Source organism: Cyprinodon tularosa, unplaced genomic scaffold (genome assembly GCF_016077235.1).
Source record: "Cyprinodon tularosa strain WSP-4 unplaced genomic scaffold, ASM1607723v1 ctg775, whole genome shotgun sequence".
Lineage (NCBI taxonomy): Eukaryota > Metazoa > Chordata > Actinopteri > Cyprinodontiformes > Cyprinodontidae > Cyprinodon > Cyprinodon tularosa.
Window position 1 is genome coordinate 102,568 of NW_024039535.1, and position 144,179 is coordinate 246,746.

The following is a 144,179-nucleotide window of genomic DNA, read 5'->3' on the forward strand; positions in this document are numbered from 1 at the left end:
AATATAAAAACTGCGCACCTGGAGAATAAATACCCAAAATACAGCTATGCAATTTTTAACAGTAATGCATATTTGAAAATAGCAGTAACATCAGAGATGTGCAAAATGACAGCAGCATGTTATTTAACTGACTAAGGTAGAAACTGTGCAAAATCAGTATAAATGTAACAACTTCTTGAGGTTGTTGGGAACAGTGGTGGTTATGATCTATATATAATAATATACATCACTATTTCCATTCAGTGTTGACCATCCTTCTGTTTAACTGCTCATCACTTTCTTGGTTCTGTCCATTTCAGATGCTGTTTATTTGACCATGCTCCAAATTCTGTTCACCTTGTGCTCAAATTTTCATCTATACTTAATCATATTTGATAAACGATCATAATTTTTTGTATGTTCTCTAGTTTTGCCTATGACAGCAACATAATGGGTCCCATAAGCTCAAACCCAAGTACTAATTCAGGTCTGCTGGGTCTATGTTGTTACACAACTTTAAAATTCAACATTATGCTATTTTAAGATCTAAGATCAGTCATAATATACTGCTCAATAAGCCATTACTGGCTCTCTTTCTAAGGATGTTTAAAACCCCAAAATATATTCCTACTCTATTACTCTATATAACTCTTATAACTTTAGAAAATCCATGTTTACGAAATGCTTGTGATTGTTTTTTTATTTTTCGATAAAATCCCCAGTACATCATTGATGGAGAACAGCTGGTCTTGTGGAGTTTTAAAAGTTAGGGGTCAGGAACATTTATGATAGATAGAGGCATTATTAGAGGGTCCAGCTGTTACAGTTAACATTGATTCTATGAAGAACAAAAATCATTATCCAAATATGATTAATTCAACCTTAGAAAGTGATGCAGCATTTGCAGTAAATATAAACCCACTACTTGGATTGTTTAGATCTGTGTAATCAAAAGTATTGGCTTTATCTAAATTCTAGACCTTTATTTTAGATCCATTCCCAATCAAATAGTTAAGGAAGTGTTTTCATCTCCATTTTAGACATAAAAAAATCTATACCTACTATAGTGGAGGGCTATATGCACTAGGCTTTTAAGATAGACGTAATTGAAGCTTTACTTAAAAAAAAAAAACCCTCTCTTAATCAAGGTGATTTGATACGTTTTAGAACTATGTCTAACCTTTCTTTTTATTAAAAAATCTTGAGTATATTTTTTTTATGAAGTGTGTGAGAATTTACACAGTAATGACTGCTTTTAAGTGTTTTAGTCTGCTTTTAGAGCTCATCATCGTACTGAAACGGCTCTGGTGAAAGTTACTAATGGCATTCTCATTGCCTCATATAATGGAGTTGAGTCTGTACTTCTGGTAGATCTCAGTGCTTTATTTGAGTCAATCACAATAGTTTCTAAGAAAGGCTTGCATATACTGTAGAAACAGGGAACAGCAATATCCTGCTTTAAACCTTATTTGTTTATGAGGTTTCATGTAAATAATAATTCTTCCTCAAACTCCAGTATTATCAGTGGAGTATCACACCAAGCATTTACAATACATTCACCCATTCACACACACATTCACACACTAATGGTATTAAAGCATGTTTTAGCCACAACTGCTCCGAGGCAACAGTGACATAAGCTGAGCTGACGTAAACAGGCACCAAGATGCAGTCTGACCACCACTGATGGGCCCTCTGAGCACCGTCAGAGGGCAATTTGGGTGAAGCATCTTGCCAAAGGACAGAACAAGTGAGACGGATGGAGCCGGGGATCAAATTGGTGACCCTCCAGTTGCAGGACGATCTCCTGTATCCTACCCCAATATACATTCAAAACAAAATCAGAGAGTTTAAAAATATCGACACAACCAATGACCAAAAGATCAAAACAAGAGCAGATACATTACTTGTATGATTCAAGACCTAGTGTCTCATTTAAAAAAATGCATACTAAAAGTATTCATACACCAAACACCCAACATTGGTGTACAGAAAAAATGAATTCGGATTTATAGAACGTGTGCATGCACTAAACCCAGCTATTTTATTTTATAAATCATTGTACCTCTAATTTAGCTAAAAAGGCTTCACCTGATTTTCAGCCATCTTCACACCCAAATTTAGTATAAATGGTCCATACAACTGCCTGTGAAACCACAGTGAAGAGAGCAAAAAAGTGCAATTTAACCCAAAAGTGTGTTGCTGTAACCTGGAGTCCCCCTGTAGCGATCCCCTCATAGCGCCTGTATGGTAAACTTAATCCTCATCCCAATGCGCTTACCTTCCGAAAAACTAAAGAACATATAATCAATAACTTGTTCTTGTTTAGGGTGATAATGGACGTTGCTCCAGAAGAAAAACCGATGAATAATCAAAGAGACAAATATTAGGAATGATAATAAAAGAGCCTAGAAAATTAAAGGTACACATAAAGTTCATAGAACATCAGTGTCAGATCATTCCATCTGTCAGTGTTTGAGCCAAATTGGACTTAATGGGAGAAGACTAATGAAATCCCCATTGTTGGAAACAAATCACAAAAAAAGCTAGACTGGAATTTGCCAAACTACATGTTGACAAGACACAATGCTTCTGGAAAAACAATGGATAGATGAAACAGAAAGGGAACTTTTTCCATGTCACATCAGCTCTATGTTCACAGAGGGAAAAAAATAAGTATATTAAGAAAATAACTCTTTCTCTCCTGTGAAACATGTTGATAGCTCTGTCATGTTCTACGGCTGCTTTGTTTCATCTGACCCAGGGTGCCTTGAATCTCTGCAGGGTACAATGAGATCTTAATAGAGGGATTCTATGGCAAATTGTAATGCCCAGTGTCAGAAAGCTTGGTCCCAGTTACAGGTCATACAGCATAATGACTCAAAAACTTAGATGAAAACACTGGATTACTCTGAAGTGGCCGTTTATGAGCCCCTTCCTCGTATCTTTGGAGCATCTTGGAAGGGGCTGAACCATGCCATCTGCAAAAGGCACCCCTCAAATCTGAGACAACTGGAGAAGTTTGCTCATGAGAAGTAGGCCAAAATATCAACTGAGAGGTCCAAACATTTCATTGACAGTTCCAGGAATTCTTTGATTGCAGAAATTGCCTCAAAACATGTAACAAAAATATTACATTAATCTGTACCATAATCTTTGTCCAGGCCTAATTCATCAGTTTATTTATTAAAAGCATTATGTTGAAGCATGATGGAAAAGTAATATTTGGCTTTTATTTGTTAATTTTAATAGAACTTTTAATTACTATTGTCGTTGCTTTTGTCAGATTTTATGCAGTTCTTTAAACACTGTGGGTTTTTCTTTCATTGAATGAGAGGTACCAAAAATGTTGTTTATGTGTGCAGGTAGTCCTGTGAAATTACGGTTAGTTCCTAGCAGACTGGTGAGGAAAATCCACAACAACACCTTCTTAAGTCACAATATTTGATTGGTCAAAGAATATTCTCCCATTTATCTGAGGTAGATATAGATGTGTTGGTGAGAAAAGGTGCGTAGAGTATCCAAAATTGTACTTAAGTAAAAGTAGCACTACTTCATCATATTTGTACTGAAGTAAAAGTAAGCACTTTAAGAAATTTCTCAAGTAAGAGTATAACAGTATCTGATTTAAAAGGCTGCTCAGCTACTATGAAACTGAAGTACTTAATACCCATAATTTAATATTAATGTGAAATTGAACCAAATGTTAAGTGATATACCAATTCTGGTGTTTCAAAGAATAAGATAATAATATATATATATATATATATATATATATATATATATATATATATATATATATATATATATATATATATATATATATATATAAGATAGAGACTTGATAAAAACTCAGCTGTGAACACTATTTAAAATACTTTTTTTTGCAATTATCAAACTTAGTAACTGACAATGGAAGAAGTAGCTAGGAATTTTACTCAAGTAAGAGTAGTAATAATTTATCATATTTTAACTTAAGTGAAAGTAAAAAGTACGTTGCTGTAAAAATACTCCCAAAAGTAATTTTTTTTCAAGGTGGAGAGATTAATTCTCGTTATTTCACTTTATGTTGAAGCTTGTTTCATTTCTGTCTTATCTGTGTCATATTTATTTTTCAATCAAGGAGTTGGCAACAAATGTATAAAATTGACTTGGCTTGAAGTATGCCTAATTTTCCTCTGAATCATTCATTATTATTATTATTATTATTATTTTACAGCACTAGTGGCTCATTTTTTCTGACAGTAGGCTGACAGGAAAGGGGGTATGAGAGAGGGGGACAGAAACACAGCAAAGGACCACAGGTCAGATTCGAACCCACGTGGTTGGCCACGTGGGGGACTAAAGCCTCCGTTGTGCACACTGCTCCACCTGCACGTCCCTGAATCATTCATTCTGATCTGCTTAATGATCCCACAACCAAACTTTCCACAGAGATCTTTATATTTCCTTAAATGTAGTTTTTTTTTTTTTTTTTTTTTGCTCAGCTTGGAATATTTTATATTAAATAAAACAATTTACAGAGGCTATATGCTTTATCCTTCAAGTCTATAAACAATTTCAAAATTCATCAAATGGCTTTTACATTTTTTTCAAAAAATTGTGGCTAGTACATGTCTTGAGTCCCCTTAAATTTTAGTCACCTAAAAAAAAAGTGCAACTTCAAAAGTTCCTCATTAAAATCTATCTACATGTATTTTTTTCCCAGAATAAATAGATGGCCAAGTTTGTTCACACAAGCAAAGAATCAATATATATATATTTTCCCTGTGCCACCCAAAATGTTCTTTCATAAATTAATTTATCTTCAATAATTACTGTGCGGATATAAAGCATTTTAAATTTTATTCAACGAAATTTTGAAAATATTTATATGCATAGGTGCTTAAGCAGGACAGTGTATATCTTTAGGTTAGGTGCCTCAATGACTTTTGTTGTAAAATCAGAACTTCTGGCCTGAACAGAAATCTATCCGAAAGTAATCCTCACATTAATAAAAAAATATATATTTATACACCTAAATAATTGTATTACTAGCTCTCCAAATGTGGTGTGATCTCCAGGTAATCAAGCAATAGATCGTAAAATAGCTTTTACTGGCCAGAGAGCCTGATTTCGTAAAGCCTTTTAGACTGGCTGAAGGGGCAACAAAGCCATTTCAATCTGTATGCAAACATCGCTGGATTCCAGCTTCATCCCTGTCTCAAAATTAAAAACTCTAAGTAAAAACATTTAGTGCCATGGGCTGCCTAAACCCATTGAAGTCACAGAGGAGATGGAACAACTTTAAATACTTTGTTGTGCCAATGGAAAATTACTTCCTGTTTATAGTTGTCAGTCAATCTGAGCACGAGGGAGGCAAGTGTAAGTTTAGCATGCAAATACCTCTGCTCAGACTGCAGAAAAGCATCTGATTTATTTAGAATGCAACCAAGACTCAGTGGAAGGTACATATAACAAATGACATGTGATATGATTACCAACTTTGCTCTTACCTAGTTTAATGCTTGGATTACAACCTACTTGCTACACTGCACCCTCCTTAACTATGACTTTGTTTAGCACCTTTGCATTTAAATCTTAAAACGCAATCTTTTTTGGTAGGAGGGTTTTAGCATCCCTCATTTTAGCAACATTTCTTCACTCTTCACTGCAGAGGGTCACCAGATCATTCAGACTGTGCAGCATTTTTCACTGGTTATTCTACAAATTCTTTGACAGATATATTTCTACGCTCCGGCTAGCTCATTGAAAAACATACATTTAACTGGGATTAAGTCAGTCTTTTGGTAGGTTTAAGAAATGCATAGGCACACAGTAATGCTGACCAATAAATAAAGAGGGCTAAATTATTTGAAGGTCAAAACTGATTATTTGAAGGTGAAAACTGATATTCATTAATTTTCATATTTTTACCCAGCTGAAAGTAGTCGTCTTAAAAAAACAAACTTCATTGTGGGAATGAATAAAGAATGAATAAAGAATGAATAAAGAATAAATAGATGACGAAGAGGCCTTGGTAACTCAAAGACTTGAAGCTCCTAAAAACAAAATAATAAAAAAAAACTTTTTCAAAAATGTTCTAAACGATTTTTATATATATATATATATATATATATATATATATATATATATATATATACCATCAATCCATTTTCTTACACGCTTGTCCCGAGTGGGGTCGCGAGGGGTGCTGGTGCCTATCTCCAGCAGTCAATGGGCGAGAGGCGGGGTACACCCTGGACAGGTCCCCAGTCCATCACATATATATATATATATCTTGACTTACCAAGACAGATTCACTGGGTTTTATATATATATATATATATATATAACCCAGTGAATCTGTCTTGGTAAGTCAAGATATTCTTTATTTTGGTAATGTTTCTTGCCCCCCAAAAAATCATATTTATTCATATTTGGTTTAGTCATTTCACAGCCTGTATTTTTTTTCTCTCTATAATTCCACATTTGTATGGAAAACATACCAGGTATGTGCAGAATAGTTAAATATGCACACAATGAACATTTGCCTTATAATTATCTGTTAATTCCAAATACTGTATTCTGTTATCCTGCATTTTTATCTTCATTTATTGGATTAGATTGGAAATTTTGCCAATTAAACAATATATTAATTTAAAATAGATGGGCCTTTTTAGGGAATGGATAAGCAAACATAGGGACAACTGGCTGGTGTCTCCTACTCATGCTACTCAACAGGTTGGTCACACTGCTGTATGACTAGCCTATGTCTGTCATGATCAGGGTGCTGATGACTGGCTTAATTTCTCATTCCATTCATCTGTCTAACTCTGCCTGGTTTCTCATCACTGCTCATCTGATCCGCCTACTCTTGCCTCTATTTATTGCTTACATCCAGTCATCAGGGCTTGATTATCTTTTTCTCGCCAGTCATTGGTAAGAGTGTTTTTAGAGTTCCTTAGTTTTTTCTGATTTCCTGGTCCTGAAATGTTTTGTCTCTCAAACAATGAGCCTGCCTGTTCCCATCTGAATGGTTTGCCTGAACTGTCTTTGCACCCCTGGACCTCTGAGCCTGCCTATTTCTGTTTTGATCCATTTCCCTGACCTGGTTTTGGACTCCTGGACCTCTGAGCCTGCCTGTTCCTGTTCTGATCTGTTTGTCTGACCTGGCTTCGGACACCTGGAACTTCGACCCTGCCTGTTCCTGTTCTGATCTGTCTTGCCTTGAATGAGTGAGATGTATGCAATCTTTCAACAAGCATTTTATTTAGGTTACCCATTATTGTTATGTATGTTACTCTGGCATTAATAGAATGCCCAAGCTGATCCAACATCTGTTAAAAAACATCTCACCCATTTCCGATGCTGACATCTACCCACATACAGGATTTGGAAAATGCACCACATAGCCATGGACACCTCACACCTACATTGCTCTCTGACACCCACGTCACACAAGATACTCCACCAAAGCAAAAATTAAGAAAGGAGAAGGAAGAAGCAAATCCCTGGCTGAACAGCATCAGTGAGGATGAGTACGAGAATAATTATAAAACAGGATTTTAATGGCTAGGTCTTATGAGGCGTATGATTTCTCATTTTTCTCCACTGCCTTTACCAGAGACAAAAGAGTTGGGTTGGGGGGTTCTTTGGAGAGGCCAGGGGGCAGCAGCCAGACTGGCTTGAGCCGCTGGCTCTAAAGATGCCTAGTAAGTGGTACAGCCAAGAATCCAACCATATAATAGAAGAGTGACAAGAGATTCTGAGAGACAAGTTGGTTTCAACCTTTTATATGTTATAGGTTTTGTGTAGATCTGTAGGTTAATATACACACATATATTAATATAGATATACATTTTATATTATAATACAGTTTTTGAGGAAAGTTAGCCATCTTTGCTCAATTATTCTGAAATTCCAAATCCTGTGATCATTTTCAATTTCCTGTATATCTAATGGGGTTTATGTGTATTACTGCAGTTTTGCTCTGACATGCACCAAAAATAAAATTTGAATTACATTCTTCCTCCGCCGTGTCTGCCTTTTCATTCTCTCTACTTTCAGGTCATGCAGGTCAGTGGTAGCTGAAAAGGGGAATAATGACAAAACAGACGAACATGTCACTTTCTAGAGTCGTAATGGACGAGCAGAAGCAACACTCTTAAAACACAAAATCTTGAAAGCTTTCAGACTTCAAATGCTATATATATGCATAGTCGGAAAAGTAAGATACAATAAAACAAATTTTAAACAGATTTTAATCTGGGTGTCTTTTTAATGACTTGATCTGTGAGACTATAATAATTGATAATCGATCTCCAGATCAACAATGTTGTTTCCCATTGGTTTCTATTAACTTTACTCTATTAGAGAAATTAAGTTTTATATAAATTTTCCACAATTTTCCACAATTGGAATGTCACATATTGTATTAACAAAATAATAAACTCCAGAAATCAACAGGAAGAGCTCAGTCAAGTTGACTGTTCTGGTTGAATGATCCATTTTCCCTCTACACTGATGAGGAAAACCTTCTCGCTGTCTGGCCAATGTCGGTCAAAAATCCTTACACATGTTTTGCCAATCAACATTGAGCAGCCAGCTTCAACAGCCACCCCCCCTAGATGGCGCTGGAAGGGAGGTATTTTTGCATGCTATTCTATCATGGCCCTACTTTCTCTCAACTTGCCTCAATGCAAGGAGGCTCTACCCTCAATGGGGATGTCCTATAGAGATTGACATGCATATCCTGCTGCTCCAGAGTGGAGGGGAGATCGCTTCTGAGAGCGGGCTCAAAAGTTGATTAATATGCAACATACTCATGAAATCAAATACATTTTAGTGAATATTTAATGCAGTGTAATGAATGATTTATCAACTTTGACAACACATATTTTATGAATAAGTTTATGAAATCTGAATTGGAGTTTTTCAATGAAAAAACACCCTTTTATTAGTTTTTAAATGTACATTTATTCATGTTCTTTTCCAATTCTTATGCTATTTGCTACTTTAAACCTGTGAATACCAGGACTCTCACAGTATTCAGCTGCTTTTGCAGGACTTTGTGCAGTTCAAGCCCTATTATCCTGTCTGACATTTTGATTTAGAAGAAAATTAGACTGACTCTAGAGCACAGGGAGCAAAAGTAAAAATTAACCAATTGCCTGTGCGTAGAACAGTTTTTTTAATATATGTAAATGTTTATAGAAGTTATTTTTGATATTTTAAGGCAACAACTTCAGTTTACTTTTATGCTTAAGTACAATTTTGAACCTGTAGTTTTTTTATTTTACTTCTGTAAAGTAGCTCAATCAGTGATTTTACTTTAACCAGAGTCCTTTTATGTACATTTTTATGCATTTTCTGTCACGTTATTATGCTTGTTTTACTTTTATTTGTAGCTGATAGTTACCTCTACGTCGAGCTTTGATGTCACACAAAGGAATTAAAGATTTCTTGATTATGAGTTTTGTAAGGGCCAAATATTAGCCAGAGTGTTGAAAATTTTTAATTTTTTTCACTGCATGTCATGAGCCCTCAGGAAAAAGAGCTTCCTTAGAACTGCTCTATATTTCCTTGTTACTTTCTTTTCTTAAAAGCACTGTCTCCTCTCCAAGTTCTTACCGCTGAAACAAATCCCAGTACAATAATGCTGCCATCTCTAAGTTTGACTGTGGGAATGCTATTAATGAGCTGATCCCCAGTGTCTGGTTTCTTGCACACATGCTGTTAGGAACATTGGCTAAATAGCTCAGTAATTGTTTCACCAGACCAGGGGACGTTGCTTCTTGCAGTGGATAAGTCATTTAGTAATTTTGCCGTATCGCCAGGATGGTGTCTTGTTACTGTGAACCCCACTTTAATTAGACTTAAAAAAATACCAGCATGCTCAAAATAAGTGGTGAATTTGTAAAACGTAGCTGCATTTTGGAATCTATTCTTTTCAGTTCTAATCAAAAAGAACAAACCACACCTACTTGTATAACTCTAAATTACTTTACAGCTGTTCAAATTTTGAAGCATAGGCTGGACCAAAACAGACAAAATTTACAGTTTATTATAAGTAGAGAAATTTCTATCTTTTAGTGTGCAATAAGGAGTTAAAACAGTTGAGCATTTGCTCTGGAGATTGGTACAGTACGCTATGTTAAGGGTTGCCACCTTTCATACATGAAAACATGGTAAGGTACACCCATGGGTGGGGGGTGTCCTAGTTTTATTTTGTCCTGTATTTGTAAAGGGAGGGACATTTCCGTCCAAATAAATATTAAAATATTTCATTAGCAATGAACAAGTTACTGTAAAACATTTCTGCATATAAAGACAGTGACAAAAAATAAAGAATTTCTATATGCACATACTGTAACTAATTTATTGCACTATTAACTACATAATGAGATACTGTTTGATCTACCACATGGCAGTAGCACTACCAACTAAAGGTGGTCTGTTTGTTCAAATTGTATTTTTATGATAGATTAAATCTCATGACCTTGGCGTTGATGACTGGCTGGATTACTCATTTCATTCACCTGCCTAACTCCATCCAGTTTCTCATTACCATTCATCCGATCTACCTGCTCCTGCTTCTATTTAACCAGCCCTATAACCAGTCATCAGGGCCAGATTATTCTTGATCCAGTGGTGAGTGTGCCAGCATTATCTTAGTGTTTCTGATTAGCGGATCCTGACCTCTTCTGTGTGCAGGATAACTTGAAAAGTTATACTGTAAACGTATTTTCTTAAAATTTTTGCCAAGTAACAATCCATTATATTTTGGTGATGATCCAGATCATAATCTGGATCCAGGGATTTTTTAACAGATTCTCTAATGTTGCAAGATAGGGTCATTTGGGGGGAAAAGCAGTTCCCCCCTAAACTAGAAGGTGGCAGCAAAAATAATAGATTTAAATTTGGTAATGATCCAGATAATGTGCAAGTTTAAACTATATGAGTAAGTCGCAATTTGGGACAAAATTTGCTGTTTGGCGGAGGTCTGTCTCAAACATATTCTATGATCATATTCTTGCTCATCCCCCCTGATTCTGTTCAGCCAGGGATTTGCTTTTTCCTTCAGTATTTTTACGAACACTTCCCTTCTGATGGTGTGGCTGACTAGTGTGACGTGGATGACGGAAAGCAGTGCAGAAGTGTTGTGTCTGTCAATAGGCACCCATGACAGCAGCAGACAGAGCTGAGCAGGTCCTGCTTGGACCCTGCCACAACAGTTTAGGTGGCCTAAGTGTTTTCTGAATTGTCTGCTGGTATATGTTGCTAGATCTGTTGGACAAACTATCAGGTATCTATAAAAAAAATATGAAACAAATCACATCCTGTGGTGGTTCAATACATGACACAAAATGTAACTCCCAAAAAATGGTTTATTCTGTTTTTCATTTGTCCAGGGGATACTGTATTTCACTGTAGTATGCAAAACACAGTCATCTCAAAGACTGTGTTATACATTTTATATAGTTCATCTTTAGAGTTATAGTACTTCCGATTTGAGAGGCCATGACTATGTGCATAGTGCTAGTAAAATCTGTAATAAAATGGTGTTTACTGTAGGAAGATGCTGTTTAATTGCACAGGGGAACTCCCACATGGTTATACACGTGTATCAGCTTAAATTATAAGTTTCAAGATTCTATGCCTTTTTTGCAAGCCTTTTTCTTTAACATGTATTATAACCACCAAGTGAGTAACACTAATAATAATCACAACGATGCATTAATCTACTTGTTATCTTTCACTTCTCAAAAATTGTCTCACAGTGGTTACAGCTCAAAGATGAAAACTTATGGACTGTCCTTCCAGAGACAATATCAAGGTCATTCGAAGGTGTTCTGTAACCAGAGGGAAAATAGTCCCTGCAGGATGTCTGCCATGTGGTGTCCTCCAAAAGGGCTGAACCCGAAACATTTCCAAAGAAAGATGTCAATAAGGGGTGCTGATCAGATACCATTTTATTGCTGATGAGCAGCAGGTTTCCTCACCCCTTTCCTAGATAAAATATATATATAAATCTTCACCAAATTTCTAAGGTTGAGCCTGGCCAGCCTACATAGGAAGCTCATTTGTTCTGCTAGTATCTGCAATCTTGTTTAATAAGTCACCAGTAGCCATATTTCATGGCTATAGGTGAGGGTCAGAACCTGGACGGACAGGTAAATTGAGAGCTTTGCTTTTTTGCTCAGCTCTTTCATCACAGTGACAGAATGGAACAGTGCCTGCATTAAAGCTGATGAAGGCTCAATCAGTCTGTGTCCTGCTAAATCCTACCATTACTCATGAACAAAACTTCAGGAAATTTAACCCCCCCTTACTTTAGATTAAATCTGTCGCCAAACTAAAGGGAAGGAGTCCACATCTGTTCAGCTGAAAGGAAACAATAAACATGCCCTCAGACATACAGATATACTCTCATCATCTTCACACTCGGTTGAGTAATGCTAAGTGCCTTGAGAACATTAGCAGACAATGTCAACAGAACCTCATCATCTTCAAAATAAAAAAATGAGGCATGAGGTTCCAAAACTAGACACTTTACTTTGTACGACTATGCGTATAAATCATTCCCATTAGAAGTACAAAACTGGCTCAAAGCTGCACCCACAGGGAATTTACTGCTAGAATGGACAATTTGAATTTATGTAAACAGAAATATTAAACATAAAAAAGAAGACTTAGCACACCAAAGAAATATTAATTTTAAGTTTTCTATATGAAAAAGAAGTGAAAAAGATAAACACCAACAAAACCATGTATAACACCAAGCTAAGGTAATCCAGTAAGAGCCTAGATGAGCTAAAGAACATCCTTACAGCAGGGCACTTCTGCCTTTGATAGCAACACAGAGATTATAGCAATCCAAACACCTGCCCTCTTAGTGTGGAGAGAGAAAAACATAAATCAACAGAGGTCTATATTTAAGATGTTTTTTTTGGGTTTTTTTCTAACATAAACAACTATTTTAATAGAACTTGAACCAAACACTGTGCTTTCCTGTGCTCTAGTGTCTTTTGGTATAAGCATACTTAATCTTTGGAAAATGTGGAAGAGGATGAGGAGTTTTTGAGGATAAACAAAAAAAGGAAGGCACGCTAAATGGCAGCTGGGGTGGGTCTTTCAAAATAGACTAAAGCTTGACCACTAGTGCATTTAGGGTTTATGTGAGTTCTTCTTCGATTCCAACCTCTAACTGAGAATTTCCAGATAATCATATTATGATGATACATTCCAAAGTGGGAAATATTAATGTTTGCACGATTGTAATTGTAAATGCAATGTGATAATAGTTCAGCTGAAACTAATTTTAGATTACTTTTTTGACAGATTTTTGAAATAGATAAAAGAATTTAGTTCTACTTAGACTCTTGGTAACGTTAGATTAGTTGTGCATTGGATTTATATTTATATATTTATATTTTGTTGTATTTCCATTTCTAAAAAAAAACTACAGGCAATTTACCAACACAAATCTACTGTAAGTTATTTTTTTTGTCAAACATAAATATGACTTTAAGGGAAGAGAGGCGCTATTCATAAAGAACAGATTTTCATATTGAAAGATGGCTTTGGCCCAGTCAAGTTAAAGATTCTATTTAGTTATAAACTTTACACTAAACAGGACCAAGCAAGGATAGCGTTTAATGAATAAAGAGTTCGACTTAACATTTTCTCTGCTTTAGTGGGACTATTAGTTGCTGAGTCATACTAATTGGAGCTGGCCTTTAATGAGAAGTTCTAGTGTTTGTAAGTGGTTGTATTAAGAAAGGAAGAAGCGGATTGGAAAGTCAATGGTTACAGCTGTTCACCTCTCTGGGCTCCGTTCTTCATTACCACTGCCTTCATACTCTGCTAATGGCACGGTTTGCATTATTCTCAGACATCAAAGAAGGGACTCATTTTCTGCCTTTTTAGCAGGAGACCTGACGAAACAGATGCTGAAAAAGAGCATGTGTGTCTCTTTGTGTGAGAGGGGATGTTGTTGTTGAGTGATAATGTGTTTCTGTTGCTAAGGAACTGTCTGTAAAACTGTAGTATAGAAAAGGTTCAATATCAAAACACTTCTTAGGAACTTGTAGAATTGGAAATTATTCTTAAACTCTGAAGGACTAAGTTGGGTATCAATGAATAATGTCAGGCTGTATTCTTTGGAGGCCCATGATTACTTTTGGACATAACTTATTGTTAAACTTTTGAAGAAATAGCTGCTTTGTCCAGTTGAATACACAAAACTGGTAAAAACCTTCTGGATGAAAAGTTTGTTATTTTGCTTTGTCTAGTTTATCATTATTTGAGGTTCTTGCAATCATTTACTATGACTGTGGTAAACGTACTTGCGAACTGCCATTTGATAAACAGACAAGGTTTGATATAATGGTAGTAGCAAAGACATTTAAATCTCAGCCATCCCTTTTTCATCTTTAATTGTATTTTATTTTTCAGTCCTTTGGATAATGTCAGTAATCCTCAAGGATCCAGTGAGGAAACAAGAAATGAATTTTCGTCGCCTAAAAGAACTCAACAAGAACCAGCTTCAACAAGATGTATTCAAATGCAGGGTAGAACTAATTTAAGTGATGCAGTACACATATACCCAATACGTACATCACTACTTCACTCCACCTAACTACATTAATACATATACTTTGTGTATATTTGACCAAGCACATATGACTAATGTAAAGTGATGCAAGCTTAGACCTATGATAAAAAAAAAAAATCTAAAACTTTAAACAGGTTTCCTAATCATGCAACGAGGCCAGAAAACAAATGAGACTTAGAGACCTTCTTTAATTCAGTATTAAACAACTAAGTCTTCTCTCAGTTTTGACATTGTGGTAATAAATGCAAAATTCTCAGTGTACTGAAAAATAGTTTTTTAATCTAGCTAATGTTAATATGAGGAGATGTTAAACTTTAAAGCTCTTATACAAGGGCGCTGTGTACACACAAATGTCTGATGCAGTTCTGACAGAATATCTCTTAATAGAAATTGAGATTTGTATTATTTTTAACAACATCATTAACATTTCAGAAACAACAGTAAGCCACAGTTAATACAATTGACATCCTTGGCTTATATATTACAACTGCATAGTGAGTATCGATTGCAAGATGCTGGAAATTCTCAGTCATTTGGGTCATAACAACCACAAAAAGGCTTACACACAACATTCTTGGAATAAGCTTCTAAGCATCTAGAATTTGGTCATGGAACTCAATCCAATAAGGTTACACCAGCACACTTATGATGGTTGAAATGGCCAAACACAAAATCCATAAAAGAAAAAAGACTCAAACAACCCAGGAGAACAATGGATGGGTCTTGATTGGCGTCTGACTTGTACTGTGCTTTGGAGGATGCACCTCCATTGCGCTGAAAACATTAGCTCTCCAAATACATATTGCTTTATTGAACTGAAAAAGTCTCCTGAATAGGTGTCACAATGTTTTCAGAAAACCTGAGCTAAAGTCCGGTTGCCTCTGATTTAAGCCTGTTACACTGCAAAAACAATCCAGAAATAAGTAAAAAATGGCTTAAATTAAGTATATTTAGCCTTAATTTGAGCAGGTAAATAAGATGATTTGCCAATGGAATGAGTATTTTCACTCTTAAAATAAGATAGTTAGATAATATTTACTTGAAATAAGACGATAAAATAGTTTTTTCTTATTTTAAAAGGAAATTGTCTTGTTCCATTGGCAAAGTGTCTTACTTACCTCCTCAAAATAAGGAAAAACGCACTTATTTTAAGAAAAAATAACTTATTGAGATTTCTATTTTTTGCAGTGTAAGTGCTATATATTTTAATATCATCTGATTAAATTGTAAAGTGTTAGATCACATTATATTTAACTTTTTTCTGCTGGTCAATCTCATCTTAAATGTACAATTAGACTTGTAATACACTTCAAATGAGGGATTCTATATGTTGATAAACTATAGCAATATACAGCACATATTCTAATGTAATTTAATGACTTATAGTGATTATGAACTGCAAATAATATCAGACTGATTAAAACTGCAGGGTATGTAGGCACCGCAGCATCAGGTGACATTCCAAGGAAAACAGGAATGTGTCATCCAGTCAAAGAGTCTGGTGCACACCTAGGAGCTACTCTGTGGGCAAGCATGAGTAATGGGATTTACATTCGGGCAGCCATGTGAAGTTCAGTGAATAATGGAGTGACTTGTGTCCTTTTTGGTTGATCAAACATCAGCTGCCCCTCCCCAGTTTATGACTGTCGACATAGATTTTAAATGCAAAAAGTGGCAGAGCACCTAAGCATAATGACATTGGAAAACATACCAAAATAGCTATAGATTTACCCTGCTAATATGAGCATATGCTACAATGGCAGGTATAGAAGGGTCCTTAAATTCCCATCAGTTTAATTCTGTTACTATTTGCTAAAATATAGTAACTGCTTAAACTGTTTACCATAAAGCCTGTTCCCCAATATCATATTGAATATCAATGCCAACAGACTGTATGCTAATCAGTGGCAGTTAGTGTAGTGAGGTCAAAGACACTGCTGCCAGATAATCTTGTTAAAAAAAAGTTCCAGCAGAAGAAATCAAAACCAGATATTAGTACATTAAAAAGATTTGTTTTTTGGGACACAAGGTCTATAAAATTTGCCATGAAAGACCTTGAAAGGGATTCAGCTTATCACCCTGGAGACTCCAGAAATAGGGAGGATTCGCTTGGCTTCAGGTACAAAGATATTAAAAACTACTTAGTTCATAATAGTCTTGTTCTATTCAGGTGAGAAAATCAGAAGTCATCTTGCTTAATGATCATTGGTCATATGTTGCTGTTTCCAATGTTTTAGCCAAGAATGATTGTGAAATCAAACTGTGGAATGCCATGTCAAGGATCCGGTTTTATGTATACTGTTGGAGTTTTTCTCTGTTTACTCAGTTTTGCGACAGGCAGCCTAAATGAGCAGTCTCAGATTTCTAAGTTTGAGACATGAAAATTTGCCTTTGAACTGAATGGTCAATATTTTTGAAAAGTTTAACCAAAAGTGTTGGTAAAAAATGCAAAAAAAGGTGGATCGTTCATTTTTCCCCCATTTTCATTTTAAGCTAATAATATAATTTCTATTTTTTGAACATCATATAGTCTTTTCTGAACAAAATGAAGGCTCTGAGACCTTGATCACAGTTGTTTTCCAAGTTGTTTAAAGTAACCAGAACCTTGCATCTAACATCTAATACCACAAAATTGTGGTATTTATAGATAATTTACAAAGTAATTTCAATGTAATTTAAGTGTGAGCCAAATATATCAAAGATAAAAGCCACAATACTGGATGAGTAATTCTTTTCCAAATGCTGAATTGGACAATGCCCCATATTTTTAAACAACTGTAGGTAAGTTACAAGCTGTCCCTGAGTTTTGCACCTGCTGGGACTTAAATCAGCTTGGAAAAAAACTAACACTAGCTATTTCTCCGTTAATTTAAATGCACAAATTGTATTTATTAAATGGAAACATTGCAATTAAAACAAGATCTCAAATTTTTTTGACAAAATATTTTTACGTTTTGATCTGGTGGTTTTTCAGTCATATCTAAGTTCTTAAATCGTAAAGAACTGCAATGGCATCTGTGCTTAAGTCACATGATCTACAACTATATCTTACTGCCTTGTAAGAGACAAGGAAGAAACCAGCCCAGTCTTCACAAGCCCAACAAGCTCCATTAAAGGTATTGTGGAGGATTTTCTAAATTTTTTCTTAAAGAAAAAATTCCTCTCCACTTTAAAAAAAAAATGTGTGTGCTAGAGCATGCACGAGCCCATTTCTCCTCGTGAGAAAGGTGAGCTTCAATGACTGTTTGAAACCGTATCACAGAAATACGTCTGAAAGTGCGGATGTGCAGAAAAAAATAATGATACAGGCACGTAGGACGGCCTTACATAAACATATCACTAGAATAATTGACAATTAGGAGGACCACTTATTTAGATGATCCACCTGGAAATGAAAGATCATCCTCTATGTCTGTTGGACTACCTGCTGCTCATCTAACAATAAGGTCAAACTCCAAAAATTAACCCACATGCCAAATTTGTGGCATTACACCGAACCGAATCAGCATAGCAACACAAGTCTAACAAGACTGTAACATCAACAAAAACAAACATTTGATTTCAAGCTGTTACTCACCAGTCCAGTTTAATGGTTTTTGAAAGCTGGCTGGTTTGACCCGCATGAATGAACCACTCTCAGGAGATTCAATAAAGGCTTAAGAATTCTATTATAAGTATCATAAGCTGACTGTGGGTTCTGTGGATGGGTTTATAGGCCAAAAGTACAGATAAGAAGCAAAAGAATATATATTCTATTATCTCAATATTAGACCCATCATTAATAGTTTGTCTACTCCTGCTACACATAAAAGCCAAAAGTTTCATTTTAATGGTCCATGTGGAAGACCTGAGAGTGTATAATTACTTTTTTTTTTTTTGTCAGTTAATTACCTTTTTGTTTTAGCTTATAATTTTAAGTTTGCCCCTGGAAAAAGTTGGAACTCTGAATCTCTGCTATAAATGCCTGGAAAGGATAAAACACTTAAGATACTTTCCCCTTTTTCTTTTAAATGCTCAGTTGTAGTGCCACTTCAGAGTCAATGTGGACTCCTTATTTATATGATTCCTCAGTTGCCACTTTTCCACCAATCCCTACACTATTTAACCTCAACCAGGTTGTGTCACTTTGAAACGTTTTGGTTTGTTTTCCATCATAACTGAGTGCAGTTTCAATGCAGGCAGGATGTTAATGCCAATTGTGCTTGCCCCACAAACAAAATTAACGTAATGTGTTATGTTGTGACACAAACACAACAACAATGGAAGAGATGCTATTCACTCTATGGCTGTTGTTGAGCACAATTTACTGCTAATCAATCCTGATGTTTACAAGTTTGTATCATGTGCATCAATTGACTTGATTCCTTTCTGTATGCTTACACTAGATTTTGATGTAATATCCACACATTTTATATTTAATCTTGCTTATTCTGTGGCGGTAAAATCCAAGCAATGACAATAAAAAAAAAAAACTTAGATGAAAACATTTTTTCCCAAAAGCATCTGTAAGATCAAACATTAACATACAGAAGGCACAATATTTTTGGAGGAAGACTTTATGTCTAAGTCGTTCATCAATCTTGATGTAGATCATAAGTTTACTCTTTAGTATATGGTACAATAGTTGTACATTACTATATACTCTTTAAGTATTTCTCTTAAATTCATGTATGGGGAAATTTTGACTAATTTATCTTACACTAGTTGGTTGGCAATCATTGTGAGTTTTTCTCTGAAGTACATGGAGGGCCAAAATATGTTTTGAGATACATAAATGTGACTTTATTGGGAAATTTATTAATTTACCATGAAATAAACAGATGTGATATTTATTTATCTAAAACTTGATTCAAGTATTAAATATGCTATGAAATTTTACAATCCACAATCAGATAGTTACATCTCTCATTAAATAGATAAAAACACTGAAAATGAATTAAATAACTAAATGCTATTTAAAAATAGATTTATTTATAACAGAATGTTATTACTTTGTATGTATAAAAAAAATACAGAACCAAGTAATTCAAGGTATTGTGGAGGATTTTCTATAAGACCCGCCCTCTTCAGTAAAAAAAAAAGCATCTACAAGAGCATGCCCTGTTTAAAAAGTGCTGTTCTCATAGGTCATACAAGCTTACTGTGTCCACACACAGCAGGGACTATATAGGGAACTTTTTAGCAGACTCAGTTAACTGGCTGTTCAGACAGATGATCACTGCTTTTTGCACTGTTGTTCACATAACTATTTCTCCACTACGTGCTCTCTGTGCAAAACGTTCTTGGATATATCTGCCCCTTCTGAGACCTTTCTTTTCTTTTCGTACACTTCATAGACACTTTTTCTCTTACAACCCTTGGCCATTTTCAAAGAACTGCGTGAGAAAGGTGAGCTTCAATGGCTGTCTCAAACCATAGCGCAATACCAAAGGCAGTTAATAATGACAACTCTCTTGAACATTTAACCCTCAGTTTCCCTCATCCAAATTGCAAAGCAAGATAACCTTTTGTTTTCGTAACTTTGTATCATTCACCAGATCCTTAGTCTGAAATTTTAGGTGAGTTTTCGTAGTTCCTTTCTGATTTGGTATTAAATACTGACAGGGTCATCATAGTGGGAGATTTTAACATCCATGCTAACATTGAAGGTGATAGCTTAACCCCTTGAACCCTACGGACCCACCGGTGGGTCCAGCTGCTACATGACCTTGTAGTTTTACCAAACCCCCAGTTTTGATGTAAAAAACATATTTGGCACAGTTTGGTGACATTTATGGATAAATGTGCCAAAATGGCCTCTCCGCCTAAGAAATTTCTCACTAATACCATTCTAAAATAAATATGATTCATCTGATTGAGTCCACATTTTGTATATTTTTACACAACATTTAGATTTGAAAGTCTGTACTACTTTTTTGTGCTATAAATAATATTTTGGTAGTGTTTTGCAATGTTTATTTCAAAGAAAATTTTGGCGAGGTTCAAAAATTGCAAAATATTTTGTATTTTGTCCCTAATATTTCAGGCAGGGTCAAAGCTACAATGGTGCTGACACCAGAAAACCATTCTATGACATCTTACCTTTACAGACGTCCCAAAAGTTTCTTCTTAAATCTAATAGCTTTGAGGCTATAAGTTATTTACTTTTGTGTGTTTTTGTCAGGCAGAAATTTATTTATATCCCCTTAGGGTGTAAGAGGTTAAGAGCAGCCTTTAATGCTATCTTAGATGCTATTGGCTTTGTTAAAAATGGGAATAGTCCCAGACATTCTCATCTTCATACTTTGGATCTTGTGCTGACATATGGCATAGAATGTGAAGAATATACAGTATTTCCTCACAACCCTGTCCTCTCTGACCACTTTTTAATGACCTTCAGGATTCCTTTTAATAACAGAGTTCTCCTCCCCTAAAAGAAGGTTTCACTTTAGCAGATCATTATCAGATAGGGCAGTTATATATTTTAAAGAATCTGTTTCACTTTCTCTCTCCTCTGTGTCGCTGAGCCTTGTCTGTTCCTGTTCTGCTGTGACACCATCCTGGACAGAAATATCAGCTGTGCTGCTGCCATCAACACCTTTGTTTCTAAATGTTGTAGATAGGCCTGTTTTTCCAGTGTAGCCCTTTTTCTCTGACTGTGATCTGGATCTGCTGTCTTCATTCTTTGATATGGGAGTTGGCTCGGAGCTCGTCTGCATGGCTGTGTGTTTCCTGGACGGGGCCGCATTTTACAGTTGCTTTTTGTATATCTGCTTCTGTCTCCTTGAACCCCAGTCGCCCTCAGCAGATGGCCGCTCACACTGAGCCTGGTTCTGCCGGAGGTCTCTTCCTGTTAAAAGGGAGTTTTCTCTCCACTGTCACTACAAGCATATAGGGTGTGAGGGATTGCATTCGAGTCAATGAGTCGATGCAATCAACTGGTTTTCCTTAGATAGAAAACATTGAATAAATTTCACTGTATGGTCTGGTGAACTGTAAAGTGCCTTGAGGAGATGACACGTGCTGTGAATTGGCACTATATAAATAAACTGAATTGAATCAAATTGAATATGCGGCTGTAAATACGCATGTGCAGAAAAAGATAGCTAACGGGCGAGCACATAAAACGGCCTTATTTAAGAATATCACCAGAATGACTGACAATTTGGAGGACCACTTATTTTGATGATCCACCCGGAAATAAAAGATGGTACTCTATAGCTTAAAGTGAAAAGGTATTTTTAGTTCATTATATTTGGGGTCACAGCAGAAATATTTGTGAACCATTGAACCCCACTGAGCAACAATTGGTTAAAATGGCATTCAGAAAACAATATGATTACTGTACATCCAAACAAAATCTAGATTTGGTTGTATAGTGAAAGGCAAAAAGCAGACCAACCAAACACAGTCCAACTGTTAACAACTATTTCTGGACTAAATCAAGACTATGACGGACCAATCAGATCTAGCGTACAAACTAATGTCTAAATGATGTCTGGTGTTTGGGGGGCCTTGACTAGTGGTCTTTCTGGGCAAAACAAATGCCCTTCATTTCAATTAGGACCCATTTGTTTTATATTACTGAAAAACTGCCAAATATTCATTGTAAAAAAATATTGTTAAATAACACAGGTTAAATGTGATGACCACAAAATTTTTAACTTAGGTGTAAAATGGTTTAAATAATAAATTATTAAATTTCATTGTTTTAGCTGACAGTCTGAGTAAGAAATGTATGTTTTGGAATCATCAAGCTGCCAAAAAGCATATATAAAGAAAACAGTCAGTACTCTATAGTGGGTACTAAGGCTCTCTCCTCGCTTTCCTTTAGCCATTTTGTTAAAATTGGTTACAATAACGACTTGGGAAAAACAATAATTTGGTTTCTGGGCTGTTGCAAAGGGAATGAGGAATTATAATGCGGAAATTTGGTCTACAGCTGCCTTCCAGCCCTAACAGATACCAACAGAAATTTAACACAGACCTCTCAAATGGAATTACCCGCCCATTTTGGTAAACACCCTCATCATCATGATTAACACAAATCTGGAAATTTCTAGGAAATAACAGGAAACTATTTATTGCATGTGGAAATTGTTGGATGTTTTCTTTTCTCTTTTTTTTTATGATGTTATTCTGGCATTAAGAGATGGATTCAGGACTTTTATGACCATAGATTATTAGGATTTTCTAAATGCTTGACTAAATGACAGCTCAGGCACTTTTACAAAAGTGGAGGATGTTATTTCTTAAAGGACGAACTGAAAGTAGAAGAGAATATATCCAGATTTTGGTTAGAGAATCAGCACTACAATGCAATCACCGTGATAGACAGACAGACACTACCTTTTAGATCTTAAATGTTCTTTGTTCTCCGTCTCTCTGCCTAATAACCTTGTTAAAGGCTTGCCACTAGATGGTGCTAATGTGTTTACCACACTAACCCTCCCTTCATACAGAGCCATTTACTGTTAAACCTATAAAATAGGTTTTACAATATGAGAAATCAGACTTAGATAAAAATATCAAATTACTGTATTATTTTGTATTAATCTTGAATTAACAGAACGAAGATGTTGCCTGTGATTGCAGTTTAGGTAAAAGTGCCAAATAAAAAATGTACTTCTATGTTGTTATAGTTTTTGTATTAGGTGCTAACAATAATTACAGAAATTACAAAAGTTAAGGCAAGCAACACAAATTGACAACATCTTAATACAGCAAACTTATATTACTTTGTAAATCATTAGGTAATTATAATCAACTAGTCAGAACACAACAGCAAAACCGCCATCATACATCTACTGTGCCAATGGAAAATGCCCACCGGTTGTGAAAGCCACAGTTTAATTTGTGCATAAAACAAGAGTTAAATGTTCTCTGCAGAGTCTCTCTAATGTCAGAACGCTGTTTCTGGCGGTTGTGTACATCTAATTATGATGAGCACAACCCTAGCACAGAGTTCAAGGCCCCTTCAGAATATACGGAGCCTTGTATCAGGGGCTGCACTGTTATTTTAATACACATTTTAGAACTGGCACCCCGCTGCTCTACAGGGATGGCTTCAAGTCTTTGTTTTGCTCTCAACTCCTTTGATATTTCCTTTTGGGAAGACCAGTGAAGGGGGGTGGGGGGTGTCAGGTGTTTGCAAGAAGGTGAAAGCAAAACCACAAAAGGGAGAGAAAAGAAGGAAAGGAAGACAGGGCAGGAAGAAGGGTGAATCATGGTTAACTGGAGGTAAGACAATAATTAAAAACAACCGTGTTTTGCCCCTGCTGTCCAGTTCGCCACAGCGGATTGCAGACTACATGTGTAAGCTGCTATTTCTCCACTGCAAGAAACAATAGATGACATCACAGATGAAAAAAATACACAGTCTCATATCTCCCTTTTTCTATAAAAATAGAACATTGAACTCCACCAGTGAAACCGCATTATAAACCTCAAGAGCTGGTAATTGCATCCACTGACATTTAATCCTAATTCCTGAGCCAGAGGTGTGTTCTTTGCTACTCAGTTTCTTTATACTGCGGATATCTTTCAAAGCACTTAAAATCAATATGTAATTTATATTAAAAATTGTTCAAATGTCTCGAGCCAATTTAAAATGGTTGCTTGAGTAAGGATGGAACCAAAATACAATCACAGTAATCTAACAAAAAAATATGTATAATTTAAGCAAATTTTAGCTGTTTGGTTCTTTTTTCAGTACCACGGAAATCTTTATGTTTTAATCCTCTTTATATATTGTTTTACTCTATTAAATGTACTCTGACTATGAGGCTCTAAATGATTAAATAGCCAATTAAAAAAAGAAACTAACAGCCTTATTATTTTTCTTGCCAATATGTATTTAATTTGTACGAATTCTACAGTCATAATGTATTTTTTGTATTTTTTTTTTCGTAGAATTTAGATAATTCTTAGTCTGGGAGTCATTTTTTTCAGATGCAGTTCATTTCGCCAAGGATCTCATACCCCCTAATTTTATATGATCAAGATGTTGTTCTTAGAGCAGTACTGTCTAACTTTTGATCAAACTATTAGTCTAATTTGAAATACATTAAATAATGTTTCAGGTCTATATACAACACTAGGCTCAGAAACATGTTTATAACTTGAGAAGATCGGATCTGTTGCCTATTGATTCACGTGTCAAAGGGTGTGTCTTAAAGAGCTCTGAGCTCTCCTTAATAATCCCAAGAAGTTGTTGTTAGACCAAAAAAAAACAGATAAGACATTCACTTCATCAGACATATTTTTTGTTCTTTAATACATCAGGCATGATGTATAAACATAAAAAGCTGTGTGTGTAATCTCTCTATCTCTGCATTTTTGTGAGGTCTCCCCAGAGCATCCCAAAACATCAAGGGGAAGTGAAAGTATAAATCCTAACCAACACAAACATATACTCATCATCAAGGTAAACCATATTTTAGCTAAATGAATAAAAACAGTCATAGGCTACGATATCTTCTTTAGAATTGATCAAAAATTAAACACATTAAAATCCTATAGCCTGGAAAATGCATTGTTAATAAGTCCTGAATTAATTCTGATCTTAAGTCTTCTGGATTTCAGCAGCATGTGATTGAAAACTGCAAGGCAAGTTCATTTATTATTCTATTAATTATTACACGATAATTGTGAAAAGTTCAGAGAGAATAAATGAGCTTTCTAGAGTTTGTACATGTCTAACAACACAACTAAATATAATCTAGTGAAGCCTCATATTGGTCAGATATATTAACGATTTTCTGATGTGTTCTGACACAACATAAATGGTATTGCTGGCTGTCAACAGTCAAGGTTGATGTTACTATTACATTGGATGGGAATATTATTTTGAATAAAACAAGAGGATACAAACAATATTTTAGTCTGTTAATTCATTTATTCAGATAAACAAATGTTGGGCTAAGTTTTTACATTAATCTTCACTTAATTAATTGGAAAGATGAAGCCATACAAAACTCTTCCCTAACGCACTACAGTGGTAACCTCCCTAACCTTCATTTGAAATCAAGGAGGGTTGACCTCTAATTAGACGTTTGTCTGCATCTTTACTCCCTGACATGCCAGAGGACTGGAGTAACTGCAGACCAGATGGACCCTGATGGGGATGACTTGATCAAGTGGAGCATTATCAGACCACCCACTCCAGCTGACATAAGCTGTAAGAGCTAAGCGTATTAGGAGGTAGGGGGTCCACGGGGACAGGGAGCCACTTCAGAGTAATATACTCATCAGAAGAGAGACAGATATACCTGTTCACTACAAGGTGACTGAAACAGAGGTCATAGAGAGGGAAGATGGGAAGGAAGAGGGGGGGCTGGTGGATAGAAAAAGAAATGCTATTGTGAAGGTGAAGAGTGGGAGGATTGAAAAGAAACAGGCAGTCATGTTAAGCAATATGGGGGGTGTCTGTGACCATCTTCTGACTCCAAATAGTCTTAGACTCCTAAGCTGCTCCAACTGAGGCCAATCAAAGCAAAACAACACTGAACCACAATCTTAGAAATCCACAACAGCCAGCAGTACTCTGTACTAAACACATGATGTTTTTAAGAATATTGGTATTAAATAATCTAACAAGAAACAATATTTTTTATACTTTAACAAAAATAACCATATCTAAAGATTAAAAATATATAGATATTTTTGTTGAATTTGATGATTTACAGACATGGATTGTGAGTCTACAGTAAGCAGCTAAATAGAAGAGATGCAATAAGGTCCAGTTAATAGTAAGATGGACAATTCTACTCCTTATGCATATAATAAACCTGTGACAAGACGGATATAGACTCTCTGCTGGGTCAACTATGTAAAATTGGTTGGTAATTTTCTACAGTCCTACAACACTCATTCCTACTGAATTGCCAGGAATAATGCAGTGACCCATGTGATTCTACCTCCTCTGTAGAAAATCACTTTGACCTACTTTGATGTAAAGTAGTCCATGTTCTTATTCTTGTCCTTTATCATATAAAAAGAAAGGAGCAGATGAGGTTCCAAACCAGGTCTGGACAAATGCTTAAAAGATATTACTTTTTTTGTGTCCTTTATGTAATAAAGTTGTCATCTATGCCCAAACTGTTCTGATTTGGAATGTATAGGCTAGATTTTAGGGTTAGATTGTTTTAACTTTTGACAAAGGCCTGCTTTGCTTTTCTCTATATGTACTGGCTCATAACTTACAGGTTTTTATTTTATTTTTTATTAATTCCACACTTAGTTTTGTTTGATTGATTGATTTATGCCAAAAAAGTTAAGAAAATGTTTCTTGGTAATGTAGCTGAAGAGTCAATTCTATAAATGTACTTTTTTTTTTTTTTTGTTTCCCTAAGACATCCCAGCCATCATCTGCTGTTTATTAAGAAGAATTGTTTTTTTCAGTCTAGTTGGCTTAGAGATTGAAATGTTAAGAAGGTAAAGGAATAATGACAACCTGTTAAGGAGCCAGAGGTAGAGGTATGTTTCATTTGGTTTCTATTTTTACATGGATAGAAATTCATCAAAAGGTTAGCTGTGTCACCGACTAAAACTTTTAGCAATATGATACACTAATTAATTAAAAAAATGGCAGAATGTAAAAGTAAATTTAATTACAGAATCTAGAGTTTAGCCAAAAGTATTTATTGATTCTTTTATGACAGAAATTACCTAAAGTCAGCTTAGTTCAAGATTTTTAATAGGCAAAAAACTTTTTATTTTGTTCTGCCTACAGATGTTCTATGATTTGTGCAAAAAAAAAAATTTTTTCAATTGTTATTTTAATGTTATGGAGACACATCTTTTTGTTTCACTTCACTTCATTGTCTCTGGAGCTGCAACTGCTTTATTGTAGAATTGTTTATCACTCATTTTAGTCTGCTAAACCTTCCTGAAAATCTTTGCAGCTCAATTATGTTGTTTTTTGCCTTTTTGCTACAAATCCTGTATAAAAACTTCCTTCAAAATGACTTGACAAAAACTATCCCAAAGCTTCCTAAATGTATCTTTGTATACACTTTGCTTCTACTTGAAAAAAACATTGCCTCTGATTTACACTACTGTTGTTATAAATATTTAAAGGTACACTATGCAACCGGTGTTGATTTTCCAGCGAGGCTCCCCCCAGAGGGCGAAAGTAAAAGTGCACTGTCGTAAATATGCACAGCTGTTCTCCTGGTTTCTCCGTCAAGCCAGGCGCGGTTGTTTTGAGCTTAGCAGACAGGCGAACGCAACGAATGACTAATGCTGCATTCACACCGCAGCTGACGTGACAGAAGCAGCGAGTTTACATGCAAAGTCAATGGTTGACGCGCGTCAAGGCGCAGCAAAAGGTCCCGCGGTGCGTTTTGAGCAGCAGGCCCAGCGCGTCTGAGCAGCTGAAGCAGGGAGAGAGACACAGCGCTGATGATCAGAAGCTATGATCTCTACTCTTAAACAGTTTATTGACGCTTAAATTAACTTAAAATGCAGAAATCTGCCGGCAGAATATGCAGTTTGGATTATTTAGATGAAAAACACCTACCAGCCGCCGCGGTAAACCGCGAGGAGGCGACCTGGCCAGAGGCTGCTGATGAAGGGATTCCTTCTGTCGGCGCACCGCTGGTATGTGGGGGTCTGAGCGGCTCCGACAGAAAAAATATTGAAGGCAGGATAATAATCTGAATGAACTGATGGCACTGATTACGTTTTCAGTTGTATTTTCTCATTTAAACACATATTAAAACTACTTTATTCCAAATGATCACAGCAAATATAGCTGCAAGGCAGAGAAAGGATAGTGAAGCTCCGCCCAACGCGCGTCAGACACACTTTTGCACCGCGCAGCCAGAGCAGCAAAGCTGCTTCAGCCGCGCGTCAGAACTAACTGGTACAAGCAGCAAAAATGAAGCAGCAGACACGATTTTGCTGCTTTTGCTTCTGCTACGTAGCATAACTGCACAAAGATCGCCACTGTGCTAGCAACGAGAATGCTTTTAACTGGGGGGTGTAGCAGTTCTCGCCGTAAAGCAAGACTGACTCTCACGAGACTTCTGAGCCTGTGGGTGCGGGTCGGTGCTCCTGCAGTTGCAAGTGCAGTATTTCCCCCACAGACCACCAGGGCGGCCGAGAATACCTTTGTTCAACCTGAAATGACTCATTTAATCATCCAAAACGTTATGGAACACATTAATTAACTGAAAAATGTTGCATAGTGTGCCTTTAAGTGTCAGTACCTTCCCAATCATAAATACTTTAGTGGTAAGCAATGACCCTCAATAGCCAACGCTGGTCTATTTTTCAGTTCTCTAATTAATGACATTATTGTAAACTTCTACCATGTTAAAAAAGCAAACTATGGAAAAGACATGTTGCGTAAAAGAATAAAAAACAGCACAGAATATGTTGACAGAACTAGATTTATGTACTTTTAAGGGGACTATTTTTCTTTTTGTTATATCAACTCTGGTACGATTTTTTTTTTTAGCAAATAAAGAAGCTTGTGGGATAAACTTTAATGGTTAATGTGCGTTGGTGTCATCTGATGCTAGGCTAACATTTAAAAGCCAGCCCATACCAAATAACTCAGTTGGTCTCATCTCCTTGTCTCAGCATGGTTCCTGGCTCTGCAAGGAGAAGTAATTATTTGCACCTCAGGGTGAATAAAAATCAATTCATCGGGCGAGCCTCACATTGCTCTGACGACATTCTGTGTCTATCTTCAGCTGACCGAATGTTATTAAAATCTTTGTGGGTAAGACATGATGCTTGGAAACTGTGGGGGATAATTACAATTAATGTGCCTTGCGTGTTTTCTTAGAGGATGGGAAAATTATTCTACTAAAAGTAATCTAGAAGCTTTATTATGTGCATCAAATGGAACTTTTGTTAAAAGTATTTAGAGAAGCTCTTTAACGTGTTTTCTGCCCATGAAAAAATTAGGCCTTACCAATTCATCTTTCCATGCCGCAGACACCAAACTATAAACATGTAAACATCTCACACTGCTGATAAAAGGCTTCTTTGATGAGAGGCAGAAGCTGCCACAACGAAACCAGTGATTGATTTCTTCCAATGTGAAAACCATTAACATTTGATTTAAAAAATATTCACAGGAAAACAGGTTCAAAGATATTCAAATTGAGCTTGACCATTAAGCCTGTCCTTTTCCCAAACTCTCTGATGGAAGCACAGATTATGAGCTGCTTTTATAAAGTCAAATTAGAAGCAACATATTGACATGTTACCTGCTGTCCTGACACCTACATTAGACATAAACAGACTCATAAAGACACATACACAACGCACAAGACTTTTATGTGATGTATTTTAAGAAATAGTTTGATTTTCTTTTAACGTTTTTTTTTTTTGGCATGTGCCACCTGATGTTTATGTGCTTTTTTATTTTAAACACAGGATGTTCAGCAAGCATATAGGGAATGATAGACTGATTGAACCCCATGTTTATAACTGTAATTAAATGGTACAAACCAGCACTAAGAGTATTTATAAATCAATCAGTGTAATGACTTTACCTCCAAAATTATCCTTTTTATCTCATTGTATGCAAGAGTTTTGTACACACCTCTTCTTTGGTGTCAGAAATGAACAATTATTGAGGTGTAAATGTTAGTAATGTAAGCCTTTATACTGAAATGCAACCTAAATGTCTTTTGTTTACTTCTTCTGAATGTTTTTGGAAACTGACTTCAGTCTTAAACCATGATTAAAGAGCAGCTCATATAAATGAACTAGCAGACATCTACTTTCACTGAAATGTTATCAGATGCAGCAAACAATGACAATTTAGAGCAGTAAAAATTGTTTTCTGGTCAATATGCATTAGACAGACATGCATTTATAAAAAAAAAACATGAATATAGAGTAGAAGATTTTCATACAAAAAAAAAAAAAATTTTGAACTTTCAGAACACTATAATGTTGTTTTGTACAGGGAAAAAACTGTCAATTCACCAGTTGAGCTAAAAACTGAGCAACACTGAGTGAAAGTCGAGCTGTAGTGCCAAATAATTGTGAAAAAACATTGTGTGTGACTCATCTCAAACTAACAATCCTTTGCGTGAAAGTCTGCACACTGCTTTCCTCCTAACAAGCAATTTGCCAAAGTGAAGAGTGTCAGTCTTCGCTTTATGACATAGTAGCACGCTCCAAAAAGTTTAACTATGCACCATTACGTAGTGAACACTAAGCTCCAACTCATAGGGAAAGTGAACACAGAAAATTGAGTCACTGTGTGTGTGGCTTTCATTTCAAGGCCGCCAGTTTTTGATGGGATCCGCGGTAAGATGGAGAAAAGGTTGGATTAACAAAGATAAGGACAGAATAATGCTCACAGAAAACAAAATATAACAAGTTGTTATAACATTTGGGTTTGGTTGGTGGGTCACATTGATGCTTAAGGGAATTGAAAGTCTAACAAAACCATCATGTAAGGTGATATAGATACTACTTATAAGTAGACCACCAGTTATTGTGTAGTCCAAGCATTTATACAATGATAAGAGGATTGTCTTTTGTTATTTTGATAAGCAAATAACAATCTTTTGCCTTTGTATGAAAGGTTGCACCAAGTTTTTATCATATGGTCCATTCATTAAAATCAAATATAAATGTTAGAAGCAACTGTTGACAAAACAAACATTACTAAGATTCTGGAACTACGGAGTCTAATAAACTCTAACTCCTGCTTGTTCAAGTGTTTGGTGCAGTATTTCTTGTTTAATGTCTAATCCTTAATGAATTATCTTGTAATTAAATGATGAAGGATCAAAAAACCTATAATGAACTTTAAAGAATTTAATACAAGTGCAACCACAACCTCCCTGTGGTATACTTGGATGTCTATAGTAGTAAACATCCAAATCTTGCACCTTTTTATTTAAAAGCAGTACAATCATGGCTAGGTAATAATTAAATGAAGCTATCATGGTCTCTTTAGATTAACCAATTAACCAATTAAAGTGGGGAAATAAGGCTTTGAGTGCATGGTCTTTATTAAGTCTTTCCCCCAATTCTTTGCAGAGCAAGAAAGGGAAACAAAAGAAAGTATACTTAAAAAAGAGTAAGAATTGGTAGATCTGCTTTATTTTGAAATTACACATTTTTTTTAGGAATTTTGATCTGTTTTAAAAAGGCTAAGGGCTTGTTGTTTAGGAGGTTTGCATGCCTTAAAACCTGTACAAACATGCTTGTACTATACATGCAGATCAGAACTTCAAAAGAGGTGCAAAGGGATTTGTGTTTGCACATCAGCAGATAGCATGTGCAATCCTCTTTTGTGTGTGTGGCATTATTAATACTCAGATCATATTGTCATGACCAAGCCACAAAAATTATTATGAAAATGTTTACATTTTTACCATGTGCAAAGCGATTTTCTAAAGCTGAAACTTAACTGTGGTTGCAGTTTTTACATTTTTTTAGTACTTCTGAAAGTCAAGAGTAAACTCACATTTCTTGCCACAAAGTGGGCATTAGTACAATGCCAGATGATGGAGAGAAATTTGTGTGCATAAAAAGGTCAAAAATGATTTGATGAACATTTGAAAATGAAAGACTGGGGGGAAGTTATTATTTTACAATATCACTATTTTTAGTTTTTAGAGTTTTCATTATTAGTTCTATCTCCATAAGTTTTACCCTCATCTCTCTTTTTCAGCCAATCTGAAATTGCCTTTATCTGCTCAGTTTAATGGGAGGAACCAACCAACCAGGTCAAATTCTGGTTGCCTTAAAAAGAAATGAACTTTTTGGTCTGCAAAAGGGACCAGAGTATGTTTCCTTCCTTGGTCTTTAGGTCTTAATACACTTAAACTCAATTGGTCCACACCAAACAAGCAGGCAAAGAATCTGGTGAAGCACGCTTCGTGGAGTCACTATGAAACAGCTTCAATCTGTCCAAACTACAGAATCATTTCTCCACTCATCCAGAAACGTCAGAATTTTGACAGCATCAAACTTTAATATTTAGTAAAGTATTATTATCTGCAATAATTAAATGTTCGCAGAGACTCTGTCCTTTTAGATTATCAAGTTGTCTTGGTGTCAGTCCACAGATTTTTTAGATCTTGTGTATTCTGTTCATATTGAGATTGTTTTGACCTTTCCCCTCTTTGCATGGTTTGATCACTTGTGTTGCAAATGCAAGACAAAGTTAAATAAAGTTGTGAAAATAGCTGGGAAAATTGTAGGAAAACCCCAGAAGCCTCTGACCCACATATGTTATGACAGGACACCCCTCATCCTTTGTCCTGCTGGTTTGAGCCTCTGAAGTCTGAGAAGATTCTTTGTCCCAAATGCCATCGCTCTCTTGGATTAGATAAAAAGGAAAGCATCCGAACATATGACCTGAACTGCTCCAGCTTCATATATTTTATTGGACTCCTTTTGATCTGTATTTATGTTGTTTTCATCATTTGTCATCATCTGTATTTTATAACTGCCTGGCTGGTGAGCCCAAGACAATTTTCTACCTTGGTGGAAAACAAAGATTTATGCTAGATTCTATTCTATTCTATTCTATTCTATTCTATTCTAGTCTAGTCTAGTCTGTTCTACTGGACTTTGTATTTGTGTCATGATCGGCTAAATGGATTTAACCCACATGCAGAACACCTCTGGAGACGGAGTAAAAGTTTAACAATATTATTTATTGGAGAAAACACACAGAGTAATATGGACTGGTTCTGGTACAGGTCCGGGACTGGGATCACTGATATCTGGAGAAATGGAGAGTTTGATTAGCCAGGCAGTTAGATGGTTTGACGAGTGAGTGATTTCTGAATGTACCTTGAAGAGGTTCTGACAGATCCTTGAGATGGGGAACCAGTTGGGTCCAGAGAATGTGGAAGTAGCAGCGAACTCAGCAGCAGCAGCGTCTAGCTTCTGGCTAGAGAGTCTCAGACTTGGGTTTAGTTTTCCTAGCTCTTCCCTGAGAGCTGAAGGAGGAATACAGACTGAGATCTTCAGGTTTAGCTTCCTTGGGCAGGCAGGCAGGTTTCCAGGTAAAGCTCATCCAGAGCTTCAGACTTCAGTCAGGCTTTCTGTGAGTAAAGAAGACAGAGGCAGGTTAGAATCCAGTTTCTCTCTAGAGTCTACTGTGATTCACTATATTAACAGAGGCTTAGGTTTGCTAACCAAACTTGGTCAACACTGCGGCGTCGAAGGAAGGTCTGACTGCTGCTTATGTAGGAAGGTCTCCTGATGGGCTGATGAGCTTCAGGTGTGCTGGAGACTCCAGCCCAGGAGACCCACAGCGCTCTCTGCTGGAGACAGATGGTAGATTTCCAGATCCCAACAGTAACCCCAGTCCCTAACAGAAAACATATAACAGAAGAGGATCCTCGGCGCCCTCTGGTGGGCAAGCCTCAGGATCCCAACAATTTGATGCTAAAACATTCAGTATTATTATTATTATGGCGGTAACTAACGATTATTTTGCAAATCGAAGAAGCTGTTGATTATTGTTCCGATGAATCTATTAATAATGGGATAGCAAAAGGTTCCTTAAAGAAGATTTTTTTTCTAAATTAAACCAGGTGAAACTAAAACTTTTCCCTTCAGGGGTTCTGTATAAAGCATACTGGCAGACAAAAATCTTTTTTTAATCTTAAATGCAAAATGTTTACATATTTTTCACAATTTTGATATAATTATTGCTCTGTGTTGCTCCATCAGCTAAAGGCAAGTTGTACAGTCTCTATACTGCAGTTAATGATTAATCAATTACTAAATTAGTTGACGGTTATTTCAATACCCAATTAATCACAATTAATCTGATTAATTGTTTAAGCCCTACTTATTATCAATACTTTGATTTGATTGGCTCACCACAACTGTGCTGAATTAATTTATCTTGACACTGATAACAATTTTGCATCATTTTGAAATCAAAGCATTGGAACTGCAACAGATGTAATGCATGCCACACTTCTACAGTAGTTTTCCTGATTTCGGTCTGTGCTCTGGCTCGCCCTCGTCCTTTCCATTCCAATTGAAGCAACAGATGTCACACATCTGGCTTTATCACAGGTTAAAGTTAATTTGTGGTAATTACATGCGACTTCAAAATGCGTCAAAAGATAAAAATAAAATGTGTCTTTAGTAGGGATCAAATAAGCATGACAAATGGTTTTACTTATGTGAAATAAGTCATCTTTATTGTAAGGAAAACCTGGTTCAGTTCACCTGAAGTTAGAATTTAACTGGCCTCTACTGTACAGCAAACTAAGAGAAAATCAACCAAAGAAAGGAGGTAGATTTATACTTTTTGGACACATTATTCATAGCCCTAGAAGATATTATTTTAAGTAATATATTAGACTTTTGAGTATATCATTATTAAAGTTGCAATATTGACGTTTTGAAGTTGCCCAGTCAGATACAAATCGTAAAAAAAAAATCTGTGAAAGAAGCTAAAGATTTGGGCAATGTCATGAATATCCTTTAAATCAAAAAGTTATAATTCATCACTTTAGAGAAATCTAAATAAGTCATCACAATATCTTGTGAAATACGCAAGAAATCTGGTCAGTAGTTATAAGAAGGGTCTGATGGATGTAAAATCAACATACACTTTTCCATTATATAAAAACGGTATTATTAAGATATTCATTAGCAGTTCTTTATCCTTTGGCATAAATGATGTAACCTGATGACCCTTCCCTCTCTTTCTTTCTCTGTACTTCTGTACCTCAGCTGCACTGTGCTGCATGTTGGGTGGCTCATTGGCACACCTGCTGCACAAAGTGGACTATGTTATCATCAGTGTTGTATAAAATTTTGCTGAAAAAAAAGTGTGATGCTTTCTGGCATTTTCTGTCCAATCAAACTGAGAAGTCTGTTTTTAGTTTGAAAACATGCTTAAGCTTTAAAAACAAAATGCAGTTTTTAGGGAAATTTCCAACAGTGTAAAGGTTTCCATGTTTGGGCTGTCATAGAAAAATATTCTTAACATAGCCTCTTTTTATGCCGGTTCAGCTAACACCACAAGGAGCAATGTCAGGTACACGGTGTGCCAAAGCTTCTCTCCGCGAAACACAGAAAAGAATTGAACACTGAAAGGGAAACACAGAGGACGGATTCTGAAGAGAACAAGCTTAAAATATATGTAGGAGGTAAACCAATGTCAAGTAAGAAAAATCACTATAAAAGAGGCAAAAGTATGCAGCAGGAAAATTTCTCCATTGGTAAAAGTCTGCACTTATTTCCATTTCCCATCCTTTGGAAAAGGAAAAAAAAATTAAGCCTTCATTCCCCTAGCTTGAACTTCTACCTAGTAGAATAGATGCACATTTTTAAGCTCTGAGAAGGAATGAAATCGGGGTATAGAAAAAAAATTGATTGAAGGGAAATTTAGAAATGGGTTAAATAGTGTGGGCAGGAATAGGCCTCCCCTCTGTTATCACCACCTGAAGAAAGGCCATTGCCATTAGATTGAAATTTAATTTACGAAATAGGGTTTTAATGCAGCTGTTCACCAGCAGCCCATTCCAAATACACTTTCTGTCAGTGCATTTCCTGAGGGCCATTTAATTGGGCTAATGAAGAAAGCTGCTAATGGCTGGCTTTATCTCTGGAAGCACGGGTGACATTTCATCAAAGCAGGTGATTTTCCAGACATTGTTTTGGCTCAGTGCATTTCACAGTAAGAAAGAAAAAAAAGCGAAAAATGCCAGTGAGTTACTTGGGCAAATCATGGAAGATGGTGCTGGGAACAATGTGGTCCTGAGGACAATGGCTAATCTGACTTCATTCAAAAGTGGAATTAATAATGTTTTTAATAATTCACACCTTTATTGATGTTTTACTTGTTTATTTCAAGCTCCTTAATTTTTGAAGCAAAGAAGAAGACATAATGAGATGGCAAAATATGCAGCACGTAGACATTAGCTCACACAAACACACACGTGGACATGATACAGATAGAGACAGTGATGTGACATTTACCTTCATCAGTTATCAACATCTTGACATTAGTACATCAAACCTGCTGTTTGATAATGAGCTTTGGTCGCCATCTGACTGAACGAATCTGACACTGTTGTCATTCGCTGCTGTCAGAGGGAAAGGTCAACACGAAAGTCAAAGAGGTTGAGACCCATGTTTATAGATGATTGTGCTGAACAATGCTGACATGCCAAAACCGTAAGGTCGAATCAAAGGTTTTGTTAAACCTTGAGAAAAAAATTAAGCAAAAAAATTAAGTGACGGGTAGAGACATTATACTCTCTAGGTATGGCTTTTTGCATTTTTAATTTTAGATATTAGCTTACTTTTTAACGAAATACTAAAAATAGGTAAGGATCCTTAAGAGTTGTTATAAATGCATTAGCTTTTGGGGGGGTCAGTGTGGTTATTTGAGTTAGTGAGGCTTTTTAATAGAATAGGATACTGTGAAAGTCAATTAAAGTACACCCTTCTTACAATCTTTATTATAATTTTTTTTTGCTATTCAGCAATTGTGGTGAGACCCATCCATCCATCTTCTGCTGCTTTTCTATCAGGGTCACTGAGGGCTGATGCCCATCTCCAGGAGTCTATCAGCAAAAGGCAATGTGTACCCTTGAAAAGTTGCAAGTCCGTCCTAGGCAACAAAGAGACATAAAACTAAGTAAACACTCACACTTAAGGGCAATTTAGAATCCAATTCACTTAAAAGATTTTTTTTACTTTAGGAGGAAACCAGAGAACCTGGAGAGAACCCACCATGCAAGGATATAACATAAAAAAAAAAAACATTGCAGAAACCTGGAACCATCTTGAAGCAAGGCAGCAGTGCTATGGGATGAGACAGAGGTAAAGAAAATCTAATATTTAGAGGATTTGTCATTAGTTAATAGAATATATATATATATATATTTTTTTTTTTTTTTTTTTTACTTCATTGTCTAGAAACTAATACGAAAACGATGAGGTATGTTTGTTCATTTTAGATAAGTAAAAACAAAAACTGATGTAGATGTAAACTTTAAAAGTAATAATAGTAATAATTGAACTTTATTGATCTCACACTGGAGAAATATTCCTCTGCATTTTATCCCATCCCCTTGGGGAGCAGTGGGCTGCCATTGTGCAGATCCTGGGGAGTAGTGTCAGGTTAAGGGTCTTGCTCAGTGACCCAGAGTGGAGGATGCCGGGATTGAACCAGGTAATTGCAACCTTCTCAGAGCAAAAGTACACTGCTCTAACCCACTAGGCCAGCACTCTCCAAGTCAAATCAAATGTAGACCTGTTTGCTTCTGTTTTGACTGTAAATACTGTCGCAGCACTCTGACAACTGTTATAACTAATGTTACCTCTTTGCAGCAACATGGTTGGCATTATAGTAATGTGAAGTAAAGCCAAGACGAAAAACCTCTTTTTCAGATAATTTGTAATGTAAATTTGCTTCCAACTACCAGACTTGATTGTGTGCATCAGTATCACAGGTGTGCTGGAAATTTTCACCATGAAAATGCTGCATTCATTTTATTTGTTTTATTTAGCTTTTTAGTATGGTTTAAAATGACCACTCTAATCAAGATGCAATGAAAATTAACCCTTTTCTACCCAGCAGTAGAATCAGCATCATCTAATTTCAGGTCTAAAAAGCCAACAACAGACTCTACTATGTCGTAATATGTATGTAAGAACACCTTCACTTTTGGAACAAAAAGTAACACCATGGTTGTTGAAGCCTTTGTTGAAGCTGCTGAAGCATTATATTCTGTAGGTCTCTACTGTCCTAAATTGGGATGTTAAACGTTAAAGCTCACGATAGGATTATTATTATTTTTTTATGTAACACAGCATTTGTGGAAAGAATACCAAAATTAAAGTGGCAAAGTTTCATCTGAATTTATCATGACTCATTCAGCAACTTACATTCGACTAGTGGGGTCAAGGTAAATTACATTATATTACTGCATGCTAGATGAAAACACATTATTCAAGCCCCTCATATGTATCATACATGAAGGAGGGTTGGTTGTTGGTCTTGATTTGCAGTCGCATGAGGTGGTTCTTTAACAATCATCAATTTGACCATGAACTTGTCTTTAAACTATAATACCTTAGAGTCAAATATCAAGCTATCTATCAGGCAACTAAGACTTATGGGAAAGTTAGATAATGGAGTGATCCCCCACAAAGATGAACATCAGATCTCAATTAATAGTGAAACCCTCCGATAGAATTGGACATAAATGCATAGTATACCCAGAAAACCTTCATATGGAATAATAGACTAAAATTCTGCTACAACAATGCCCCAATGTGTGACTAGCCACATGTGACTACTTTAAATTATTGCAGCCAAAAATTGCATAAAAAGCTATCAAATCATATCAAATCATGCAATGTATTTTCTTCCTTTTTTGAAGTTATATTTTAATCACTTTGGAACCTGGTAGGGACAGATGTGTTATATGTAAAACACTGAACTCGATAGTGGGTGTACGTTTATCACTTTTGATATTACATGTTGAAAATTCATGTGGGGATAATATCAGTACCAAAAAGCACTCATTACAATAGAGACATGGGGAGCTACAGCTGTCATTACCAACATGCTGTAATGTACAACTGCATTTTTTTCTGCAGCATAGGTTTTTCCATCATGTTGTGCTCTCTGCGTGCTACCCTACAGCACCAGTCTGCAGAGCATTCTGTTGTGAGAACACCTCCCCAGCAGAGAATATCCCACTGTGAAGTGAATGTGTGAAAGACACCTATGGTGAAACTCTACCTAATGCCTTGCATATATTCTCAAGGCATTCTTGAGTTCATGTATGAAACCATCTAATATTGTGCACTCTTCTAATATACCCTTCATCTTCCAAGCACTTTTCTTTAAATAAATTTTTTCTTGCACTTTAAGAAGTTTAAAGAAATACCTTAAGACTAAAGTGGTTATCATGCATTCCTGTGTTATGTTTATGAAAGAACGAGAAGTTGTGTACAACGCCAGTCGCTAGTTATAGTACCTTGGAAAAAGCCCCATTAACTAACAAATATTGTCACATTATGGCCGTAAATATGTGTGTTTTGTTGGGATTGGGATAAGCTAACAAAACTGGGCATATACAGGTGAAGTGGAAGGGTATCTACAAATGCTTTTTTATTATTATTTACAGATATCTGATAATTGTACAATATATTCCAATTCAGCTCCATCCACTGTGAAACCTCTACATGATATTTAGCATGACCAGTTACAATTAGAAGTCAGCTAACTAGTAAATAAGCAATATGTATAAATGATCTAACCTCATAATAAGTGCCGCTGCTCTTTGAATGATGCAGAGGTTTGTTTAAAAAACATAAGTGAAAAAAACACCATAAGGGGAAAAACCTTGAAACACACCTATCGAGTCACTAATAAAGTTCAATATTCATTATCTACAAATGGAGAGAATGTACCATCTGCAAACCAATCAGGACAGGGCTGTCGGCCTAAACTGACAGCCAATCAAGGAGAGCATAAAAGCTGAAGCAGTCACCAGTCATATGCAGACTTTGGGGTAGCCTCAGATATCTATCGATTAGGTGGGAAAATTCTTCAACAAAAAAAAAGACCGCGTCCTTGGAGGATGCAGCCCAGGTTTTTGAACAGAGCCTCTGATTAAGAACAGGGCTGCCTGCACTGACGCGGCTCAGGGATTACGTCACACGGAGCGTCGTGCGCAGTGAAATCAGGACATTTCCTCACTTTCTAAAAAAAACCCGGGACGCCCGGGACAGGACGTGAAATACGGATATGTCCCGGGAAATACGGACGTTTGGTCACCCTAATCAATACTTCTTGAAATGACAACCGTGACAACTTGTTTACGACCATATTGAATTGTTCAACACTCTTACCGTACTAGGAGAAGACGACGCCATCATGGAAGTTAGCCTGTTATGTTGTGGTTAGCTAGTAATAGACATGAGCTTCTCGCCTCATCCCGAGTCACGTGCACTCGCGAGGTCTCGGCCTGTTTCTTTCTCGTTCTCGGGAACATCCGAACATTCTCGACTGACAGCAGGCGCGTTCATGTAATTTGGAGGCGTGGTTTCGTGGGGTGGGCTGAAGGTGTGTATTTTCAAAAATGTAGCTGGCAGGAACCGTTTATCCAGGATCATATACCCCACCTTTAAGTATTTGTATTACATCTCAGATGTTGTATTGCGATATAAAAGTGCACTGCAAAAATGATCTAGAAATAAGTAAGACTTTCTTAAATTAAGTGTATTTACCTTTAAATTGAGTAGGTAAATAAGATGATTTACCTACTCAATTATTTGAGTATTTTTACTTTGAGTATTTTTACTTTGAAAATATGATAAGTAGATAATACGCACTTGAAATAAGAAAAATCAGTTGTTGTTTCTTATTTAAGATGTAAATTATCTTTTTCCATTGGCAAAGTATCTGACTTACCTCCTAAATAAAAAAAAAAAAATCATCCCAAACACAACATACTCACCAGCTGTGTTTGCAGTGTCCATTAAATTGTGTAAATTATAAATAAAATAAAATAAAAACCTTTATTGGATCATGCCAATTAAAAAAAAATGTATTAATGTGTTTTACAATTCCAACATTAATTCAATTAAAAATTGTATTATTGTTGTGTTTGGATGAGGTGTTTTCTTGGCTGAATTGAAATTGGAGTATTTCTCTAAACTCCAGTATATATAGAGTATTTCTTACGCATCATATGGCTATTATCAACAAAAAAAAGATAAGGAAGGTGACAGAAAGAAGCAGGGTTGCTCAGCATGTTTTTAAAATGTATTCACGTATGGTCTTAACTACATTTAATTGAATGGAAGGACAAATGTTTGTTTTTTGAAATCAGCAGAATATAAACAAAGTTTTGCACATGTTATAAATGGAAATGCAGTTAATTTGACAAATGGTGGTGGCAGTAGCATGTTGTAAAAATGCCTTTCTGCAGCAGGGAGATGTAAACTGATCAGATTTGGCTGGAAGATGGAGAGGGCTAAATAGAGTAAAAATCTGATAGACAGTCTGTTAGAGGCTGCAAAACATTTGAGGCAACGCTTGATGACAGACCAATAAAGGAGATGATTAGAACAAAGAATATTTTTTTGTTACAATGGGTGTGTGAAAGGAAAGTTCTATTGAGAATTTGTGGCACAATTTAAATGTGCTTTGCACATGTTAAAAAGTGAAGTATTGACATCCCCTTATATTTGTCTGATATGTAAAATTATTTATTTTTCATTTACTGCAGTTGCCTCCTTGATGTCCATTAGTCAGTTCATGAGAGAGTGACTCAAATTCGTTGGGCATGCGCATGGGTTTGACGTCCTGCACAGTCTTTACCTGGGTACTGGTTTGAGTCGCCGCTGCCACTCACGCATTATGTGCTCAAAACACAGGGAGTTACCAATAACATCAACAGATAGCTGTCATCGCCACTACCGAGAAGCCCAAACACATGATTGCAGTGATGCAGATTTTTTATTTCAGGTCAATTGTCTTTAAGAAATGTAATTGATTAGAAATAGGAGAGATTTGACATTTTCAAAGTAGTCCATTACAAACAAAGCAGCAAGGATTAAAGGAATAGTACACCCAAAACATGATTAGCCTTCATTTTCTACTCACCCCCATGCTGAACAACACTCTGGAGTACTTTTTTGATATCTCAAATGCATCTGGAGATCTGGGAGGCTTCTTGCTGTCTGCTGACATTCAAATAATGGAGGTCCATGGCGCTTTAGGAAATCCTATACACTACTGTTTATGCTCTAAAAACATTCTAAATGACGCTGCCCACTCAGGACACTTGGAATACATTGGACGAGCAGTATGGAGGAATGTTGACACGTTTTTTGTGGACTTTTATGGACCTTTCTGCTTCGGCAGAAAGGTCCATAAAGGTCCATGAGTAGAAAATGAAGGCTAGTCATGTTTTGGGTGTACTATTCCTTTAAGAGTTAAAGGATTATATGATATAGGATATTCGGATAAGTCTGTTTTTCTCTATGCTGAAAATGGTTGCACACTGCAGTGTGTACTGAACATGAATTTATAAGACAATGAAACCCTTAGTGACTGGTTGCAGTGCTATGTGACATCGATACACATTAACATTTTTTAACTATCTTGTTTTGTGTCGCAAGCCCACATGTGAACATCAGGATGTATGAGCTTAAAATTCCATTAGCACAAATTTCACCTTTCGCTTAACAGGAGGACAGTAAGCAATTGTTGCCTCATCACAGAATTTCTGTTGGAAATAAATGGAGATGAAGCTACCTGCTAGATGAGCCCTTTAATGAGAGAACACGACCGACCGTTTCTGCAGATGAATCATATAGGAACAACCAAAACGCACCTCAAACCTCATCACAGATTCTACTCGAAAGTTAGAAAATAAAAACTTTGTCTAGTGTGGCAACAAGGGATGAAAAGGGAGTCTGATCGGGTAAGAGACAAGACCAGAGTACATTTGGTGGCAGTTTTCAACAAGGGAACTCATCTCTGCCCTTACCTCATAATTTAAATCTGTACGGTCACAGCTGCAGACTGCAATGCTGTTCCTATTTCCCTGTGCAGGTGAAACACTGCATCATTTAAACTTGTTTGACAAAAGGGACAGACGTCTGAAACATCTCTGAAGCTTGTGATATGTTCCTTTAAAGCAACTCTGTATATTTCAATCCAAGTATTAGCTTAATTGGAGACATTAAATGATAGCTGAGGTCAATATATAGCACTTAGTGCATATTGATGCTCCATGCAGGCTTCCCTTCTCAAAAACTTGCCTATGTAACTTGAGAGGGTCGCATCCATCACTGAATGAGTCATGTGACCTAGGGTGCTACTTTACAGCAGTCTGAGCACTACCTGAATATGAGAGCCATCTTGTGTCAGATATTACATGTACCTCATCAGACATATTTTGGTTCTTTGACATAGGATGTAATCCAAAGCGATGTCTTTGCACTTATGTTCATGACTTCTCAGTTCGCTGGACTAAAGAAATCTGCCATTAGATTCCAAAACATAGTGGGAAACTGTTTAATGTTGAGACAGTGTGGTGTTGCCGGTGCCCTTCCGGTAGGGAGGTAAACCAAATCTAGCACCCCTGCATGCTTGAATGTTCATAAAGCAGTTGTGGTTCTTAAATACTACCCATTTAGTCTGTGTCAAAAAAATTTTAAATTAAATTATATGATGAAATATGGTTTAGAAATTAAAAAGTTAGAGACATCCCAAAATACTTGATCTCAATTGTGTTTAAAACACTAGGGCAAAGCAGCAATCACTTATGTGCTGGTTAAAAAAATGCACATGAAAGTTTTTAGATGAAAAAACAAAACAAAAACAAACAAACCAAAAAACATGAATTTGCCTTATATACTTTTTGTATTTTAATGGTCTATTACATTAAATCTCTGTAGAGGTTTCTGATGGGCGGTTCTAGACAGGGGCCAATGGGGCCCAGTGCCCCTGAGGATCATGTCCTGGCCTCTATTATGGCCCCTGTACTGAAGACACTCAAAGAAATTCTAATGATGATATGCACTGGAACAGACATGGTTACTGATAGGTTCTTTGGATCTATTTCATTCTTTCTCTTTAAAAATTCTGTTTAACTAATTTTACTATTCAAAAACAATAAGGTGATAATGGTATTGATATAGGATCCCAGTTTTCATCTGCTAAATGTTTTTTTTTTCCAAACCAAATAAAAATAAATACTTTTTTACATCTGAATATTTCTATGTTTATTTAGTTCATTTCAGATTCCATAGATACCTTAAGTTAAGATACCTTAACTTAAATTAAGTCAAAAATATGTAAAATTCCCAAATTATGAAGGTATATTGACCTAAGAATTTTATTAATTAACCTAACTGAATAGAAATGTAACTTCATGCAGATATCTTAATATATTTGAATCCCTTTCCCTGTTTTTTTATTTCATGCTTTTCTGTGCCCCCGTGAAAACAACGCTGGCCCTCTTCTGGCCCCCTGGTACATTTTGTCTGGAACCACCACTGCACCAAACAAAATATGAAAAACGTCAAGGGATATGAATACTTTGGCAGGTACTTATATGTACAAGGCACAGAAGCGCATGTACTTATTGCGGAGGATGAGGAGAGCACACCTACCCCGACCCATCCTCATGGTGCTTCTACAGAAGCACCATAGAGAGTGTTCTGACCAGCTGTCTCACTGTGTGGTGTGGAGGCTGCAGTGCCTCAGACTGGAAGAAAGTGAGGAGAGTGATGAGAACAGCAGAGAGGATCATCAGGGGTTCTCTTCCCTCCATAAAAGACATTTCATTCCAACGCTGCGTGTCCTGAGCCCGTAACATCATAAATGACCCCTCAGACCCCCACCATGGACTGTTTCTTCCTGCTGCCCTCTGGGAAGAGACTTTGAAGCATTGGATGCAGGTCCAGCAGAGAACGGTTTCTTCCCCACTGCCATTAGACTGCTGAATGTTTTGTAAAATGGGTTATTTTATTGCATTTTATTATATTTATTGTATTTTATCATTATATAAAAAAGAACTGTAAATTTACAGTCATATGATTATATTACTGTTTATATATATATATATATATATATATATATATATATATATATATATATATATATATATTTACTATTTTTCAAGGCTGCACTTTTAAAAAAGATGAAACTCTCCAGAGAGCTGTTTCCAAACGAAATTTCTTTTTGTGTACACTTGAGTAAACAAAAGGAAAAAATCTGTCTAATTACAAGAAATATATATATATATATATAGGTACGAATGTTTTGTGGTTTATTATAACATCTTAAAAATGGAAAATGAAGTGATTATCAAAAGGAGTTGTGGCTGGCCTATTACTTATTCATTTAACCACTGGGTGAATCAACTCTCCTTTAATCCTTCCTCCCAGTCTAACTGAAATTTCAAACCACTTGGGCTTGGCCTCTGCACATCCGTTGGTGACCGAGCTTAACGCACCGTTTCCTTTATTGTAGCCCCCCCCCCCCCACAACAATGAAGTGTGATATTTGAAAAAAGACAGATCAGCCACCGGTGAACTACGACCCACCAATCATCTGTAGTCTGTACCCACGGCGGCTTTTGAATCCCTCCTCCTCTTCCAACCTCTTCAAATCCATTGGCTGCCACAGGAGTAGCGACAATGTTTAATGCACCATGCGGTGTCCGGGAGTCCAGTCAGTGAGAGGAAGCGCTTGCTGTGCTCAGAGCAGTGTTACGTGCTGGAAATAGTAACTAATGACTGGGCTTGTGTAGTTAAGAAAAATCTATTTTATTTTTCTGACAACAGCAAGGAGACTCCTGGCAGGATGCGGCGTTGCTGCTGACCACTTCCACAGCAGCTGTCCGTCTGTCTGTGCGCACTTTGGCTGGGGGACGACGCACAAGGACAAATTGAGGAACCAGTAACTCTGCGCTGGAAAACAACATCGCTCGTCCTTTTAAGTATCCACTGTGGACATAGGCTACCTTTACAAACATTTGGATTTTTTTTTTCCTTTCACACCTAATATTTTAAAACAGTTTTCCGTCCTGGAAGAAGAGTGAGTCACTGCAGGCAGAAGGAGAGCCGCTGCATCCTAATCAGACAGCGGAGAGGACTTCAGCTCATTGACATTTCAGTCATACTTTGGAGCACTTTTTTCATTTCTACTGCGCTGTACTGTAGAGTTTGTGTGTATAGGAGGCTTTTGGCTTCCCTGCCGCACACGGAGGAGAAGGAGGATACGGGTGGTACCTTTTGTGAAGTGGAAAATAAGCAATCTCTTTATGCTGGAATTGACTGTTTTAAATTTTTATTCTGTCCCTTTCTTTTGGAACCGACGGTAAGATCTGCTTTTTTGTTATTTTTATTCTTTATGTCTCATTTACCTTCCTTATTTTATTATTTTTCTTTATCTAAAGCCCTCACTTACGCTCATTTCAAACCTGCGTTATTCCAGAACCTTTTCTTTCCGTTCATGCGGACGCAACAGCTTCTCTCAAGGACTATGGAGCGACAGAGAGAAAAACAGAGTTGTGGAGACGGGGAGCAGCAGTTGAGAGAATTACACGGCTGTGCTGAGATGTTGGCAGCTCATTTCTGACTTTTTAGAAGGCTCATTTTAAATATCCGGATTATGCGGATTTGTTAATGCGTGTAAGAAGATCATTTTATCTTCACTCCTTCCAATAGCCCACACAATAGGCCATCAACAGTTTTACTCCTGCGGCGTTTCCGCATTATTAAAGTTGCCCTGTTACACTTCACTCTGCATCCTCAACATATGCATGGATAATTATCTCTCTAGGGTCAGATGCTGCATACATACCTCATATATAATCGAAACTACCTGCAGAATCTTGGATTTGATTATATATGTATAGTCTTCAAGGAGGATGCTTTCTGTCCGTGTATCTGTGAGGCTGAGCGTCTTTCCAAGGTTAACTAATTAACAATCTTCTCTCATAATTGTGAAGATGAATTACACATGAGCCGTGTCTCATTTTTGTCTTGGCAGTTGCACTGATTTTATCTGATTTCTCTCTGGCAGAGCTTGTAGCTCACCCTCTTTTCTAATTGATTTCCCTATAACATGTTTTTTTTTCTTCTTTTCTTTTCTTAGGTAATATATGTGAAGACTTACAATGACAGTTCTGTTGGAGCCTGGATCTTGATTATTGTTGAGATGAGTCTGGGTGCTCTGCTGAATATAAATTAGGCATTCAGTACCACAGATTGCTTGCTGAGGAGAGAAAGCAACAAAGCAAAGACAATCTACAGCGACAAATGTCAAGTCATCACATGATGAACTGGACTCTTTTGTTTATCCGTTGTGATAGAAATACCAAATCTGAACAGAATATCAACAGGTCACAGATTGAATAATCCACGCAAAGGTTTAAGCAGTTTTTACTTAGTGGAGATGCATCTTTCTATTTTCTTTTTCCTCCTTTTGTGGGCTCAAGCCTTGACATTAAAAAACTTGAATTACTCTGTCCCGGAGGAACAGGGTCCAGGAACAGTGATTGGGAATATTGCCAAAGATGCCAGGCTTGGACTCGAGCAGATTGGGCAGGGAGGACAGGGAAAGAAAGCCAACTTTAGGGTGTTGGAAAACTCAGCGCCTCATCTTATCGATGTGGACCCCCAAAGCGGACTGCTGTACACAAAACAACGCATTGACAGGGAAACATTGTGTAAGAGAAACCCCAAGTGCCAGCTCTCCATGGAGGTGTTTGCCAACGATAAGGAGATATGTATGATAAAAATAGATATTCAGGACATCAATGACAACTCACCTGTTTTTCCTTCTGATCAAATTGATATTGACATTTCTGAAAATGCAGTGCCGGGGACACGCTTTCCTCTAACCAGCGCACATGACCCTGATGCTGGGGAAAATGGCCTGAAAACCTATCAAATAACTCGTGATGACTACAATCTCTTTTCTTTGGAGGTAAAATCCAGAGGGGACGGGACCAAATTCCCTGAATTAGTCATTCAGCGTCCACTGGACAGAGAAGAGCGAAGCCATCACACCCTCATTTTGTCAGCTACTGATGGTGGTGAATATCCTAGATCAGGTACAATGCAGATAAATGTTAAAGTTATTGACTCCAATGATAATAGTCCGGTTTTTGATCAGTCATCATATGTAGTAGAAATTCCTGAAAATTCTCCTCCTGGAAAAGTCTTAATTGATTTAAACGCCACAGACCCTGATGAGGGAAACAACGGTCAAATTGTTTATTCTTTTAGTGGCTATGCACCAGAGAGAATTCGTGAGCTTTTCTCAATAGATTCTAGAACAGGGGTTATAAAGATTCAGGGAGAAATTGACTATGAAGAGAGCTCTGTCATTGAGATTGATATCCAGGCAAAGGATCTAGGTCCCAATCCAATCCCCGGCCATTGTAAAGTCACCGTTAAAGTGCTTGACAGGAATGATAACTGGCCATCTATAGGCTTTGTGTCTGTGAGACAAGGAGCCATCAGTGAGGCGGCACCCCCAGGCACTGTCATTGCTCTGGTCCGTGTCACAGACAAGGACTCTGGCAGGAATGGGCAACTTCAATGCAGGGTGCTTGGTAATGTCCCTTTTAAACTCGAGGAGAACTATGATAACTTCTACACAGTGGTTACAGACAGGCCCCTCGACAGAGAGGTGCAAGATGAGTACAATGTCACTATTGTTGCCAAAGACAATGGGATTCCTCCTTTAAACTCTACAAAATCTTTTACAGTGAAGATTCTTGATGAGAATGATAACATTCCTCGCTTCACCAAGTCTGTATACCTTCTTCAGATTCCCGAAAACAACATCCCTGGGGAGTATCTAGGTTCAGTTTTGGCACATGACCCAGATTTGGGCCAGAATGGCACTGTGTACTATAGTATCATTAACTCCAACATCAGTGGCGGTGATGTCAACACATATGTTAATGTAAATGCAGCTAATGGAGCCATCTATGCTGTACGATCTTTTAACTATGAGCAAATCAAGTATTTTGACTTCAAAGTGCTTGCTAAAGATGCAGGATCTCCACATTTAGAGAGCAATGCTACTGTGCGCATTAGTGTTTTGGACGTCAACGACAACATCCCTGTCATAGTCTTGCCTCTTCTTCAGAACGATACAGCTGAAATCCACGTTCCACGAAATGTTGGAGTTGGTTACATTGTAACAACAGTGAAAGCATTAGATAATGACTATGGTGAAAGCGGAAGGCTCACCTATGAAATCTCAGATGGCAATGAAGAGCACCTCTTTGATATTGATCCTGTTACTGGGGAGGTCCGAACCGCCCACCCTTTTTGGGATGATGTAAATCCAATCGTTGAGCTGATCATCCGTGTATCAGACCACGGTAAGCCAACTCTAACTGCTGCTGCCAGACTCATTGTCAAAGCCTCCAATGGGCATGCTTCAGATGGACTTCCACACATAAAAGACAATCAAAATTGGGACATTTCCTTGCCACTTATTGTGACTCTAAGCATCATATCTATCATGCTCCTAGCTGCCATGGTGACCATAGCAATCAAGTGCAAGCGGGAAAACAAGGAAATTCGTACCTATAATTGTCGCATAGCAGAATACTCCCACCCACAGCTGGGAAAAGGCAAGAAGAAGAAGATCAACAAGAACGACATCATGCTTGTACAGAGTGAAGTTGAAGAGCGGGATGCCATGAATGTGATGAATGTGGTAAGCAGCCCTTCCCTGGCCACTTCACCCATGTACTTTGACTATCAGACACGCCTGCCACTCAGCTCACCAAGGTCAGAGGTCATGTACCTCAAACCCACTGCCAATAACCTCAGCGTGCCCCAAAGCCACGTGGGATGCCACACCAGCTTCACAGGCCCAGTCACCAGCACTACAGACACACCTACTAACCGCATGTCGATCATACAGGTAAGAGAAAGTGCATCTTTTCCTTCCCTTTTGTGCACATTGGAAGCCCTACAAAGGTCCCAATCCCACATCAGCATTATCTCTTTTTTTTTTCTTTTTTTTATGAAAAAAAATTGAAAGTGGCACTATTAGCCAGGGGCTCTAAGAGGTAAAAAAAAAAAAAAAAAACAACCAGTAAAAAAACAAACACATGCACCCTAAAATTGGATTTCAACCTGCTTTTCAAAGAAAATGTCATTTAAACCACTAAAAATGTCTTAAAAGCAAACAAATCTTTTTTATTTTTATTTTTTATTCCTTTTGTGGGTGAAAAAAAATGCATTTACTTGGGGAAAGAAGAAGCTCAAATAAGACTTTATCCATCTTTAATCAATGATTGCTTCAAGTTCAATATTTTATGAACTTCAACAGTTTTTTTCACACTTATCCTATGGGTTTGGATTCCTAGAGATTATGAGATTTTACTTATTTTCTTGACTACATTACATGTCTATGTGGCGAGTAGCAGGGCACATAAGCCTTCAATGTGATAAGTTCTTAGAGTCTTTGGCCTTAAGCCCATTAAAAGTCTGTTGCGGTCGACAAGGATTAAACCCAGTTTAAGCCAGTGCGGTGTTTCCACAAAACCTATTAGGCAGTGACAACAAAGCTAGTCGTTATTTAGTCTTTTTTTACTGTTGTTACAGTTTTGATAGAAATCGGCCTCCTCTAATTCTAGTTTTGTTCAGTGTTTCTATCTTAATCTGGGTTGATCTTCTATTGTTACCATTAAACACCCTGATATTCTGTTTTTAAGTTTTCCGTGTTCATTATGTTTATCTAGATATATCTATCAACGCAGATTAGATATGATAGTAGTGTTGGATCCAATTATTCTTCTTCTCTCCGCTTGCATCCTAATGGACTCTTTGGTAGTCCAGGTTAAGCTGTTTTTTCTCAGATGGAGTTTTGGATGATGATCAGATGTGACATATTCCCAAGAAGGCACTTGTCTGTTGTTCTCACTCTCATTCTTTGCTCTCTATTATGAACCAGCTGCAAAGGCCATAGGTCAGCGCAAAGCCCGTTGATGCTTGCTATTATAAGGGATTAAATAATTGTTGGTTGATTCATTTTCCCTGCTAATCTAGATGTCATGTTGAATTGGACTGCGATAGGCTGTCGCAAATCTGTTTATGAGCGTTCTTCTCAGGCTGTTTAAGTAAAAAAAAGAAGAGGGGTATCAACACACTCAATTGTGTCTTGTTTAAGGAAGGTTTTCATCAATGCTTGGGTACCTTATTGCATTATTCAGTAGGAACCTGTGTAAAGGGGGATGGCCTGAGGCATTAGGTTTCTTCTGAAGCTGTACAAAAGCATATCACTGTCCTCCCTTCTTCTTCCTCTAATTTCCTCTCTGTATTTACGTGGACAGTAAGTAACCTGAGTCAGGAGAGTGTCTATGGGAAAAAATGTCAAAAACAAAGACAGAATTCCCTTTCTATTGATCTTTAGGCATCTGAGCTCATGTGTCACTATGGTTGCCATGATGGTAAGGCTAAATAGGAAAAAACATATGTAGATAAACAGGATGAACATATTCTATCTTCACAAGAGTACCTTGTGCTGTCTTCATCTGCTTCATTAGCTGCCTTCAACTTGTGGTCCTTGTCTGTAGAGCTAGTTTACTCTAATAATGTTTTAAAGTGGTGCACCGACAGGCTAGAATGGTGTTTAGCTTGAAGAGAGGGATGATATAAACAAATCAGAGGAGCTCCACTTGCCTGATTATTCTCATCACCTTGCAAGGACATTACAGCGTGGAGAACATTGTGTCATTTGTAAACACAATTCCTGAGAAAAGATGGATTTTATGCAGTGAACACTAATTCCGCTTAAGGCATTGAAGGAAATGACCCTTTATGGAATCAATAATGAAACCAATATGAAACAAAATTTCTTGGGCTGTAGGATGAAGGGATTGTAATATTTTTGCTCTAAACAGTCTGCTCTTAAAGTGACCGAAATGGATTTAGATTTGCCAAACTGGAAGTCACTGATGGACTACTTTAGACACCTCATTTTCAAGTCTTTATTGTAAAAATGTAATACTACTTTGTCAACTAAAAGCTGAATTACTAATGAAACTTCAGAAACAGGCTTATTATACGATGTACTTAGTACAGTAAATATTTTTTCTAAAACAACAACTTTTTTTTTTTAAATCATAAGATATGAATTTCTCAGTAACAAAAGGGGATGGTTCAAAGACTATAAAAGCTGCCTTTAGGTGGCGGCATTCTGCCTTTTGTGGGGTGGGATTGATGTGAGAATTGCAAGGAAAATGGGGCTCCAGTATCTGCTGACTTGAATCTGGTCACTTTATGAAAAGACTTCTTCATCTGTATAAAAGAAATGCTAGATTTGTATTCACTTACAGACTTTTTTTTTCACAAGCAGCCTCTCTTCCAGCACTTTTCACTAACAGCCTTGATTTTCTCTGAATTTCTGACAATGAATCCATGATAGTGATAGTTCTTTTAGGATCGCATATTCATAGAACAAAGAAATCACAGTGACAACTGAACCATGTTTTTGAATATTCTCCAAATAACTGATGTTCATAATCCTGTTCAGTGAAACTAAAATGTGCAGGACCCCCCCTTCCCAACTTTTAGTGATATGATTGTGTCCATTAAAGTTGCGTGTTTACTATGCTGCGGATTTCACTCTTTTGATCTGTTTAGGCTTAGAATATGCATGCCAACATTTTAACTGGAGCAGATGTTGAGAATGCATGCTTCGAGGGATGGTCTTACTCTGCATAATTTAGGGAGATTGTGTGTGTTTGTGTGTGGGTGTAGCATCATTGTGTATTCCAGGCATGTGATTTAAGCCTTTAGCTGGCAGGCTCCGTGACAGAGCCCCTCTCCTTCATGAGCGTGACAATCTTGCGTTTGTCCGAACCTTGAAACACCCGTCCTCCACACGCGCACTGACACACACTCACTCAAACACAAAGATGCACATGCAGGTCTGTTTTTAAGGATTCCACCAAAAAGTCTTATCCAAGCCTTAGTATATTGTATTGAAATTGCTCCCACACTTCAGTAGCATTGAGCCAACCAATAAAGAAGCGTTCTTTAATTTTTCAATAATGGCTTTGGTCTTCAGCTCTCCACAGAGTAAGTTTACTAAACATCTATATGTTTAAAGCATCTTTTAGGTTTTGCAGCATACCAACAATAAATGTAGGCTGCTTTGGTGATGAGAATGATGAGAAAAAATTCAAAATACCTCCTGAAGTGTATGTTTATTTGTCCCTTTGGATGGCTGCTAAGTGAGATCAGTAAACAGATGTGTTTTATTTAAGCTCACCAGTACATAAAGAAATATTATCCTGCCTTAGGGTTTATTTTTGTATTTCTTCAAACAAGCTTACCCTTACTGTACATAACACACCACAGTGAAATTTTAAATTATTAATAAGCCCTTTTATGTCTCTTCATACTACCAAAAGCTGATATGATAGATACAACTGGGAGGAAGTGCAGTCAAACCAAAGTGTTGCTCTGGGGAAAAAGCTGCAAATTGTTTTATCTCTTTACCCAGAACATATAAGTTTGGATTATTCTGTATTTTTTTATTTGCAACAATCTCTAGTGTTATTTTGGCACTGTTGAAAAGCGATGCTTGTTTCCATATAGATGCATCACAGTGCTTTGAATCAGAAGCGGCTGTGTAAAGCAATGCATAAAGCTGTGTTTGCATCCTTGTACATTAATAAATCATAATGTTTAAATAAGAGCAAAAGCAAAAGATTTCACAATAAACATCAGAGGTCTCAGGCTAGTTGTTTATGAACCAGAGCAAATGAGGATAGCTGAACTCAGAGAAAGTGGAGAAGCAGAAGGTACTTACTGGTTGAAAACCAGAAAATGTGGTTTAATTTCATAATGCCACAGTCACTTGCTTTTATCTTGCTACATTACAACATAAACAGATATTATAAGTGTGCTGAAAGTTTAAGATTCAAAGCAGGTTTTGTTTATTTCCAAAAATGTAAAAAAACAATCCAAGTAAACCTGCTAAATAATTGATTACTTGCAACAGACTTTGCTCACTACTTCTTGAATTTTCCCCTTGCAACTAAAGGACCAAACTTAACATGACACCGATGGAGACGGACTGATCTGTTGACCCACTGGAAGTCAGTGCTTTCTATATGGACACTATACTTAGCTGTTCTGTGTAATTTCATTGTTGTAACCCCCCACCACCACCACCACCACCCAATCTGGCAATCCAGGACAACAATGGAATCTTTATTTTTTTTGCAGGGGTAATGAAAGACACAGGAAATGAGTATGTAAGCTGGCGCTCATGACAACCAGATTGACCGGACACATTAACCAATTTTCTCTCCTCAGTAGGAAGCAGTCAATTGCAGATGACATGAGCTTGATAATAAGACCATGGCTTGTCAGTGGATGCACCCTCACTTATTGTGTGCTTGTGTATCCCTGGCTGTGTTTATGATAGAGGGGAAAAGAATGATCTGGATTTTAATGCGTGATTCAGTGATCCTTTGTTTAAGACTATCAGGCCTTTCTCATTTTTATCAAGCATCATTTTGATTGACTTACTCTGGTAAAAAAGACTTGCAAAGGTCTTGTGGAACTTACTTGTTTTGACTTCAGGATGCTACACATTCTTCCTTTTTTATTATTTCTTAATGAACATAAATGAATTAATACTAAGATAGGCAACCCGTTTTACACAGACATTCATACCGTCAGTTTCTCGTATTTCTATTATCCTGCAGGTTCACACCCACACAAGGTGGATATGACATTTTGTGCTTCATAATAACTTGACTGTAATGTATTTTATTTACATAACAAATTACATTTCTTAAAAAGAAAAAGAATTTGCCAAAAATGACCCACATTATTACCTGTTACCTTGGTACTTTTTGCATTGTTCTACGAACAAGTTAGGTACAAGAAGACTACCTTTGGTTAAGAGAGGCTTTAAAGACAAGAACAAAAATATAACCTTCACAGCAAAGGAATCTATGATTCAGCCGCCTAGTGTCTATGTGTATTTCTATGCAGACGTGTGTACACACAACCTCGCACCTGTGCTACCACCAGCTGAGTTCTGAAGCATAGGTCTTGCCGTTTCCCTAGAGCGAAATGGTCTTCACTGTTGGGGCTGCCTGTCCCCTGTTGGTTCTCGATCCCTCCCAGGGTCTTTAGACTCTGCTTTTTAAGTCCTTGGGGGCCTTAGATGGGAAAAAAGAAGGCTTAGATAAGAATGACCACACATTAATGTGCAACAAAACATTACATACAAGAGGTTGCCCAGGTTTACAGAGCTTGGTGATGTATTCTTTGAACTGCCAGCAGCTGGGTCTCCTTGCTGTAAATCAAACGCTCTCAAAGTCAAACAAAGTAGAGCCCGCTCCGCTGTGCCTTGGCTCCAGTCCAGCTTGAGAGAGCTTTTATTTCTGCCACATCTTCTTTCACTGTGCCTCCTAGGCATGTGCTGCTAAACAACACGTAGCTCAAAGAATGAGTTATGTGAATTTGTTCTCACCTTCTATCTCATTAGTATAAGAGAAATGATTTAACCAATCCCCACCCCCTCCCTGAATCATTTGCGCTCTCTCCTTGTCCTTGCCTTTTACAGTTCAGCACTTCTTCAGCTTCATCAGTAATGTGATTAATTATTTGGAGGCATATATCATGCATACCATCTCATTTGCTATAATTTCACCTAACTGCATGTCAAAACAAGCTGCTATAAAATGACTCCCTCTCCCTCGTACAATCATAGAAGTATATTACTGTCAGGTTACAAATAGGAAATTACGATTTTCCTTGTAGTTTGCAATCCTCTCTCGTTTGTGCACAGTGTGTATGAGAAATTGTCAAACTGAAGTGGGAGAGATCCTTCCATTCTCTTCTGTTGCTGCCTTTATCTGTTGCACAGTTTGAAATCTGACCCCCGTCTAAAGCCCTAAGCGTGTATGAGAGAAATTGAAAAGCTGTTGTGTATTGCAGTGTTGATGAAAATAGAGGCGAATGCTCCCGCACCCTTATATGCTGTTGCCTAAACAAAAAGCCACTAAGTGGTGGGCACACAAGATTTGTTGTCAAACCTTGAGGGTCTTTGTTCTTTGTTGATGCGGTGGCAACGCTAAGTGCTGATAGCATATTAAAAACTATAGATTTAACCAGTCTTATCTTTGTGTGTTGTGCCTCACAGATATACTGAATTGGTCCCTTGCTGGGTGTGTGTCTTAGCAAGAAATCTTTTGGGGTCCTTTGGTATTCAGATCAATTGCCAGTGTGCTCCGTTTCTTATTGATTTTTGCTCTGTTTGGTACTGACTTACTGTTTTTCATTATCTAGTCCTCTTAGCATTGTTAAGTAAGAAAAAGACCTCGGCTTTTGCTCTAAGTTTTTACACCACTTTTCTTTTTTCCATTTCTTGTCATCTCGGATAAGCATTGCAATTGCTCATGTTACTGATGACCCAAGCTAAATTCATAATGATGAGATTATGTTGTCAACAGTACAGGGTGTATATGTCTGCTGTATTGATCTGCCCAAAGTCCTAATAAATGAAGTACCATGATGGAAGCGTTGGCTCAGTAATAACTCTGAACAGATCTTGCTATTTATATGCTCGCAACGCTGCTGAGATGATGGATAGAATTTTTTCAGTTTTCCTCATGTCTTTTTTTATAGTCTGTCTCAAATCATCCCTCCTCTTCTCTTTTCTCCTCTGTTGTCTTAGTTCACACTGACATGCTTAGCTGGTATGCTTACAGGTAAAGAGACTTGGGTTTTGTTGGAGGAACTTATTAGACAAAATGCGAAGGAAAGGAGAACACGGCAAATAAGATGTTAGTGAAACCATTGTGCATTTTTTGTGTCTTTAAAAGGAGGAAGTTTTAAGCAGAGTTTATTAATGCATTTTCGCTGCAGTTTTTGTTTTTTCATTTTCCCGAGTTGCAATGATAGCCTCCATCCTGTCTTTAGTTCCTTTCACTCAAATACCACTCCTCCATGGGTCCAATGGGTCACTTTGACAGAAATTAACTCCATGTGCTCTGTGTATGTTGGAGAGGGAGCCGACCTTTATGTGTGTCCATCTGCACTGCAGTATGTATCAATGTGAGAACCACACATTCAGTCTTGTCAGAATAAAGGCTGCGTATTGGCAGAAATTTCCTAGTCCTCCTGAAAACTCCTTTTGAAGGAGATAGTGTCTTTCTCATAAGTGATTATCTCAAGTCTTTCATCTAAACCTTAATTTACTGCATTTAGCTTTAGGTCATTATTATGACCTTTCTGAGCTGTTGCTTGAGAGGAAAACGCTGCAAGAGGATGTTAAGATGTCGTCGGAAAAAAAAAAACTAAGTCAGAGTTCAGGATCAGAGGTCCAAATCTATTCTCTAGATTAGATTAAAGGTGAAGTTAAAAAGTCACAAAGAAGAAATTCCTGGTGATAAACTGGCATACAATTTATCAAAAAAAAGAAAACAATAATTAATGGAACAGCATACCTTTAACTTAAACTTGTTATTATTCATGCCTTAAAAATAAAACATCGATTGTCGGAATCCCAGGAAAAACATAGAAATAAATATTGTGCACCATTGCCATCTACATGCATCTGCTTGATAAATCTCGAAGGCTTCAGCTTCCACTTAAACTTCAACTTTTATATTCCATTCTCAGGTCTGATAATGTCTTTTCTTTCTTTGCATCCAATATTTTCATTGTACTTCTATGCAACACTTCATTTCGAGAATGTCCTCCGTTGTAGGTTAGATCACATGATCTTGTGAAAAACAAGTTTATTACCATCGAAGCAAAAGCAAACTGAAAACAGATACATTTTATAAGGAGACAGCTGCCACTATCTGATAGAAGATTACTTTTGTGCAACCAGAGTTAGTCACCAGCACAGAATAATATTCTACCACCTCCAGGACATTTACATTTTCAACCAAAACTTCATATGAAACTTTTTTTCTATAGAACTGAATTGTACTGCTGCCTATCTTGGCAAATACTCCCTTGAAAATGGGTTTATAACCATTGGGACCTTCGTGGTAAAATAAGGATAATAAAACTTCCTATCAAGTCAGCTAAATGGGCCATATAAGAAAGTATAGATAAAGATTTATAAACTGTACATTTGCTTTCCCTATTGTCAGGGTTTGATCTTTTTTTTTTTTTTTTTAAATAGCTTCTTTTATTGTCTTACCGTCATTTCTTCCTCTGTGGAAATATTTTTCCTGTATGCAATTTTGTGAATTACACTAAACATTTTAATTGGGATTTTCTTTTGTTTTAATATTGAATGAAAAAAATATCTAACTTCCCTTTTATGTCATGTTTTTCTTCTTTTCAAAACATATTATTATTCTGTATTAATCAAAGGACTTGAACCTGCTGTTAACAATACAGACAGACTGTTAAAATCTGTCTCAAATAATTAAAAGGCGAACTACTTTAATGCAAAAACAAACATCTATGTAACTCTTTTGTACTTTATTTCTTTATTAATGTGCTGTATACATACAATAAACACAGATCAGTGCTTGACATCCCATTCATCTCCTGTTGGTGGCAAACAGCAAGTGAGATTGGTTTTGTGCTAAGGGCAGGATAAATATGCATTATGTCATTCTTACTTCTTCTGAGCAGAAAAGTTTTTCTGAAATGGTCTTGGAGAGTAAAGCTGATATTTAATTATCTACTGAATTTTTGTTAGTGTCATAGTGTTAATGCAGAAGTGATAAAACAGAATAAAGATGGTTGGATTTGATGTCGCCTAATCTGGCCCTTGGCAAGCATTTGACTATGGCCCTTGGTGTCTAGGCCACGTAACTGACTATGGAGCTGCTAGTTACTAGAGTTGGATTCTTAGTGGGTGTGTCCCTGAACGGGGAACATCGGTTAGAACTGCGGACGGGTTGTTGGTGACCAGTGGACAGGAATCTATGGTCGTTTTTGAGTAGGAAAAGTGGAGATGATTTTTCCCTTTTATTTATGGATTGTAAATTCCCTTCTAATTTCAGATGGGATACTCTATATAGTGATCTCTTACACAGTATATGCACAGTATAGATCTCTTACACAGTATAGTTCAAAGATTGGCTTTAAAATGCAAGGAGAATACATATAAGTTACATAAACCATTTCACTCTCCTCCTTATTAATTTATAAAATGCCTCCTCTGCCATTGTGTGCTGTTTTGTTTTCTTTTGCCGCTGTGCTACAGTTGATAGGACTTTTTGTGAGTTCAGCAGCTCAGTTTCTCACAAAGTATGACTACTTTAATGGAAATAATCTTTTTTTCTTATTCTTCTTGCCACCCTACATTTCTTTGTACTTGCATGGTATATAACAAGCTTTATTCTGATTCATAAAAAGAAAAAGGATTAGGTCAGCTCATGTGGTTCATGCTTCTGCTCAGGATGCCTCTAGGGTAGCCTGGCCAGCCAGACTGACTGGTAAGGCTCAGATGCTATTCTAAAGCAGACAGAACCAATCACATTGCAGGAGGCTGGCGCATAATACAACAGTCTTTCTGTAAACATAACAGTCAAGATTGCAACTGCAACAGAGCAATGATTAATAATGTACTTTCTCATGTTCCAAGTGAGTATGTTTGGCTATTTGATTGTTTCTTACCTGTTCCCACCGACTCTTTTAGTTCTGCCTTTAAACTCAGGCTGTTCCTCCTCTCTAGACTGATGCACCTTATCAGTCTGGCAGGCTAGGCTACCTCCAGGGCACATCCCTTTGGTGGAATATTCTGCTCATCCCACTGAGAGTTTTCCTCCTAAACCAACACATTCTCACTACCAACTCGTCACATATTGACGCTTGGACAAAGACCCTTGCGGGTCAGATACTGACACAAGGGGGATACCCCTCTCGTAAGTATTTGATGTGCAGGGTAAATGACAGGTGGACATTGTACCATGTGACCTGCGACAAAAAAAAAAAAAAATTGAAATTTAGCCTGTAAAGTTATTTTGATAGCTTTTGAAGGACATGGTTACAGGAACATCCAAAAATGCTTCCATGAGCTGCGAAGTAAACAATTACCACTAACCAATCCCTTACCCTAACCATAACCACTAAACCTAAAGAAACAGTTGTATACATGTAACCATATACTATGTATACTACTGTTTCTTTAGGTTTAGTGGTTATGGTTAGGGTAAGGGATGGGTTAGTGGTAAGTGTTTACTTCGCAGCTCATGGAAGCATTTTTGGATGTTCCTGCTACAGCATCTCGTGAACCATGCACGTCAATTACTGATGAGAGGGGTATCGCCGTCTGTATCAGAAGAGCAGGGGACTTTGATCAAGCGTCAATATCTCATGAATTGGGAGTGAGACTGTATTGCCTAAACATGTCTTCTGGACTGGATCTGGAATAGGTAGAAAACAAAGATAGAATAGAAGAAAGTTGTTAAGCACCAATGTTTGGATATACTGATATTAAACTGGACATAATTGAGCTTGCAGTCAATAATATAAACTCCACCACATTATAACCAGATATTGTCAATCAACAGCACATTTCCACTGAGTTACAAATCAATATTTATTATACCATGGTAGTTTTAGATTCTGTTGACAGTCTGTTGACTTTATTAATGCAAATAGCATAAAATGTGAAACTATTTTTAGTATTTCACCTTTAAAGCTAGAGTTTCTTACCTAAAATATAACCTTTTTATATATATTGTTTATTTGCCTCTTGTTTCCAATGAAACTGCGAAATGATTCTTGTCCCAAGTGCACACACACAAGCACATGATCATACAAACACAGGCTCATACAGCATCATGCACAGATTTGCTCACACATGTAGACACCAATTCCCAGGTCTGGTAGAAGAGGATTATGACTTCTCACTCAGCCCCAAAAACCCTGGGGTCGGTCATATGAATTCACTCAATTTGAATCTAGTTTGCAGCTTGTTAGGCTTTGAATTGTGCCAGTGCCACCCAGATGAAACTGGAATTAATTTTTCTGCTTGAATATCCCACTCACATGGCATTTTGGTGATCCCACAGTCTGCTTGCCTGAAGGCAAATGTACAGCAGCTTGTGAGGCAATAGATTTTTGCTATTTTCTACACTTATAACTTGTTTGTCATACAAACTGCAGACTGACAGACTCAAACTGATGCTGATGTGTGTTTTACAAAACACATTTGCTCTAAGTAAACCTGCAATTTAACATTGTTAAATGTAAATTTAAATATTTTTATTTCATTTGATGCATAAGGCAGAAAATGCTTTTACCTGTAAGCTATAGTATATCCACTCTATTCTGTGAATGAATAACACTAATGATTTTGAGAAACTCTTTGTCTATACTACAAGCAGAAAGCGCTAAATAATTAATATGTATATTCTGTTAAAGTAATTTAGAACAACTAGCAGCTTGCATGAGCAATACTGTTTTATATAGTCTTATAAACTTCATATATAGTCCTCTGTGTAAATATTCAGTGCTGAATCTGTATTATTAGACTTTTTGTTTTTGTTAAAATGTTAATTCAAAAATATTATGTCAAAAATGTATAATTTGCTAGATCTTTTATAATTGGCTTCTCAGCAGTGGCGGCCGGCCCATAGGGGGCGCTGGGGCACCGCCCTCCCTGATAAGAAGAGAGAAACGTAAAATATATTTTTAGAAATTAACTCCTAAATGTCAGTTTTACTCTCTAGACTGTGTACCTATAAGCAAAACAAATTTTATAAACTACATTTCCCTACCTACTATCATTAATTTGTGGATTTCCACAGACAGACTCCTACCGTCTCTGTTCTGGGGGCGCTGATCAGACAGCCCCACATTTGCAGAGAATCTGTCAATCATGTACTATTGCTAGGTGAATTTAATGGCCAATCAGCGTCTCGGAACTTTATGGTCTTGGGGCGCTGAAAATACTGCGCTTTAACAGGCTTCTGCACCCAAGCGCAGGTGCAGACAATTAGAGGGAAGATGGCGAATGGAACAAACGAGATGCAGCTTCCACCAAATTCGGTGAGATCCTTATTTATCTACCCGTTTGCCAGAAGAACATCCCTGTTGTAGGATATGAACATTTCATGTCATGGTTATTGTGACTGCGACGAATCCACCTTGTCGCTTAAAACAACCTCTCTAACTTTGCGCGCCACACACACATTCCTGTTATACTGTGTTTGTGAGGACCAATACACTCGCGCTGAGCCCAGTAGCTCCATGAACTTAAAACACACAAGCTGTTCCTGGTTACCTGCTGGCGTATTGAGGGTGCACACTTAATATTTCAGTGGGGTTAGCCGTGTGTGTGTGTGTGTGTGTGTGTGTGTGTGTGTGTGTGTGTGTGTGTGTGTGTGTGTGTGTGTGTGTGTGTGTGTGTGCGCACGTGTTTATGCTACGGGGACTTGTCATCTTCAGTCTGGCTGCGTCTTTGCTGGGTTCAAACCCAGTTTGGTGTAATTGAATAAGTCAATGAATCTGTGTAAAAGAATTAAGTTGTAAAAATTATTTGTTTTTGTACATCAATTGTCTGAGAGAGCCTGAGGGTAGGGGCTTAAACTATTTAATGAGGGCTGTGGGAAGAAGAGCGGCCATTTTTGTTTTCTGTTTCTTTGTTGCTGGTAACTGGAGGGAGGCTGAAGCCCAGACGATCTTGTATATGTTTAGTTTCTTTTGCACCCTGTTTTGAGTTTTTGAGCACAATAAATCACCAACACCGGTAACCTGACTGAGCCTGGATTCTTGGAGGCCAAAGAACCCCGTCACAGTGACCCAAATCATCACTGTTACTGTTATTATATAGTAAATTAAATCATTACTGTTAAATTGTATGTATTGTCCAATTGTTTATTTGAATTCTTATTCCGTTAGTTGGAGACATACACTAGGCTATATCAGCCCCACCAAAAATATTTTTCACCAGCCGCCACTGCTTCTCAGTATCCAAAAAGATGACCATGAGACCCTAACATCGATGAAGAGCAGTATTTGAAAGCTTTTCTAGTCCACCTAGTGTGTTCATAAGGTCATGGTTTTCTTCTAAAATGTGTACACAAAAAATGGAATATCTGCTATTAGCTGCTGGAATTCTTTCCTGTACATTGGTAAAACATTTCTGTTGTTGGACCCATTTACTGATCTCCAAACTGCTTGATTAGATGTTCCTCATTTTTGGTTAAATAGTCAAGCTATATTTGAACTTCTTGAGACTTTGTAGATATCCTTCTCTCTTACTTTAGGATCTTTCTTTCTTACTTTAGAGTAGATGGATAGCTGAGATATATTTATTTCTATGTAAAGATTCTTTAAACTTAAGTCTTATTTGAGTGTGATGGAGCTTGAATGTTATTCTTTTAGCAGTGCATTCATTTAAGCCTCTCCTCCTTCACAAGAATGTAATTGCTCGTTTATTTGACATGGGCTTTTTAAAACATACTGTAAGACTTAAGTCTTATGTGAATTTAAATGGGCAATAAAAGACAAGGAAGGCCAACATGTACTTCCTTTTGAGTGGCTTATTTTTTTTTCAGGTACACCGTAAAAACTTTAACGCTTATTTTGTTTTAAAGAATATTATTTTCAATATAATTTTTCACACATTTAGTCTATACAGATAAGGGTAAATAGAAGGATAAAGAGGCTAATGGAGATTATTTAAGTTGAGACATTTGCCAAAATAACTGTCTTTTAGCCTGCCAGGGGTTACCTAATAGTTAAGATTTTTTCTAATACAACAAAAGTGGCTTTGACCCAGCAGAGTCCAAATGTATGAGCATATCTGAATCTGAAGTTCGATTTAAATACAGGCATAGCTGTCTGGGCACAAAAGTTATAAACTTTTGACTCGCTTTGCAATAACCCTACCTATTATCTGTTTGTAAATCTTGCATGAGTATCGTGTTTTAAATGGAGCTATAGACAAGACTTTTTTGCTTCAATTTTTGAAAAACATGGCGCTGACTGTTTGCCATAAACACTGCCTCAGTTTCTCAGTGTTGCAGCTTATTATAATCTTTACCCAAGGGGATCCTGGTCAACATTACAATCAAATCACTTTTTCATCGCCCTATTAATGAATCAATTACATGCAAAGGAGCTACAACCAGATTTTTAAATATATTGATATCAGAAGTGTATTAACTATTCTGTATCATTCCATGCTCATCTAGACAATACATCTTGTACATCTTGTAGAGTCTAGAAAAGTAAATCAGGTTTGGTTGTGATAAGTTCTTTTCTTATATTGAGGTGAACTGGCCGATAAATCTCTAGCTACTCAAGTGGTAGTCTTTGTGTGTGGATTATGTGTATCAGCCTTTTATCAGGATGGTGATAAATTCAAATTAAAGTTTAACAGTGGGGGGGCGGTGTCTTTAAAACTGATGTAGTTTTCAAGATTAAAAGACAAACATAATTACAAATGGATAAAGTGCCTTACAAAGAAAGGCTCTTTCTTTGTAAGGCACTCATACACTGTTTCTGGTAAAGAGAATGCAGCTCTTCAAATTGTGCTAAAAACTTCCTCAGATGAGACTAAAGCAGCCATTTGTAGACAGAAATGCAAAATTACATGTTTATGATTTCTCAGGCAACACTTCAAATGGAATAATAGTTTCTTCAGTAACTGCACTGAATGCCTTTGCTGTTTCTTTTTTCTTCGTCATTTTATTCATTTTGAAAAAAAAATATTTTTCACCTTGAAATTTCAATTTCTTTATTATTCCCATTAAGTTTTTCCTTTGGATTCATATATTTGCAGTTTTGCCACATCACATGCATGTTAAATTACGCTTGTTTGTTGTTGCATGAGATATCAAAAGTGAGCCCCAATAAAACTTAGTCCATATTATTCATAAGTACTGAATTGAGGAATTAATCATCAAGCAAGAAGTGCTGCTCTTTATGTACTCTGTTAAAAAAGGAGTTCTTAGCACAAAGTAATAAAGGAAAATTTACTGTTTCCAATAAATGAAAGCTCTTGCACATAAAAGAAAAAGAAAAATGTACAAATCTCTTTGAATTATGTGGCAATGGCTTACAAGATATGCGGACAGAGTTAGATTGAATTCGCCAGTTTCATAATAAAGGAGCTTCTTTTCAACTATAGCCCCGAGGTGGCTCTATAATAAACACAGATGATACTTCAACACCACAGAGGCACCAACAGATGATTATTTGTTTGTCTTTATTTAGCTTGACTTCTGTTAGATGTGTTGTTTTGTCAAATTGACTACAGCAACCGATGAAAAGCAGATAAGAGATTGTAAGGATTTATTTTAAGGACTCATTTCTTTAGGTGGAACGAATAATCAATACTTTCTGTTATGGTCTGAAGTGATATTTTATCATTACATCAGTCCTGGTTTTCACATAATCTTTCTCTTTACTTTGCTTTACTTTCTTGATGGTATTACAGATAAAAATGTGCTGAACATGAATTTAGGTCTCATTGTAATGAAAAAAATAACAATTTGCATAATTGATGTATGGAAAACCACAAAATAGGCTTTAATCTGAGGCAACCAGACTATTGCTCAGTTTTTCTGAGGTCATTTTGACACCTATCCAGGAGGCATTTTTGTCGGGTCACTGATGTTTTTAAACATCATGGAGGTCCATCCTCCTAAGCACATTCCAAGTCAGATACAAATTAATGGGCAATGACCATAGAAAAGGTTTATTATTGCACATATGTCAAATCTGCTACACTAGAGCATTATATTTTGCATGAAGAATTAGCTCATTTGTTCCGATTAGCGTTTCCCTTCCTTTTACATGTGGAAAACATCATGATGCAAAGAAAAATACCTTATCAGTTTTAATTACTAGAGCAATGAGTTCTGTATGTGCACAGAGCTACATTTATAGTCAAGAAAAAAAAGTGTTTTCAAAACCCTTCAAACCTACACATTAACCTTTTCAGTATAACTGTCACGTCAGACTCGGGCATAAATCATATGTAAATGTATTTTAAAAAGCCCCATGCTGTTTCATTGCTTTAAAGTTTAAAGGGTCTTCTGGAGGGCCTGTGTGATTTAGACGACTAAACCTACTGATTAGCTTTTTTTTTTAAACTGTACTCAAAGGCTTGCTGAGTATGCATGCTTGATTTTAGCTCTGCCTCATGTCATTTTTGTAGCTGCACTTGTTCACACTTGGGAGGTACTAGTTGAAGTGCTATTTTGGACCTTTATCAACAACACAACTCTCTCGGGCCCCTTAGAATTGTGCTTGAGGCTGTGTTTGGATGTTGCTTACATATAATAGAATTGAAACCAGGAGAGAATATTAGAACTGATTTTATTATTCTTGTTTATAGCAGCACTTTTTATCTTTTATTTTTGCTACTGTTAAAGGTTATGTTAACAGCTATGAATCTTTCCATACAGAATTCTTTTCACACTAACTTATCAACTGGTTAATTTTTTTGTAATTCAAATTCAGCCTGATGTCCTACGGGGGAAATATATATGTGAAGGACCTGTAATGATCTGTTTAGAGCTATATCAGTATATTGAATTTAATACCACTTTTCAAGCATTCCCTACTTTCCATAAAATGTGATGCCAACCAAATGTGTTGGTTTCAAGTTTGAGTGAGCACTCAAGTGCTTTTCCATGTCAGTGCACAATGGCAACCATACTGGGCCACATTTAATACCATTTCTTACTCTTAATGTGTTAGAAGTTTGGCTTGTATGTTAGCACATTTACAAATATGCATGCAATATTAGGATTTCAATTTGACATAAATACACAGAAAGCTGATGTTCACAATGATTAAGGAAGTAAGGAATGTATCTCTTTTTCAACCCTGATTCTCATTTAAGTATCAGCAACGCCACTGTCCATTAGGACTGTTTAGACTTACTGGGCCTCATGCAACAAAATTTTCTTATTCTTGTTGTAAATTTCTCATGGGCTTTTATGAACGCAACATGTCAGATTCAACAAACATTTGTAACTTCAGTAAAATATTGTAAATGATCTTAATAAACGTGATGCAGTCCACCTGTGCGTTAGTGAGCGAGAAATGTAAATCTGTATAATTAGCGCCCCAATAATTACATATAAGGCTGCGAATTCCCACGCCTTTGTGATTGAACATGCAGGTGTTCATTCGTAGAGATGGCATTGATGATGGAGCATTAAAGGACCAGTGAAAAGTCAAGCAGTGGAAAATAAATTAAAAGAGCTGCAAATGATGTGTTTGCACTGATACAGAAGGGAAAAAAATACAATTATATTAAAAAAATAATTTAATATGAAAACAGTCAATAAAAACTACTAATGGAGGCAAGAGGTGCAGCATATGATGTAAATGCTTAATATGAGTTTGCCATCCAACCAACATAACATTCTGCAAAATGTAGTTTACTGTACATCTCCAGACCATGTCTGTCATCCTTTCATTATGTTCTCTATCTCTCTTTCAACACCTAAAACTGTTGCAGCAAAACTCTACTTTTACAAAGTCAGACAGACCCAAACATTCCACATTTTATGTAAAAACAAAGCCAAGGTGCTGCCATGACGTAAAATTAATGCAAGTCTTACTGTGTTGCTGAACTTTCTATCCATTTTCTTTCTTTTGAAGAAATAACAAGTTTAACCAGTGTCTCAGACAGGAACGTATAGAGGTCCCTATGCTAAATGAACTAGCTGTAGAAAGCCTCCAGCTTCCTTTTCCAACTTCCTTTCTTACTGCCAACACCATTTGGAGAGCACTTATCATAGCGACATCTAACTCACTTCCGATTTCTCTTAAGTGTCCTTACCGATTTGCGCTATTTGGATAGACAGTGTTGGCTCTAAGTTCACTTAAGATCATTGGTTTGATAGTCTCTTATCTTTAGGAAGAACTTTTCAATGCTAATTAGATCTGATCACCTAAAGTTGCTCCTCCACCACTAGATAATTGATGCAATTCAATGATTGTCTTTTAACTTTGTCCCTCATTTTCTTACTTCTTATAGCGTGCTCTCACTTTACTACTTTTCCCATCCCACCATTACATACTCTTTTTGCTCATCTGCATTCTGCTATTTCCAGGTTTTATTACATTCTCATTTTTCCTATATTTCTCTGTGACTGGTGCTCATGTACTTGGTAACCTTCCTTATATTTACATCCTTATATTTGCATTAAGATACACAGCAGATAATTTTTTTTTTTACCAATATAAAAACTGAGGTGCAGAGTTTTTCTGTGGGGTTTCTTACTAAGAGTATAGTGCATTCTAATCTGCTTAGATTAGTAGGTTTAAAAAAGTGTTTAGTTAATGCTTTAATACAAAATATGTGCAGCATCTGACACACCACAGAAAGGTAAGTTAAAATATGTGAAAAAGGGAAAAATCCAACCTTTTGAGTTATTATTATGACCTGTTTGGTGGATCATTGCATAAAGATATCCATCTTTCTGCAAATCTCAAGCAGACAAAAAAAACACTTGCCGTTTTATAGAGTTTACTTACAATGTGAATTTAATATAAATGTGCCTCATTCCTCTTAACCATTTAAAGTTTAATTTAAAGATTGTAAGTAAAATCTCCAAGTCTTATGGTAACATAAAAGTGGGAAATTTTTATGTTATCAACTGTTTATAACAACTATTCTATTGTTTATATATTCTAAATGAATTTAAATAAGCCATTTCAACAAAAGTCAATTTGTTCCTTGAACATAATATGCTCAGATCTATTCTGCTCTACTCGATGTTATGATAAATGGTGAGTTTGAAGCAATAAATTATCTAGAATAAGCTTTTTGGCAACAATTCTCTTAATGCTGAAGGGAAGAGATAATTTGATTGGGAAAATGTTGTTGGACATTCTGAACAGATGCGAAAAACATGATCAGAGAGCTTTTCCTGTATTCTTTGACTTGAAGAAATGTTACAAGAGAAAAATTTCTTATTGCGTTATAGGGGTTGGGGAAAGTCTTAACAGCTAGGGTGCAAATAATCACATGAAATTTTGCAGAGATTTATTTAGCTGTTATTTTGCATTGTCGTATTTCATTACCCATTGAATATATGTACTTATATGATTATTGTTTATATGTGATTGTATTACGTAAAAAAGAGGAGTTTATTTTCAGGGTTTTGACATTATGATTGGGTGCCAATACATGTGTAGGTCACTCTGTGTTTCATGAAGACAGTAAAGGAGAAACGCATGAATCATACCTCTCAGAATAGGTGAAGGGGGTGTACTCTTTTGAATAAAAGCGAGCAATCCACTGATGTGTGAAAGAGAAGCTGCAATTTGTCCTTGTTCACCATCCCTGCGTAGGATATCAAATGCACACAAAAATGGTAGCAGTGCACAAATATAACCACACATAAGCAAACAGTAAACCAGAATCAACTACTTTGCCCCGAGAGGGGAACAGCACTCCAATATTCTCGTCCCATTTGTCTCAATCGCCTGCTGTCTCGTCGGTCAGTCTTAGGGGCCTCAATGGGAATACAGAATAGAGTGGAGCTTTTTACACTTACTCAGTCTCACTGTGTTCAGTGTCTCAGTGACCTTTGTGACCTTGCTCCATGAACTAGATACAACACATCATTTACTGCACTTCAGCAACACATGCCTTTGGAAAATTCATCCAAACCACCAAACAAGAAGAGCCTTTGCTGATACATGCACAGTGTGTGCTAGATTCATCTTTTATTGAACAGGTTCTGCACTTCTGTAGCTCTTTAAGCTAATAACTCAGATCCTCATTCAATGAGACAGGGAAACATTTAAACCAGTTTTGGTTTTCAGGTTTAGGTACAAATAATGATACCTGTGATGCAAAGGGAATTTATGCAGTGTCGAATTCAGTTTAACATCTTGCCTCAAATTATCCTGTATTTATTGTGGGCTCTGACTTTCGCAGTGGAAAGCAGTTCATGCTGACCATTATCGACCCATTAATTGGAAAGTGGCCCATTGTAGTGAAAGTGCTGGGCGATATGGTCAGACAGGAAGAGATGGAGGCTGAAGATCGGCCAGAACTCTTAATTGGCAGGAAAGAGGTTTCCATGAAGTGGTCTAATGTGTTTTTTATTGGCTTGTGTGCAGTGAGTTGCTTGCTTCTTTAGCTAAAGGCATGTTTTTTTTCTGTGTTAAGAAGAATTACAGGTGGGAAAAACATTTTTCTTGAGACTTTGTATCTTGATTTGTTCATGACTACAAAGGAATATGAATCACCAAAATCAAAATGTATTAGTAATGCCCAATCACGTGAGTCATGAGAAAAGCATGCCCAGGGTTGGTTGCATGGTCAGAGAAAGTACAGATGGGGCACATTACTTTTATTCAAGATTTCCATCTTCCATTTTCTTCTTCTCTAATTTAAAATTATTTCATTACTTTTAAAAAAGAACACTTTTCAGCTGCTCTTATCCTGTCATTGCCAAATAATTTCAAACTTCCTTCTTCTTTTGCTTTATGGTCAGATTCCAGCCTTTGATATATTCCGTGGGCGCTTTCGTTTAATATTGAAGGCTGAAGTGGAATAAAGTGTTGAGGTAGAGATAAAGGTGTTTGCAAAAGCATGGAAGGTCAGAGAACTGAGGTGGCCTGTCTGACCTTCACACACACTTTTTTCATACTGAGCCACTGCAAGGCACAGATGACATTGAAATACTCTATCGACCGTGAGTCAAGCTGTGCATGTGAAAAAGCCTGGCACAACGACGCATTACTCACCAAACATGACATTTCGCCGCTATGAATTTCAGACAGAGTTGTGCACAACATAGTGTAATTATTTGTGTTGCTGTGATGAATGCAGCCACAAGAGCGTGAAAGCAGTTTCTCTTTAAGACATTTGCTTCAGTCATTCCTACCAATAAACAACAGGAAATTTATTAATCTCTTGCAATAATCGGAACATAAAATATACTGTTAAACATTTCATATATATTTTTTTTTTTTACAAAATACCTTTTGTTATTGGTCTATTTTTTTTTTCAAATGCCAGTAGGCACACTGCAGTTTTTCTGACCTTTTAACTCCTAAACATGATTAAAATTCCCAATACACTGTGGTTTGATATAATTACTAAGCAAGTAAGACTGGGAGAAAGATAGAGTGCCTTATTGCCGAAGTGATTGATCCATTCTGTAAGGTGGTGCTGCATACAGTCCAGAGGATTACGCATTTGTGCCATTTATGCAGGGAGCCTTATACAGGTATTGAAATATAATACTACACTTTGTCACACATGTCAAAATGTTTCGTAATGTTACAGTAAAGCACATGTACTTTTTTTCCCCCGCAGCCTGAAAATGAATTTGACTGAACTTTTTAGGTTAGTTAGCAATGCATAAAAGAATCCTGTTTCTTAATTACCAATATATATATATATATATATATAAAAAACAATTTATACAGTGGTTTCCACTTTTATCAGTTTGAACAACAACATATGCAAGTATAAACAGAATGGTAATGTGCAGCTATCATACTGTTCAAGAAGGAGATGGGTTATGTGTTGCAAAATGTGCATATCAAGTAGAAAGGAAAATCTGGGTAAAAAGAAACCCTGTATTTAAAAGCCATAAATTCAAGCAGCGAGGGACCTTAATTATTAGACATGATCACAATGTGATTAAAGTTTTCAGTCATTATGGCTATCAATGAATTGAGGAAAAAGTTGGACCTGAGAACACCATTTCAATTGTGAAGCATGGAGGTGGTAGCATTATGTGATGATTGTAGTCAGTTCTTCACAAAATGCATGATATTAAGAATCAATGACATCACAAATTAGAATATCAGCTTAGATGTATAAATCTAAGCAAAAGTGGGTTTTCTAAATAAACATTTACCCCATGCATATCACCAAATTAGAGATTGGCCTGTGGGGTTCAAAGTCAGGGATTTGTACAGGATATCACAAAGATCTGGGGTCTGATTTATCAAGCTTGCATTGGGATAAAATGAGACCTGAAACCTTTGTATGTCACTTTCCCTGCAAAGGTTGTGATCTGTCAGAAACAAACATGGAAATGGAATGGAAATGTGAGGTCCTTCAAACAAAATCTGACCCATGTATTCAAACATTATGGAGAAAAGGAGAAAACGGCAAAAAAGATGGAGAGGTGGAGAACCTAAGCCAGATTTAGTCTTCTCTGATGTTTCATATCAGTTTATTTAGGTGCAACTCGTGCTCACACTAGTTACGCACAGCTCAAATCCTTAATCAAGCACATGCAACACGTAAATGTTTGCTCACCATCACATTCATCTCCCCGATGATCAACAATGTGATCAGTACAATCATTTAAGCATTTGTGCGGCAATCACACTGAATGCTCTTAACATTTTACACCCGTGACACCCATGTGTAATATTGAGCGTAGGATGCTGCTCTGCTGGACTTGGAAAATGGGAGATTTAGGATTCTCTTGCCTCATGGTAATAACTGGTTTATCAGCTGATCAGACTTTATAGACCATAGACCTTTTCAGCAGGAGGTCAGTGTGCACTACTTCAATGTCTTAAAACAACAGAAGGGTAGCTGGCTGCACAGCTCTAAAAGAATGAAAATAAATATTGATAATTAGTATTCTGTTGTACATAAAATTTCATATACATTTAAAAAACTGTAGTTATATATTCATTTTTTATTATGAGTGTTAAATAAACATGGCTTCAGGCCACATTTTAATAAAGATCAAATAAAACCTGCTCATCTATAGTTAGATTGGGAGTATCTAAATATTATATGCTGATGTAACTGATCCTTTTTTTTTTGTTCACAAAAAAATCTTAAAACTAGCTTGGTGGCCAGTTTAACCAGATTTCAGGCTTTCTTTATGTTTTATTTTAATAATTAAATGCAGCTGTTAACCAGGGGTTTCACTCAGCTATTACCTACTCAAACGGTCGGACAAGTGTTTAACACTTGATTCTCTACTTGAACCGACTTTTAGAAAGAAAATACCTTATCCATAAAACTGAGGCATTACAGCCAGCCCATTGCTGAATGCTGCATTAGATGTCCTTTTATATATGATCAGTCCCTATCAGACTCTGTCATTTATTATACTTTCTTTTATTTGTCTCCCCTCTACCGTGGCAACCATACATACTGATCTGGATATCCACCTCACTCACCACCACATCTATGTTAGCCTTAGTTTTTTTTTTACTTTACCTGTGGTTACTATTAGTAACCATGAAATAACATTGATCAGATACTTTGACATTTTATGCGTTGCTTTGCATGGACCGGTTATTGCTGAATGTCAGCCGTGTAGAGGCCTGGACATTCTGTGGAGCCTTGTGCACACACTTATACGCATCAGTATGATTTATTGAGGAAATTGGTTTGTTTTTGTGCATGTACATTGTTTGAAAAATCTGAAATCTTCTTGCATATGCCATTTTCATATTTTTATCATAGATCCCACACACTCTTTGATAAATGAGACCCCTAAACTCAATCAATAGAGACAGAACTGGCAACCTTGCTGTTATACCAGTTCTGTCAAGAAGAATGCGTGAGAATTTTTGGACAATTATTATTAGAAGGATCTTAAAGGCTTGTTTCAAGTTTGTAAGTTGTATTTTATTTAAGCTTTCATTAATCAATCTTAGACAAAGCCTCTTCTGCATGATCCAACAATAAACACATTAGTTCTCAATGCTCTGATTTACTGGTTTAAGGGAACAATGTGCAGGGTTTTGAATTTAGCGATTTAGCAGTTTCCAATTGGAACAATTAAGGCTCAACAGACATTCTTATTCTTGTGCAGTTTGTACTGTAAATTAGCTAATAGATGTCTAGCCAACGGCTCAACACAGCAATTGCAGAGATTTCTGTTTTCATCAAGACAATTGTCCTTGGAGTCATTGATTATCTGATGTCTGCCAGACCTGATTTTTAACTGTGTGGTTTACTCTCCAATGGCTAATTAGCTTGTTTCATATGGTTAGTGAAATGTTCAAACCTTGGCCAAGCATAGGGTACACTTTTATTTCCTTTAGACTAATCTGTCCTGCACCTCACAGTTCTGCATAATTAATCATATGTCGCTAGAAATTCTTGTTGTACAACAGGAAAGGTTTCTGTTTATAACACTGTATATTCTCTTCTCACTGTTTCACAGACCGACAATTTCCCCACTGAGCCTAATTATATGGGTAGCAGACAACAGTTTGTTCAAAGGTAAGACCTGGAGTCTATTAGTAATCACTACTTTTTAGATCTCTGTTTTCAATTCACTCCCTGTTACTAGAAATGACTAGAGTATTAATTTGGCAATTACATCTAAAAGCGTTTATATTGATGTTTACTTGTCTGGTTTTTTTTTTTTCTTTAGTAGTTCAACATTCAAAGACCCAGAGCGAGCCAGCCTCAGAGACAGCGGCCATGGTGACAGCGACCAGGCTGACAGCGACCAGGACACCAACAAAGGCTCCTGCTGTGATATGTCTGCAAAAGAAGCTCTCAAGCTGAAGGCTGCAGGTGTGAAACCCCCACCCCTGGAGCAAGGTGAGCCTCCCTGGCACATCTAAGCAGACGGGACAAAAAAAGAGCCAGAAAACTGTGACCAAACACAAACTTTTTTTGTCATTGTCCGAACACACGTAGTAGGAAACTCCATTGTGCTACCTTACCTTTCTTTGTTCTCTGCTCTTTTCTCATTTAATGTCGATTCAGTGAACATGGTCTGGAGGGTGTCACTGTGTGTGCATGCTACCCACAGCTCAGTTTATCAAAGCAGACAAGCCCATTATGTTTTTATAAGCTCAACTACTTCAACCTCTCCTTTTAGTCCCCTTGCTCTCAGCGCCCATCTCTAAAACTTTGATAATGGAACATGGAAAATGACTTAGAGAACAGCAGGCGATGTAGCCTTCTATTTGGTAATTAAATATGAATAATTATTCCAAGCACTGTTGGTCGGACAGATTACACCTGACATGTGTAGAACAATAACTTCCCAGATATGAGTTGTTACAGTCGCCCCCTGCAACATTACATGATTAGTGCATGGTCTCAGGGAGGCAAGAAATGTAAGATATACATGGAGTAGGTAAAAAAGAGGAAATGTAAAAGGAGATATATTGAGATTCTAGCAGCTTTAACCGGAGATTTGCTCTGTTGCGCACCATTACCTGCTTAACATAATGGAAGTTGCAGGAAAACACAAATTTACTGAAACATCTACACTGAAAAGTTTGTATCTTGCTGACATGATCATGAAGAATGGTCTTGTGTACTGAACATGGATTCTCCATAATGGTGCTATTAATCCAGGGAACAGAAGGGCTGCTTTACTCTGTACGGAAGGACAATCAAAATTTGTGCAACACTCTGTGCTGCAATATGTGGGTCTGACGAGATAGCATTTTTTTCCCTTTCATTGGTTTTTAGATTTAAAAAAAAAAGCCACACATGTTGGCAAGAGAAATTGGCCAATTAAAAAGCTCCATATGTTTCTCATTTTGAAAATGTTCTCATTTAATTGTCCATAAGGGACTAAAATGATCACATTTATAAGCATAAAAGCACATGACAAAAGTATGACATTGTTTTTAGGTTTTTGATAGTTGTCTGTGCCCTGGTAGGTGCAACTTTTAAATACGGTAAGCTCCCTTTGTGTGAGGTCCTTTAGCAGTACAAGTTAGGTCCTGAACAACAAATCCCACTCACACAAGTTTACTCACACTCAAGCTGGGTAACTTGGTGAAAGGGTGTAATCTGTAAGTTCCCCCCCCCTTCCTCCTTGAAACCCGCTCCATTTCTTCCTGTCTACTTGTTTGGGGAAATCTCCTGATGGGAGATTAGACAGTTAACTGACAGCAGCTGGCTGTGTTTTGTCAATAACAGAGGGGTTTAGCTAAGGTTTAGCGGAGGCATTCAAGGTGCATCTTTTTTTTTTGTAGAGAAATTGCACAATGGGCTTTTTGTTATGGGCAAGCATTGAAGTTCAGGAAGAGTAGTTAACACTTAGAACATCAAGAGATTAAAATGTTTCATGCACTGGTTATGTTTTATTGAAGTTAACTTGTGATAACCTTGGAGGTTTGAAATAATAGACTTCATACATATGTACATGAAGCATTCTCCTGTTTATTTACTCAAAAGGTAATGGGTTAAAGAAGCTTCACACGGTTCAATATCCCAGTTTTTTTCCTGTACATCTAAGCACTTAGCGTACAGTTCATAGGTCTTTCTTCTCTACCCACCACTACAACCTTCCCTCTATCCCATCTTAAGACCTCTGTTTTACACTAAGAATAGCCCTCCCAATTACTCTGTAGCTCTCTTTACTTTCCTGCCAGAACACTGTGGCCTCTTTTACTGCTTCAGTATAAACAGAACTCCAAGTGCACAGAGCATGTAGTTCAAGTCCCAATCAATCCCCACCTCAGTTTCCGTTCTTAGCCTGAAAGAAGCCAAGTTTTCTCTTTTTTGACCCTACTTTTGAAACCCTCTTTAGGATTTTTTTTCTCCTAATATTCTTCCTCCTACAAACTTTCTGGATGTGTGTTGTCCTGCAGTAAAAAAGGTTTAGTTCAACAAACTCCCTCCCTTATAGAATGCGGTTTAGCATAGTTTCCATCTACACTACATAATCTGGCTATCTTAGCACCACAGCTCAGTCTCAAATTGATTAATTAGTCGCACAAAATTAGTAGCAATGTATTAATTAAGCTTAAGTATATCAAAGGCATTTTTTGCCAGTTTTAAACAGAGATTAATTGCTCCAACGTGCCTGCAGCCGACATTAATACGGTCTTGTCTGGCTCTGCCGGAGAGGCTGGCAGCACATCGCTCGCCTCTGTGGAGATGACTGCCACAGTTGCTATCATGAACAGACACGCGGCAGTGGTGTTGGGAGATGTTACCCACTGATAGGGCTGTCCAAGCAAATGGAGCGGGAGCAAGAAGGACGGCGGGGGATGGCAATGGGGGATGGAGCACGGAGAGGAATGGACACTGTTTGAGTGTACCACCTGACCTATCTAATTATCTGCGACTGGATTATGATAATCATACCGCCTCCTGTTTTGTTTCAGAAATGGGAGGGATTAGTGGGACTGGGGTGGTAGTGTGGGGGGATAATGTGAAACTACAAGGACAGTGCGGATGCTGTGAGAAGACAGCATGATTTGTGTTCCTATGACAGCACTGTGAAAGGTGATGAAATGGAATTTCTCAGGTATTTTTAGCTTTATCCACCCGCACATTTTCCACCAGCATATAAATCTGATGATTAAGGGAAATACCAAGACTGGTCAGTTATTTTCACCGATGCAAGTCCTCCCTCAAATGTATATAAACACAAATATGTAGCTGGTATGTAGACAAGTAGTTTGAAATTATATTACAAATATTTAACCTAACAAAACTTTAAATTATCCTCATTTAAACACATTAGACAAAGATTTTTGTGTTATTTTTTTGTTTTTGTTTTTTACAACAAATACTTATCAATAACTGTAACTGAAAGATTTATGCATTTTATCTTACATAGATCCTGTAGGCTGTGTTTCTTATGTTTTCTTTTGAATCAGTGATGTAATACGAAGTGTGAATTCCATGTTGTAAGAACAACACAAAACGTAGTGCTTACAATATTTCATAGAAATGTGCTTCTGTGGGTGATGTTTGAATGTCCATTCATCCCTTTACACTTCATCCCTTTTCTAATTTCAAAAGTAGCGTTTTCAGCTGTCTGTGGCAGCACGGTGCAACAGGCACACCAGAATATTTAGTGTTAAATAAAATTTCATTGCGGTGGAATTTCCAGACCTCATTGTGTAGCTTGATTGTTTCCAAACTCCCAAAAAATTATTAACTTTGCATACAGTCCTTTGTAAAATGATAATTAATTTTGTTTAATATCTATTTTTAAGTGTTTTCAAAGAAAAAGTCAAACATAATCATAGTAGTAAATAAAAGTAACCCTTTTTCACTTGAGACAATCTTAAACATCAATTTCTAGTACTACAATAACTTTCCTTAGTCCCCATGATTCTTTTTTTTTTTTTTGATTTAAAGCAATTAACTTTGCACTATAGGCGAACCTTTCATTTAAAATAAAATGCAGTTGCAAGATTAATTGACTGGTCAGAAGTTATATTAGATGCCCTTTTCAATCATGTAGCCATGGAAACTCTTTTTTACTTTGGCTTTCAGTAAACCTTTATCTGACTGTTGGAAAAGTGAATTCCATCAAACATCAGTCATACTTCATGGTCGGATAATGTATTCGTTGTATGAATGCTTTGAATTTAGATTTAAATGCATCCCAGTCTGTATTTTATAGCTTTCATTATTGAAAAGCAGCGTTTTAATAGAAATACTCCTCTCAGCAGAGTATGTAGAAGTCATTCACGTATATGTTTTATTTTTGTTGTATTTATGTTTAGAATTGTTTTAATAGAAAAAGAAAACACTTTCATTTGGGCTCAGCAGTCGTACTAACTCAAAGAAAATTGAGTGCACGTTTCACGTTGTTATTAGCTACATTAGGGAAGAATGTATTTGCATAAACATTGCCATTTGCTCCATTTGAGATGTGTCAATAATGGTTTAGGACGAATAAGTTCTTATCTTTCCAATTTATTTCATCTGTGTTCCCTTTTACGGATAAGCATAGTTAATAGTGAATGTTTCAGTACCATCATGAAAGAAAAGGGAAAGAGAAAAGAGAGAAGCAAGCTGAAAAGCGAGCGGGGAAAAAACGTTTTAGACTCTGCTCAAGTGAATTCTGAAAACAACAAATGAACAAAGCAACATGCAATCTGGCTGCTGAATGACAGGCTGCTTGAAGACGCACATCTTCTGAAACACTTCCAGTAAGCTTTGAATCCAAAGTGGCATTGTGATCGAGCCATGGCACTGCCAGGATGTGACTCAGTCATATCATGCGGACAGGGAGGCTGACTTTTTGACATTTACTCATCTGATGAAAATTTGAAAAGCAACAGTTCCCTTTCTTGTGAGGGTACCGAAAGTGATGGCTCACGACACAATAAAATACACAGTTCTCATTCCTTATTGCCATTTTAACAGCCATCATATTTTTATGCTTTAATTTGGGAGATTATATTAAAGCTTTTCCATTATTTTCTGGCCTTCTTTCTAAAGCAACCCCTGTGACAGAAACCTTAAAGATGGATATTTGAAGTACTTTATGCAACTTTTTTGCTGTTAATACCAATTAATCTTCCAGTTGCGCAAGATGCAGGTATCTGTCAAGTCCTGGAAATTGAAATAAATCTATAGCTATCATAGGATCACTGTAGTGCTTAATTGTCCTGGTCCCAGGGTAGAGGGGACCGGGACCAGCCCCTCCTATCTACTTAATGTTGAAAAAAATTGTTTTGCTTGACATTTTAGTCACATCAAATGCTTCCCAATCTCTCTATGCACTGGTATTCTATGCCCCACGCATTGCATTGAGGCGCTTATTATTATTGTCGCTAGTAAACTGACTCTGTCTTTGTATAGTACTCTTTTTCCGTCTACTTTAATGGGACCGGAACTAACTGTAGGACGCACCAACACTATATATATATATATATATATATATATATATATATATATAGTGTGAGTCCCTCCATCTCTTCTAACTGGTAGAAAGGGGGGATGCTAGTTATTCCAGAAATAAAGGCAGATGTTCTATTTCATGGCCTTAGGCCTCCTTTAAAGTTGTAGGGAAGCGGCTGTTCCAACTGTTGAATTCCGAATTCTCGAGTGCTGCCCGACTTTACATGATTGAATAAAGTGAATGTGATTGGTAATTTATTGTTGTGGCAGAATGTTCGCAAGCAAGTTTAGTTGTGGCCAAGGGCGTAGGTTTGATTTCAACTTTGGTAGGGACACTATTCTTCAGTTTCATTGGTCCTTTGCAAAAAATATGCTTAATGTGAGCTTTAGCAGCATTTCTTGCTACATTAATACAACTCTTATAAGCACTACATGCACTAGATGCTGTTTATCAGTATTTAAAGCATAACTGGCTCTGATGAATGTGGAATTAGGACTTTTTCCACTTTAAAAAGGATTGCATTTAAATTTACGTGCAACTAAGACAGTGTCTGTATAACCAAATATAGTCTATAATATGTGGATTTATCCTGTGTTTTCTTCTGAAGATAGAGAATTGTGCAGAGGTAAACCCCACTCTTATTTATTTTTTTTATCTAATATGCTCTCTCTGGATCATGCAAAATAATACATTCAAGGGACAGAAAATAAATGTTTTGTATTTACATGTGCACTGGAACTAGAAGAGGAACTGACACTGAGCATTTAAAGTATTAATATTAGAAGTTGTACATCTGGGCTGTAGTTACTCTGTGTAGCTAGTTTCATGTATTTTATCTATGGCTGAAACAATTAATCATATTAACAAATTATTTAAATAATCGTGAACTAATTTAGTAATTGATTAATCGTAAACTGGAGTATAGGGCCACTAAAATGTGCCTTTAGCTGACAGAGCGACCCACTTAGAGCAGGAATTATACCAAGATTGTAAAAAAATATTAGCATTTAAGAAGTAAAAAAAAATAGTTTTTGTCTGTCAATATTCTCCATCCAGAACTTCTCCAAAGGAAACGTTTAAACGTTTCTGTTTCACCTGGTTTCATTTCATAAAAGATCTTCTTTAAGGAGCCTTTGGCTATCTGATTAAAAGATAAAATAAAAAAAATCCTAACGTTGTTAACTTACATTTCTCAAGTTCCACAAATCAAAAAACTCTCTCCTGCTTCTTTACAGAACTCCAGTCAGAAGCTTTCGCCTGTTTTAGCGTAGATAATATTTTTTTTAATTCGGACTAGTTTCGTAGCCCAATATTAAATTATTTTAGCGTCTTTTTTTTTCGCGCTCCAGCGCACATACAGACTAGAAAACACGCAATCAGAAAGAGAGAAGGCGGAACTTAAGGCAGAATAATCATAGAGTTAAACCGCGCAGCACAGTTGATGCGCTGCTATGTGAAAGGGACAGGAAAGAGCAGGCAGCTGCAGCTACCAGGCAGAGAAGCTGCTAGAGGAAAAGAAGCGGTTGCTGCATAATAAATTATAAACATGTTGTTCACATCCAATTATTGGTAGGGACAAATAGGTCCGTCCAAAATTTTGGTAGGGACATGTCCCTATGGTCCCTATGCAAACCTACGCCCATGGTTGTGGCTGGTGTGAAGTATCTTGCTAACCTCTTAGCAACTTAGTGCTAGTAGGTTCCCAATGGGAAATTACATTGAGACCAAGTAGCACTTAGGAACGACAATGTCAAGGAAGGCTAGGAACAGGAAACATGCAAGAGGAGGAGAGTTTTATGTCAGAGGTCGTGGATGAGTGTCCTCCATCAAATCTTTTTCTATTTAGAGGAGGAATTTAAAGGTGACGAAGTTGTTGTGGAAGAGTACGTCAGGGCGGCAGAAGCTTGGTTTGGAGTTGAAGGCTTGCAGCCGTACATGTTTGAGCCCTTGCCTTGCAACGCTGCCAGTTCTGTTGGCTCTATGCCTGCTGAAGACGCAGACGTCCATCCCTGTGAACAATGGGACTTAACCCAATAGGAAAGTAAATGATTCTTATTTTTTATTTTAACCGTGGCGTATATTAGCTGCGACATATGAATCAAGATGGTATGAGAGAAAAAATTTGATCAACTGGTTAAATTTAGGTATACAAGCTGACGTATAACTAACTGGCTTGCATAAAATAAAAAAAAAAAAAAAGGGATTTTAAGACAGCATTTTTTTTTTTTTTTTTTTATAGAAATGTTCTGACTTTGGGACAATATCATCTGATAAAGAGTAAATTTATATACATGTTTAAGCCAGAATGATTTGACATTTAAATATGACTTCCCTATGATTTTAAATAAGGACAGAGATAGAGATACTTTATTTGCTTTGATTATTTCAATTCCAGAAATTCCTTTGTGTTTAAGTTTAGAATGAAGTCACCATGCCTAAGGTTTGTTTACATTTAGAACCCATTAAATCCCTCTTGAAATAGCCCGTTATTTTTGACACAAAAAAACACTAGCAACTACCAGACACATTATGAATTTAAGGTAACGATCAATAAAATTAGCCTTCCTGTTTAATGAACAGCTAGAGTGTAATGCCACAAAGAAAAAAATGATGTTTGTTTTCTGTATTGCAATGAGAGCATTGTTTATTTATGCTGGTTTTAACACTAAAATAACAGTTCCACAGGTTAATGGACAAACAGCTGCTAAGAGATAGGCTTCATTTGAGAGCACTGTAATTAGTCAGCTTACAAATATTGCTCCAAACAGGTAGCATATGGAGGAGTCATGGTTTCATGTGATGCCATCGTGTCCGTCTGTTTAAACATGATTAATTTAGGCCATGGGGGTGTGTTTACACCCGTTGTTGCAACCAGATATGAAAGTACGTCATTCCACCGAGCCTTTTCATTTAAGCATGACTCGGTGCATTCCAGAGCTCCTCTTTGCCTGTTGGCATTTTTCATCACAAATCGTTAATGTAAAAATTTGGATCATTTTTAGTATCTCCATAATGAAGTGTTCGTTGTGATTTAACATCAAGCCACTAAAGGCTGTTTCTAAAATTTAGCAGTATGGCCTTGGGGAGTAGATTAGCAAAACAAGCATCATCCAAAAACAACAGGCAGACGCTTGTGCTTCTTCTAACTGTTTGTGTAAGCCATTGGGTAGGAGGGGATTTGTCTCTGAGACTTTCATCTCTTCCTGTCCCTCATCTACTCGGTTTTCCGTGGCCTGTCCCTGGCCGGCCCGATAGCTTGATTCATTACACCCTCACCAACTTACTTTTCCTGGTGGGGAATATAAAAGCCATCAACAGTCTGCAGTTCTCCAGGATGCATCACTCAAAGTCAGATAAGATTTGTGAGTGTTTTTGTGCCCATACACATGTGCCGGATCACCCCTATTCTTAGAGGATCTGGTGGTATCGCACAGCAGTGAGACGATTTGTGGCTAAGCTATTGAAATCCTGTGGAAAGCCTAAAATCTTATAGGGTGAAGGAAGAGGAACTATCACAGTCTGAGGATTTCTTCCCTCTCATTACGGAAGATTTTAAAGGATTAGTCTATTTTCTTTACCGCACAAAGTTTTATTAAATCCTGTTGTCATGATTGTTGTTTATAAAGGGTTATGTCCATTCGTTTGTCCTTCCGCTCATGCTTATGGGAATTATTTTAGGCAAAGATGGCTGTTGGGTGTGATATCCACCTCTAAATCTCAACCCGGCTGCATAGCGGATCACCCGCAATCCTCATTCAGCCAGTGTAACCTATCTCCAACCCTCTGGTGCTGGAGAGGATTGATGAATATCTCTGCCTCTAACCACTTAGGCAGTAAATCTGTGACATTATCCCTTTACTCTGTTGCCGCAGCAAATAATTACAGCATGTTTATGGAAGCAGTGAGTGAGAACACCTCTTATTTCTTCCTAAGTGCCCTCATAACCTCTCTACACAGCAGGGTTTGACTTTTTTACATTTAAAAGTCTGCCTAATATGCCTCTAAGAAGGCTTTTTACCTGCATCTGAACCCAGAGCTGCTGACCCTAAATGCTAAATCAGACTAAACCCAGAAATGGTCAAGTACTATTTGAAGTGTCTCATATTATATGGAAAAAAAGAAAATACAAATCCAGCAGAACAGAATACAAATGCTATTTAAAGCTTACTGAAAAATTTATGTCTGCTAAGCATGAGGATTAGTGCGGAGTATTTGAGATTTAAAGGTAATCACTCTTTATCCATATTGTTAAAGCCTCCATACACTGTCAGGACCAGTAAAGCTCCAGTAATATTCTTCAGTCATTTATTTATTTGCTTGTTAATTTTTTTTTCTCTCAGCAGTCATGACTCTTACTACTTAAGCACTAATAAACAAGCATCCCAATGCTGTTTGCAAGCTACTGCTCTGCCTTCATTGTTCTTATGTCAGGCCTTACCCCATGCACAAATTTGCATGTGCTTGTTTTAATGCCTCGCTTGCACACAGTAGTGCATAGAAAGTGAGGCACGGTGGTTTCATTAGTTTTCATATTTGATGTTTACAGTTTATACATGCTGGCTGACTTGTTTGCTGTAAACACACCAGTAACCCACATTATCATGCAGAGTACAATTCAGCTCTGCTGAGATGACTGGAAAAAAAAAAAAACTCTTCCAAACTTGTTTCTACAAAGATACAAATTCTCCCTACGGAGCGGTACGAGAGCAAATCCAATGTGTTTATCAGTTCCATGATCATGATAGACATGTTTATGTTCCCAGTTGTTCCGTTTGTAATCATATGATCAACAGCCTCATAGATTGGGTGTCTGTGCTGTAAATGAAATTAATTAATACTGTGTAGCTGAGCCCCATGGCAATGCAGACTTTGTTTTGTTTTTTACTCCTATTTTTCCAGGAATTAATCTCTTGTTGCAAAGCCTTATTAATTTTGTGAATCCAGCTTAGACAATTGAGCTGTTATCACACTTTAAGATGAAAATATTTAAATATAGAGGCTACAGCAACTCAGTGGGTGTAAATGTTTTGCAGCAGTTTCTCACTCTACTAGTATTTCTGTAAACCAGAAAGAAAAAGTCAGTTGAACAATCAAAAACAGTGCTATGCCTAGTTAAACCTGCTTTCATGATTTTGACTGCATTAAAGCAGTTTTGTTTGATTTTAGTAAGCTTTAAAGTTTACACCAATCCAGTTTTTTATCCATTCCAATACCAATATGTTTTTTCTCCCACAATGTTTACATTTGATCACTGCTGCATTTTAAGAAATGCAAATGTCATGAGAGCTGTACAATACTTTGGCCGAGCTTGTTAGCTGATATCTGGTACTGATCTGATTCTCTCACATCTTGAAAGCCTTTGCCTTGACATAAACATTGTTTAACACAGGTTTAAATTTGCCGGGTTGTAACTCCAATATCAAATTGTCGTTATCCGATCCTTCTAATTAGTCAAAATCAGCACCAGGATCAGATCCTGAAATCTCTGTTTTTTGTTTACAAGTAATCCTACACAAAATCAGGAAAAAAATTGGATTTAGGGCCAAGCTGTACTGCCTTCCAATATTGTGATCGCTATATTGATTATTCTTAATACAGATTTAACCATTCCTTGTTTTTGATAATATCTGAAAGCTTTAACATCTGAGCCTCTGCTCTCGATTGGTACAAGCAGGATGTGGGGGATAAAAAACAGGAAGAAATAATATTGTATAATAGCATTAACAATAATCAGATGTAAATTCAATAAAATGTAACATTTAGGCATGTTAGAATAACATTTATCTCTATAATTCAACAAAGATCACTAAAAAAGATGTGATGTGAAATGGTTAATGCACATGGGTACAAAATGTTTTACCTACCAAATAGAAGCAGTGTATGAGAAAATAGCATTGCATAGGTACAGAATGAGTGTTGTAAATTGTGAAGAGCTTGTAAATTTGTTGTCACAGGAGTACATGTGTATGTAGTGGAGAGCAGCAGTGGAATTGTTCCAGTGTCTGCTCTCAGTGGGTGAAACATGTTGTCCTGCACAGCAGTAGGGAGGATACTACAGAGCAGATTATAATGATACAGAACATCGTCACTCCCTGGATCGGAGCCACTCTGCAGCCATCTGTCCTCTGTCCATGCACAGCCGGGCATTTCTGCATTTGTATATGTGTGAGTATGTGTGTGTGACAAGTAATTCTAGACATTACTCAAACTGTTTTACATATGCTTTGAAAGCCTCTTTTACTTGCTCCCTATCGTTGTTAAGCTACTTGATCATTCTCATTTCTCTCAGCACTCTTTAACCTACAGCAACGTTTATTTACTATATTTGCATTTTTTAGGAAACTGATTATTCTTTTCTAAAAACAAGACTCATGTTTTGAGTTTCTAAAAACTCCATTATATTAGATTGAATTAATGAATCACTAAAGCTGGTGCAATAAATTAGAGCACTGATTATAATTTAAAGACATGTTATCACTAGTAGTACACCTGTTCTGTGACCCATCAGATTCTTTGATCTGCAGTAAGACCTTAGGGGACTGTTAAGTGTTAGGTATATACTGAATTCTTAAGTTGATATATTATATTCCCTGCTTTTCTTTTAATTATAAAATAATTAATACAAAAGTACTTTTTTAGCATAGATTATTTTTTAGTGCAAAAAATTATCTATACAAAAGTGTAGAAAAAAGCTTCTGTCGTTTCCAAAAAGATAATGTGTATAAATGACAGGGACAATAATAAAGTCACAGAACATGTAATAAATGTAATAAAGCCAGCTTACAGCACGGGAATTATTATGACTTAGATAATAAAATTTAAGAGAAAAGGGTCACAATATACTTTGATCACACAGTCACAAAAATACCGAGTGGGAAATAATGTTTTATTCACTCTCTCTCTACCTCTTACCATATACATAAACATATACATGTATTTGTTCATGTAAACATATATTTATACATGCATGTATACATACTGTATATGCAATATGTTTTCCGATGAACCAGTTTTCTAGGTTAAGATTTCTAATATTTCTAATAGTATTTCTTTCTTCTCTTCTATTAACATGATAAAAGTGGCACAAAGATAACAAATGTTGAACATCATGTTAATTATGATTAATCCATTATTATAAAATAATAATCAACTCATATGCTAATTGAATAGAATTGAATTGAAAATGTGCACAGCCTCTAAAAATGCCATCTGCTGAAGAAATCACCAACCATCAGCAGCAATTAAGACAAAACTCAACAAAAAATACAACAATTTTTATGCATATGAAATGCACTGCAAACTATGTTTGTCTACATTCCATATTTATTTTTTAGAAAAGTTAATTGACTAAAAGTTTTCAATCAATTAATTGAAAAATAGGCAATAGATTAAACATTACAAAAATAAATCAATACCTACAGCCCTACACACTGGATGTAAAACCAACAGCCTAACATAGACAACTTATTTCCAATGCCTAAAGCAGGTCATCTGAGTTTGCAGATTACTGAATAGAAACATTTTTTTCTTCGAAGTGTAAATCTAGACCCAGTTTAGAGGTCCCATCTGTTAATAGCCTGCTTAATTAACTAGCTTTATATGGATTTGTTGGAGCAGCCACATGCTGATTGCTATAGTTCTACTTACCATATTATGTGCTGAGTTCCTCCCATATTGAATTCCTTAACGTTATTAATTACAATAGTAAAAATGACAGATTGCCTGATCAATTTTGTGCAGTCAGCTACAAAGTGGGGAAATTGTTCAGCTTTGATTATGTGAAAATGAACTGCCAGCTGCAAATTTCCCGAGACAATGAATTCAGCACAACTTCAATCACTAAAATGCAATTTGAAGGCCCCTCCGTCTGCCCTGTTTCCATGTCTTATGCGGGTGAATATTTGTGATGCCCTGTGGCATTGTTTCTCTGTATTATACTGCATCAGGAACCAGAGAGACAAATGGCCCCAGCCTGTCCAAGGCATCAGGACTTCTTGTCAGTTCAACCATAACTAGTAATGTCCTTTCATCCACTGCCTGCAGTGCAGTAGATAATGGAGTTTTTGAAAAAAAGGAGATGCTAAAACAAAGAGGGGGCTTGTGCTTTATTGGATGACAGTGGATGGGATGATCAGAGATGTCAAAGAAGAAAAATCTAAGTATTTCATGAAGCAGAGAGAGAAATGCATATAGCACTACAAGAGGGATTTAAAGGAAAAGTCCCTTCAGTAAGGAATAACTCATAGGTCATTATATATATATACCTAAAACTAATATGTTCGCAGTGATTTCATAAATTTAGCAGTAATCAGTAAAAAAATAAAAACTATAATCTTCTTGGGATCACTGAGTCTGGGAACGGCCTTTTTTGCCTAAATATAGTAACACCTCAATCCTGAGATCTTCCGGAAGTGACATCACGGTGTGGTAAGCCTAGCGCCTTTCTCCCCGCTTTACAAGCAAAATCAGTGGAAACTTCTAGACACGCCAGCAATCAACAACAATTATTTAAGATTTTAAGAGGACCTCACCATTGAAATTTGCAAGAGCTATAGTTAAACTGACAATGCCCACGTGCATGGCAGTTGGATGTTGTAGTACATCGGGTAAAAATGAAAAAAAAAATTAATTTCACCTTTTCAGTTTATCATCCACCAGGGGTTTGTCGTTGGATTGCCAACTTGAAGAGGGAGGATTTGTCATCGAACTTCTGGCCAGAGAAAAAAAAAAACGTAATTAATCCGTTACTCTCTGCTTCGCATAGCGCACTGGTCGTCCCCATCATTGATAATAATGCGTTGTGACAAACACCAGATACAGCACTGGCAATTGCTCAACAGCCGATACCGCACCGTGACGTCACAAACCGGTAGGTGGAAGTAGTGCTCTTTGACAAACATGGATGTCTCCGGTAAAGCACATTCAAATGAAATTACTCCTAATTAGAAAAACTCATCATTTATTGACAAGTATGTAATAATTTCCTACTTAAAATGCTTTCAGTAGTTTGTATACTGAATGTGACCGGACTTTTCCTTTAAATTATGATATCTGAAGAAAAGGGTTAGAAGATGCCACAAACCGCTCATGGATGTATGGATGGATGAAGATTTAACGGAACAGCAGGCTAGCTCCCTTGGAGATGGCTTAGTTCTACATGGCACCTGGCCTCCTTCTATAATGATGGCTCCAATCCAAATTAAATAAACACACGTCCTGGTGTGACATCCTTTAACCTTATCCTTGTCTGTGTTATACCTGTATGAATAGTGAAAAAGACTGTTAGAAAGTCAGAATGACATAGTACAGATTAAATTCGGTATCGTAACACAAACCAGTCCATGTCAACTTAATAAATTTCAATTAATATATCTGTGGCACCAAAGCTTTGCTACACTGACAGAGATTGAGAGCATGTACATGTGAGTATGCAAGTATGGTGACTAGGAGTGTTTTTCCCCGATAACCTCAGTTTGTTACTTTTTGATCCTGCTAAATTAAGATAACGGGCTTGGTTAATTAAACTGTCACATGGCAATACCTTGAGGAATTGCAAGGCCAACACAGCTTTAATTGGGTGGCTGCTACTGTCCCTGTGTTGTCTCCCTTATGTGATGATCAACCCCACACAGGGGGAAAAAAAACCCTTTTATTGTGCTGGTAAAGGGTAGAAGAGCTTAAGAATGATTTATATAATATAAAAAACAGTGAGGCAGTTCAGGTTAATCACTTACTTAAACATGAAGAAAAGAGATTCAATCTAAATACATTGCAATCACCCAAAACATTATTATTCCAGCAGTTTCTCCATGAAGCAGTAACACCATATCAGACCCAACATAATGTTTTATTGCTTTCTTAGTTTTGCATTAATTAGTGTGTGATTTTCTGTACATTGCATTTGCTTCTGTGTTGAATTTGTTGATAGGGCCTGCAAAGCCCCAGAGACGATGTCTGGAAGCTTAGGATGCATCTGTAATTATCAGCACCCAGTTAACAGCTAGCTTCACAGTGTCACCCCAAAACAAAACGAAAATCTATTATTTAGATTTGGAGGGTTTATAGTGTTAACAAGTGGGAGCGAGGAATCAATTCGCAGTACTCATGGGTGTTTTCACCTACATAGATAACTGTAAAGTAAATGCATAAACGGACTGCATAGTTTATATTCAGGTTTTGTGTGACCACTTTGATCAATCTGATCCCAGGGGGTTGATCCAGTTATATCACTTTTTATTTAAAAAATAAACCTTAGATAGTCTTAATTTTAAGTATTCTGAAATAAAATCTTGTAATATTTCTGTTGATGACAAGAGTCATCCTACTGATCGAATTTTCCTTTAGGGGGTAAGCACCTTTGACGGTGTCAGGATTTTTATAGCATTTTACCAGGTTGGTTGACTGCCTAATGCCTGTTCCGCTGCGATGTTTTGAAAACCATTGTCCATCCGTTCCTGAAGGTGATCAAAATCTGCCGTGATTAACAAGTGGGAAGTCTGGGTAATGGTCCCCCCCGTGCTGCCTCTTATCCCCTCCCTTGTGCGGATCAAAGAGGATGAAGTTTTGAGCCTAGGGATAATCTAGTCCCTTAGATTGTGATAATGCTGCTCAGGGTGATCATGTGGATGAGAGCGGGTCTGGGTGTGCTCACAGTAGTGTTTTTTTTTTTGTCATTTTTATCCTCTTGAGGTACTTATCAGTGTGCTGTTGCTCAAAAGAGAAATGGCAGACAATAGCAGAGTGAAGCGGGGAATTAGTACATGTAGGTAAATGAACACACACTCCTGCTGAAGCTGTATCCAGGCAACTATATTAGAAATAATAACATTTTGCATTAATGACAGATGATTGCTTTTTTCTGTTTTCAGGTTACAAATGATTAAATATACCCATTTCTAAGCATGGGTTCAGATATTTTGGTAGACTGTATAATGTAATAATTAGGTCGCACACAAAATACAGACACAAAGATATACCTTACAAAAACAACAACAACAAAAAAACACCCAACAAAGTATTAATATAGAACCATATGTAAAACTGCAGATGGGTTGAAAAATAGTTTTTTGTGGTGTTGCCTGATGGTTCAGTCTGGCATAAATTTGTAATAAATGTTCTCTCCTTCCCTTTATGAAAATTTCCTTTAGATACCTTATTTTAAAAAAATCATGTTTGGCTTCCAGTGCTGCAACACTTTAGTAAGACTCAGGTCTGGCCTGTAACTTCAACTCTCATAACTCTCCCCTTTTGGTCTTTTTTTTGTGTCATTTCCCGGTGGATTTGCGGGTGTGTGGAGCATCATTATCCTGTTGAAAGGTCCAGTTCCAAGTTTGAACTTTGGCCAGATTGCCTCATATTATCTTCCAGAAACTCTTTGATATGATGCAGAATTCATAGTTGGATCACTGACTTCAAGCTGGCCTGTCCCGGGGGCAGTAAAAAAACCTCAAAACAGAATATTTCTTCCACGCTTTACGCTTAGTGTGAGGTTCTGCTCCTGAAAAGCCATCTGTGGCCTGCACTACTGTACATGTAGGTTGTTGTGGCCACATAGCCCTCATATTTCCTTTGTTCTCGGCAGGTCTTCTAAAGACTTTACTTATTCATTTATTATTCATTCATGTATTATAGGTATACAGCTCCACCATTGTTTTTTTTTAAATATTATTTTCTAACTTTCTGTGCAATAATTCCAAGTTTATTTTCCTTTAGAAAGTCTCTTCTCTAAACTGATTCCTGCTAAGGCCTCCAGTCCATAATTTGGCAGCCATTTCAAAAGTGTGCCACTTGCCAATGATCTCTTTACTTGAAGATGATTTTTTTTTATTGATTTTGAGGTCCTTTAAATCCCTAGACTGAATACACACATCTGGGACATTTCTTCAAAGGCCTTCAAGAACAAGATATTGGCACGATGACACAACATACTTCAGCTCCAAAGAGAGCAATGTGTCCTACATGCCGGGGATTTATGGATTTATGAGTACGAAAAATCTCAGACGGCACTTATGTTAGAGTGTCAGCTTGGGAAATTATCAGCAAATTGTCTCCTTATAAAAATACACAGATCAGACTTTTCCTGGTACATGGCGATTTTCTTTAAGATCAGACTTAGAAGCTAGTTGTCATAAGAACTGTAACAGATAAAAGCAAAAGCTATCTGATGAAGGTTTAAAAATAAAACTTTTGAACACATAATAAAGTAATTACAAGGCAATCCTTATTATTGAATCCTATTCTTTTTTAAGTTAAAGCAGGTGTATAAAAAAAAAAAAAAAAGTTATCACTCAGACCTATTCATGTGTAAAATGGTCCATTCCAATCTTCGTCAGAATGTTTTCCTGCATCTCTCTGCTTTGCATTTTGCACACCTTGTCTAATTGAAAAACATTTGTATGAGAAGCAGTAAAAACATTTATTTATAAAGGATTTAGTTTTGTTTGTGTTCTTTTGTTTTTCTATTGCCCCGTTGAGTCGGTCTGTGAAATGACAGAGAGCTTAAGCTTTGCTCAATCTCATTTTGGTCTTAAGTTCCCTGTTGTTCCGCATGATCTCTTCCCACCCTGATCTGTGTCTGGTGTTGGTGTCCAGCTGTACTGTCAGCACGACAAGTGGTTCAGGGAACTCCTTCATTGCTCACTGACCAATCGCAAACACACCAGAGTGCTGTCAACGAGCATTTTCCACCCAGTGGTTTGCATTTGTGTGCACCTGTGGTTTCAACCCGGAGGGCAGGGGAGGCAAGAAGGGGGTGGCAGAATGGTGAAAAAGCAGGGCATTGGGGTGGAAAGGCAGTCAGAGTTGGGATTAGGCTATTCCTCTGTCTGTAAAGATTAAAGCCTAGGCGGAGGCTTTCCGCCCCCCGTCCACTTTTGTGGTGTTTTCTTCAAAATGCATCACAGGACAGCTGAGCCTTTACTGCTCCTATTTGCATATTTGTAATTTGCATCAAGTCATTGGAGCTTGGAGGCAACTTACGGTTGTGTGTGCATGTTTGCATGAAGGCATGCTTGTGCATGTGGGCATGTGCTTTGCAATTCGACAAGAGAAATCAAAATATTGTCCAAGCAATGGAATATGGAAAAAAGTGCACCACATCCATATATATTATAAACTACCTGAGTGTTTCAAGCGCTTTCTACTAGAAATTTAACAGGTGTTCAAAAAAGAAAATACTTTCCTGACATTTATAAAATGTATCATACTGCAGTAGAGAGTCTACACTATAGTTACCAGAAAAGATACTCACTCTGCACTGCAGTGCTTTGCTTGCCGAGTTGTGAATCTTATCAGGCAGAGTTGTGGGGGATTTTGTTGGTGTGTGTGTGTGTGTGTGTGTGTGTGTGTGTGTGTGTGTGTGTGTGTGTGTGTGTGTGTGTGTGTGTGTGTGTGTGTGTGTGTGTGTGTGTGTGTGTGTGTGTGTGTGTGTGTGTGTGTGTGTGTCCAGGCCCCTCTGGAGTCCATTAATCCCAAATCTAACAGACATACTGCAGAAGCAGCCTTTGATGTGTGCTGAATCCTTCACTGGAATATTGGATGCAACTTCTTTTCCCTTTTTTTCCTCTCTCTCTCTCTCTCTCTCTCTCTCTCTCTCTCTCTCTCTCTCTCTCTCTCATGAACAGTGCATTGTTTTGCTTTCCCCCATGCCTGTGGTGTCCAGCAGGACAGGTGGCAACCGTGTTAGGACTTTGTTTACAATTCAGGTGTGTTCTAGCCAGTTCTCTGATCTGTAATTTTACATCTCTGAGCTCTTTTAATCCCATTCTTATCTTGTGTAAGCCTTGTAATCTTTGACCCTAATTTTAAACCGCTGAATAGAACGGGGCAGTGTGGTTTGAGGAGAGTTGTTTCTCTCACCTTCAAATTCAATGCATACATTTTGTCACAGGGAGCCAGGGCTCTTCAGTCTTTTAGGTTTTCTGGCTTGAGCTGAGTTTGAAAAATGCTTTTTGCTCTACATTTATATTTATTTATGTTTTATTGCCAGAACCTGGACTTGAACCTTGTCTATTTTAAAGCTCTCTGCTCATAACTCACCAGTCTCATGAGTATAGCCGATGGAGAGGCAAAGAAAGTATAAATTAGATAGTGGGATGGAAAATGCATTTCTATTTGAAATGATTATCCCCCCTGACGGGTACACTAATAAACTGTTATTGCATTTCCGTCAGTTTCTTTTAATCTAATCATGCATATAAACAGATGAGTGATAGCATTAGTGTTTGCGTATGTTTATCCATAACGGAGGCATAGGCCATTGTCTAGACAGCAAACACCAATTTGGCTGGGACACAGAGGAACATCAATGCTAAAGCAATGGTGCTGAAACACTAGGCATGTGCTTTTGCTTTGCACAGAAGGGAAGATTGCAGTGGCAGACAGACAGCCATAGGAGGAAAAGGCGGCGCAGAAGAAGTAGTGGAAAGGTTGGAAGAGCTCACCGTGGCTAATACATCCAAAGTGTGTCAGTTAGCTCTTTAAATGTGTTAGGCCCCGGGGCTGGGAAAGCCAACACCATCGACTCAGCCCACCTCACTCCACCTTTCCACTTAGCCTCTGTTCAACACCCGCCAATATCCTTAGGGGAGTTACACTGCTGTTCATTGGCAAAATTGATCAAATGCCTTCATGCTTAAGTGTACATTTTTCTCATTGCACTTATTAGTCTCATGAATACATGTACTGGGTGGTGAATCTGCGCAACTATTACAATTGTGTGATGTATTGTGTAACTATAGAGAGGTTGTGACTTCCTGCTTAGCTCAATGCTGTAGCCTCTCCATCACACTGTTTAACAGGGGGACTATTAGAATAGGTGATCAAACTGTACATCTCATGCTTCTATGGTTTCTTTTAATTACTTGACTTAAACTGCAGAATGTAATTCACATTGACATAATCAAGAGTTTGTTAGGCATCAGTACATATGGCCCAAGTACGAAAGTCTCAGCAGAATTGAAGGGTAAGCAATATTAAGGTTTTATGCAAGTAGCAACATACAAATGGCAAGTCTGTGATTATACAGTAGAAAAGGGGTGGATGGAAGCTAATAATCTGATTCTTTCACCAGTTATTAGGAATTTTTATCTTGTTTTGTTACACTAGAAACAAACTTACTGTTTAAATGAAAAATTATTTTACAGCTAAATTAGCCTGTAAATGATTTTGGGCTTAGATATATATCAAACACTGGCCAAACTAAATTTATGCTGGGACATGTTACTAATTTTTAAAATAGCACGGTTAGAAATACGGCGGGAAATTCCTTTAACTAAAAATAAAAAACATTGTTTGCATTTTGTCATGAAGCAGTATTCATGCAAGGTTACTACTTGTGGTGCAATAAAATAAATAAAAGTATTTTCTAGTCTAAAAGAGCACAATTTATGACTAATTTGTTTTTTCTTCCTATGTTTTTTTTTTTTCCCTTTGAGATTACATTAGGTTTGATTGGCAAGCTTAACAACATGCATCATTAGCTACTTTGTGTTTTTTAGTTTAAAATGTTTTAGCCACTAAGCCGAAGGTACAGGTTGTTACTTCAAAATGTCAAAAGTGTTTACATTTACAATATTTACAATTTAGATTTTCTGCTGGAGCTTTTCTTAGTCTAGTATAACCCCCACCCCCCCTCCCCCAAGCACACACACACAACTAAATGATAAATAACATAACTTGATGGAAACTACTGTATATTGCAATGGCAATCTAACATTGTCACTGATCAGCAGGTAGAGTCATTGTCATGCATTACAAAGGTCAGTAGTTTGATCCTTTGCTAACTCCTATGTAAAAAATATGTTAACCTCAGATTAAACTCCATTTTTAGCTCTCATCTTCTTATGTGTGCAGTTGTACAAACACTACTAAATTGTGTGCGCGCATTTGTAAAGCCTAAATAAGGTTGAAGCGAACAACATTAATGTAAAGCATTCAATCTTCATTTGCTGCATGCCTGGTCTTAGATTTCAGTCAGGGTTTTGTTGAGATTAAGAATCAGAAGCACTTTCCCTAATCCTGCCAAAGCAGCACACGTGGGAATGAATCCTGCACAAAGCCGCAACACCAAGTCCCTCAAATCCATTTGTTCAAAACTGAGCAACAAGCACAGAGAGGGAGACAATGAAGGACTAATCTAATTCAGTAAACGTGAGAGTATTAAATTTATGGTGGTTCATATTATAGTGTTGATTTTATCTATGAATTGCCCATGCTTCATCTTGCTCGCCTATGTTCCTGTTGCTTTAGGCCTGTTAAGGCAACAGGGCTCAAGATATGCTCCCTCAGCTCTGGAAATGCCTGTAAATGGCATCACTAGGGAAGCGTGGTTAAAATGGAAAAATTTGGTGCAGTAAAACTGCTTTTAAAGAAGGAGCTCTGAATTAGTGGCAATAGGTTACCCTCCATTCTGTATTTAATAGGCTCTTCAAATCTGTTTTCTCTTTAGACAGATATAAGATTTCTATAATGAGCAAGTGATTCATAAATTCTCTTGACTTATCCTTTTTTAATTAGCTTCTCTCTCCTCTTTCTTTCTCTGTCTCTCTCTACCACCTCTCTATGCTTGTACTTAGAGCCTTTTTAAATGGGCCAAAGCTACTCTTTTTGTCATCTACATGGGTGAGTAGGTAGATAAAGGCTCTCACCTGGAAGAAGTCTGCTGATGGAGCGCCCTGGTCTTTGATGTAATGCCTTGGTTGGAGGCTCCTATTCAGCCTCTAAACACAACGCTAATGTTTGAATGAGTGTTGCTTCATAGAAACAACAACAAAATATATGACCAAGCATATTCTTAGTGCTTCTAGACACTGAATAAAGCAGCACAAAAACAAGGGAGAAGGAAGTTAGCCAAAGTAAAACATGGTGCGAGCCTGCTGGGTCTGTTTGTGTTGCTCGCGAGCGAACAAGCTGAGATGCACACACACAAAAAACAGGGAGCACTAGCATACTACATTTAGATGACAAAGTGCCACCAACCCAGACTAAAGGGGAAAAAAATAAACAAAGGAGAAAGCTGGGGGAAAAAAACAAGGCGGTCCAGAAGCATCCCCTGTTATGGTGCAATCCCCCATGTCCTAATTACACAGGCTTAGAGGAAACGGAGGATTAGCCACCAATTCACCACGCTTCTCGCCTCATCTTCTAATAAGTCCTCTTCTTGTTTCCTTGCCACCCTTTGTGCAACCCTGCGTGTCTCTCTGCAGTTCCAGGTAGAAGATAGTGTTGTCCTGCCTCTGTCTTTCTTTCAATGCCCATTCTTGTCAATGTGTACACCTTAGACAACAACAGGTATTCCTTTATGAGAGTAGGTTGTGCGTCAGATATGTTTGTTCCTTTTGTATTGAATCCAAAACAATATTATCCGCTGTATATTCCCTGTTTCTCTCTGTAAATAAATGTTTCAAGTGTCTCTATCCATCTTTGAATTAAAGTGAGTGCACTTTATTTGCAGAAAAACAATTCTCAGCGCTGTTCATTGCGGTCAGTTAAAATGCTGAAATTCACATCTGCTGTGCAGCTCCATCAGGCATTCATCTAATTGGTCCCAAATTCAATCTGCACCATAAATGACCGCAATCACACAGTTAGTCTCACAGATCTGTCTTCATCAATGAGAAAAACAAGGAAGCATACAGCAGATGCTGTGGACCCCACACATCTTGGATCTCAATGTCACAAAATCAACTAGAGAATACATAAAGTGATGGAAAAAAGTTCAACGTGAGGCTTGAGACAAATTAAGCAGCCTTAACCCTGCTTTTGAAATCTATTTTTAAAGCTGTGTGCCACAGAGAACTACTTGCTTCTATGGCTTCAATTCTGGTTACAGCTTGCTGTATCCTGATAAATATTAAATCATTTATAGGACAACCCTGTCTTACAGTGCTTTAAAACAGTATTCTTTCTCCTTGAACATTTTACATTTCTTCAATTTGCAACCATGAACTTTGGTTTATTGTATAAAGTAACACACACGCACACGTGTGTATATATATATATATATATATATATATATATATATATATATATATATATATATATATATATATATATATATATATATATTAGGGCTGCAACTAACGATTATTTTAAAAATCGATGAATCAGCCGATTATTTTTTCGATTAATCGATGAATCGGACAAAAAATATTTTTTATATTTTATACTCTTTATTCCAAAATAAACATTTTAGACAGAACAAACAAGCACACAAGTACAGGTTGCTCATTAACTGTACTGGTGCAATATGAAAAATAAATATTTGTGTTAAAACTACGCAAACTTACATGAGAAATGTAGCTGTACATCCACAAAATATAGGGTACTTTGTTTCATAAAGCACAAAAAAAACTTTTTTTTTTTTAAAAGCCCCTAAGGGGTTCAAACAACAGGCCCCCCCATATCAACAAATGAGGTTTTTTTAGACTAATAGAGTTCTGCCTATTAAGACAGGAAAGTATAGCAGTTAAAATTGCTACTTGAGAAAATACTGAACCATAGAGACAAAAATAGCCCTGTGATTCAAATTATAAATTGTATTTGGAATAAAAATGAGAGAACTAGGGGTGCTAAAAAACACATCCTCCAAAGACAGATATTTACATGGAAATGTGGCATATAATTAATTGACATATTACTGATCTTGCTGGATTTTATTCTGTTTTACTTCCATAAATTGCAGGATCTTCTTTACTTTATCTTTGCCAGAAGATTTAAACTTTAAAAGCCTTGCCCTCATAATTTGCAAGTTATTTATTTATAAAGTAAACATAAACGCTGCTTAAGCTAATTCAAATGAAATTAAAAGTAAAATAAGTAGCCAACCTTATCACTGTCTGTAACCTACTAATACGGTAAGGAAAGCATCAGATTAGTTACCTGAGAAACTAACGTTACGTTTCCCCACTTTAAAACGAAACAAACATGGTGGTTCCGTGCCATGTTAATTTGTTTTGACAAAAGTTGCATGTTACGACTTTTTTCACTGTACAAAGCGCAGGCTATTTTAATTATTGTGATCAATTTGCGCCGTCAATCCCGGTGCATGCGCGCTTCATTTGCAGACGTTAATGAAGCAGGATTTTTACGCTGAGGGTAAAAATTCTGCTGCTCTGACTGCAGCGCTGAGAGGGACTCCTGCGGGAGCGGGGGGAGGCGCCCCACGGCAGAGTAGGAACGATACATGCTTTCACGTAAGAGTCTCCAAAAGCCGCCAGTGACATCGTAAAAAGTCGCCAGATTTGTCGCTAGTCGCTTTTTTGAAAAATAGTCACTGGAGGGGTCTGAAAAGTCGCTGAGTTGGCAACACTGCACCTGCAGCGCTGGCTCGCTCTGCCGTATTTTTTCCTTCTTCCCCCGCTTCAGTCAAGTGGATGTGATGACGGCGGCGGCGGATGACGCATTAATCGCGCGACACAACTAATCGATGATGAAATTCGTTGCCAACGCTTTTAAAAGTCGATTTTTATCGTTGTTGCAGCCCTAAGGAACTTTTGATTTTTTTCTTCACTGATAAAATTCTAAAGTTTGGTGTAACATTTCTATTAAGCAACCTTAACTCAATTCTAGCAAAAACACCTACTAACAGACGGAGTCTTTTAGAGGTTGTGTTGAAAGATTGAGTTATTTTTTTCTTTTATCTTTGCAAAACAGCTCAATCCCAGCCCCTTGGATGGATAGACTTTGTGAATAATAATTTTCTGGTCTGTTTGTGGATTAGCCATTTGTTTAGTTCTGGACTCATGCGCCAAACATGAAAAGGCTTTGATCAAAACCCTGCAATTTTACCTTTGACTGTTGGTGTTTGTTTTACTGATGGGATCTGAACCACCGCCCCAGTTTTAAGTTGTTTTCAACCCCTAAATTGCTCTCTCCCTCTATGTATTGATTTAGCTCCACAATATTTCCACATCTGACCATGTCTTTCCTGAGGAGAAAAAACAAACAAACTTTCAGCTTTTTGGTGGGCATGCTGTAAGCAAAGTAAATTGCCATTTTAGTTTTACATCAAACTCAAGATATTGCATGTTTAAAATGGTTTTGTTTTAAACAGAGTCCCTACTTCCCCATCCATCAATACTCTGTTTACACAGCTTGATATTATGTAAAATAAAGATCACCAAAAATATATATTTTTCTAACATTATTTTTACAGTTTTTTTATTGTCTTCCCTACAAACATATCCCTGACATATCTGGTTAGTTTTTGCTTCCCATGATTAAGTCATTTGCTAATGTTTATTGACAAATTTCGACAATCTAAACATGTTACACCCTTGTACAGGTTACCAGTCTATCACAAGGCAACACTCACACTTAAGAGAATTAGACACCAACCTAACAACCTAACAGTCTTGTTTTTTGACTGTGGATGGAAGCCACAGAGAACCCTTGCATGCACAGTTTGAGCATGCAAAACCCAGAAAGACCCCAGGCTGGAAATCAAACCTAGGATCTTCTTGTTGCAAAGCAATAGTGCTAAAAACTGTTCTTCCTCAAGGCCCAGAATCTAAGCTCTTTGCAGTAAAACTTGATTTATTTTGGGAACAAATTGCACACGTTGGCACACTCCCTGATTAAATAATCTAAAAGTATTTGTTGCACTGGATTTTTACTTGAGTGACTGAGAGTAAAAGGGCTGAATGCAAGGATAGAAAATCTTTCTTAATTTGTGTTCCTTAAAATGTTTTAAACCATGCATCCCGTTCCATCCATTTCATAAATTGATGCTACTTTATTTTGTTGTATTAGTGGGATGGTAAATGCTTGGCTTATGAGCTGCATGTGGCCCTTCTCCCTATCCTTTGTAGCCCCTAGGAACTTAACTGATCTGTGTAGGTTTTTATTTTTTTACTTGTAGTGTGAGGCGTGTTTTATTTAAAAAGAAAGAATTTTTACAGAGTTCAGCTTCTATATAAAATAAAGTCAATCAATCAATGAATCAGTTATTTCAACTGATCCATTGGAAAAACACTTTTAAACTAGAAATCTCTACCATCTTGTAAAACAAATCTTTGTTACTTGTTGGCACAGCGCACACATAGGATATATTTGCAACCATAACTAGTCCTCTGCTGAGATCTACACATCCATATTTAAAGTAATATGACAGTGTGTGACAGACAATTACAGTTCCTATAAGGCTGGTTTGTAATAATCATATGATTCTTTTAATATCTGTGTGGGGGCAATTATTTAGATTGACTGCCAGGTGTAGAAAGCGGTGGTTTACCTCGAAGTCAATAAAAGGGGGCGCTTACCTTCAAGATCCTGAGGAGATGTTGCGGATTTAGCTATTTTTATTTTCACAGATTCAGTTTAATAATAAGAAAACTTAGATGTCAGTGTAGAAAGCAAATAGGCACTGAAGCTCTAAAGGACTTATGGGCCCTATGTGTGGTGGCTCTTTGTGATGCTGCTGGATTTCATTCTACTTCTTGAATTAGTTTTACAACCCTCGTCTTTACCACAAAGTCCCAGTCGTTGCATTCAAAATATATGTATACATTTTTAGGGCATATGTCACTTTGTGTATGTAAGTGTGTTTGTATACTGATTAATATATTATTTGATAGAATATGCTAAACCAGAGTAAATTTTTCAGTGTTGTTCAAGGAGAATAAACACTTTGATCACTGCAGGAATGATGTAAGGCTTGTTCTTCCCAAACATCTATATCTAAAAGCTTGCCTGTGGCTTCTCTCTTTCAAAAGCTGAAACATTAAAACACTTTGAAGCAGGAGCAGGAGCAATCCATACCTAGAGGAAATGTGAATTATCGAAGGTCTTAAGTCAGGGTTGGAGAAGAGGCTCAGGTATTTTGATTGGCTAAAGGAATGATCTTCCTTCACTGACCTTGCAATATTTATTGAGTGCCTCCTACTGCTGTCAGAAGTGAAGGCTCAGAGCTGCTCTACGCACAACGAAAAGATATGTAGCTTTCTTTTTCTCTTTATTTGTTTATTCTGTATGGTTTGCTTCAATGCTGGGATATGAAAATACCTCAAAGAAGAACAACACTCAGAAGTTTTCTAAATCTGTTGAAACAGCAGTTTGAATATTGGCACACAACACAAAACATGGTTAACGTAAAGCAGTGGTTTGCCTTTACTCAGCATGTTTTGGCCTTGGATAGATTCCCATGGCTGTTCATTACGGTTAAACCAGTTTGTTTGGATTGCCAACAGATAAGAAAAAAAAAAAACTAAAAAGGTTGAGGGTTTTTTTCCCACAGATATCTGCAGGTTGACCTTTCCTAACAGTTAAAGCTGGCAGACATCTTTCATTAATAATATAACACTAGGCACTCTTGGCTCAACTGGGGAAATCTAAAGCATGTGGGAAAACATGCCAGGAAAAGCAGATCCTATTTGATTAGATTCACTAAAAATAAAACTGATACTCGCTCACGTTGCAGATAAACTGACACTGGGGGGTGTGAGTGCACAATTCATTCAGACACAAAAACGTTAACAGATACACAGACTCACATTCACAAACACAATAACATACATAAGCTTTTATATGGCCAGGTGGGTCATTTTCTAAATGTTATTTTAAGGGCAAACTCATGTTTTTCAGGACACTTCAATGCTGCTTTGTGATAGCAGGAGAGTGCTGTTTGATAACACAAACCTAGCCACCCAGATGTCCCTCATCTCCTCAGCCCCGCAGACCCCTCTACCCATCACTCCCCACCCTCCCAGCTCTGCTTGTTCATTATTGATTAGGCTTTGTGTATTTGTTTTTGTTTGAATATCAGCTTATGCATCCAGTTTTTTTTTTGCTCCATATCTTTGCTGCAAGTAAACACTTTCTCCTCTTTGTTTGCTTTGAGAAACTTAGCCAAGTATTAGCTGACCGAGAGGACTGTGGTTTTGCAGGAGAATGACTATAGAGAGGACGTATTTGATCCTAAGATAAGTATTCTTGATTTAGTCTGTGCTTCGCCAGCCAACAGTTTTTCCCCGACGCTCCTGCCGAGCACTTCCTGCTATGCATTGGTATTCTCCTGCCTCCCACTGTGATAAGATCTATTACACTGGAGCAAAGTATCCTTTTTATTCTTCTAAGCTATGGACTCCACAAAACAATCTAAACACAATATTTCAAATTACATATATTTTAGCTGGTGTTTTAATATACCCTGATACATATGTTGTTGTTTTTATGCAATAATCTCTTTAGAACTATATGTTAGCAATGTCAGTTAGACAGGCTTATACAGTAGCTCTATAAAATGTACATGCAGCAGTCCCTCATAAATCGTTTCTAAACTGTTCTACCTTTTAAAGTCCTTTTGACAAATTCAAGAGAAAAACTGGACTAAAAGAAAACTAAAATGGAAGGTTTTGGTTCACTTGATTTAAAAATGAGCACACTAATAATTTGTTAAAAACATCTCTTGAGTCAGTTTGAGACCCCAGTCTTCTTGGGTTCAACCCACCATCTGTTTCACAGAATCTGATAAACTGTTAACATGTCTCAGATGTTCTAATAGAATTGTCCTGAAATTTTCCAATTGTATACTGAAATCAAAATCATATTTTTCCACACAGATTTCAAAGGATCCCTATAATGTCACAAAGAGGGTATCAGTTGGGAAAAATAGATAGAAGAGACCAAGTATTATTTTTTAGCATCGCAACGGAGGTTATGAATAGTTCAGGAAAATAAAGAACATAAGTGACATAAAAAAAATAATCATCAGAAAATTCCCAAAGTTACTAAATAACCTTTTTAGAGAAAAATAATATATTCTATATATATATATATATATATATATATATATATATATATATATATATATATATATATATATATATATATATATTCTAAGTTTTATGTGGAGAGAAAATATCTTCTTTTGAAGAGACTATACAGAACATGGATGTGGTGCAAGGGTAAAGTGGCCGACCCCCATATGGAGGCCTTAGTTCTTGGTACAGCGGTCATAGGTTCGGGTCTGTTGACCTTTGCTGCTCTATTTCATTTCACCCCCTTTTCAAATACAGCCTACCGATGCAAAAACTGTATTTCAATAAAAACATACCATTCAGGCCTGGAGCCAAAAGTATACAATTATAGTTTGCTCAAAAGTATTTTTTTAATCACATCATTACCTGAATATAATGTTTTTCAGATGTCAAGTGGACTTAGACTGTCCCAAATGCAGGTCCCATTATAGGCTGTGATGACTACACAACAACAGTCTCATGCTCTTATTACAATGCTGGCAAAACAAACTAGCTAACTGTGGAGAGCAGGGGAGTGTATTAGCAATTATCTAACAACTTTCCATTTTTGTTAAGCTTTATGTGTACAAAAAAGTAAAAGTTTTTTTCTAATCCATAAAAAAAGATACATGTAATATCATTTGGTCATAATATTGGATGTTTAAGCAAACGCAGATTATGTCACTGATGCCTAAAGCTTGAAATGTTTTGTGGAGTCACTAAGAAGTCCCAAGATGTTTGCAGAAGATTAAGCCTTGTCAGATTTTTGACTCTTTCATCAGTTTGCCTCAAATGTTTAGTTAACCTGATTTGCGGGATGAACAGGTTGGTTCGACTTGGCTGGATAGCAGAAGGTGATGAGATTAAAAAGCATAATAATGCTCACACACACTCATGCACACCCAAACACACACTGTGAGCTCCCTCAGGAGAACAGGTGTAGTCATGGTTTGTCACAGATGCCCCTCTCAATTCGTCAGCTGCCACTCCTCCTGTCCACCTCGGGTGGGTCGAGGGATATTTAACACAACACAACCTCAACACACAAATGCAAACACACAAACTCATTACCTTGGGTAATTTTCTATTCTTGTAGTCTACTTTAGCAGATCATATTTCTTCCTGTAATGGCTCCACAAGTGTGAAAAACAAAGAAATGATTCGATGTCACTGTTATCAGTTTGGAGTGTTTTACCTCCTTTCTAAACTTATGGAAGACATTACCACTCCATTGTCTTACCCAGTGTTCAGCTTAATGGTGATGGTTTGCTAGCATTAGCCGGTGAGTAGAGCTCGCGTCTCCTCCTCTTTGAAAACCTAAGTGTGTGACAGAGGGACATTAATCACCAGCCTGGGTAATAAAGCGAGGAAGGACCTTGTTGTAGGGCCAGAGGGCAGGAATCTCAAGGGGGGAAAAAGGCTGTTTAGGGAAACCACACCATGTTTTATCATACACACTGATACATAACACCATTTTTAATAGACAATTTAAATGCATTCTTCCAAATATCACAGCAAACATCTGTCCACCGTATAGTAAAACTTCTCCTTAAGGAAAACATTTGTTTTTCCATATAAACTGAACAAAGATATTTCCTGTAGGCTTCTACTGTGATTGTAAATAGGAATTTGAAAGCTTATGCAAAAATATTTGTTTATGATCTCTAGATAAGTAACTGTTTGATCCAAAACTTCATAGATGCTCTTTCAGATTTTAACAACCTTTTACAGTTGTGTCTTTGTCCATATTTGAGTGAGGCAATAAAGTTCAAAGTTTTTAACTGTATACACATTTTTTTACCTGCTTAGAATGAGCTAAGATGACCGAAATTATCTATATTTCCTTAACTATAATGATAATACATGAGTGATGCTTTCTTCAAGTTAAGAAGTTTACATGTTTAAAATTCCAATGCTTTGTAACCTTTTTTATTAGGTTAATTCACAAGATACAAGTTCATATATAGTTATATATTTCAAGCCAACATATTAAATACACAGAATCAAAAACAAAAAAGCTAAAGACCTTGTGAGGATTTTGGTTGAGGCTGTTAAGAGGGACCCATTAAAAACAGCAAAACACTTTTTAGCTCTTGTATTGAAAAAGCTCCTCAATAGGCAAAAATATATAACTCTAATAAAACAAAAAATTGCCAGGTTACAGATTGAAAGTGCCATACAGAATAAATGCTTTAATTTTTCTAGATGTATCCGGTGGTCCAATTAAACTAAAACTGCAATGTTTTGCCATAATGGCCATCATTACATCTGGAGGAAAAAGTGAAAAACCTTAAAATAACAGTATAATATAACAAAGGGATGGCAGCATAATCCTAGGTATCTTATTGCAGGAGGGATTCTTAGAAAATAGATGGTATCTTAAGAAAATGACATCATATAAAAATAATGAGCATGTCAATCAACAGCCAGTTAGAGTTAGTAAGTAAGAGTTTGAGTATAAACAGGTCTCCCGAATTGGAAACAGCCATTAGAGGAAAACCGAATTAGTTACTAAGTGGATTAAGGAGAACAAAGGAAATGTTTTGGAGTGTCCAACACAAGACCTTGATTTTAATCTAAAGAAATTGTGAGAGAATGGCAAGAAGGTCTTTTCTGCATGGATTGCAGTGCTTTATTTTACCTGTATACATCTGTGTTCTTTCCAGGTAGTCATGCTTTTCACTACAGTCCAATAACAAAAATGTGAAATCAATTGCTACCTCTAAATAGCCTTTCTTAAGAAACTTTGAAAAATCACCTAAAGTTCATTCATGGTTGCTTCTTCCAAAGGCTTAGGCATCTAAACTCATTGGATAATCGGAACATCAATTGGCAGACTTTCTTAGCCATTCTTCAAAATAGGAAAGACAAGAGGCATGTTCAAGTAAAGCTTCAAGGGCTTTAGATGGGTCTAAAATCTCTGCTGCCATGCAGTTGATTAGCTGCTTAGCATCATATTGGGGTCACCAATTGTCCGCAAAATTAATTTAAATCTTTTGTACAAATCTTTACCAGTGACCAGTGATACAAATAAGTATTATTTTTTGATAGCAGCCTTGTTAAAGAGTTCTTAGTATTGGAAATCTGCCCTAAAGCCAAAAAGTGCCTGCTTGAGGTCAAGAAAGCATCAACAAGCACTCGGAGGATACTGAGTTTAATTAAACATTTTATGTTGACACCTGAGGTGTAATATTTGATTATAACCAGGGATCCAGGTCAAGTGTCTTCAGTAGCTTGCAACAAAGTAAGAGCCAATAATTCTTCACTTACCAAACAGGGGATTCAGTCAGAGTTCAGTGATTCTTGTCTTGAAGCAGAGTCTTTATCTTTCTCATTCCTGGGTTTCTGATCATATTTCCGTCAGGTGGTGTGTTCTCTCAAAGACAGGAATTTAAAATTTAAGGAACATTCTCCCGCTGACTACTCTCAGTGCCTAAACACTGTATCAGGCAGTTTTAAGCAGGTCAAAAATTGCCATGAACAGATAAACTTCCAGTTATATTTTAAATACTTGTTAAACTCAGGACTATTGTTTTTGTCTGATAGACATTCCTTTCCTCAGCAGTTAGCAATATGCCTCTGTTTGTCGTGATGGCACCAGCCTTTTCAAGCTTAAGAAGTAAAGAAAAAAACACTGTGACAAAGTTAGTGAAACATTGTACTGCTGATACTTTGTACATCTGGAGGAAGACAGGAGTGGATAACATGATTGAGCTCTTTGAACAGGCTCTTTGTTATTTTTACGGTTTGTTACCCAGATGGTGACTGTGCCCTTTGTCTGAGAAGCGAATAAAAAATGACCACAACACTTCTTAATTTGACATTTTAGAATTATTTATTTTCAATAGAAAGTTCACAGCTTGAAAAGTAATGAAACTTTCATAACTGTGTGTTTTTTTATGAATTATCTGCTGCAAATTGAAATTAAAAGATGAGCCAAGTAATTTGTCTTAGTAACCATGCTCCTAAACCAGATTATTGGGAGAGGGCTTTATTAAGTTAGTACAAGATGACATTGTCTAGGATATCTGTCAGTGTAATTTATCTTGGACAATTCAAGGTGCATGTGAGTGTAGAGAAACAGACTATGTCCCACAATAGCCAAATCTTCATAGGCAAATGTGTCCTTGGTGGAGGCCTTTCCTGCCCATCCCAGAGAGCTGGTTGAGCCAGGGTGAAGGAACCGAGAGAGAGAGAGAGAGAGAGGGAGATGAATGTCACCCCTGTTCTCATATGTCATACTGTTAGCCATAGATATGAGGAGAATGCCTCAAGGTTGTACGTGCAGCAGAGACATGAATAATCTATCAGAGGTTTTCTCCAACTGAACAGAGAGAAATATGTCTGCATGGATTATTTATGCTTTAATATGCTGAATGGACAATCACTTCGGAGAGCATGAAGACATTGTAGGGGCAAAGTTAATTGTTTGTGTGTATGTGAGTGTGTAGGTGCAAGGCTGCGGTCGACAATAGATATGCGTTGTTAGATGTTGGCTCTGTGTTTTGAATCCTGATGATGGATTACAATAATGGTGTGCTCTTGTTGAAAGTAGTATTCAGATTTGTATTTTATGCACCGTCTTTTGACTAAATCGTCGATTACAGTGCTCTGATATGTTGCTCCTATTTTCTTACTCAAATTTCAAATCACTTTCTCACAACCTCAGACATGCATACCTGAGTCAGTGTGTTTAGATGCATTCACTCACCGTCTACATCATTTGAATGTAGTCCATTTTGTATTGGTCTACTCTCCCCTTTCCAGCTCACCTTTTTTTCCTCTTCAGATGACTGCTTTGACACGGGAAATGTCAGGCTCTCCCTGCCAGCGCTTTTTGGCTTCTTCAAACATTTGTGAAGTGTTAAGCTCATCTCCACAGCTTAGGAAGGGCAGACTCTTGGGAATTTGTGCTGCTGACCCACAACACGGCAAAGACGGCCATGCCAAGTGCACTCAAGCACATCCACTCAGCAAGCTCATTCGCATCAACCAAAGATTGTATTAGTCCTAGGTTTGTTGTCTTTAAAGCGCAGCACTCTCAGCATGCTGTAGAGCCTTGTTCAATGCATAATGGAGCTGATAGGGTAGCTATACGGCTTCTAAGAGCAGTTCTGTCTTCCCAGAGTTAGTTGAGAATGGTAGCTCAAACGCTACACAGCACTAAGTAGCCTCATTGTTACCCCATTAAAACAAAATCTGAGAGAACAGCTTAAAGCGCTGTGTCTCTTAAAATTTTCAACCTCTGATTTTGAATTCAAAGATCAGGTGTTTCATGACATGTTTTTGTCAAATCGATTTCAGGTGTACAAGGAGGGAATTTTCTCCTCACAAGGTGGATATAAATTGGGCCGATAAACATGGGATGAGAGTGAAAGAAACATGTTTTAACTATGTCAACTAAAACCAGGCTCACCCTGCAATTATCGGCAATGTAAAAAAGAAAATCTTTTGATTTTTCTGTATGTCTAAATTGGGGGTTTGTGGACCTTCACTATGAAAGATGTTCAATTATTGCTCTAAATGCTTAAACACGCCTTTAAATAAATGTAACTATTTAGTGTATATAGAAAACTGTTAAAACTTAAGACTGTTTTTTTCTGTCTGGTTTTAATTAGAAATATGCAAACAAGGTATTGACTACTTTGTATATCTATATTTTTTGAAAAATGTTTCAGTTTATGCCTTACCTTTAGTAGGTAGAAATTAAAAGAATACTCAGGATAGGCCAACACCTGGCAGTAAAACCTTGATTTTAGGATTTTAATAAGCTTTTTGGGAACCTGCTGATATTTACGACAAAGTTTATCAAGGAAACCCCTCCCCCCCCCAACAAAGATATGAGACAGGACTTAGAATTCACACAGGCATGTTATTATACATTATCAAAGCAATATAGTATGCTATTTGTCTACAAAGTTTAGGGGTTTACACTTAATGGTTTCATCACCAATATCTTTTTTATATTAAATATCTAAATTGTGATGAGAAACAAGATGTCAGTTTCATCTCCTATTGTTTGCTCAAATATTGTCTCTGTTTTCAGCATACTCAGAAACCCTTTTGTGCCACACAGTGTTTCCTCTTCTCTTCGATCAACAGCAAAAAAAAAAAAAAAATCCAGATTTTTTTTAACCAAGTTTTGGATCTGCTTTACACAGGAAAAAACAGTCCCATAATCAGCCAAAGTGTGCATCCTTCTGAATAGAGATGAAAGTGAGAAACACACTCATATGCACACACAAGGCAACTACAAGGCACACACAAATAAACAGGCCCAAACACAGGCAAGAAGCACAAGCCGTTTGGCACAGGCTCTCTATCTAGGGAGGACTTCAAAGCCCACTGACATGAATTTATGATAACGCCACAGTGCCTTTGCCAAACCTGAACCGTTGTTGTTTTTCTCTCACTCCCTTCCCATCTTTTCTGTATGCTCTGCCATCCCCTTGATCAGAGCTTTGGAAAAATGCAAGCAGGTGTCCCCCGGTTCCCCTGGAAAGCTGTGTGCATCTATGTGTGCTTAAGTGCACATGGTGTATATGTTTTTTATGTGCACTAAGAATGGAAAAAGCATTTCTTGCTCTTCTTTCTTATTTTTTGGGGCTTGAGCTTCACTACTTTAGCTTGAACTTTTCCAATTGTTTGTTTAAAATGACTTATTATACTTTGGTTTATAATATGATTGATATTTAAATACCATCAAATTGTTTTATTTAGTTTTATCCGGATGTTGGACATTAATGTTGCTTTCTTCTCATCCCCTTCCCTTTATTTTTGTCTACAGATGAGGATTGTTTGAATTGCACAGAGGAATGCAGAGTCCTTGGTCATTCTGACCGCTGCTGGATGCCTCAGTTTCCTGCAGGAGGAAACCAGACAGAAGGCATTGACTACCGCAACAATATGTTTGTGCCGGCCGGGATGGAGGTGGTTGCTGAGACAGAGACCTATGAGACTGTAAACCCCAATGGCAAGAAAACTTTCTGCACATTTGGAAAAGAGAGACGAGACCACACCATCCTGGTCGCCAACGTCAAGCCCTACCTAAAAGCAAAACGTGCCCTCAGCCCCCTGCTGCAAGAAGTACCGTCAGCCTCCAGCAGTCCTACCAAAGGATGCTCCACAATGCCTCCCTGTTCTGCAGTCAAAGGCCCAGCAGATGGGGCTGAGGGCAAACCTCCCCCAGCAAGCTGCTCGATCCACTACGGGCCACCTGATGGCCAATACATGTCACCTACTAAACAAACAAGAGACCAAGGGGTCTACCCATCGTTGCCTCCCTCAGACCCGGTGGCCAAGGTCCTTGCAGAGGCCCGCTCCAGAATCAGTCAGGAGGCGGCGGGTGAAATGGAGCGCGTCCTAGAGCAGGCAGAACCAGATTCAAACCGCAGTGGAATGGACGCTGACCAGGTGGTGAGAGACATTGACAAACTATTGCAAGACTGCAGAGATAGTGAGGCCACTGGCACACTGAGAAAATGACTCAAAGAACCACAACATAAGGAGATGTGAGGATAAAGGTCGGAGTTTGTTGTTAAGACTTTCATGCTAAAACTGTTAGTCACCAAAACAAATCGGAAAGTGTAAATGGCTCTGGTGACTGGAACTATTGTCACTGTATTTGTTGTAGAAAAGTACAAAAACAGGACAAGATAAACTTTTATTACGTCAGTCCAGTGGCAACCAAGAACAACAAAAAAGAGGAACTGACTTCTGACTTTTTCTGAATTTCTAAACTTTTTGGATTCTTAAGCAAATTGCAGGGGTTTAAGCCTCTGGCACCTCGCAAGCTCTTATCTAAGTGCCCACCAGCTCATATGTGTGTTGTTCATGGTCTCTTGTGAAAACCTACATATCTTTTTAAGTGTGCGTAGGTGGATTTCTGTTTTGTGTGTTGGACATTAAAATTGAATGAAGAAGGACTATGTGCGGTCAGACATGACAATCGATGTGGAAAAAAAATATAAAAGTTGATCTATTCGGACAGTGAAAGACAGAAGTACACAACTTTACTCTTTTTTTTGTTTCATTTTTTCAATTGATAAACAAGTGTAGCGTGTGATGGACCAGATCTATACCTGAAGAGATTTTATTCGGGGGGGGAGGGGGTTGTTATGGACCAGCCAGATCTGTTTCAGTCGGATTTATTAACAGTGTAACCATGTCTCACCGGTCATTTTGTAACTACATGTAAGCTGTGTCTGTCTCACACCTCTATTTAAATGTTCATGTTGCTGAGCAAAGTAGTTGCACGCATCAACGTCATCACATGTCCACTACCACTCTGCAGACACACACGCTTACACATTGACACCACACAAGAATGCAGATGAAACAAATGAATGCTCACATACAACTGCCCATCTGTGGATTTGTCTTATACATGTACACCATCAGCTTTTAGTCCCTTGTGTACAGTGAATTATCATGTCTGTGACTATGCCATCAGGCAATCAAGTTGTATAAAAAGGGACCTTTCTTTCCTCAGCTGTGAAAAGATAATATCTATATGGTTATATAGATGACTGTATGTATGAATCCATGTATAGTGTCCGAATATCAGCAAAATATTTATACATTTTATAAGGAGAAAAAAGTGGAATTTGACATTAAAAGTGTCCTGAAGTAGAAGTCATGTGGGAGGTATTTAAGAAAGAACTGCAAAGGACACTGCCATTGTTTTAAAGACAACGATCCAAAAATATGACAAAACAATAAAATGTCCCTTCACATTATCACTATACGTAATATCATTATATGTGTATATGTATCCAATTTTGATGTGTTTACATCAGTAAAACAGACATATTTTTATTAATTTTACTGCAATTTCTGTGCATTTGAGCCAAATTGTTATGTGTACAAAAGCTATATTGTGTATTTTATTAAATTAATATATGGTTGTGTTGCAATATACATGGGCTTATATTGTATTTGGCAAAAGTTGCCTTAGTAGCTGTCGAACTCTGTGAGTTTGCTTTAGTTGGGTTTCTGTTTGTTTCTTTTTTTCATCTGTATCCTGCATCTTTGCAGTAAGGCTGGTCTCAGTGCTTTTGAGATGTCGCTGCTTTTTACCCTGAGATCCAGCTGGATCAAATACAATAACTGTTAAAAGCTTAATGAGCCAGCTGATCTGGAAGAAGATTCAAACCAACAACAAAAAAGCAACAAGAAAACTGTTTGACTATTTTTACTGAGCAAATTTTTATAAGGCAGCTATTTTCTTTAACAATAACAAGTCCGCATATTTTCTGTTCATTCCGTTTCTATTTTCTTTCCAAAAAAAAAAGAAAAGAAACCCGCCATATGAAAAGTGGAGTGGTTTCCTTGGTGATCATGAAACTGCCTTACTGTCTCTGCAGAGAGCTTGTTGTATCTGTGGAGCCTTGTGACTGCTTCTCAAGACCTAGTCCACCAGAATGTGCATTTCCTACAAAAGACCAAAACAGGTTCTTTTTCAAAAGTCTGTGTTGTTTATGTATGTACTTAAATACATGTTGGAAATCCCATAATTTGCAGAGAAACTTGACATCTGAAATTCTATCTGAAGTTTTTTTTGGATTTTACTTATTCTCGGTATGGGTACATGGTTTATACAATGCATCCAGGATTTCCTAAAAAAGAGATAAAAAACATTTATTTTTTAAATTTTGGCACCTTTGGGCCATTATGATATACTATCGCAGGGTGTTTTTTAAAAAAAATCCCTGGCATTAAGGGGCATAGAACAGTAGGCTACATGATGATTTCTGGAAAATGTTACCACAATCACCAAATGTATATAACCTGCAGCTTTGAGAGGGAACAGTGACGTATTGTGGCATCTAAATGCAGTATGTTGAAGTAGAAAACCTAAATATTTTGTTATATAGGAAAATCGCATACATCCATTTTTTCTTTTATGTTTGGGATTTTTATTGTGCTGCATCTTTCCTTTTTAGGCTTTTTGCTTACTTTCCTTTGAAAGGGCAGAACAGCTGTTGCTTTTTCTCCTGTCCTTCATCTGGAAACTTTTTGGTATAGGTTTACCCTTGCTCTTTTTTGCAGGATAAATGCAGAAGTGAATTTTAAGATGGGGCATTGATGCATGGACAGAGAAGAAAATGTATTTGTTTCTCTTATATTTTAATTTCCTACATCTGGATGAATAAGACAAGTCTTATGTTAAGGCAGCACAAACAGTTCAAATTTTCGCTGCAGTAGTGATCCAGACAGGAATGTCATCGCACACAGAAACACCAGTGCGTTTAAGCAACACGCTGCCTTTCATGTTATTCATAAGCAATGAAAATTAAATAAAAGAGAGGGCATAAACATTACCGGGACAAATTTGACTCTTCCATATTTGACCTAATGATTACTTTTTCATTTAGCTCATTTGTCTGCCTCTTAGCTAGAGCAGCATTACTTGTTGTTGTATGTGCTTACCTCCTTGATTTCTGTATATATTCTCCAGTTCCCTTCTTTCTGAACTTCCGTCATCTTCATATTTAGTTTAAACTCCGATCAGATTTTTATTTCATTGTTGATTTTTATTCCATTAAACACAGCAGGCATGCAGATTCATCACACAACCTATTTTACTCTTGCTGCCACAATTCAAAGTACTGTCCTCTCTAATGGTGTTCCCTTGCCCTGGCCACTGTCTGCATGCTTACAAATCAAGGGTGAGGAAATGCACAGAGTCCAGTCTATGGAAGGAATTCTCTAAGCCATGGCCCCTTTTCTCAGGCTATTTGCTGTTTAATAGAGCAGAGGCTGCTTTTTGGGGCCAATGCATAGTTTGGCCTCAGAAGTTTAGAGATTGAATGCAATGTAGGGTCTCTCATTATTGTCTAATTATACACTGGCATCTTACACTGTTGGCAGTGCATTACTCAAGCATAGAGTGTGATATTTTTGCCCACTTGAGACTTGTTGGCTTTACCAAGCGATTAGGGAAAGACCTTGTTGAATGTGGCTAACCACCTCTGGTCTATTACTCACATGGATGCAACTGCACACAGACTCAGACAGTCACTGCTTCACAAACACACTGACAATATGCCTTTTTGGTTTGTTAAATTAAGCACCCAATGATGTCAGTGTTGTTCCCTCATCCACAGGTTCCACACTGATTACATAGGGCTCCACCTCCACATTAAACAGCTGGTAAAAAGGCCAGAGACAATTTTATTTGTATGGATTATTTTCAACTGCTATTGTCTAAAGGTTCTGTTCATTGTGATCTATCTGAAGTAAAAACAAACAAAAAAATAATAAAAGTGCAAATAAAAAGAAAATAACCAATATTATCTCTTTTGTCATTCTTTGACTTGGTAATGAATAATTATGAATCAGATTTATTTTCTCTCTTCCCAGAAGACCCACCTAATCTATCTTTTGTGTATCTCTACATGACCACTATGTTAAGCAATTAAGTTTGTACAACTGCATTTTTATATAAAGCTTACTCACTAAAAATTCTACCCATAAGTTCATATTTGTTCAGAGACAAACACATTGGTGTTGAATGTAATGTGCACTAATGCTTCTCAGAAAAGATTTAAAATTCTACCCTTTAGCAAAGTCAAGATTCAGAGACCAATTTAGTCTCTTCAGCTCTTGCCTCTGAGTTTAAGTCTTTTAGTGATAGACTATGCACCTCCCATTGTTCTATTACAGTTTGATTTATGTAACAATTAAGGCCAGTGGATGCTAAAAAGTGGTCTATCTTAGAAATGTGCCCTCTTTGAAATGTGTAGTTTCCAAAAGAAATCATTTTTAAAGGACAGTTGGCTGCTTTTGAATATGTTTTTAATTACCTTTGTGGTGTTGCCCAAGGTAAAATGATCCAAATATAAGATGGCAATTCTCTGTCGCTCTGCATATGCAACAGGGAATCATTATCAACTTAGTTTAATTACAGAAACCTGTAAACCTGTTTTTCTAGTAATATGCTGTTATAAAAGTTCTTTTTTTTTCTTGATGTCTTCGAAGCATTTACAAAGGCTCATCCTACCCTGATATTTCCCCAAAGGCAAAGTCCTGTTTTACTGATTTTGCTTATTTAAAATTTCTCTTTTAACATCTAACAGGCTTTTGGCATATTTATTTCATATAATACAGGTAAAATTAACCAGGCGCCAGAAGTGCATGACTAGATTCAGAGAGTTAAAACTGAACTTCTTACTTATTCTCTCTTAAAAAACACTATTCTAAAAAGAAATATTTAAGCCTTGTATTAAATTTCAATTGGACAATTATATACTGATGCAAAGGGGAGACCAGTTATAAATATTTATCATGCTTGTGCATTCCCACTTATTGTTTTCCTCTTTTTATTGTTCTGACTTTAACTAGTCCTGCAGTTTTCAACCGATTTCAACAATTTTGGTATCAAAATGTTCAGCTTGTTGAGGAGAATTATGCTATCTTTTGGTAAAGATATTTTTTGAAGTTCTCGCGATTTTCAGCTTTTTCTTTTTTTTTTGTCCCATTGAAATGCATGAAGAATTCTCAGATTTCAGCTAAAAGTACTTTAGCATACTGTCAGCTAGAAACACCATTCGACTTTTAAAATGTTCTCCAAACATTAAACTATTTCTGTTTAAGTCAGCTTTTTGATATCTTTTACAGTTTTTGTAAAATTGTGATTCAAATTTTATTTGAAAAATGTCAGGTTTTCAATTTTATAAGATAAGTCTATGGGCGGAATTCTTCAACTGTTAGAGTGAGTGCTCTAGCTTTTGAGCTGTTCTGTTTTTTCCGAGCAAATTCTTCTCACTCCCTAATTTTTCACTCAATTTAAATAAATTATACATCAAAACGAAGGAATTTTTATAAAGATTCAGGAAATGTAACCCTCATTTGTGTGGGATTTACTGTTTTACGGCAGTTTGGCCCAGACCACGAAGAAGTCCACACTCCCCCAATAGAAATCCAATGACAGACTTTCCAAAAATCACAGATGAAAATCCAAAACAGCAATTTTTTTCGTATGTCTGCCATTTCTCAACCATTTGATGTACAAACATGAAACTTGGTATAGAACATCTCCAGACCCTTCTAGTGCCCACAGCTCACATTGCAGTTTTTTTGTGATATCATTTATGGTTTAGCTTTTTAGCCAATTCGTTCGGGCATAGGAAAACATTGATTTTGGGAAAAAGTCTCAGACTGAAATCTTTCAAAACAAACAACATTTTTACATCCTTACCGTGTCCTCATAGTTTTTAGTAGAAACATGAAACCTGGCACAATCAATTTTTTGAATTGCTTATATGCTTTTCAGTGTAGCGAGGAATGCTCTGATCTTTATATTGGAGAAACCAAACAACCTCTCCACAGACGCATGGCCCAACACAGAAGAGCGGCCTCATCTGGACAAGACTCCGCAGTACATCTACACCTTGTGTACAATGGACATTCTTTTGAGGACCAAAATGTTCACATTCTGGAAAAAGAAAATAAGTGGTTTGAGAGGGGTGTGAAGGAAGCCATCTATGTTAAGAGAGAAAAACCAAATTTAAACAGAGGTGGTGGATTCCAGCTTCCAAAAACTTACGATTAAGTTATAGACATGATCCCTTCCAGGTATCACCACACCCCCCATCCCATCACAGAGGAACAAAGTACCTCCTCTCTTCAGCCAGGTGAACAATGCCTCCTTTAACGACCGACCATTAACAATCATAAACAGGTTTCAGGTATTACAGGAGAAAATCCCTCCTTTAACGACAATCACCCCTATAACGACCGACCTTCAGAATCATATACGGGTTTCAGATATTACAGGCTTACAATGGAACCAAATGACCCGCCCGTCGGTTTCAATTTGCATGTTTCCAAGCAATACAAGGCCTTGTCTATATAAAGACTCAAACTCACTGTGGATCCAGACATTTGAATTGAGAAAGCTTCCTTGAGGGGAAGAAAACCTTTTCAAACATTGGAAACCAAGTCTAGTGGATTGTTTTTTAAACTTTTACGGAATCTATTTCACAGCTTTCAGCCAAGTGGCAAACAGCTCTTCATGCCAATGGGCTTGTCCTTATTCTGTCCTTCAGGAGCCCTCAAAGGCGTAAGTGATCAGTCTGGGGAGCCCCAATATCACTTATATGCGCCCTATTGGCCGGGTTCCCCGAGCAGACAGTGGGTGCCCCCCCTGCAAAATTTCTTTTGAAATTTTCTAGAAACTTGTGAGATATTATCATTTGACCCTCCTAGTGCTACACTGAAGGCATTTTTTTGATATCATGTATGGTTTGGCTGTGCAGCTTTTAAGATGAGTCTTTTTCTGCCATTGTTCTGTCAAATATTCTACCCTACAACATCTTCAGATAATTAAATTGTTTTCTACAGTTTTTGATTACTTCCTATCACATTTTTATAGGTTCTTCAGCTAATTATTGCTTTTTTCCATTATTCAGTTTCTTTAGCTATTTTTTCTTTTTTCATTCAGCAGAAAAATGCATTCCCACTTTGCTGTTTCTCAGAAATAGCTTTTTCTAGTTTTACTTGTAAAACCTGTAAAACCCAGAAAAGATTGCTAAAACTTCAGCAAGTTGCTATAGGGGTCTGACTACTAACCAAAAAGAAATGCTTAAAAACTGTAAACAGAACAGGTACTGTCATAGCTTGTGAAAGTGAAGGAGTAATAAGGTGACCAAACATTGTTTTGGCACATCATTGTCAAACAGGAACACAGGATGATTCTGAATACATCAAAATGTGTTCAGGGCCAAAAGTAAGATCCCTACTATGTTCACCGGACTGCTGAACTGAATCTGTACAACCTGTGTTATTGCTTCCATTCAAATTACATTTTATACTGTAAGACAGGTGGTGCACTGCTTTTTATCTCTGATACAATACTGTCATTGATTTAATGGTTCATTAAACTGTGGCCCTATAAACCTTTATGACACCTTTGAGTTTTATTTTGAGATCTTTGAAGGCTACTTTGATCTTGGTCGCTCTTTAAATCTCAAGCTTCATATTGAAGTGGATAAATTCTCAAGGAAGAGGCCAAGACAGGTATATTCAGGATATATTTTAATTGTTCATAACCATTTATAACAAAACATCAAGAATCAAACATCCTTTTAAAAACACCGACATAAACTAATAAATAACAACTGTGAGTTAAAATACAAGCTGATAAGTTCATTTGCAAATAGTTCTGAAGAACTCCTATTAATACACTTAAATAAACTGTTGCAGTTAAGTTACTCATTTATGCTGACAAACTCCAGTACCAAAAGGATAACTTCTGCTAAATCAAGTGAATTTATTCATGGGATTATTTATTATTTGAAGAAGATTCCATCAAACAAACTTAGACTTGACCAGCTGGGGAATGTTTTACCCCTTGCTGGATTGGCAGATTATTGGTATGCATCAATATATATATTTTTTTCTGTTTGCATCTAACTAGTTGCCTCAAGGCAGATGTTAATTAAAAATATACTGAGGCAGTCTTATATAAAACACTACTTTTAGAACTACAGCACATTCATGCACGACTGACTTGTTCTGGTCAACGGTCAGAGTTTTTATTAACCCACATCATACCTTTGAGGAAATAACATGCTGTCTACTTGTAGATGTCTCCCATCTCCAATCAAGAACTTTATAGATCACATTACTCATTAAGAGCACCACATGAAGGTGTGAAATATTAATGACATGCTGCAGTGCAGGGTTTGATGCAACAAGAAATGCATAAAGTAAGGTAAAATGCATCCCGAAGATATACATTACAGCCCTACATGTCTGCAGGATACTTCATTTCACAGTGGATCTCAGTTATGAAAAAGAAGCTGATGTAACAATAATGACAACATTGCACACAGTATGCGTGTTTATTCATGAATCACTAAAACTTTGCATATAGTTTTAGGGTATAAACAACTTAAATGAGTCTGCTCTCTAATTTAGTTGTTTAGTCTCAGGCAAGCTGAGGTTGAGGTTTTAGCTTAACAGTAGATAGGCAAACATATTTTTGCATTTTAATCAAGGTCCTTGATCCAAATAGCTGTTCTGATGGGATTTAATCAAGCGCTGTTCAGTATTGAGCTGGCTAAAAGGGCAGCTTGGGAGAGGATCATTTCAATGTTAAGATGAGAAGGTATTCATCATACTTAGTGTTAAAGGACATGGATTGTCTTTTCGTTTGTGACAATGTTCGGGAAGGTACTGACAATTAGAAAACATGAGTTATATTTGTGATAGAAGGACTGCATGTGAGAGAGAAAGCCTGACAAAAAAGCAAGACATCCATATAGGAAAATGCAGTTAAAGCAGCATTCATAAATCAATGCTTTGAGGAAAGTAAAAAAAAAAAAAAAAACGTTTATAGCTTAGATTAAATTAAACTCATTATGGTCTCTACTTGTGCTATGACATTTGAAATAACAAACAAGACCCTTTTACATGAAGCTGAATCTTGTATCTTCCTTACCTAAACCAGGAGTGTCTGCAGGTTGTAGGGATTTCCTTACTTGAGTAAAGCTGATTTTTTTATTGATGGCTGAATAACAAACTTTTGATAAACTGTGGATTGGGAATTAGGTGTGTTAAAGCAGTAAAAGATTTATAACCTGCAGGACACCTGCCATTAAGGGATTGGGTACCTAAACTGATTGTCATAAATTAAGTCAATGTTCCCAGTCTATTTCCAAAAATATTTCTGTGGAGTCTAGCTCATTGTTCTGTTGATGATCTGTCACACTGAGCCTGGTTCTTTCTGTTAAAAATGAGCTCTCCTTTCTACTGTTGCTACATCCATGCTTGGCATGAGGGATTGCTGCTTATTCAACAACACAATTCAAGTGGCTGTTGACTTTACATAAATGCAAAGTAAACGGCAAAGCAATCATATACGGTTCCTTAGATATAAACGTTTTAACCAGTTTGTTGTATGATTTTACTGAATTGACTCTGTGATGTACCTTGAGATGATACTTGCTTCAATTTGGGGCAATATAAATAAACTGAATTGAATTTAACTGAATTTGGTTCAAGCCATGTGACTGGAGCATAACAAGAGTCAAATTCTTTTTTTCTAAGAATCGTTGAGAGTTTGCTATGGGATTTCTATCCTTCTTGAACAACCCAACCATGTCTTGCATTCCAGTTCCTAAGAGAAATATCTTGGTGAATTTATCAGTATATGCTTCTTTACTAATATCTGGTTGCAGTGCCATTCCTCCTCAAAATAACAAGTATGTAATGACAATCAAGATGCTCAATCTTGGTGACATCTGACAAGACTATCACCCTGGAGTGCTGCATTTGCTTTTCTAAATATTCTGCAGCAGGCAAATGAGCTTCAATATTCCTATTCTTCAGCAGCAGAATGTAGAGCATGGAAAAGTGTTATTTCATTTGACAGTATTAGTTTCAGTACCTGCAGTATTTACAGTACTTGTGAATTCTAAATCTTTTAAAAACTTTTAAAAGTGGATTCGGGTTTCTTAGCTGTCAGAAAAGTGAAAAGGAGCACCTCAGCACAGTGTGGCTGGCAAACTCACCTTTTTTGCACTCCCTGAGAATGCCCCCAGCAATACTTCCTAGAACTTTCAAAAGTTCTGAGATAAATGGATAGCAAATTCCAACATCAACAACGTATTCTGCAACAATATATGCTGTTAAAATATATAAAATTATTGAATAATTACTTGCAATTAATTATTATTAAATATATCTACCACATTACTTTGATAATAAGACCCTATTAAGACTTGGTTGATATTTTTGGCTGGTAAGGATAGTTTTCTAACATATATTGCAATATTTATTTGCGTTTCTGTGCTGCCTGTTTTCTTCATGTGTTCAACAATGATTTCCCTTTCATTTTGTATGCATGAATTAATAGACTTGATTTGATTGATTTATTTCTGTGGATTACCTGGTTTGTCAAGGACATGCAGTGGCCCAATTAGATATATTTCAACATGTCCATTGCTGTATTTATTCCAGAAAACAATTAAAATCCTATATAAAAGGGATTTTAACCTCTAAAACTCAGAGCCAACATAAATGGGTAGGAAATAATTAGTAAACAATCAGACGTTTTTCATCTGACTAATAGGGAACTGGTGCTAGAAACACCAAAAGCCTGAGTACTCACTTGGGAACAAAGTTTTAGACTTTAGAGACTCCCATTAAAGTTCTCTCTTTCTCTCCAGCTATAACTAGTCCCTCTGCTTGTTCATATTATCTGCTGCTGTCCTGTTCCTGGCTCTAAATGTGCCCATGTTGCTCAAAGGAGGGAACATTTTTTTTTCATGCCTAACAATTAAGGTCACAATAAAGTGGGAAAGGTGTTTCCTCATTTCCTCAACTTTCACTTTCAGAACTTTCTTCCCAAAAACTCTTGTAGCTCTGAAATGAACAAATGAACCTTATTTCCTGAATATCTTGGTTATTTGTACACAAAACAGTATCTGAAAGCTATGTCCACAGTGGGTGTTTTAAGTTTATTCAAATAATAATTTTTTTTAAAAAGCACCACAATATTATCGGGAAATAATATCCAAGCACCTCTGCCAATAATAGTTTTTGTGAGATGTGATATTATGGAATAACAGATGGAGCAACTTGTACACAGGTGTTCTAAAACAACAAGCCTCCCAAACATATGCAGGACAAAAAAAAAGTCTTTACAAATGCCAATTCTTTAAAACAATTTTCTTCCAAAAATAATTTTGGTTAAGCTGCTTTGTTAAAAGCACTTCTGTTTTATGTCTTGTGTTAATAAACCTTTTTATCTTTCTGACTGTCTGTCTCACCTTGAATACTGAGTCCATCTGCCCCATTCTATGACATAAAGCTAGTCGCAACCTCCAGTACCAAAACTATTTTTGTTGCATCAAGGCTCAATTGACTGTTGCTGCTCAATTAATCACAGCAAACAAAAGAAAAGCAAACCAAAAATTAAATATAAAACATTTAAGTTGTTTTATTACAAATAAAATTTCTTTGTCCACTCTATACTATACTTTCACTATACTTTTGTGATTACTGTAGCTCTTAGACTTTTGCCTGATGAATCCGATGAATAAACGTTGGCCACTCCTTGGTGCATGAACTGGAGACATTAACATGGACTTAAAAGAAAAACACAACATAAGTGTAGTAGGTTACCAAGGCGATGGTAGCTAAATCAGTGTTGCATACTCTTACCTTCATCAACCACAAAAATTTCTTGTTATTGTTCTTTAAAAGAAATAAAGCTGCTGTTTTCAATTATTCTGAACAAATGTAACTTATTAGTGGACCTATGTTAAATCATGTATTAAGGATGTTGTCCTCTCCAGAATCTTCACCCTTTACCTAACATGTAATAAAACTATTCAATTCAGTTTTTTTATTTATTGCCATTCCACAACACATGTCATGTCAAGGCACTTTACAGAGACAATTCAACCAGATCATACTGTAAAACTGGTTCAAAGTTTTCGAAGGAAAACCAGTTGATTGCATCCACTCATTGACTCGACACCAACCTCTCACACCAAGCATGCTTGTAGCGACAGTGGAGAGAAAAACTGTCTTTTGACAGGAAGAAACCTCCAGCAGAACCAGGCTCTGTGTGAGCGGCCATCTGTTGATACCAACTGGGGTTCAAGGAGACAGAAGCAGACGTACAGAAAAAAATAATTCTGACAGAAATTTACAAAAACACGATGAATGTTAAGTGATAAACAAAAATGGAAAGAAATGTGTTTCTGCACACCATGCTACAAAATGCATGTCCTTCTTCTCTTCTAAAGCCATGTTCACTGTTTGAGCATTTTTCACTCGAGGAATAATTGAAATCAACCACAATATGGCTCTAGACAGCTTATGTGAAGGGACCGGTTCACCTCATTTGCAAAGGCTGGTGGAGGTGGTGGATGGGGAAGGGAGGCCTAGAAGAAAAGGTCAATAAGCAGCACGGGAAACTTAATATGAAGTAGACATGAATTCCATCATATGGATTAATGCCGCTGGCAAAGTGCAGGTCTGACTGACACTGCTGAATCAATTCATAAATATCCAATGTCTTCTGAGTAGGACACTCGAGTGCTAAGGGGACCTTCCACTAAATGTCACCAGGACTTTTAAAACTAATCCATTCAACTATTTTGTCTCCATTAAATTTTTATCATTTTCTCTATCAAAAATAAAATAATAAAGTTACTTTTCCTCTTTAAAATGTTGCCTTGTCCTTGTTCAACCACAAAAGAAAAGGATATTATAAGTTAGTTTATTGTATTTTATTTATTTTTTGAAATTCAAAATAACAGTTCAAAAATCAATACAAGTCATTTAATCTTAGGTTTTAGTGAGAATTCATAAGAGACTAACAGAAAAGGGATGAACTGAATGAAAGATAAGACAGGTAGCAAACTGACTGGACCAAAACAATAGGATGGACATAAAGTAAACTGAATGGGAGAAGGGAACAGGGAGGTCAGCATTATAGTAACAATATATGACTTAGGGGCCAAAGTTCTTACAACCAAAGCTGTTATGATTTGGCAGAGCGCAGATGATTCATCATTGCTCAAATATCAATTAGCCATAAATCCCTAAGTGAGCTGTTATTTTGAAAACATTCTTTGGAAAAATATCTTCTGTTATACTTACACAGTGAAGTTAGAGGGGGGCACGTACAGGCTGGTACCCCCTACGCTCACCAATTACTTTTTTGGATGATAAATCACAGCGATAGAAAAAATAAATTAGTGGAACAAATTATTTCATTTGTCGTAATAGCTTTTGCTCTTTATCTACCACATTTGCTTACTTTGTTATAATAAGAACACAAATGAAATTTCCAGGCAATTATGTGATTTAGCCCCGGTGTCGTAGCTGTCAGTCTGGTTTATCAGCAGTGCTGCCACCTTTAGTAAGCTCATTGATCACTGTGGATCACTATTAACACAAATTCCCATTGTTTTATGTTTCTGAATATCTTGGGATATATAGCTTTAAAAAATTTGTTTTAATTTTAAGATTTAAGTTTTTGCAGTGTGTCAGATTAAGGTTTAAATAATCTTTTCATTTTAGTTTTCCAAGCCAAAACAAGACTTTGTTGGGCTACTTTATAAAGCCTTGAACTAAATGCTATTTCTGACATTTTGAATTGAAATAGCTTCCTGGATAGGAAGCGAAATTTCTTCAAACTTGGAAACGAAGTCCAGCGGATTGTTTTTTTAAAAACTCTTTTGGAACTACTATGACCTGGACGATCTTCACCAGCATATTTTAGCAAAAAAATATCTTCTGACTGAAATCATTACACATTTTTTGGTGGCCCATGCTAGAGTCTATGTTAAAATCTGACAGAATCTGTGGGGAAATGGAATTATTTCTGATCACTTTTGACCAGCTATTTTAGGAAGTGTTTGACTGCTGTATTGTTGTTACAGAGTTTACATTGATTATTGGGGAGTATGGAAGTATAACTAAAAATGTTATCCCCTTAAGATTGTTTTCAAATATTTTGAAAGATCCCTGAGTCATTTTATTGGAGAAAAAAGTTCTTTGCTAATGAAAATCTTTTTAAATTCTAATATGCCAAGGGTATGAGTGATTTCATATTTATTACCATACTCATCGTCTTACACATTTTCTTTTTTGACAGTGGCAGAGAGATGAGTTGCATACATGACAAATACGTCCACCAAGGAAACTATTTAGTTTGAGGACCAGACCCTTTCAAACTGAAAATCTGACAAACATTCATTTGTTGCCACCTAACGCATTGCTTCATTCTAGTTAAACTAACTTTAGCATAATAAAGTATGTGCAGCAACAGTAACTGAGTACCTATATTGGGATCAAAGCCCTCTATGTCTCTTCCTTTGTCTAGAAGGTCTATGGATCTACCGCATGAATGCAGCTATAGATATCATGCAGGGACATCTGCCTCACTTTAAACCAAACACACTGTTCACAAAAGCGATTAAAGGCTGTGACAGCTTGCCTGCATATGATTAATCAGTCCTTCGGAACTTTAACCCTTCAAAGCCACTCCCAAGTATTCATCAAACTTATGAAATGAAACATCAGAGATCAAAATGAACTATGTAACAATGACTACTGAGAAAAATGGACCGATTAAATATGAAATGGCAAGAGAAAAGCAAGCACTGGGTTGCTAAACAGACAGAGTAACAGAGGTCTCCTCTCAGCGAATGGCTACTGCAAATAAAATGGGCCTTGAGGGATTTAAAGGGCAGCAGCTGACAGTTAAAGCAGTCTAAAGCAGATCTACAACAAAGTGAGAATGCAATGCCTCCACATGGCAACAGCCCAGGAAGAGGATGTAAATAAAAAGTGATCCCTAGAGATATGTGCCACATACAATTAGGATTCACTCACTTGGGGGTTTTATTTGTCTAAATTTTATCTAATATCTTTAAACTAGTTAACAAGAAAATTACCTTTAGTAATTTCCCACCTTTAGCTTTCCAATGTTGGAAGCTTCCATCTTGCTTTTTCTAACCTGTCATGTGAAAGCAACAACATTTTATCGCATATGCAAAATCAAGATAGGAGAAACATTATACATATATTATTCACTGCACATAAGTGACCATATATGTGGCGTATCTTTATATTATAAGCACACCCCAGACTAAAGCACTGCCTCAAGATAAGCATTTGAAGTCACGGTTAAATCATAGAAGCCTGAGGTTATTCAGGAAAAAGGAAAAACAAACTAGAAAGCCATCCATTTCCATTTATGACGCTTTTTTGCTCTTATCTAGTCAAACATCTCTGCTATCGCATCTGCATTTCTTTAATGGAAAACATTACAGACTGTCTTTCTAGTGTTTCATCTTTAGATATACCGGTGCTTTTTTCCCTCCCTCTGTCTTCCACCAGACCACCCGGACTATGGGCATGTAACAAGAGTGAGTAACTGTGTCTGTCCTGCATCTGAGCTCGTATTACAGCTTAGATCACAGCCCAGTGCACATCCGAACACCCTGCTTTCAAGTGCCCGTTGAGTGGCAGAGGGACGGTGACTTGCTGTCTCATATCCGCTGTGTTACACAATGTACCTGTCACTGGCTTACAATGACGTGTCACGTTGTACATGGAAGGGTGTGTGCTCAGACAAATTATTCCAGTTGAATTACCGATTTTGTTATAAAATTGACAGGCAGATGCTTCAATCGTCTGACCAATCAACTGCTTAACAGATTATGCTATTGATATGGCCACTGATTTCCCTTAACACAAGCTTTTTATAAGCAAGTTTCCAATCATGCATTAATCACAGAGACACATCAATATTTCATTGACAAAGAAAAGATCTTTAGAGTCATTACAAATAAGAGACAAAAACAATGGGACCATAGGAAATGAATAGGGCAACACTGTTATTCTATGCCTGTCTTTGTCAGCCATTCAATTTCCATTTCAATCTAGTAAAGTGATCTATTCTATAAGCTCAACTACCAGAAGCAGGTATCGTTTTGTGGGTGAAAAGGATTCAAGCTATTTTTTTTCTACTGACAGTGGATCCAATTTTTAAATGAGAAAATTGCACTTAATTTGTTATAGCTTTACCACCTCTCAGGCTAGGCTGCTGATGAAAATATAGAGATTCTGCATCACTGAGAATCTCTGTGAGGCAAACCGGGGACCATAGCTTTGCTGAAAAATGTGTTTGTTTAGTGACACTAAGTAGTAATAGTACCCTCATATTCTAAACTGTATGCCATGCAGTGTCAGCTTTAATCAAAACAGAACAGACAAAACAGAAGTTATAGTCTTTGGACCAGAGTCTTTGAAAAAGAAGCTGATTAGTCAGTCACTTTAACTGGATGGGATTAAACTGATTTCAGATAATAAAGTAAAAAATCTTGGTGTTGTTTTTGATCAGGACCTGTCATTTAAATCCCATATCAAAGAGGTTTCTAGAATTTCCTTCTTTCATCTGAGGAATATTGAGAAAATTAGAAATATCCTGTCCAGGGGTGATGCTGAGAAACTAGTCCATGCATTTGTTACTTCATGGCTGGACTATTGTAATTCTTTACTATCAGGAAGTCCACAAGCTGTAGTTAAAAGCCTTCAGCTGATCCAAAATGCTGCAGCCAGAGTTCTGATGAAAATGAAAAAGAGAGATCATATCTCTCCTATCCTGGCTTCTCTTCATTGGCTTCCTGTTAAATCCAGAATAGAGTTTAAAATCCTCCTTCTCACATATAATGCCTTAAATGGCCAAGCTCTATCTTATAACAGAGATCTGATGGTTCCTTATGTTCCTAACAGAGCACTTCGCTCTCAATCTGCAGGTTTACTAGTGGTTCCTAGAATTTCTAAAAATAGAATGGGAGGCAGATCTTTTAGTTATCAGGCTGCTCTCTTGTGGAACCAACTACCAGTTTTAGTCCGTGAGGCAGACACCCTGTCTACTTTTAAGGCTAGGCTTAAAACTTTCCTTTTTGATAAAGCTTATAGTTAGAGTGGCTCAGGTTATCCTGAGCTATCTCTATAGTTATGCTGCTATAGGTTTAGACTTTTGGAGGACATAGGGACCCCCATTTCATCATTCTGCTTCATTCTCTCTCTATTCTCCTATTCTGCAGAATCTGTTAGTTTAATCTCTAACGTTATGCTCTCTCTGCTTTTCCTCAGAGTAGCTTTGCCTCGTCTGTTCCTGTTTGGCTGTGACGTCATCCTGGAGAGAAACATCAGCTGTGCTGCTTCCATCAACACCCTTGTTTATAGATGCTGGAGATCGGCCTGTTTTCCAGTGCGGTCCTGTTTCTCTGACCGTGACTGACTGGATGTGCTCTCTTTGTCCTCTGGCATGGGAGCTGGCTCGGAGCTCGTCTACTTGGCTGTGTGTTTCCTGGACGGGGCCGCCTTTTACAGATGCTTTTTGTGTCTCTGCTTCTGTCTCCTTGAACCCCAGTCGCCCTCAGCAGATGGCCGCTCACACTGAGCCTGGTTCTGCTGGAGGTTTCTTCCTGTTAAAAGGAAGTTTTTCCTCTCCACTGTTGCTACAAGCATGCTTAGTGTAAGGGATTGTATTTGAGTCAATGAGTCAATGCAATCAACTGGTTTTCCTTAGATAGAAAACTTCGAATCAATTTGACTGTATGATCTGGTTGAACTGTAAAGTGCCTTGAGATGACATGTGTTGTGAATTTGGCGCTATATAAATAAACTGAATTGAATTGAACTATAACTAGACCTCTAATAAATATCTAAAAAAAAAAAAACGCAAAAAACATATATTTTTAATTGTGCGTAAATGTGAGCATAGATCATACATTTGAGCATAAATAATGCATAGATTGCATAATTTTCATCAACAAAGGTATGCCTGCGCTATACATTTTTAAATAATGCATTTTAAGAGCCTATTTTTGTAGAAAAATTCACCTTTGATTCCAAAGCAAGGCCATTTACACTGTAGCTTTTTAAAAAAGAGACAGGTTAATACTTGCAAGAAATTCTTACCCCAAAAAGAGCAATTTTGCAAGACACATACCCTTGGAGCGCAGCGGTTGGGCAGGGGTTAAGGGTGAGACCCATGTGCAGAGGCTTTAGGCCTTGTTGCGGCACTTACAGGTTTGATTCATGGCCTGGGGACATTCGCTGCATGTCCTCTCCTTCTCCTTCCTTCTAATATGTCCTCTTTGCCTACTTTTGAACAATACAAAAATAAAGGCCTCTAAATCCTAAAAATAATCTAAAAAAAAATGTCCTGGATTCAAATTCAATTAACTGAGACATCTTAACCCTGATAAAAAAAAAACTGCCTTACAGAAGTACACACTCCTGTGTGCCAAAACATTATATTTAGTAAAACTAAGTTAATTAAATGTGTTCCTTGTGCTGTTTTGAAATGAATAAATGAACATCTTGGTCTAGCTGTCTAAGAATCACCTTTCACTGCCTAACCCAGTTATACCATTTGCTGTTTGGCCAACCTTTGCATGGTAAGCCCACATCTTAACATCTTAAAAACTGTAGCCATGAATGAGGTGAGGTTCAAAAGGAAAAAATCTGGATTTCCTAATGTTTTTTTAAATGTGCTTCAATTGTTTAAGCATTCACAAAAAAAGTCAAACTTGGTAAATAGAATAAGTAACGGTGAATGGTGAACAGACTTATGCCTTTATGTGTTATGATACCAAGGAAATTACCAGACCATTACACAGACAGTCCCCTGCCTTCCTAGATCATCCGTTATTTTTAATTTTCTGTTCTTACTCTTTCAGTGTTCTGGCTGTTTTAAAATGATGCTCTTAATGTAAAACTTCTGAAATAAAATAACTAAATATATTTTTAACGCTCATTTCTGCAAAGGCTCTCCAGGACATAGAGAAAACTCTGACTCTACAGAAGATCACTACTGTATCTCAAAGGCTGGTCTATTGCTCTGGTGGTATCTATGTCAAAAAGTGGGTTAGAGCAGTGTGCTTGTGCTCTGAGAAAGTTGCAAGTACCCGGTTTGATCCACAAAGCTTCCAATCTAGGTCCCTCAATAAAGATTGTTAATTCTGCACTGCTCCCTGAGCGCCACACAGTGGCAGCCCACTGATCCATAAGGGGACGGGTTAAATGTAGAAATAAATTTCTGCAATGTGAGATCAATAAAGTTCAATAAATAAATAAATGTACTGATTACCAGTGTAAATGTTTACTTGAAGATTTTTTAAACATATAAAGACAACATCAAATTTACTGATGAAGGTTCTCAGTCATCCAGGTCATAGTCATTCCGTAAAAATTCAAAAAATATCCACTGAACTTGGTTTTCAAGATTTGAAGACGTTTCGCCACCTCTCCAGGAAGCTTTCTCAATTCAAATGTCTGGATCCGCAGTGAGTTTGAGTCTTATATGGACAAGGCCTTGTATAGCTTGGAAACATGCAATGGTAACCGATGAATGGGTCGTTTAGTTCCATCGTTAGCCTGTAATATCTGAACCTGTCTATGATTCTAGGGTTTGACTCACACCACCCACTGGAACACAAACTCTCAGTCATCAGAACCTTACAACACCGGGCAGAACATGTCCCTACTAAAACAGATCGGAAGCAAAAAGAACAGAAACACATCAAAGATGCTCTCCGAAACTGTGGATATCCAAACTGGGCTTTTATCAAATCAGCAAGGAAATCCAAAAGACACGCAACAGAAGACAGCGATGGGAAAATTAAACGCAAAAACATCACTATCCCTTATGTTGCTGGAGTGTCTGAAAAGCTCAAGAGGATTTTCTCCAAACACAAGATCCCAGTACATTTCAAGCCAAACCAAACCCTTAAACAGAGGCTAGTGCATCCTAAAGATAAAACCCCCAGACCGAATATGAGCGCAGTGGTATATGCTGTTCAGTGCAGCGAGGAATGCTCTGATCTTTATATTGGCGAAACAAAACAACCTCTCCACAGACGCATGGCCCAACACAGAAGAGCGGCCGCCTCTGGACAAGACTCCGCAGTACACCTACACCTTGTAGACAAAGGACATTCTTTTGAGGACCAGAATGTTCATATTCTGGATAAAGAAAATAGGTGGTTTGAGAGGGGCGTGAAGGAAGCCACCTATGTTAAGAGAGAAAAACCAACTTTAAACAGAGGTGGTGGACTGAGATTCCAGCTTCCAAAAACATACAATTCAATCATAGACATGATCCCTTCCAGATATCACCAAACCCCCCACCCCATCACAGAGGAACGAGGGACCTACCCGCTCCAGCCGGTGAACAATACCTCCTTAACGACCAACCCTTAACAATCATAGACAGGTTTCAGGTATTACAGGAGACAATCCCCCCCTTAATGGCAATCCCCCCTTTAACGACCGACCCCTAGAATCATAGACAGGTTCAGATATTACAGGCTAACGATGGAACTAAACGACCCATTCATCGGTTACCATTACATGTTTCCAAGCTATACAAGGCCTTGTCCATATAAGACTCAAACTCACTGCGGATCCAGACATTTGAATTGAGAAAGCTTCCTGGAGAGGTGGCGAAACGTCTTCAAATCTTGAAAACCAAGTCCAGTGGATATTTTTTGAATTTTTACGGAACATCAAATTTAAGTATTTACTTTCCAGGGGTTTAAAGTTATTTTAATGTAGATGCCAGAGCTAAAGAAAAAATTGCTATAGATACCATTTACTTAATGTTTAGATCATACCTTAAAGTACTTTATCAACAATAGCTATTTGTTTAGGTAAAAAGGATTTGTTCTTTTTTAAAGCAGATTATTTTGAATTATAACATAAAACATTGCTTTTTTTGTCATTGAACAATCACATGTAACAATCCACACAACAATCTGAAAAAATATAAGTTGAAACTAAACCATCAACCAGAAATGTCATAAAATATGAATAAAAAACAGGGCATGTTTTTGCAGTTATCTTGTCCATTTATCACCTCCAGAGTCATTTTGACATGCAAAACCTCTTTAAAAGGCCAGATGGTTCAGCCCTGACGTACATGAACCGTTAAATTTCAAAGGTTGAGATGGTGCCATGGGTGGCAAAGCTGCATCTGGCACAGCACTGAGACGCCTGTGTGGTATGTAGACCACATCCATTCCTGATGGTATCATTCAGCACCAAAGGAGCTCTGATGCCCAGTGACAACGGAAAGGCTAAACTCTCTGATGCCTGAAAGAGGAGAGGAAGAAAAGGATACGCTGGTTATATATGCAAAACACAGCAAGAGATTTCTTTTAAAACTGCCTTGCCTCTATATGATAGCAATATTGAGTTGTTTTGTGATATTGCGGAATTTTGTCAAAGTCAGACAGTTTGACACACCCCGCTGCTTGAAATAATGTATGCTGTCTGTAAAGCCACCCTGGTGTTAAATGTTTTAGAGGTAAACACTCCATGCTTTGGGCAGAATATAATTCCACAGACCTCTGCTGTAATGTGTTGGCAAGATAATTCTCACTGGCAAAGACCTCCAAGGTTGGCACATACAAGCCCAACTAACTGCATCGCCAAATCTAAAAGAGAAGAATTTTTTATGTAGGTGAACTGATGTTAGTTGTACCCGTTATTGTGGATCTGTATGCCAATGAATCCTCTGCTCGGCACATTTAACATGCTACAAGATCTCTCCCTTGGGGAACAGACTGCTCAGCAGGCAATTGCTTGTTGTCACATGGAGGTTATGTAGGCCAGGATATGTAGGATGGTGAGTACAAAGGAGAGTACTCACCACCACCCTCTAAAAACTGTTCATAAATACTTTAGAGTGACGCTTGGTCTTACTGTGGCAGTGAACCCAGCCTCACTTACAAGACAGCTGTGCTTTTTACTTTGTGTTTCCTAACCAAAAACAAAGGATGTAGCCTGACAGCACCCATACATTCTGATGAATCATTGTTAATGTTTAAATGCTTTTACCATCGTGCTAGTACAAGGTGCAGTAATGTACCTCCTTGCAAGCATGAAATGGAAAAATGGAAAATATAAGGCATGTAAAACTTTTGGAGTAAAAAAAGTGACTGATCAAGCTTCACAGATCAACAAATCTGACATTTTTAAGTGTGGAGCTCTCAGCCTTTTTTCAGACATTTATCTAGTTTGTGCAGCTGACAGCAAAAAGCTGTGAGTATACATTAAGGTTGTCCAGGGAAAGTTGTGATGTTGCACTAAGCTGTTTAAGGTCGCAGCGGATTTAAATAGAGAAGGTGAATCACACACTAGGCACACATGATTAAAAAGGTAAACCTCTCAGCAGTTAATGTTTTTAGTAAGAGGAGACATCATTTGAAATTAAAAAATTCTGGTCTTGACAACCAAACGTTGGGGAGACTTCAACATGAAGCCTGACACTTGTTTACATAGTAAATTCAAACCTGTCCAGCTTACAACCTGATGTACCTGCTTACTAGGATCAAAAGTACCTCATAAAGACGTGCATTTGCATAAAACCTTTGATTTAACACAGATGAATGCACAGGAGAAAGCAACAGCCGCTTTGTTGAGATTAGAAGAGTTTATTTGTCACATTAGTCAGAATTACGTATGTTGGTGTCAGCTGTATGCAATGGGAGCAGCACAAGAGGCATTAAAAGAGGAAAGGTGAAAAGAGAAGCACAGCAAGGGAGGCAGTGCTGGGTGGATACAAAGAAGCAGAAAGAAAGAAAAGAAAGAAAGAGATGTATTCATTCGACACCTCATTGCCTCATAAGGTGCTCTCTCACCTCCCTCTGCTGATAATAACTATCTTTGCACACTGTGAGCCATGGGAAAGAGGGAAAGCTCTCTTTGCTCCTGCTTCCTACCTCCTAGGAGGGCTTGATGTTGCAGATGTATCCGAGCAGCGCAGTTGGACTGAACTCCTCTCCTCTCAGTGTGGTGGCTGAAAGGATGTCTACTATGACAGCTGGTGGTCTGCTGTGATGAAGGATGATACGGAGCTAGATAAACTACCTGCTGATGTTGGCTTTCGAAGGCGCTGTTGATATGGGCACCCATGCAAAAGGCCTGAACTTGACTCAGACGGAGGCGAGGAGATTAAAAGGGATGAGATGTGTGACAGGATCATGTTGACCATATGCCCTCTTGCTTTCCAGGGTAACATCTGTCCTCTCCCTGGATTAAGCATCCGATCTTCTACTGTGCCATAATTATAGAGGTCATTCCAAATCCAACATGTAAACAAATTGAAGAGGTAGGACACATAATCAACAAGTCTGCTACACGGATCTTTTTTTTTTTTTTCTTCCTCACTGTGTTGTTTTGTCCAAGAAGAGATGTAGGGAGAGATGAAAACATGACATTGAGGAGGGTCAAGCTACTTTGGCCCTTCAGCAAAATTGGAAATAACTTTTTCGCCCAACAGGGTTAGCAACCAATGTGGCGGTTATTGAATATTCTTTAAAACTTTTTGCTGTGTCCTTACTTTTTTTAAGGCAATAGAGAATAAAAATTCCAGATGTTAAACTGGACTAAACCAGCCTTTTGTACCCAAGTGCTCCCATCTCCCTGTCTTGCACTCTCTACTGTTACAGTCATTATTTCTCATTTTTCTGCAGACTATTTTCTAGCAACCTTGTTCTGCATATCTGCTTTTCTATCAATGTATATTGGTTTTCCAAGGTTTGTATTACCTATGATAAACCTTTCAAGAATATTTTCGCTCTCTCTCTCTTTTGTCTGCCCTGGTTTTAGTTGTCTCTTTATACATAGTTTCTGTTTTTACATTGCAAAGTCCAGTTATCATTCACTGAATTCTGCTTATCCAAGATCGTAACAAAGAGTGGTGACTTTGGGAGGGGTAACCTAGATACTTACCTACCTAGTAGGTAAGTATCCTAGTAGTTGTGCCAGTGTGTTCTGAGTTTGATATGGTACCTTCATAGAATGGAATATCCCTGAAAAACTCAAGAGAGAAACTCTGAAAATCAAAAAACATATTTTTGAATCAGAATGTAGACCAAATATTAAACAAAGATCATCCCTTGTTTGATTGGATTTTTTTTTTCAACTTGACAGAGAGGGGGAGCTCTGCATTACCACAGATAAGGCATTAATCTGTCTGTCTCCCAATCCATGCTAGCATAACTCAAGCAATCCCCTTCAGTACACGCTGAAGGTCATGGCTTGAGGAAGCCAACAAAACCTGTTTATTGCAAAGCAAAGATCAAAGCCTAATGCCTTCACATGGGACACTCTATGTGAGAGCACCTTGAGATGCTCATAAAGTTCAATCTGCCTTGTTAAAAAAAAAATACTTTGTGCCAATAACGTAAACACAACTCTTCCCTTGGGGGAAATTAAATTCAATAGACCTTAAACAAAGCCAGGCACCTGGTAATCTACCAGACACCCCACTCACCCTCAAAATACATCAGGGGATACAGGAGCTTTTTTTGGGTTAACATAAAACACATATTATGAAAAAAGAGCAGATCAAAGCAAAATCTAAACACGACAATCAAAATATTGTGATCAGATTGAGCTTAATCAGAATGACATTGTAATCTGATTGAGAACAGTAGTTTCAATTTAATTTAATTTATTTATTTGAAAGTGGCGTATGCCATTTGTCCACTGGTATATGAATCGATTATGGTGACATACTTAATATGCATGTATGTTCACACTGGTTGCATAGGCTAGATTCTGTGTATCATATATCTTTAATTTACTTTACTGGTGTAGGAGTCCTAATTCACCATTTTCTTCTGGATGCCCCCGTTAGCTGGATGGCGCTGTCCATCCGTAGATTTTACCACCAGTATTTTTTTTATTTATAAAGCAACCTTAGGTTTACTGCCCCTCTATCTCTTGTCTCGGATTTTTAGAAAAATTAAAAATGGTTATTTAACTTCTTTGGATTGTCTGTTCCAAAGGTTCTACTGAGAATGTCGAAAAAAATCTTTCTGTGTGTTGCTTCTTCAGATTGGAAGCCACTGCAGAATGACTCAAAGTTAAAGGAAATTGTTTCTTCTAATGTACTGTATTTTAGGCCATTTTTTATTAGTTTGTAAAAAAAAAAAAGTCATTTTTTGCAAATGCTTGGAATAATACTAAGTGGTATTTTAGTTCTATTTTAAATACATGACTGATTTGGTTTTTTTGGTTGTTTTTTATCAGCTATATTATATATAAGCTGGTTTTGATTTTTAATTATTGGTATTTTGTAATTAAACTCAATGAGAAATACTAACATTATGGATGCTCAGCAAAATACGGGAGCTACTCAACAAATCACGGGATGTTTTTGTGTGTTGATTTTTAACACAGGGAGGAGTCCACCTTTTAATTGAAATTGTTTTAGGGAAATATTACAACTCTACACATCTGAGTGATTTTATTTTAAATAAAAGATTTGTATTTTACTTTGCTGTTTCCTGTATTTACTTGCCGGGTGCAAGTAAATACAAATAATAATCAGAGTGCTTGATTTTATGTACATATATCTAATGTATCTTGGAAAAAAAGTTCTATTTGATCAAAGGATATTAGTGAGAAGCCATTTCTCGATCCACTAAGCACATGTAAAGTATGGAAAGCTAGAGGAATAAACTGACAATTTGATCGATTCCTATGAGATAACCTCCTTGTACTTTTTTGCATTCGATTTAATTTTTAATTTTTCTTATTTTTTGTTTCCTTCTCTCTTAAACCCACATTCCTTTCTGTGTCTCTTTCTCATACAACTCTTGCACTGTAACTTGCTTTACCTTGTGAGTTGTAATGGTTTTCCAAAATTAGAGTCACATGCTGTCTTTTATCCAAGTATAAGTATCTGGCAGGCCTCATATTTAGATGTCAGTCAAAACTGCAAGCCACCACTCATTGTCATATCATAGGCGTAGATGAGAAAAAGACTGTAACCTCTATCCTCATTCGCATACTCCGAAGAATCTCAGCACCCACATCAATCCTGCCTTCATCAGCCTGACAGAGCCGTAATAACCCAAATCGCTGGGACTCTCAAAATGCAGAATGGAGGCAAATCAGGAGTCAGCTCACATCCTCTTGCATTCTTACTATGATACAATACAGAGAGGTGATGTTTTAAATAAGAAAACCCACCTTCACAGATTGGGAAAATTTCAATACTGGGCTAGAATTTGATATTTTAATATTTGTTTTGTTGTTGTTTTTTTGCTGTTTTATTTTATTTCTATTTGTTTTTACAGATCTTCTGCTACTGATCTAGCATTACGAGTAAATAAAAAATCTTCGACATCGATGTAAAGACTGGAGTCCTACAGCCACACTGCAGTTTACATTATTACTTCAGTTATTATAACTTTCTATATCTTTTTACCTCTGCTTAACTGCACCTTTAAAGCAACGTCTGAGGAAAGGATTGTATTAACCAAGAGTTGATTTGTATACAGTAGTCATGTAATATCTGGCCAATATGTAGTATCGCATTCAGACTGTAAATGGGGACTGTAGGGGAATATTCTTTAAATATAACAATATCAATTTAAAATTTTTTAATAAATCTCTGAATTATATAGACTTGACATTCTATTTTTGAGGTTTAGATAATCTAAAATACAAATAAAACCAAGGTACAGTATCTTTTTTACATTTGTTATTAACTGCAATGCTCTGTCACAACATTTTTTATTCAGAGGCCTCTATGAAATCTTAACTTAAAATGTACCTATATTTCCTTTGTACATGTCAGCAACAGTTTCTATTGCCTTCCTCATCACTCCAAAATGTGTATCTAAGCATATGCTAAAGAATCCACCCTGAGGGCTGTGCTTGGGTTATTTTATTATTACCGGTAGTGATTATCAGAAGCTGACTATGTCAGTTCAAAGCAAGCAACAAGCAACTCTGAGTAGAGAAAGTAAAAAGGCATATGCTATTTATATTAACTATGCATATATGAAGTGTTTGGTTTTGTAAAATTGTCTAGCTTCTTTGCAAAAAAAGCACCAAAACCCTCTAATAAGTTCTGTTTGTTTATGAGCAATGTTTGCCAATGGTCCTTTTTTGTGTCTCTGATTATTATGCAAATTACATGCAAACAACATGTGTTATTTTGAATGCGGCTCTGAGACCTGCCGGGAAAATCTACAGTCAAAATATTTTTTCAGTTAAGATCAGTCTTGTCATAGTTCATAGATTAATTTTTTTTTTCTTTATGAATGGTTGTTATTTTCTATTTTTTTACTGAGGCAGAATCAACTTTGATCTTAGTCCAATGTTCAGATTGTTTTTCGTCCAATTTGTAATTTGGTTGTTTTGGACTGTTTTGCATAGACTATTTCCCTTTTTTCAGGTAGTTGTGCTGTTTTCTTTTCAGATAGTCATTTGCTCCTCATTTGTTTTTTTTATTCTGTCAGGGTTATGTTGCTTACTACATAATCATTGCCATATCCCCCACTGTTCTTAACTCCAAACATAATTTTTTTACATGAGTTTAAATAACCCTTTTTAAAATTTATATTTACTAAGTCCCTACAGATGTAATAAAACTCTGTTTAGATAGAACCAAACAGAGACAAAAAAAAAGAGAGACTCACGTTACAAGTGTAAAGGCCCAAGAAGAAGAGATCATTTGACAGGAACAACAAAGCAGCAGCTAAAGTAACACAGTCAGCTGGCATCGAACACAGCAGGTGAAAAAAACAATCAAAAGAGAGGTAACGTCTATCTGATCTTCTAATTACTGGAAAGCTGGCTACCCTTATAAAGGTAATAATTAAATAAAAGTTATCCAGAAGCAAAACCAGTTAAAATCCAAAATGACGCATGTTATGCATATTGAAATGTTTGGGTTGTGGTTTGCACAGAATTCTAGAGCCTTAAGACCTAGATTCCAAAGCTTTCAAATAAGGTTCACTAAATAGCTCATGCAACTTGAGATTTTTTTTCTTTGCATATGCACAATAAGTGTGTTGTGTCTGATCTACAAATATTGCTGCGCCATTAAAACGAGTAGATTTCATGTTATATGGGCAGATGAAAGTGGTCGTAAAAGGAGGATGAGGTTCCAAGACATGTAGTCGGATGCAATAATCTAACAGAAATTAAATAAAATGATAAAACTTTAACTTAAAGTAAATAACTTTAAGTTATTTCTTATATTTACTTCAGAACGTTTTTAATTTGCAGATTATGCTCTGAGCAGCTGGATTTTTTCTCTAACCCTATCAACAACAGCTTGACTCAATATACTTCAAAGCTCAGTAATTTAATAAAATATAATGCTAGTTTATTATTTACACCAATTGTCATATTGTAAAGAAAACAATTACTTTTTGACAAAGGTAGCTTGTAATATGAAATATATTAGATTTTGAAAGTCACTTGCCCAATGCTAAATGAGGCTTAGTCATTAAGCTCTTCTACTCTAAATATATTCATAACAAGTCTTATAATTAGCACATTGTCTCTGACTGACCATGATTCAATGCATCTTTATCCAAGAATTGGGAATGTGATGTCATTACTGCCATGCTTGTGCATTTCTTGGACATGGATCATATCCCTCTTTTTCATGGCTTTATAATGTGATGATACTGTAATGCTCCAAAAGGCTTGGGCTTGTCAGAAATTTGCCCAGAAACTCTTTTTTTCTTCTCATTTTCTGGATCCCACCAAACAGACAAACTTTTGTGACTGAAATCCACTCCCCTTCAGTGTCAATACTGTATGGAAGGGTATGTAATGGGCAGAGATGGGAAGTAACGAAGTACAAATACTTCGTTACTGTACTCAAGTAGATTTTTCTATTTTTACTTTACTACTTATTTTTATGGCGACTTTTTACTTCTACTCCTTACATTTTTACACAAATATCTGTACTTTCTACTCCTTACATTTAAAAAATTTGGCTCGTTACTTTAGTTTTGAATAATTTCTATGGAGTTACCGTTATTATTTTTCACGTCATCAATACAAAATTCAATCTAATTGGATGGGAATCTACATTGCATTTGACGCACCACTACAAGATGAATCGACAGATTCGGCGGTATTCATTCGCGGCAAATCATTGCACCTTGGTGGCGGTGGCGTTAGCATAGTAGTATGGACGACGAGATGATTGAAAATGAACACAACGGAGATCTAGTCCTATTGGCAGACATCCATTTAAAATGTAGACAACGGCATGAAAAAAGTGGTTTCTACTTTTACTTTTATACTTTAAGTAAATTTACAAGCCTGTACTTTGGTACTTTTACTTGAGTAAAGAAGTTTAATCAGTACTTCCACTTTTACCAGAGTATTTTTTAACACAAGTATCTGTACTTTTACTCAAGTACGGAAAGTGAGTACTTTTGCCATCTTTGGTAATGGGTAGAAAACCTACTAGCTCCAGACAGCCTTTTTTCCCCCTTTTTTTTACATACCATACAAACATACAAATATCATACAAACCAACATACTGCAGGGAAGATGTACAGCCTTGTGGTATGGTAAATAGGAGGAAAAGAGGAGTTCATAGCTTATGAAAAACTTTACACCTCTTTTTTTCTATATGTAATGTTGCATTGTAAACAGTATTATAAACTGACTCTTCAGAGAGATTTCAAATTGTCAAATAACAGAAATATTCAAAATAAATTATTGAAACTGAAAGTAAAAGCAACAAATGCATCTATCCAACCATTTTGCTTTGAAGCTCTAAATTAAGATAAAAGATATTTACCCTACAAAATACCCTTTTTTATATATATATTCTTATGTGCCATGTAAATCACATTATTTTAGACTAGTTGCTTCTTGTGAAAGACCAAATGGCCCCATGGTGTGCACTGTTGCAAAAATCTGCCCAGTGTGAACCTTAGATGTGGCCTTCATGTAAGGTCTTTGATTGCTGCTCCCCATGATTTTAACAATGGGTATGGAAATTAAACAGGACTCTCCTTGTGAATCATCTCCAAGCTAGCCACACAATAACAACCAAGGATCTCAAAGAAAAGCAATGTCCTTAAAATCTGATAGAAAATATAAATTAAGTATTTTAAGAACTGAAATACTATTAAGACACTGAATTATTTTCCTCTATTCAATATATCCTCTATTGGCTTCAGACAGAGAGCCGTTTAATTGCAAATTATGTCTAACACCACAAGAGCTGAGTGCTAAGTGCAATGTGCTTAACAGCTGTAAGTTATTAAAAATCTAAATACCCCACCCCCCATAGGTTTAACACCTATGATGAACTGGGATGGTGTGGTTCCAGTGTGTGCCAAAGCAGTGCTCTATGGAGTCTGATCAGCTGACAATTAGTCACCATCCTTGGACAGGGAACATAATTTATCCCTGAAAATGCATTCCCTCCTTATTCATCCATTTACTATGTGTCCAGCATAGTTAAATCATCCATCGCATATGATTACACATGGGTTGTTTTGAACGTTTTTAAATGTCTACAGCAATTAATGTAAATTCCTCACACTTTGTTACATTTAGTTATTGATCTGTGATACAACTCGCCCTGTTGGTTGCAGAGGAGAGGAATGTAAGAATGAGAAAACTTTAAATGTGTGCGGACTTTGATTCTTAATTCCAGACAACCATCCATCAATTTCTCTCGCTTGACACTTGTCAGGGTCATGGTGGGGCTGGTGCCTATCTTAGGCAGTCTACAGGCGAGAGACGGGGTACCCCCTGGACAGCTCGACATTCTGTCGCAAGGCAACACACAAAGACACACCCCTACATATACACACACACTCACACCTAAGGAGAGTTTGGAGATGCCTATTAACCTAACAGTCATGTTTTTGGGCTATGGGAGGAAGGCAGAGTACCCGGAGAAAACCCACACATGCACAGGGAGAACATTAAAACTCCACAAAAAATAGTTTGAATGAACCGATTCCATGGCCAGGAATCGAGCCCAGAACCTTCTGCAAGGCAACAGTGTGACCAACTGTGACACCATGCAGCCTGATTCTGGATTTACCCTGGCTTTATTTATTATTTAAAACAGAACCTGTCAGTGCCATTATATAAAGCATTGTGGTTTTTGATTTGATAAAGTTGATCTATGTTTAAAGTTTCATATGAAGTAAAATTAAATGTCTCAGGGAAATTATACTGCAATCTGGCTTCAGTTCCCCTCCTTAGTCACTATCTCTGTTGCCAATTTCCCCTCTCTCGTAAATATGCGTAACCTTACAGATGGGTCACAGTTTGGGTTTGGGACGGCACATTATCACACCAGGTTTGCTTTTTATAAATCAAAACCTCTGCGTGGAATTTGGTAAATGCAATTTTCAAGCATTACGCAGGCTTCATGAATGAGACCCCAAATCTGTGACAATTCCCATTCTTTTAGAAACAGTATAAAATATGCTATTGACGAAATGGCTCTGTCGCTTTCCTGTATCATACAAGTTTACAGGTCACTGGATTCTAGCAGATATGTATCAGGTATATTGCAAGCAGTGAATTTAACAAAAGCTTAGTGAAAAACAAGATGATACCTTCGTTTCACTGTCTGCAAATTGCACATGAACTCCTCTTTTCCTCCTATTTACCATACTATAAGGCTTCAAAGAGGATATAGGTCATAGATCTGGTTATTTTTGCCCTCTCGTATTTGGCAGTGTGGTGAACCTCTTCAGTGTGCTGGCAACTGACTCTGCTCCACGTCTTTTAACTCAGAGTGATGCCTGCAATGTTTGTTGTGCTCCTGAACAGATCTTAGTTCTGCAAATCTAGCACACTGTGAAGCTCAAGGCAAGCACATTGTCCCTGGGCATTCAATAAAAAAACAGAAGTAGTTTAAATCCTCTCCTTCAATCAAGATGGGAAAGTTGAATCTCTCTTACCACTGTTTTTGAAGGTTTAACTTGATTTAATAAGTTCAGCGAATGCATATGTTGAAGAACCAGCTAAATAGTAACATCAGGACGTCCCACATACTTACAAAATAGAGGCTGACAGACGATCAAGTGTTGTTTAATTTTTTTCTTTGATAAAATGTAAACACACACGTATATATATATATATATATATATATATATATATATATATATATATATATATATATATATATATATATATATATATATATATATATATATATATATATATATATATATATATATATATATACAGTATATATATATAAATATGTATATATAAAATCCTTCAAAATAATAATGTTCATGTATCAGTCCAGTCAGATTTAAAAATAGATATATTTTATTCTGATAGCCAAGCAGGCAAGCTGCTGATTCGGATTTAGTCCAAGTTTATTTTTTAGATGTGCTGTTAACATTGACCTGGTGTACTTTTGAAACTCTTGAGAAAGAACAGCTGTAAGCCATTTCAGAGAAACAGGTTTTTGGCTATTTTGTATAAAGCAACATATGGTGTTGGCGGCTTTTGATGTTGTTATTAATGAATGTAAAAATATTTCTCTCATGTTAACATATAGAACATATAGCAAGCCAAAGCCAAATTATTGTGAACTATTGTTCATCCTGTCTATCTCTGCTTAACTGACTCATTACTTGCTACTTCCTAATAGACTAAACCAGTCACAGATGAATTAAGTAAAATATATTTGGATGATTTGTGGCTGTGAAAGTAGTTATACATTTAAAAAGGGGAATTTCCCATGTTTGCATTTTCATGGGAGACTAATTTTAGCTTTCTTATAACAAGGAAACATCACCTATGTATTTTTCCTTTTTACCAAAATGTGAAAATAATCCACAAAGAAAACACATGCAGACAGATATTTCTCTTGATCTGAAATATAAAATGTTCTCAGAAGATAAAAAGCATTTCCCTAACTAACAGAAAGTTATACTCATTTTTTATCAATTTTAAGATCACAGGCTTTATATTGAGATGAGATGTCAGTTTTACATCTTTTATCTTTTGGTCATTGTGGACATTTGAATCCATTTTGGAAATATGGACTTGGCTCTGTGTTAACTGAAGCATATAAAACAACGATTTAATAACAGGAGAGGATGAAGAACTACACTAGTAAACTCATGTGAAAAACAACTTATAATCCATTTAGTTTTTTCCATGCATATAATATGAGAACAAAGGCTTAAGCAGTAATCCTCAGACCTCCTTGTTCTCAGATACCTCCACTATGTTATCAACTTGAATTAAGAAGCACTGCTGTACTATTCTTATGTGTAAATTATTTCCCTATTTTTGTGTTATGTGGTAAACTCCTGGCTTGGAGGACTTAAAGGGGCGATCTATCCCAAATGCTTAAACCACCTTAACTGATTTCTTGTGATATGTAAAAGCAGCTACTTTACATAAAGCTCATCTGAACCAGTCAGGATCATCTCACTATCACAACCATTCATTCTAGGCGAATTCTAGAGGAAGCTCCTTTTATACACTTATGTGTATTGCTTACAGTATGACACTAGATGGGGGTTTGGACATATTGCATGAAAACTCAAAAAGTCTGCAAGTACATCAGTATAAGATGGAGCATTTACAGCACGG

At 37.0% G+C, this 144,179-nt stretch overlaps 1 protein-coding gene across 2 annotated transcripts; it reads left to right on the forward strand.

Moving 5' to 3' along the window:
- The first annotated feature begins 45,712 nt into the window (after positions 1-45,712).
- pcdh17 (protocadherin 17) lies at positions 45,713-114,301 on the forward strand. 2 transcript variants are annotated; one of them, XM_038270758.1, is made up of 5 exons: positions 45,713-46,385; positions 47,166-49,961; positions 74,131-74,189; positions 74,347-74,516; positions 110,053-114,301. In XM_038270758.1, the coding sequence occupies exons 2-5, from the start codon at positions 47,466-47,468 to the stop codon at positions 110,748-110,750; spliced, it is 3,423 nt and encodes a 1,140-aa protein (XP_038126686.1). In that variant the 5' UTR covers positions 45,713-46,385; positions 47,166-47,465; the 3' UTR covers positions 110,751-114,301. The 2 variants fall into 2 exon arrangements, with proteins under 2 accessions (XP_038126686.1, XP_038126685.1); XM_038270757.1 differs by having other exon boundaries at positions 45,715-46,385; positions 74,344-74,516.
- The last annotated feature ends 29,878 nt before the right edge of the window (positions 114,302-144,179 follow it).

Excerpts from the sequence above, each read along its gene's own strand:
- pcdh17 (XM_038270757.1), top strand. The coding sequence starts at position 47,466 with ATGCATCTTTCTATTTTCTTTTTCCTCCTTTTGTGGGCTCAAGCCTTG. Across the intron at positions 49,962-74,130 it reads ACCGCATGTCGATCATACAG|ACCGACAATTTCCCCACTGA; the intron begins GTAAGAGAAAGT and ends ACTGTTTCACAG. Across the intron at positions 74,190-74,343 it reads AGACAACAGTTTGTTCAAAG|TAGTTCAACATTCAAAGACC; the intron begins GTAAGACCTGGA and ends TTTTTTCTTTAG.